Genomic DNA, 144179 nt, shown 5'->3' with positions numbered 1-144179 from the left:
GATTATAGATAGAATAATTGATTACTGATCGATTTATTTGCATTATCATGGTTATGAGCCTAAATGACTCAATCTGTAAGGACAGACGCGAACATTTAATTTAAAAAACAGACATGAACAAAACACCGACAGCTTCTGGACAACGGAAACGAAACAACATTAATGCAGACACGGGGATCAAACTGAGGAACAGACAGATATAGGGGAGGTAACAAAGCAGTGATGAAGTTCAGGTGAGTCCAATGAAGCGCTGATGCGCGTAACGATGGTGATAGGTGTGAGTATTGTAAATAGTCCGGCTGGCCATTTTATTAATTGTTCAGCAGTCTTATGGCTTGGGGGTAGAAGCTGTTAAGGAGCATTTTGGACCTAGACTTGGCGCTTCTGTACTGCTTGCCATGCGGTAGCAGAGAGACTTACAGAAAACTTTTGACCTGTGTCATTGCCAACAAAGGGTATATAACAAAGTATTGAGAAACTTTTGTTATTGACCAAATACTTATTTTCCACCATAATTTGCAAATAAATTCATAAAAAATCCTACAATGTGATTTTCTGGAAAAAACATTCTCAATTTGTCTGTCATAGTTGACGTGTACCTATAATGAAAATTAGAGGCCTCTCTCATCTTTTTAAGTGGGAGAACTTGCACAATTGGTGGCTGACTAAATACTTTTTTTCCCCACTGTAATTCACTGTATCACAATTCCAGTGAGTCAGATGTTTACATACACTAAGTTGACTGTGCCTTTAAACAGCTTGCAAAATTCCAGAAAATGATGTCATGGCTTTAGAAGCTTCTGATAGGCTAATTGACATCATTTGAGTCATCATTGGAGGTGTACCTGTGGATGTATTTCAAGGCCTACCCTCAAGCTTGACTTCATGGGAAAATCAAAATAAATCAGTCAAGACCTCAGAAAAAAAATTGTAGACCTCCACAAGTTTGGTTCATCCCTGGGAGCAATTTCCAAATGCCTGAAGGTACCACGTTCATCTGTACAAACAATAGTACGCAAGTATAAACACCATGGGACCACGCAGCCGTCATACCGCTCAGGAAGGAGACACGTTATGTCTCCTAGAGATGGACATACTTTGGTACGAAAAGTGCAAATCAATCCCAGAACAACAGCAAAGGACCTTATGAAGATGCTGGAGGAAACAGGTACAAAAGTATCTATATCCACAGTAAAACGAGTCCTATATCGATATAACCTGAAAGGCCGCTCAGCAAGAAAGAAGCCACTGCTCCAAAACCGCCATAAAAAAGCCAGACTACAGTTTGCAACTGCACGGGACAAAGATCGTACTTTTTGGAGAAATGTCCTCTGGTCTGATGAAACAAAAATAGGACTGTTTGACCATCGTTATGTTTGGAGGAAAAAGGGGAACGCTTGCAAGCCGAAGAACACCATCACAACTGTGAAGCACGGGGGTGGCAGCATCATGCTGTGGGGGTGCTTTGCTGCAGGAGGGACTGGTGCACTTCACAAAATAGATGGCATCATGAGGAAGGAAAATGATGTGGATATATTGAAGCAACATCTCAAGACGGGAAGTTAAAGCTTGGTCGCAAATGGGTCTTCCAAATGGACAATGACCCCAAGCATACTTCCAAAGTTGTGGCAAAATGGCTTAAGGACAACAAAGTCAAGGTATTGGAGTGGCCATCACAAGGCCCTGACCTCAATCCTATAGAACATTTGTGGGCAGAACTGAAAAAGCGTGTGCGAGCAAGGAGGCCTACAAACCTGACTCAGTTACACCAGCTCTGTCAGGAGGAATGGGCCAAAATTCACACAACTTATTGTGGGAAGCTTGTGGAAGGATACCCGGTAGCATTGCTACCAAATACTAATTGAGTGTATGTAAACTTCTGACCCACTGGGAATGTGATGAAAGAAATAAAAGCTGAAATAAATCATTCTCTCTACTATTCTTCTGACATTTCACATTCTTAAAATAAAGTGGTGATCCTAACTGACCTAAGTCAGGAAATTTTTACTAGAATTAAATGTCAGGAATTGTGAAAAACTGAGTTTAAATGTATTTGACTAAGGTATATGTCAACTTCCGACTTCCACTGTATAAACTCAGCAAAAAAAGAATAGTCCCTTTTTCAGGACCCTGTCTTTCAAAGATAATTTGTAAAAATCCAAATAACTTCACAGATCTTAATTGTAAAGGGTTTAAACACTGTTTCCTATGCTTATTCAATGAACAATAAACAATTAATGAACACGCACCTGTGGAACGGTCAAGACACTAACAGCTTACAGATGGTAGGCAATTAAGGTCACAGTTATGAAGACTTAGGACACTAAAGAGGCCTTTCTACTGACTCTGAAAAACACCAAAAGAAAGATGCCCAGGGTCCCTGCTCATCTGCGTGAATGTGCCTTAGGCATGCTGCAAGGAGGCATGAGGACTGCAGATGTGGCCAGGGCAATAAATTGCAATGTCCGTACTGTGTCAATTTTTGCTCAATCTTGCATGCTTCCACAAACAGCTGTAACTGTATATGCATTCGTAAATCAGGTCCTTTCTTGAGTTGGGCTCTGGGATGTAACAACCGTTGAGCATCTGATCTTATGGTTGATTGTGGAGGAAAGGGGTTGAGTGTGTTAGAGAATGTGCGTGTGTGTTTATCCCACATCTAAGGATGTTAGGGAGAATATAGGATGAACCAAAATAATTGTTTGCTAAAATAATAATTGCTTGTCAAAAATGTAATACAATGGCAATCCGGGTTATAGGTTAAAATCTTACGCATCAACTGCTGACATTATTACGCATATTAATTGATAATGATAGAAAATAAGATATTTGAATATAAATATATTTTGAAATAGCTATATATATATATATATATATATATATATATATATATATATACATATATATATATATATATTTTTTTTTTTGAGGTGAAAGCATTGGAGGTTGACCTGCTTCTGTTTTGTGGGTGGCACTGTGTGCTGTTTTCGATGGATGGGTCCTGGCCTCTCAGGGGTCTAGGGATCCGGGGGGACAGGGGTGGTATGCCGATCACTGGGATGACAACCCAACTTGGGACGGGGAGTGGCTTTACCGGGGGAATTAGTGGAGAACAATTGGAGGGTTACTTAGTAGCAATGCAAATATCATGGTACAGCTATATGGACACTCAATCACTATGGTATTTTTTATTGGTAAATTTACAAACATATATATAATGATAAATAGACTTGAAACTTGTATCTCATTATGGTATGTGGTGAAATAAGTATAGCCAGTTATAATTGTAATGGCTTAGCAGATAATAACAAAAGAAGAACAATATTTACGTGACTCAAAGAGAAGGAATATAATATCAATTTTTTACAGGAAACTCATTCAACAATTCTAGATGAAGTTGCGTTGAAAAGGGAATGAGGGGGCCAAATATACTTCTCCCATGGGCAAAGAAACTCAAAAGGGGTGATGATATTAATTAACAGTCATTTCAATCCGAATGTGAAAATTGTCCAAACAGGTAGATGGATTAGATGGAGGTAGATGGTAGATGGATTATTTTAAATATGTTATTGGACAATAAACAGATATGGCTCATTAACCTTTACAGACCAAATAATGATGATCCACACTTCTTTGACAATATATATAATAAATGATCAACCCTGCAAGCAATTCAAGACTCTATTATTATGGTGGGAGATTATAAGACCGTTTTAAATAGCTCAACGGACTGTAAAGGAAATCACACTACAAACAATCACCCTCATGCTCTTAAGGAAATCGTGAATGTCATGGATACATTAGAACTAGTAGATATATGGAGGCTTAAATATCCTCATCTAGTGAGATATACATGGCGGAGACTCAATCAAGCTAGTCGTCTTACAGTTTACAGTTTAGTCATTTAGCAGACACTCTTATCCAGAGCGACTTACAGTAGTGAGCGCATACATTTTCATATTTGTTCATACTGGTCCCCCGTGGTCCTCTGTAGCTCAATTGGTAGAGCATGGCGCTTGTAAGGCCAGGGTAATGGGTTCGATCCCCGGGACCACCCATACGTAAAAATGTATGCGCACATGACTGTAAGTCGCTTTGGATAAAAGCGTCTGCTAAATGGCATATTATATTATTGTAATGACCTGACTAGATCATAAAATAACAACTGTCCAGACAGAGGATTGAGTTTACGAATGGACGGTTTATTAAACCAACTTTACACAGGCTACTGTTTGGCCGTAGCCCACGCCAAATAAATGAAAGATAACCCACAAGCCAATCGTGACCTTCTCTTGTGAAGCCCAGACGTAAAGAGAGAGAACAAAGGCTAAACCTGGTCTTAACTTCCAATGCTCCATCCCCCTGCCCAACCCCCCTCCACGCCACTCCGCCAACCGCCAGGATGCCCGGCATCAGAACATTCCAGGCATTCCCGTGATTGGCAGATAGCAGGTTGATTGACATGTCGGACCCCGCGAACACTGGGTACTGGTAGGTACAACACAACCATCTACTAGCCTAACACATAACACACAGCTGTCTGTGCGGGTCGCTACACAGCCCCCCCACCACAAAGTCCCTCGTCCCCGAGGGAACAAACAAAGTCTCTGAAGCGACCCGGAGGTCTCCTTTGCCTGCGTGGCTGTGATGGCCGCAGAGTGCCCCTCTGGGAACCAGGGGATGAAGGCAAGGACATGGGGGACAAGGAAGCGGGAACGGGTAATACAGTCCGTGGCTCTGGGGAACCACGCGGTGACACAGGGGGAGTGGGCTGTCTGGAGCCTTGTCTGCGGCACCTGGGGGTGGGTGCCTGGAGAATGTCATTGCCAGAGAGGGGAATTGTGGGGGTTCCTGGGGTTTGGGGAGAAGAGGCCCCTCTATATGGGGCTAACCTGTCCCGGTGCAGTGTCACCTTTCTCCCCCTGGGAGGAAGCTGCACCCGGTAAACAACCTCCCTTACCCTCTCCAGGACACTGCAGGGTCCCACCCAGTGACTGTCCAACTTGGGGCATCTGCCTTTTTTCCTTAGCGGGCTGTAGACCCAGACCAGCTCCCCAGCCACAAAGTGCCTTCCCCGGGTGTGCACGTCATAGTTCCTCTTCTGCCTCACACCTGCATTCAGCAGCTGCTCTCTGGCGAAGGTGTGGGCTGTCTCCAGGCGGTCCTGGAGTCTCCGGGCATACTCCAGCCCCGGGGAAACATGAGGGCTATCCAGGGGCCGACCAAACGCCATCTCCGCAGGGGTACGGATCTCTCTCCCCAGCATGAGGAGGGCAGGCGTGCAGGAGGTGGAGTCTTGGACAGCGGAGCGGCATGCCATGAGGACCATAGGCAGGTGCTTGTCCCAGTCACGCTGGTGTTTGGAAGAGACGATGGCCAGCTGCTGTCCAAGTGTTTTGTTGAAGCGCTCCACAAGGCCATCACTTTGAGGATGGAGAGGAGTAGTGCGGGTCTTGTGCATACCCAGCCTCTCACACATGGTGGCGAACACACGGGACTCAAAGTTTCTGCCTTGGTCGCTGTGGATGGACTCTGCAGCTCCAAACCTGCTGAACATCCCCGCTGTCAGGGCGTCGACGATGGTCTCTGCCTCCTGGTCAGGCAGAGCATAGGCCTCGGGCCATTTTGTGAAATAGTCCATGGCCGTGAGCACCCAGCGGTTTCCACTGTCTGTGGTGGGGAACGGCCCAACTACATCCACTCCCACCCTCTCCATGGGAGCCCCCACTGGGAACTGTTGGAGCTGAGCATGAGAGCGGCCTGGGGGGCCCTTTCTCGCTGTGCAGTTGTCACAGCGGCGGCAAAAGTCTTCCACATCCCTCTTGTGCTGCCCCCAGTAAAAGCCCTGACGGAGGCGGCGCAGTGTTTTTGTGACCCCAAAGTGTCCAGTCCCCACCCCCCCATGAGTACTCTGGAGCACAGCCTCCCGCAATGCTTTTGGGACCACCACCTGCCACCTCTCCTTCCCCGTAGCTGACTCCTTCCATGCCCGCTGTAACACGCCATCAGCCAGCCGCAGTCGCTCAAACTTTGACCACAACCCTTTGGTCGCGAGTGAGAGCGCTGTCACCTCTTCCCATGGTGGCCTCACCTGCGCCTCTACCCACTGTAGCACTGGCTGTAGGTCTGTGTCCCGTCCCTGCTGCTGCCCCCATTCAGCCACGTCGACAGTCTGCAGCTCACAGCAGACAGGCCCGCTCGCCCGACACACTGTGGTACAGACCCCCTCCTCTGCACACAGCTCTCTCTCCCGTCCCTCTCTCCGTTCACAGTGGCGGCAGCCGTCTGCAGTACAGGGCCGACGGGACATGGCGTCGGCGTTGGAGTGGCGTGCCCCTGCCCTGTGCACCACCGTGAAGTCATACGGCTGAAGCTCCTCCAACCAGCGTGCCACCTGCCCCTCTGGCTCTCTGAAAGACATGAGCCACTGGAGAGCAGAGTGGTCAGTCCTTACAGTAAAGGGCAGACCACCCAGGTAGTACTTGAAGTGTTTGACGGAAGCCACAACAGCCAAGAGCTCCCGCCGGGTGACACAGTAGCGGCGCTCATGTTTGTCAAATGTTTTGCTGAAGTACGCCACCGCTCTCTCCCCCTCTGGCCCCACCTGGGCCAGCACCCCACCCATGCCCACATTGCTCGCGTCTGTGTCCAGGATAAAGGGCAATGTGAGGTCAGGGGGGGCGAGCACGGGGGCCTCGATCAGTGCACGTTTGAGGGTGTTGAACGCCTCCTCACACTCCACTGTCCAAGTGAAAGCCTTGTCCTTCGGCAGCAGGCGGTTCAGTGGAGCAGCAACGCTTGAGAAGCCCCGTACAAACCTCCTGTAGTACGAGGCCAGGCCCAGGAAGCTCTTCAGCTGACGCTGGTCGGTGGGGGTGGGCCAGTCTCTGACAGCCGCTACCTTGTCCTCCATGGTGTTGATCCCCTCCTTCCCCACTCGGTGGCCCAAGAAGGACACCTCTCTCCTCATGAAGTGGCACTTCTCGGGGTGGAGCTTCAGACCTGCGGCAGCCACCCTCTCCAGCACACACCGTAGCGCCCCCAGGGCTGACTGGAAGGAGCTGCCATGGGCCAGGATGTCATCGAGTTATACCAGACACTGCTGTCGGGGGATGCCATCCAGCACCCTGTCCATCAAACGCTCAAAAGTAGCTGGAGCGTTGCACAGGCCAAAGCACAGGACCTTGAACTGCCAGTGTCCTCTGTTAGTGGAGAATGCAGTTTTGGCTCTGGCCTCTGGGGAGAGGGGCACCTGCCAGTAGCCACTGCGGAGGTCTAGTGAGGAGAACCAGGAGGACCCCCTAACCAGGTCCAGCGACTCATCGATACGTGGTATGGGGTATGAGTCCTTCCTGGTTACCTCATTCAGCCGCCTGTAGTCCGCACAGAACCTCAGCTTGCCCCCCTTCTTCGGAACCATGACGACTGGCGCCGCCCAGGGGCTGTCTGAGGGCTCAATGAAGTCTGCCCGCTGCATCTCCAACACAGCCTTGTCTGCCGCCTCCTGGCGTGCCAGCGGGATACGGCGGGGACGCATCTTGATAGGTCGAGCATCACCTGTGTCGATCTCATGCTGCACCAGATGAGTCTGACCCACCTCTTCCTCACTCAGCGCAAAGCTGTCTCTGAATTCAAACAGCAACTGCCTCAACCGTTCCTGCTGCTCGGGGTCAAGACCAACACAGTTCCTCCCCCATATCTCCCTCACTGCAGACAGTGTCCTCTCCCCTCCCATCTGGGGTAGCTGGGCTGGGGGGGCGCGGCCCGGGCTCACAGAGGGCTGTGTCGTGGAGGTAGCTGGGGGAATGTAACACAACGCCGTAGGTGACAGGGGAGCTGGGGAAAAGTCACACCCAGATGTGGGGGAGGGGGGGCAGCCATGAGTCTCTGCTGCTTTAACTGTTGGAGTAAAGGGTTTGTTGGGTTGAGTGAATGTGACATTAGGGGCCATGGTGACCTCCGGCCCTCCCTGGAAGCTCAGTGTGCCCCTATTTAGGTCTAACTGGCAGCCTGTGCTCCTAAGAAAGTCCAACCCCAGGATACAAGGGTCCTGCACAGCCGCCACCCACACAGGATGACGCACAGTCCTGCCCCCTACTGTCAGAGTCATTATTCCCTTCCCTTTCATGGGTGCCAGCTCACCTGTGACTGTGCGGAGCTGCACAGTTGTAGGCTCACACTGAGTCCAACCTGGCACAATATCTGGCCTCACCAGGGTTACTGTGGACACAGTGTCCACCAGGGCGGAGCAGGGCACCCCCTCCACAGTGACAGGGACATGGCAAAAGTCCCCAACACAGGTCCGGCCCACCACAACAACAGGCTCCATCCGCTTGCCCTCGTCTGCTTCTGGGGGAAGTGGAGCCTTGCTTCCCCGTCTGTGCCGGTGGGCTCCTCCTGAAGAAGATGGTGGTTGGGATAGAAAGCCAGGGGTCCGCACTACCCGGTCTATGCGGACCCCGAGCCGTTTCCCTGAGCTCTGGGGAACATGGGGCAATCTCGGCGCAGATGGCCTGGCTGGCCACAACCCCAGCAGACCCTGGGACCAGGGCGTGTGTTTCGTGCCGCCTGTAGCGACACAGCACGAATGAGTTCTGTCATTTCAGCCACCCATGCAGGCTTTTCCGGCTCCGGGCTGCTCTGCCCCCCAGCTCGCACAGAGGGTCTGTCTCCCTGCACCCCCACCAAAGCCCCAGCTGAAGCCCCAGCCCACACCAGCTCCCTCTCCAAAGCCATCTCCAAGGCTACCTGCAATGACTCAGGATGAGCCAGCTGGGTCTGTATGCGCAGCTCCGTAGGAGAGAGCGCCTGTATGAACTGGTCCCGTGCTAGCTCGCTCTGCACGGAGGGGGGCATGTGAGCATATGCCCGCCGAGAGAGGCTCTCAATGTCATTAGCTAGCACCCGTAGAGGCTCTCCAGGCTGCCTGCGTCTATTACTCAGTTCGGAGCGCAGTAGCCCGGGCTGTACACACTGTCCATAGCGCCTCCTCAGTGCTCCCACTAAAGCACCATAATCACGTCTGTCCTCGGGGCTAATCAATATCAAACAGGCCAGAGCTTCATCCGTGAGGCATAAAGCCAACTGCAGTGCCCTATCTTCATCCGACCACCCCCTAAAATGAGCTAACAGTTCAAACTGAGCATGAAAAGCTTCCCAATCCGCCTTACCGGAATACTTCGGGGTCTTAACGGATACGGATGCAGCCGGGAACTGGGCGCCGCCATGTTTGTTTACATCCTGAGCCCCAGATTCCTCGTCCCGCCGCGTCGACGTCACCCCTTCGGTCCGCCCACCAGAATCCGCGCGAAACACAGCGACGAAGCACTCATGCCCGCTTCAGCCGCCATCACTCTAACGTCCTCCCTCAAGCGGCCTCTGGGCTCCGATGCCCTGGCGATCTCCTCAGCCAGAACCCCCGACGTCCATGCACACGCACCTCCTTGGCCATAATCGTCCCCTACCTCCACCTTCACTTTCGGATTCCCTCGAAGCATCTTCAACCCCCGTTCTCACCTACGGTAGCTAGCCACAGAAGTCAGCTAGCTAGCTGGCTAACTTTTATCAACGTTTTTACTTCTGACACCAATGTAAACGGACGGTTTATTAAACCAACTTTACACAGGCTACTGTTTGGCCGTAGCCCACGCCAAATAAATGAAAGATAACCCACAAGCCAATCGTGACCTTCTCTTGTGAAGCCCAGACGTAAAGAGAGAGAACAAAGGCTAAACCTGGTCTTAACTTCCAATGCTCCATCCCCCTGCCCAACCCCCCTCCACTCCACTCCGCCAACCGCCAGGATGCCCGGCATCAGAACATTCCAGGCATTCCCATGATTGGCAGATAGCAGGTTGATTGACATGTCGGACCCCGCGAACACTGGGTACTGGTAGGTACAACACAACCATCTACTAGCCTAACACATAACACACAGCTGTCTGTGCGGGTCGCTACATTATTATTAATCGAACCCACAACCCTCTTGACTTCTTTCTTATGTAATTCTCGTTGGCACCAAAAGTTTAAAAAGTGTTGATAAGGGACAGAATGCGGTCAGACCATCATATAATTTGCATATACATTACTCTTACTGAATTTCCACGAGGGTGAGGATATTGGAAATGTAATCAAAGCCTATTGGATGATAACTTGTTTTTAACTAGGACAGAGGAATTTATAACTGTTTTTTTCCCGACATAACATAGGTACAGCAAATCCCCTTATTGTATGGGACACCTTTTTAAATGTGACTTTAGAGGCCATGCAATTCAGTACTCATCTCGAAAATAAAAGCAATTTAGGTCAAAAGAGTCCATACTAACAAAGGAAATAGAAGGTCTAACAGAACAGATGGATAGCAATAAAAACTGTAACATAGAGGCTCAGAATAAATTAGAGGAAAAACTAAAAGAAATGGAGAAACTTATTCAAGAAAGATCAAGTGTAATATATTATAAAAATAAAGCAAACTGGATGGAATATGGGGAAAAATGCACCAAATTCTTTTTAAATCTTCAACATAGGAATGGTACCAAAAATAATTTACTGAAACTGGTTACAAATGACGGAGTCACCCATGATTCAACAAATTATATTTTGAAGGAGGAAACAAAGTACTTTAAGCATATGTTTTCATTTCAGTCGCCTCCATCTCCTCTAACTGAAGCTAATTGTAGAGATCTTTTTTCTATTGATAATGTGAAAATAACAGCCATACAGAAAGACTCATGTGAAGGTGAAATTACAGAGGAGGAACTTCTTGGATGCAATTAAAGACTTTAAGTCCGGGAAAACTCCAGGGTTGGATGGCATACCAGTCGAGGTATACCAAACCTTTTTTGATATACTCATAGGACCGTTATTAGCATGTTTTAACCACTCCTATGTAAATGGTAGATTATCAGACACTCAAGAAGAAGGACTGATTTCATTATTACTGAAACAGGATACAAGTGGGAAATATAAAGATCCAGTCCATTTAAAAAATTTGAGGCCCCTTACATTTCAGTGTTGTGATGCAAAAATTCTAGCAAAATGTATAGCGCATAGAATTAAAAAGGTATTGTCGGACATTATTCATTCTAATCAGACAGGTTTTTTACATGGACGATACATTGGAGATAATATAAGGCAAGTACTGGAAACAGTAGAACACTATGAAAAATCTGGGAAACCAGGCCTGCTATTCATAGCAGACTTCGAAAAGGCATTTGATAAAGTACGACTGGGGTTTATATATAAATGCCTGGAGCGTTTGAATTTTTGAGATTATTTTTTAAATTGGGTTAAAATCATGTATAGTAACCCTAGGTGTAAAATAGTAAATAATGGCTATTTCTCAGAAACGTTTAAACTGTCAAGAGGAGTGAAACTCGGCATATCTATTTATTATGGCCATCGAGATGTTAGCTATTAAAATCAGATCCAACAATAATATCAAGGGAATAGAAATCCAGGGCTTAAAAACAAAGGTGTCATTGTACGCTGATGATTCATGTTTTCTTTTAAATCCACAACTTGAATCCTTCCACATCCTAGATACATTTTCTAACCTCTCTGGATTACAACCAAATTATGATAAATGTAGTACTATATTACGTATTGGATCACTTAAAAATAAGATTTTTACATTACCATGTAATTTACCAATAAAATGGTCTGATGGTGATGTGGATATACTCGGAATACATATCACAAAGTATAGCTCAGTTGGTAGAGCATGGCGCTTGCAACGCCAGGGTTGTGGGTTCGATTCCCATGGGGGACCAGTATGAAAAAATGTATGCATTCACTATAACTGTAAGTCGCTCTGGATAAGAGCGTCTGCTAAAGGACTAAAAATGTAAATAAATGATCTCACTCCAATAAATGTTAATAGAAAGTTTGCAAAAATAGATAAGATCTTGCTACCATGGAAAGGTAAATACCTGTCAATTTGTGGAAAAATCACCCTGATTAACTCTTTAGTATTATCCCAGTTTACCTATTTGCTTATGGTCTTGCCTACGCCTAACGAACAGTTTTTTAAATTATATGAGAAAAAAAGATTCCATTTTATTTGGAACGGCAACCCAGACAAAATTAAACAGGCCTATTTATATAATGAATATGAATTCGGAGGACAGAAATTAGCCTATCACTAAAAGCTTCAGTCATACAAAAGTTATACTTAAATCCGAACTGGTTCTCTAGCAAATTAGTAAGATTGTCTCACCCAATGTTGAAGAATGGCATTTTCCCCTTAATTCAGATTACAATCTCTCACTTTCAGTTATTTGAAAAGGAAATAATCTCCCAAATATCACTATTTCTAAAACAAGCCATATAAAGTTGGTTCCAATTTAATCCTCCAGAAACGACAGAACAAATAATGCAACAAATATTGTGGTTAAACTCAAATACAGTGGGGAAAAAAAGTATTTAGTCAGCAACCAATTGTGCAAGTTCTCCCACTTAAAAAGTTGAGAGAGGCCTGTAATTTTCATCATAGGTACACGTCAACTATGACAGACAAATTGAGGAAAAAAAATCCAGAAAATCACATTGTAGGATTTTTTATGAATTTTTTGCAAATTATGGTGGAAAATAAGTATTTGGTCACCTACAAACAAGCAAGATTTCTGGCTCTCACAGACCTGTAACTTCTTCTTTAAGAGGCTCCTCTGTCCTCCACTCGTTACCTGTATTAATGGCACCTGTTTGAACTTGTTATCAGTATAAAAGACACCTGTCCACAACCTCAAACAGTCACACTCCAAACTCCACTATGGCCAAGACCAAAGAGCTGTCAAAGGACACCAGAAACAAAATTGTAGACCTGCACCAGGCTGGGAAGACTGAATCTGCAATAGGTAAGCAGCTTGGTTTGAAGAAATCAACAGTGGGAGCAATTATTAGGAAATGGAAGACATACAAGACCACTGATAATCTCCCTCGATCTGGGGCTCCAAGCAAGATCTCACACCGTGGGGTCAAAATTATAAAAAGAACGGTGAGCAAAAGTCCCAGAACCACACGGGGGGACCTAGTGAATGACCTGCAGAGAGCTGGGACAAAAGTAAAAATGCCTACCATCAGTAACACACTACGCCGCCAGGGACTCAAATCCTGCAGTGCACCCTGCTTAAGCCAGTACATGTCCAGGCCCGTCTGAAGTTTGCTAGAGTGCATTTGGATGATCCAGAAGAGGATTGGGAGAATGTCATATGATCAGATGAAACCAAAATATAACTTTTTGGTAAAAACTCAACTTGTCGTGTTTGGAGGACAAAGAATGCTGAGTTGCATCCAAAGAACACTATACCTACTGTGAAGCATGAGGGTGGAAACATCATGCTTTGGGGCTGTTTTTCTGCAAAGGGACCAGGACGACTGATCCGTGTAAAGGAAAGAATGAATGGGGCCATGTATCGTGAGATTTTGAGTGAAAACCTCCTTCCATCAGCAAGGGCATTGAAGATGAAACGTGGCTGGGTCTTTCAGCATGACAATGATCCCAAACACACCGCCCGGGCAACGAAGGAGTGGCTTCGTAAGAAGCATTTCAAGGTCCGGGAGTGGCCTAGCCAGTCTCCAGATCTCAACCCCATAGAAAATCTTTGGAGGGAGTTGAAAGTCCGTGTTGCCCAGCGACAGCCCTAAAACATCACTGCTCTAGAGGAGATCTGCATGGAGGAATGGGCCAAATACCAGCAACAGTGTGTGAAAACCTTGTGAAGACTTACAGAAAACGTTTGACCCGTGTCATTGCCAACAAAGGGTATATAACAAAGTATTGAGAAACGTTTGTTATTGACCAAATACTTATTTTCCACCATCATTTGCAAATAAATTCATTAAAAATCCTACAATGTGACTTTCTGGATTTTTTTTTCTCATTTTGTCTGTCATAGTTGACGTGTACCTATGATGAAAATTACAGGCCTCTCTCATCTTTTTAAGTGGGAGAACTTGCACAATTGTTGGCTGACTAAATACTTTTTTTCCCCACTGTATACTCATTGATAAAAAAACACTTTTTTTTGACAAAATGTTTAATAAAGGTATAATCTTCGTAAATTATATCATAGGTAGGACTGGTGGATTTATGTCGCACATGCAGCTAACAAAAACATATGGAAATGTCTGCTCTACCCAAAATTACAACCAAATAATTGCAGCATTACCTCAAAAATGGAAGAGCAAAGTGGAAGGGGGAAAAGGTAAGGAACTTGTCTGTCAGCCTTGCATTAAAGAACATAATTGTTTATAGAAAATTGTGATAAATAAAAAAGTATACCAGTTTCATTTAAGGACCAAAGGATTGACAGCCGTCCCATATAGATTGCAAAATAGTTGGGAAGAGATTTTTGACGTACCGACACCATGGCATAGTGTTTATGAACTGATACACAAAACGACGGCAGATTCAAAACTTAGAATTGTTCAATTTAAATTATTATAAAAAATTCTTGCTACCAATAGAATGTTATTTATATGGGGGATACAATCTTCCCAGCTCTGCAGATTTTGCTGCGAAGAGACAGAATCATTAGATCATTTGTTTTGTTTCTGGTCACAGGTCCAGGAATGGCTGAAGGATTGCAATATTTACCTGGCGCTAACCCTGCAGATAGCATTACTGGGTGATCTGAAAAGTCATAGTCAATCGATCAATAATATAATAATACTTTCAGCAAAAATGTTTATTTTCACTGTTCAAATAAACCTACCATTGAAATTATAGACGGATCATGTCTTTGTCAGTGGACAAACGTACAAAATCAGCAGGGGATCAAATACTTTTTTCCCTCACTGTATATAGGTTATAGGTTGAGAGCTTTTGTGAAGAAATATATGGCATATAGAAGCAAACTGGATGGACATCATGAAAATGATCGGAGAGGTTGAGGGTAGAGGACGTTCAGGAGTAAAAACAAACAAAATAGAATGATTCTAAAATTGACTGTGTCCATAAAATCTATATTGTATGTATAAGCTGGAAGTAGAGGCCTAAGCATTGTTGTTCACTAGTTTACTCCAATTACTCCAATTTAATATGTATGTGTATGTGTATGTATATATACACTGCTCAAAAAAATAAAGGGAACACTTAAACAACACAATGTAACTCCAAGTCAATCACACTTCTGTGAAATCAAACTGTCCACTTAGGAAGCAACACTGATTGACAATAAATTGCACATGCTGTTGTGCAAATGGAATGGACAACAGGTGGAAATTATAGGAAATTAGCAAGACACCCCCAATAAAGAAGTGGTTCTGCAGGTGGTGACCACAGACCACTTGTCAGTTCCTATGCTTCCTGGCTGATGTTTTGGTCACTTTTGAATGCTGGCGGTGCTTTCACTCTAGTGGTAGTATGAGACGGAGTCTACAACCCACACAAGTGGCTCAGGTAGTGCAGCTCATCCAGGATGGCACATCAATGCGAGCTGTGGCAAGAAGGTTTGCTGTGTCTGTCAGCGTAGTGTCCAGAGCATGGAGGCGCTACCAGGAGACAGGCCAGTACATCAGGAGACGTGGAGGAGGCCGTAGGAGGGCAACAACCCAGCAGCAGGACCGCTACCTCCGCCTTTGTGCAAGGAGGAGCAGGAGGAGCACTGCCAGAGCCCTGCAAAATGACCTCCAGCAGGCCACAAATGTGCATGTGTCTGCTCAAACGGTCAGAAACAGACTCCATGAGGGTGGTATGAGGGCCCGACGTCCACAGGTGGGGGTTGTGCTTACAGCCCAACACCGTGCAGGATGTTTGTCATTTGCCAGAGAACACCAAGATTGGCAAATTCGCCACTGGCGCCCTGTGCTCTTCACAGATGAAAGCAGGTTCACACTGAGCACATGTGACAGACGTGACAGAGTCTGGAGACGCCGTGGAGAATGTTCTGCTGCCTGCAACATCCTCCAGCATGACCGGTTTGGCGGTGGGTCAGTCATGGTGTGGGGTGGCATTTCTTTGGGGGGCGGCACAGCCCTCAATGTGCTCGCCAGAGGTAGCCTGACTGCCATTAGGTACCGAGATGAGATCCTCAGACCCCTTGTGAGACCATATGCTGGTGCGGTTGGCCCTGGGTTCCTCCTAATGCAAGACAATGCTAGACCTCATGTGGCTGGAGTGTGTCAGCAGTTCCTGCAAGAGGAAGGCATTGATGCTATGGACTGGACCGCCCGTTCCCCAGACCTGAATCCAATTGAGCACATCTGGGACATCATGTCTCGCTCCATCCACCAATGCCACGTTGCACCACAGACTGTCCAGGAGTTGGCGGATGCTTTAGTCCAGGTCTGGGAGGAGATCCCTCAGGAGACCATCCGCCACCTCATCAGGAGCATGCCCAGGCGTTGTAGGGAGGTCATACAGGCACGTGGAGGCCACACACACTACTGAGCCTCATTTTGACTTGTTTTAAGGACATTACATCAAAGTTGGATCAGCCTGTAGTGTGGTTTTTCACTTTAATTTTGAGGGTGACTCCAAATCCAGACCTCCATGGGTTGATAAATTTGATTTCCATTGATAATCTTTGTGTGATTTTGTTGTCAGCACATTCAACTATGTAAAGAAAAAAGTATTTAATAAGATTATTTCATTAATTCAGATCTAGGATGTGTTGTTTAAGTGTTCCCTTTATTTTTTTGAGCAGTGTGTATATATATATATATATATATATATATATATATATATATATATATATATATATATATACAGCTCTGGAAAAAATTAAGAGACCACTGCAAATATTTCTTAAATCAGCATCTCTATATGTATGACAGCCATTCCATTCCAGTGTCGGTTGATTCCAACACAGGCTCACCTCATTCTACTGAATTAGGTACTGATTAGGTGATCACATGAACCAAATCTGTTATTAACGAGGAAAAGTATAACATCCACTGCTGTGTTCATCACTATCCTCTTGCAATAGGACCAGCTGGATGGCAAAAACAGTGCTATTAGTACCTCAAAAGTAATATGAATCAAAAAATAACTATTGACCATGCCAAAAGAGTTTAAAATGAACGTTTTGAGTGAGGAAAAGAAGGGTTCAATTCTGGCTTTACTGGCAGAGGGATACAGTGAGCGTCAGGTTGCTTCCATCCTTAAAATTTCAAAGACGGCGGTTCATAAGAACAAGGTCAAGCAACAGACATTGGGGACAACAAAGCTACAGACCGGCAGAGGGCGAAAACGACTCTCTACTGACCGGGATGACCGCCAACTCATTCAAATGTCACTCAACAACCGTAGGATGACATCAAGTGACCTACAAAAAGAATGGGAAATGGCAGCTGGGGTGAAGTGCACTGCGAGGACGGTTCGAAACAGGCTCCTAGGGGCAGGGCTGGAGTCGTGCAAAGCTAGAAAAAAGCCCTTCATCAATGAGAAGCAAAGAAGAGCCAGGCTGAGGTTTGCAAAAGACCATTAGGATTGGGCAGTAGAGGACTGGAGTAAGGTTATCTTCTCTGATGAGTCCAATTTTCAGCTTTGCCCAACACCTGGTCGTCTAATGGTTAGACGGAGACCTGGAGAGGCCTACAAGCCACAGTGTCTCGCACCCACTGTGAAATTTGGTGGAGGATCGGTGATGATCTGGGGGTGCTTCAGCAATGCTGGAATCGGGCAAATGTGTCTTTGTGAAGGACGCATGAATCAAGCCATGTACAAGGTTGTCCTGGAAGAAAACTTGCTTCCTTTTGCTCTGACATTGTTCCCCAACTCTGAGGATTGGTTTTTCCAACAGGACAATGCGCCATGCCACACAGCCAGGTCAATCAAGGTGTGGATGGAGGACCACCAGATCAAGACCCTGTCATGGCCAGCCCAATCTCCAGACCTGAACCCTATTGAAAACTTCTGGAATGTGATCAAGAGGAAGCTGGATGGTCACAAGCCATCAAAGAAAGCCGAGCTGCTTTAATATTTGCGCCAGGAGTGGCATAAAGTCACCCAACATCAATGTGAAAGACTGGTGGAGAGCATGCCAAGACGCATGAAAGCTGTGATTGAAAATCAGGGTTATTCCACCAAATATTGATTTCTGAACTCTTCCTTAGTTAAAACATTAGTATTGTGTTGTTTAAAAATGAACATGAACTTATTTTCTTTGCATTATTCGAGGTCTGACAACACTGCATCTTTTTTGTTATTTTGACCAGTTGTCATTTTCTGCAAATAAATGCTCTAAATGACAATATTTCAATTTGGGAGAAATGTTGTCAGTAGTTTATAGAATAAAACAAAATGTTTAATTTCACCCAAACACATACCTATAAATAGTAAAACCAGAGAAACTTATATTTTTGCAGTGGTCTTTTCATTTTTTTCCAGAGTTGTATATGTGTGTGTATATATATGTACAGTGGGGAGAACAAGTATTTGATACACTGCCGATTTTTCAGGTTTTCCTACTTACAAAGCATGTAGAGGTCTGTAATTTTTATCATAGGTACACTTCAACTGTGAGAGACGGAATCTAAAACAAAAATCCAGAAAATCACATTGTATGATTTTTAAGTAATTAATTTGCATTTTATTGCATGACATAAGTATTCGATCACCTACCAACCAGTAAGAATTCCGGCTCTCACAGACCTGTTAGTTTTTCTTTAAGAAGCCCTCCTGTTCTCCACTCATTACCTGTATTAACTGCACCTGTTTGAACTCGTTACCTGTATAAACCTGTCCACACACTCAATCAAACAGACTCCAACCTCTCCACAATGGCCATGACCAGAGAGCTGTGTAAGGACATCAGGGATAAAATTGTAGACCTGCACAAGGCTGGGATGGGCTACAGGACAATAGGCAAGCAGCTTGGTGAGAAGGCAACAACTGTTGGCGCAATTATTAGAAAATGGAAGAAGTTCAAGATGACGGTCAATCAACCTCGGTCTGGGGCTCCATGCAAGATCTCACCTCGTGGGGCATCAATGATCATGAGGAAGGTGAGGGATCAGCCCAGAACTACACGGCAGGACCTGGTCAATGACCTGAAGAGAGCTGGGACCACAGTCTCAAATAAAACCATTAGTAACACACTACGCCGTCATGGATTAAAATCCTGCAGCGCACGCAAGGTCCCCCTGCTCAAGCCAGATCATGTCCAGGCCCGTCTGAAGTTTGCCAATGACCATCTGGATGATCCAGAGGAGGAATGGGAGAAGGTCATGTGGTCTGATGAGACAAATATAGAGCTTTTTGGTCTAAACTCCACTCGCCATGTTTGGAGGAAGAAGAAGGATGAGTACAACCCCAAGAACACCATCCCAACCGTGAAGCATGGAGGTGGAAACATCATTCTTTGGGGATTCTTTTCTGCAAAGGGGACAGGACGACTGCACCGTATTGAGGGGAGGATGGATGGGGCCATGTATCGCGAGATCTTGGCCAACAACCTCCTTCCCTCAGTAAGAGCATTGAAGATGGGTCGTGGCTGGGTCTTCCAGCATGACAACGACCCGAAACACACAGCCAGGGCAACTAAGGAGTGGCTCCGTAAGAAGCATCTCAAGGTCCTGGAGTGGCCTAGCCAGTCTCCAGACCTGAACCCAATAGAAAATCTTTGGAGGGAGCTGAAAGTCCGTATTGCCCAGCGACAGCCCCAAAACCTGAAGGATCTGGAGAAGGTCTGTATGGAGGAGTGGGCCAAAATCCCTGCTGCAATGTGTGCAAACCTGGTCAAGACCTACAGGAAACGTATGATCTCTGTAATTGCAAACAAAGGTTTCTGTACCAAATATTAAGTTCTGCTTTTCTGATGTATCAAATACTTATGTCATGCAATAAAATGCAAATTAATTACTTAAAAATCATACAATGTGATTTTCTGGATTTTTGTTTTAGATTCCGTCTCTCACAGTTGAAGTGTACCTATGATAAAAATGACAGACCTCTACATGCTTTGTAAGTAGGAAAACCTGAAAAATCGGCAGTGTATCAAATACTTGTTCTCCCCACTGTGTGTGTGTGTGTATATATATATATATATATATATATATATATATATATATATATATATATATATATATATATATATTTATTTGCGAGAGACAAAAACATATGGGAGATTGGAAGTGATGCAGACAATTACATTGATGGAAGTTACAATCTATCTGCAATATTAAAGCTGATCTGCCCCCTAAAAAAACAAACAAAAAAAACCATCTCACAGCAAGAACTGGCAAATCTAGTGCAGTCCATGAGGAGGAGATGCACTGGAGTACTTAATGCAGCTTGTGGCCACACCAGATACGGACTGATACTTTTGATTTTGACCCCCCCTTTGTTCAGGGACACATTATTCCATTTCTGTTAGTCACATGTCTGTGGAACTTGTTCAGTTTATGTCTCAGTTGTTGAGTCTTGTTATGTTCATACAAATATTTACACATGTTAAGTTTGCTGAAAATAAACGCAGTTGACAGTAAGAGGACGTTTCTTTTTTTGCTGAGTTTATATATTTAGTCTCTCTGTGTTTTCATAATTTTCCGTCAATTCGCAAGTGACTGAATCTCACAAGAGATATCATCAGAGCGAGGGAAACAGCGCCCCTCTGTCTCAGTATGTGTAGCCCATGTATCTGATGCTCTCTGGGCCAAAAGAGTATAACATGTTGCTGCCGTAGCATTTCATTGATTGATGCCAGCAAGCATTTGGCCTCCCTTGATAATCTTTTAAAATAAAATAATTAGCCAATCAGCGTTGAGCTGAGCTCAACTGAGGGTTGTCCTGGTGCAGCAAAACGCCCCCCAAGGGAGGCCAGTTTGGATTTGGCTTCAGACCAATCTAATCATTCTGTTTCTGGTCTACTTGTGTTGATGTCCTGCAGTAGTTAGCTTGCTAAATCGGCCCTTTCCTGAGCCATGTATGGAGATGGGGATTTGGACTTCTCTGTACAGGCCAATGATTATGACGGCGATTCTGATCTAACCATAAATGTATATGTTGTGCCACTGGCCTGAGAACATTGAAGTTCAGTTTGTAGCCTAGATGTAGCCTAGTATGCTCACGTTAACTAGCTAGCTAGCTAGCTAATTTAGCTGGTTCATTGTTGCCCAATGCGAGGAACTTTGGCTAGCAAGCATTTTAGCTAGGTAGCCTATGACAACAAAAACTAAAAGTGTACTGAATGACAGAGCCATAGAACGTTTTGCCAACATGAAAGAGAGGAGGATGGCATTGGCGTTCAACTAGTTTACACGTAGGGTGGGTTAAAAAAAACACACACACACAGAAATTAGTACCATGGACAGCCACATTATATTTAGCAACATTGATTGGAATAAATTGTTTTTGGTATCTTTAAGTTTGTTTTCAGTGTATTAAACTAAGCATATATAGCCTTGTTGAGGAACAATACAGCTGCTGCTATTCATTCATTCATTTGTTTGTCAATTGTCATTTTATGTTTTGAAGTATTTGATGACCTGAAATACTACAGTTATTTTTAGGTACACAAAAACATTATTTGCAGGGATTGAAATTGTTTTTATATGTTTTCAACATAAAGAAAACCAATAGACTAGTCATTTATTTGTTTAAGAAAAATAGTAATGGATAGCAACACCCAAAAAGGTAGTCTACACTGTAACTTGGTATAATATTTTCAATAAATCATGCATTTTTCACCATGTATGCTTATGGTCAGGATTTGATTTGGGGAGGTTGATCCTGTACCTTGGCTTGGAGAGCGGATTACAAGGGGCTAAAACAAAAGCAACATTATGTCATGTGACAGCCAATAATGGCCTCTTCCAATTTGGCTTCAGCAACAGAAAAGCCTCTCTCACGTGACCCGCTCTGAAACAGGAAGAGGATCTTCATACACGGAAATCTAAACAATAGGACAATTAGCTCATTTGCGAAGTAAACATTTTTAGTTTTTAGTTTAGTGGAACTCAAAGACACGCGGACATGGATGGTAAGTCGTTTTCGAATTTTGATATGACGAGATTGTCATCTTAATTTGATCTATGTCGCGCTAGCTAGCCGACATAAGCTAGCACAAAGCTTGGCAGCCAGTTGGTGAGCTAAATCACGTTTTCAAGTTTTAATACCACATGCACAAGTACAGTGAAATGCCTTTAATAAATGTTATGAGTTTTTACCAAATATACATGTTTTTAATAGATAGCTAAGTAAGATACCCACTGTTTGGAGTTACATGTAGTCCCCTGTAGCTCAGTTGGTAGAGTATGGCGCTTGCAACGCCAGGGTTGTGGGTTCGTTTCCCACGGGGGGCCAATATGAAAATGAATGCATTCACTAACTGTAAGTCGCTCTGGATAAGAGCGTCTGCTAAATGACTAAAATGTAAATGTAAACATGATTGGCTCGACTGAGTGAAACGAGAAGAGGTGGAACTCATAGGATAGCATGCAGCCTGTTTGGGGGAACTGCCAAATGGGAGAACCTCGTAAATGACGTCCTTTGAGAAAGCAAGAAACAGATGTATGTCAGGAGAAGTGCAGTATTATCATACGTATACTTGGATGACGGAAGAGGAATGGAGGGAAAAAGAGAGGCAGAGGAGGTCTAAGAGAGAGAGGGAGGAAGACTGTGAGCTTGAGTCGGTAAAAAAGGGAGAAGGTTTGTTAAAGAAGAATGGTAGGAAATGTAAGCAAAGTGAGGTGAAGACAGGAGGAGAAATGGAAGTGAATGAGGGTGAAGTACTCAGAGTCCGAGGCTTGCACAGAGGGTCAGGATAAAGATGAGTCTGTGACAGTAGGAGTGAAGTTTTTGGAAAAAGTGGACCCTTGCCTTTTGGCTGATCCATTTGGGGTTTCAGCATGGGTGAAAAAAGCGTTGGGTATAATGGAATCGGTGAGGGTAACCAGAAGTGGTCTAGTAATAATTGTTTGTGTTTCTGTTGGTCAGAGGGAGAAGGCGCTCAGAGTTAAACAAATGGGGGAAGAATTGTGAATTGTGCCATTGAAAGGAGTGATTACTGGGGTAGCAGTAAATGTAAAAATTGACCAGCTGAAGGGGAAGATTCCCGGTGTTTGTGATCCTTGTCGTTTGGTGCGACGCAAACAGGGTGGCGAGAGTGGGGAAACAAGAGTCATTGTCTGTTCTTTTGAGTTTTGAAGTTGAGTCTTTGCCTGACAAAGTGAAGTTGGGATATATAAGTTATCCTGTACGAGCTTATGTGCCGAATACATTACGATGTTACAGGTGTCAAACTTATGGGCATGTGGCAGCAGTGTGTAGGAGGGAGGTTCCAAGGTGTGAAAAGTGTGCAGAAGGGCATGAGACAAAGGAATGTGTAGCATTGGGGAAAGTAGTGGTGTGCTAATTGTAGGGGTTCCCATGGGGCTGGGATCAGAAATGTCCCGGGCGAGAGAGGCAGGTTGAGGTTTCAAGGGTAAGAGTAGTGAAGAAGTTGTCATATGCTGAGGCAGTGAAGAAAGTAGAGGAAGATGGGTCAAGGGGGAGGAGTAGTAGATATGTACCAGTACAGAGGGATAGGCCAACAAGTGATATATGTTTCAGTTAGATTGGATTTTTTGCATTTATAGCAATGGTTATTAATTGTACTGCAGGGATGGAATGTAAGTCGAACAAAATTGAGGTTGTGGTGGCAGCTGCAGAGAGGTATTTGGGTGTGCGAGACTTGACATCAGAAGAGTTACAGGGAGTGTTAAGTGGTGATGTCCCATCATTTCAGGTTGAGGGCATGAGGTAGGAATGAATATATTTAAATAGTGGAGTAGGGTGGTGTTAATTATTAATAATATTTTTGAATTTGTGAGTGTAGTGTTAGATGGTAGGGTATTTCTTTATTTTATTTTTGAAGCAAATATAAGGGTGTTGTACTCCAGTCTAGTAGGTGACTGTAATGCAACAAATTGGATCCCAACCACCGTTAAACCTCATTGAAGAAAAAGAAGATACCCACTGCCATGTCAGATGTCACCAGAAACTAAGACTAGTTCAAAGGAGGAAGGTTCAGACGAGTAACGTTACATGGCTGATTTTGCTACACTGTCTGGAAGCCTAGATAGCTATCTAACGTTAACTAGTTAATTAGCTACTTCCCACTTTCATTAATTTCACACGTTATCGCAATGGGAGTACAGTAGAGTTTAGAATTATCAGAAAGCATTGATACCTTACACAATTCTATGATTTAGACCCAGAGATCACTACCCTCAAGCTGTCATATTGTCATTGCACAATGTTAGTGCAAAGTATAACAGGCCCAATGCACTGGGCTGTGTCTGTGTCACCCCTCCCATCCCATTTTTTCTTTATTTCTTTCAGACACACTCTTCCAACTGAAGGTATGTAAGAAATTATGCATTATCTTTGTGGAGTTTAAACACATCAATCTTTTTTTTTTTTCACATCTCAAATGTCTGCTTATACTTTTCTCTTTTACAGTTTACAGCAAAACAGCTTGAGAAACTTGCCAAAAAGGCAGAGAAGGATTCAAACTCTGAGCAAGCCAAAGTTAAAAAGGTCAGTAAAGAATGTGCTTTCTGGGACACAAATGTAGGCTAGTAAACACTTGTGTGCAGTAAGGAGAACATATTTTGAAGTGTGAAGATACTGCCTGAACAGATTTTTGTTTTTTTCTGCAAAACGTATTGCTATATGGTGTACACTTCTCTACAGAACACAACCCCGGTTCTGGGTTTTAGTGTTGAATGGCGGGAACCGTGTTGCCGAGATTTACCGCCCAAAACCACTCCCTTTTCCCGGGATAAATAACTGCGAGAAACCAGTAAATTATAATAAATTATTTATATGAACAGCATGGCGTGAAATGGAACTGTTAAATTATATGCAATGTCTAAATCTGGCTTTTCTACTGCCTCTTCATGATGAATCATCAACGCTCAGGGTGGGGACAGACAGCCCATCTCAGTATGGAGCGCAGTTCACAATGCATGTAGACCTATCATCTCATCATGGTAACTTTTTTTCTTGTGACAGGTAGGCCTGCATTTGCTGCAGCATAGTCTGTGCTACAGTAATTAAGACCAAATTAGCGTCTAATTTACCCATCTCCACCTGGCGTTTGGGGGTCACCGTCTTTTTTAATTGTAAAGAGTATTTTAAAATTGTAGCTGCAGAGTTTTAAACAGCCTATCACTTTAATCATGTTGCTTTAAATCTGTGCATGCACGAGCACTCTCTTGCAGTCTTTCTCTATCTCCATCAACTCCAATCAAATTGCATCCAAAATAGATAATCCTGTCTAGATTAATATATAGCCCTATATATAGATGTCTTAGCCTACCTCTTTCAGGTAATACATTCAATGCAGTATTAGCCTTATATTTGGCTAATTCATGATGGGATATGCATAATAAGCTTCTAACTTATAGCCTGTGCAATATGCACGCACATGTGCTCCGCTGGCCTCTCTCCCTAAAAAAACGTTCCTCAGCTCTTGGAGTCCCATGCAGGAAAAGCTAGACAAGAATAGCTTGCTGGACATAATTTTTTTTTAGCATTTCTTCTACAAATAGACTATTCGAAGACTACTGCAAGCTCTTGTTTGCTGAATGTTAAATACAGCAGCCAATAGCACTCACAGGTAGTTTGAAAGAAGAGCGAACGCGTGATGGTGGTAGGCTATAGCAGTTATTTATTCCGACCCATAACCATTCAATCTTCGTGAAGAGAAGTGAAAGCCTTTTGCATCTAATTCTTATGTTATTCAAGGATGTCATTAGAATGCTGAAAATAAGGACAATAAAACGTATTTAACTGTTGAAAGCGAGGAAGGACTGAATGAAGCAACAATAGAGAGAGAAAGAGGAGGTAGGCTAATAACAGAGGAAATATTATGAAAGGTATATATGCATCAGCCACTAGTTATACAAATAGAGCCTATTATATTTAAAAATTACAATAAAATGTCTAGCCTATACTTGTAACTTTGTAGGCCGCATCGGCTGCACCAGAATCGCATGTTCTCTTCCTACTTTATCCTTGTTTGAACGATGTGCGTAATTCCAGTCCATATAAAACCATATAGTACAGTAATACAGTTCACACTGTATTAGCCTACTGGAGCTAGTTTCAGTTATTTGCCCAAGAGAACATATACAGTGCATTCGGAAAGTATTCAGACCCCTTGATTTTTTTCATCATTTTGTTATGTTACAGGCTTATTCAAAAATTGATTGAACACAATACCCCATAATGACAAAGCAAATAAAGGTTTTTAGACAATGTTGCTAATTTATAAAAAATAAAAAACTGAAATATTACATTTACATAAGTATTCAGACCCTTTACACAGTACTTTGTTGAAGCACCTTTGGCAGCAATTACAGCCTTGAGTCTTCTTGCCGTTCTTGGGTATGACGCTGCAAGCTTGGTACACCTGTATTTGGGGAGTTTCTCCCGTTCCTTTCTGCAGATCCTCTCAAGCTCTGTCAGGTTTGATGGGGAGCGTTGCTGCACAGCTATTTTCAGGTCTCCAGAGATGTTTGATCGGGTTCAAGTCCGGGCTATGGCTGGGCCACTCAAGGACATTCAGACTTGTCCCGAAGCCACTCCTGCATTGTCTTAGCTGTGTGCTTAGGGTCGTTGTCCTGTTGGAAGGTGAACCTTCGCCCCAGTCTGTCCTGAGTGCTCTGGAGTAGGTTTTTATCAAGGATCTCTCTCTACTTTGCTCCGTTCATCTTTGCCTTGATCCTGACAAGTCTCCCAGTCCCTGCTGCTGAAAAACATCCCCACAGCATGATGCTGCCACCACCATGCTTCACCGTAGGGATGGTACCAGGTTTCCTCCAGATGTGACGCTTGGCATTCAGGCCAAAGAGTTCAATATTAGTTTCATCAGACCAGAGAATCTTGTTTCTCATGGTCTGAGAGTCCTTTAGGTGCCTTTTGGCACACTCCAAGCGGGCTGTCTTGTGCCTTTTACTGAGGAGTGGCTTCCGTCTCTACCATAAAGGCATGATTGGTGGAGTGCTACAGAGATGGTTGTCTTTCTGGGAGGTTCTGCCATCTCCACGGAGGAACTCTAGAGCTCTGTCAGAGTGAACGTCGGGTTCTTGGTCACCTCCCTGACCAAGGCCCTTCTCCCCTGATTACTCAGTTTGGCCGGGCGGCCAGCTCTAGAATGATGGAGGCCACTGTGTTCTTGGGAACCTTCAATGCTACAGAATTTTTTTGCCACCCTTCCCCAGATCTGTGCCTCGACACAATCCTGTCTCGGAGCTCTACGGACAATTCCTTCGACCTCATAGCTTGGTTTTTGCTCTGACATGCACTGTCAACTGTGGGACCTTATATAGACATGTGTCTGCTTTTCCAAATCATGTCCAATCATATTGAATTTACCACAGGTGGACTCCAATCAAGTTGTAGAGACATTTCAAAAATTATCAATTAAACAGGATGCACCTGAGCTCAATTTCGAGTCTCATAGCAAAGGGTCTGAATACTTATGTAAATAAGGTATTTCTGTTTTTTATTTTTTTATATATACATCTGCAAACATTTCTAAAAAACAGTTTTTGCTTTGTCATTGTGGGTTATTGTGTGTAGATTGATGAGGGAAAATAATATTTCATCCATTTCAGAATAAGGCTGTAATGTAACAATGTGGAAAAAGTCAAGGGGTCTAAATACTTTCAGAAGGCACTGTGGAGAGCTACATTTATGGGCTTTTATGTTTTTCTGTTGTGCGTAATGTGCAGTAGCCTATATCATATAGGCCTATGTATTGATAACGGCACAATCATTTTGGCTTTTTTTGGCTTGGGGTCATTAAATGTATTTTTTAATGTAGGGCTCATAAAATGTATTTAATGTATGGCTCATCAGGCTCAGGTAGCATCAGGCTTGAATTTTCGATCAAAGTTCTAGTCAAATCCAGACATAGTCCTATTTATATGCATTATAATGGAACATTTGTAAAATACCAGGAAAGTATTCAACTCTAATGGGTAGACAGGGTATGGCTGTTTAGCTAGTGAGTGTATTGTTCATACTTGTACTCAAACGACTAGGCAGGATCAGCGCTCAGTAAACCCCATAGCGTATAAACAACAATGTGAGAATATTTATACAATTTGTGTAATTAAATACACTACACTGCTCGTCAAACATCTAATTCCAAAATCATGGACATTCATTTGGAGTTGGTCCCCCCTTTGCTGTTACTGTATAACAGCCTTCCCTCTTCTGGGAAGGCTTTCCACTAGATGTTGGAACATTGCTGCAGAACTAAGGAGCCTGAACCATGAAAAACAGCCCCAGACCATTATTCCTCCTCCACCAAACTTTAGAGTTGGCACTTTGCATTCGGGCAGGTAGCGTTCTCCTGACATCCATCAAACTCAGATTTGTCCGGACTGCCACATGGTGAAGCGTGATTTATCACTCCAGAGAATGCGTTTCCACTGCTAGACGTTGCCACTTCACAATAACAGCACTGACAGTTGACTGGGGCAGCTCTAGCAGGGCAGAAATTTTACGAACTGACTTGTTGGAAAGGTGGCATCCTATGATGGTGCCACATTGAAAGTCACTGAGCTCTTCAGTAAGGCCATTCTACTGCCAATGTTTGTCTATGGAGATTGCATGGCGGTGTGCTCAATTTTATACACCTGTCAGTAACGAGTGTGGCTGAAATAGCCGAATACACTAATTTGAAGGGGTGTCCACATACTTTTGGTGATGTAGTGTAGCTCATGTTAACGTAATAATTATTAGGCATCGTGTTCAGTTGGCGTGGTCCTCTGTAGCTCAGCTGGTAGAGCACGGCGCTTGTAACGCCAAGGTAGCTCAGCTGGTAGAGCACGGCGCTTGTAACGCCAAGGTAGTGGTTTCGATCCCCGGGACCACCCATACACAAAAATGTATGCACGCACGACTGTAAGTCGCTTTGGATAAAAGCGTCTGCTAAATGGCATATTATTTTATATTATTTATAAAGAGGTGTGCTACACATTAACCAGCAGGTGGCAGTGGATGATCATGGTTGAGGCTGCACCGGTCCATTACTGACCAAAGGATTTACACCGACGACCAGGGGCCATATGTGTCAAACCTCTCAGTGTAGGAGTGCTGATTTAGGATCAGTTTTGCCTTTTAGATCGCAATTAATAAGATTACATGGACAGGGGGGACCTGATCCTAGATCAGTACTCTTACTCTAAGATGCTTGTTACACATATGGCCCCTGAACTTGTTTTCATAGGCAACTGAAGTGACTTTGTGTCTATGTTTGTCTCACCAGGCTCTTCAGCAGAAGAATGTGGAAGTTGCCAGAGTGTATGCAGAGAATGCCATCCGTAAGAAGAACGAGGGCCTTAATTGGCTGCGCATGGCATCTCGTGTTGATGCTGTGGCCTCCAAGGTCCAGACTGCAGTCACTATGAAGGCGGTGAGTCTATTCCCTCTGCCTAATAATAACAATGTGCTATCATTCAATTGTATCTCACTCTTTAGTCAAAGTCATATTTCTCTTGACCCCCAATCTCTACCATCTTCTCTATTGTCTACTTTCATAAGCATGCACTCTGTTGTGTGGCTCTCTGCTTGTCTGATCCAGTCTGGCTTTTTTCCCTAGGTCACAAAGAATATGGCGCAGGTCACCAAGGCGCTGGACAAGGCACTGGGTTCCATGGACCTGCAGAAGGTGTCTGCTGTCATGGACAAGTTTGAGACACAGGTCCAGAACCTGGATGTTCACACCTCTGTGAGTGGCACAAGTTATAGAAAGTATTCCTCATGTGCATAACAGTTGTACTGCTGATCGATTTCATTTCTTTAATTCATTACTTCACTAGCCTCTTATTCACTTGTCGCCTTCTTTCCTAAGACCTCTATTTCACTAGGCCTCCTCGACCATTATACTCCTAATTCGCTAACCATCGTAGTTCACTTAACCCTCTATCTCACCATGTATTACTGTACCCTTCTGGATGATCATATATGTCGCATTAATGGTGAAACAACATAAACCCACTCACTGTTGCCATCCTGTAGGTGATGGAGGACTCGATGAGCTCGGCCACCACACTGACCACGCCCCAAGACCAGGTGGATGACCTCATCGTCCAGATAGCAGAGGAGAGTGGTCTGGAGGTGATGGACCAGCTCAGCCAGCTGCCTGCAGGAGCCACCTCACTGGGAGAGAGCTCCTCACGCTCACAGCAAGAGAAGGAGGACCAGCTGTCCCGCAGGTACACTAACAATGCAGCTTTTACTGCTGCTTTCACTTGTTACTGTGGGACATTTGGCTTGTTTTCTAAAAGAAGGAAATGTGATGATGACAAGGGTACCTAAGCTATTCTCAAATGATTTGAGACTGGAAAGTAGTGTAGTTTCTGGCTAGATGTGTTGGAGCTTTGATAGACCCCCTTTTTAATTATGCAAGTGAAATTCTATGCACTATAGAAAACACTTTTTTAAAAATACAATTAATGACTGTTTATAATCAATTATTTATTTGTTTAATAACCCTTTCAAGCAGGGAGTCCCGTTGAGACCAAGGTCTCTTTTTCAAGGGAGCCCTGCATGACAAGATCAGCAGCAATTACCCTAAAAAGTTCCCCAGATACTGAAATCAAGGCAGGAGAATAGGAAACACACAACAAAACAACCACATTCCTCAGTGAAGAGGTCCTCTATCAACAATCTGAATGGCCCGAAAGGCGCCAATGCATTCAATTGTAGGGTATTCTGAACGTTTTTCCATAAGTGAGGTGTGAAGAAACTAAAACTGTTTAACTAAATATGTAGTAACCGATGGCATTTCAAGCATTAGTAACAATGTTAGGTAATGCGGGGTTTTTTGCAAAAGGGCTTTATAAATTAACAGAATGGAATGTTTCAACCTACGCGACGTCATAGGAAAATATTTTCATATAAATCAACAATTACACTTTTTTCTTTTAATTGCAGGTTGGCTGCTTTGCGGAACTGAAGATATATCTTGGCTATTTGCAAGACAGATGGAGGCTTGACAGCTGCTTGGAAACAGACAGCGCAGAGTTGTGTGATTCTATCGAACTGTTCTTATTGTGAGGACCTAATGAGCCTATTGATTTCCATCCCCACATCTATTTATATACACACTCACACTGTGTTGCTGAAAATACCACCTGAGAAGGCATGGGTCTCTCTTTGTCTCTGTCTATCTCTCTGTCTATGTCTGTCTATCTCTCTGTCTGTCTGTCTATCTCTCTCTCTCTGTCCATCTCTCTCGCTCTCTGTCCATCTCTCTCTCTCTCTGTCCATCTCTCTCTCTCTCTCTCTCCATATCTCTCTCTCTCTGTCCATCTCTCTCTGTTGCACAACAATCTATTTTTCCCACCTCTCGTTTTCCCTCTCCCATGTCATTCTTTCTGTCTCTCACTCTTGTCTTCTCTCCTTCAGGGCTCCCTCAAATATACCCCTTGGTTAGTTGTTCTTGTGAATTTCAGTACATTGCCACATGACAAAATCTTTTTTTATGTATATTTGAATGGGAGGGTTTTCCTGAGAATAAAAAAAGGGTTTTACAAAATGTATAAATACTATAGTGGAAAGGGGTGTTTTAAAACAGACATATTCATGTAATATAAGCTTGAACCCCTGGCACTTATTGGGTGTTGGATTTCAAATGTTGGTTCTGTTTGTTTTTATATTTAAAATATTTAGGTTTCTGTTTGCTACCAGTCAGGTGGTGTATGATTTTGAGAAAGAAAGTGGAACATGGAAGGAGTATAACACAGGTTTTCTTCAACACAGTGTAATGGGGAGGTGATCCAATTTTTTTTAGTGATCCAATTGACATTTTAGTCATTTAGCAGACGCTCTTATCCGACTTCTTCTACCAAACAGACCATCAATATGAATGCTCTGATGTATTCCAACTTTTACACAGTTTGACAACACTAACAAAGAAAGTCAATACATCACACACACACACAGTACTTCTTCTCCCCAACTCATAGTAGAAATGATCCTTTGACATAATGTAAACATGTACATAACATCATTAGTTATGTATACTGTACAGGGAGGACAGTCCTCAGTCATACATATTTTTTAAGCAAGTCAAATTAACTACTTTTTGTTTCATTCTTTTTCTTCAAATCTATTGCTAATTCATGCCTATGTTATTTGCTTTGAATATGTACGCCTTATTAGGATGCAGGTATTTGCGTAGGTGCTTCTCCTCAGTGCCTGAATGAAACTAGTTTGAGTTATAGTGATTGATCCTATGTAAGTTATATGTCAGCATATAACAAGGATGACCCCTTTCTGTACCCATCAAACCAGAGATTTGGCTGCTGTAGCTACAGTAAGACATTTTGGGAATAATTTTCCTTTTTTGTTTTACAGGGTGAGGTTTATTTATACTCCAATGTATATTATCATGTGGAAATAAAATTCCTCTGATATGAAAACTTGTCACTACTAATGTAATTTCAACACTCAGGAAATGACAGCAGCAGATGGCAGCACAAGCAAACTGATATACGTATTGTTTAGTTGAAGATTGCAGCATTTTTAAATGTAACCACAACATGGGTTTAATCCATAGACTAGGATCAACCTGTCTTATTTAGTGATTGATTATTGTTTTCACACACATACATATTTGACTCTTTGCCAAAGTAAGCTCACATACTTCACACTTGATAATTCTCTGTGATGCTGTGACATTTCCTGGTGGACTGATGGTCCTTATATTAGCCAGATCATATTATATAACACCAGTGGAGGCTGCTGAGGGGAGGATGGCACATAATAATGGCTGGAACGGAGCAAATGGAATGGCATCAAACACATGGAAACCATGTGTTTGATGTTGATACATTTCCACCTATTCCGCTCCAGCCATTACCACATGCCCGTCCTCCCCAAATTAAGGCGCCACCAACCTCCTGTGTATAACACGCTTGCCTACATTCATCTAGTGTAAACAGGGCACTGTGTCATGTTGTAGATAACTGTTGAAGTCTGTTTAGTCTTTCAGTCGGAGACAGACTAATTGTTGTATACTGTACATGCCTTAGAGCCTAGCTTCAAAGAAACCTCTAATTTGGCCAAATTGGAACAACTGTCTACAGTACAGTAGGTGTGGGCAGAATTCTACCGAAGGGCTTTTTCCCTGTGTCTTTTGTGAGTTCTATTATCATACCAGAGCTGGGAAACAAAACACAGGGCTGCCTTCTGGCTCTTAACATCAGTCACTCTGCTAAATGTCAGGAGAGCTTTCCAGATCATTAGGTTGTGGGCTGAAATGTTTTCACAGAAGATCTCCCCCTTTTCTTGGAACCTCTGTTTGAGTCATGAGTCAAAGTAGGCCACACTGCACAATAGATATCTGCACTCATCATTAAATTGAAAGTGGCTGCACTCACTATCTATGATAGGTTGAATAGCTGTCTCGCTAAAAATACTGACTGGACTCACTTAACCTTCTACAAAGAAGGAGACACATCATGGCATAAATCCTTTCATCTTATGTGCACTGGCTGTTCTGAGAGAACAGTGGTTCCCTTACATAATACAAATGTTGGTATCAAATTTCAGAATTGTATTTGTTGTGTACGAATGTCCCATCAGCAATACTTGGCATCGACCTGGAACTGGATACCGTGCAGTGTGTGTGTGTTATTGGTCACTGTGCTTTGATAGTGAATTTGATAGTGAAACGTTGTTCCTGCAGTGGCCCAACAAGCTTCTAAAGATAAAACAATAAAGGTTACAAAACCTCAAGATGCCTAGTAAGTTCAATGTAGATTTTCAATGGAACACATTGGATGTTATTCTAGTTCCAGATGTTTGATGTCTGGTGAACTCTAGAACAGACTAGCTTGAACACTTTCCAACCTTCTGCTCGACAAACATTCCAGGTGCTCTCTCTTACATACTGTATAGTAGGGAAAGGAAATTGCCTCATCAAGCCCCCCTGCCCCGCTTAAATGCATTATTTATTGCATAAACGATTTGCATAAAGGAACACAGTTAGTAATACTTTGCTGTGTGTGTGTGTGTTTTATTTTTCTATGAAAATTCTGGCTTTTTGACCAGCCAATTAAAAAAATATATACAGTACATATACACAAAACTTTGTCAGATAATAGTTATTATAAATCAACATAAATGACAGGTTAATGTATTTAAATATGTTTATTACACTAAATAAATAAATGCTTGTGCTGCCTTTTTGTCACTTGTGTTATCTATATTTTAGATGACAATTCAGGCTTTCCAGAATGTAATTTGACTATTTAAATGTGCATATATAATCAAAGACCGAAAAAGTTCATGATAATATTAAGAAAATGTTTTAATTAGTTATAATTGACCAGGTTTGTGTAAATTCTATTGTGTGACATTTTGCTATTAACACTAGGGATGCTAACACCAGTGACCGGTAACACTATTAACACTACTCAGTCCCTCCAGGATTTCGTGGGGATTTTGTGTGTTATTTGGGGGGGACAAATGCTTGATTTTGCTGCGGCTATTCTGACATTATGCATGGAAATATGCAATGATTGTCAATTTATTTGCAAATGTGCTGACGACGGAAAAAGTTAGTTGACATGTGGCTTGATTTAACCATATTTTGCAGTAAATATGCAGTGATTGGTTGAAATTGCGAGCCCTCTTTTTGTACTGAGGTGATTGATCAGTTTTATGCGATAATATTGAGATGATTTTACTGTTCTATGCGGAAAAGGTGCGGTGATTGGTCAAATGTGCAAGCCCTCACATAATATGCAGGGACTTGTTGATTTCGCAACAAAAAAAAAAAATGCAATCGCAGAATCCTGGAGAGACTAACTACTCTATTAAACCCATGATGTGACCAGTAATGGTAACACATTTCAGTTAATTACTATAGGTCCCGCCTTGGGCCAATCAGTGTAATTTTGTAAATGCCAGATCTCTATGGCAAAACGCATCATTCACCCAAGTTCCGTCATAATCGGGCCAGTGGTGTCAGAGATATCGCTTGGGTTAGCTAGATTCACATCCCTGAGCATGTGTGCCAAATTTCAACACAGAGTCAAAGAGATCAAGAGATAAAAACGTGCCCGTTATCACGCCACCATGTGGTCGATATGAATGTTCTTGCATATGTTGAGTCTTGACAGTGTTTGCAACGTGTACTACATTCTGTTACAATAAGAATATCCTTGACTGATTTATATGCATTTATGTGCCAGACCACTCCCACGTGAATGTTTATTGGTCAATAGTGGCCATGTTGTTTTAGGTAATAGTCTGGAAAATATTGCGTTGAGAGACCTTTGTCTATAGATGCCACATATCAAGTTTCGTGAAGATCGGTCATTCAGTGCCAGAAGTGTAGCGTTTTAAATGTTTTTCACAAAACTATAAATGGCGGAAAATACATCATGGCTGACCTTATGGGTCCCTGAGGCAAATTTGTTCCTTGTGAGGAGAGGGACCTATGTACCGAATTGATTTAAGGTCAAACGAGGTGAAGGGCGTGAATTTTCAGCGTTTGCATTTTCAATCTATTGTTATAGGGCCACCACCTGGCCAATCAGTGTAATTGTGTAAATTCCAATATCTGTGGCAAGACCCCGGTCCGTCATAAACCGTGTTTCCTCTATGATGCTGAGAATACAGCCCATATAGGGAAGAAAGAACACCCCCGCTTTTAGATTTTCAGATGTGACGTTGGTGCTTATTTGGTAAGGGAACTAGAGAGTTAACGCTGGGGACTGCTTTGATTGGATTAAGAGAGCATTTAACGAGTGTGTGAGAGGAGAAGCTGGGGAAACGACGGTGGTGACAGTTGCGATCAAGTAAAGACTATAAAAACCGTAACGTGAGGCGAGGGTTCACCGAGGTATATATTTTTTTTGTTAGCACGGAAAAAGGAGTCTGGAATCGATATAAATATGACAGTTAATGTTTGCTCGGAATTGAAGCACCGTACAATTCGGATGGGGCGGGGTGATGTTTAAGTTCCGGTAGAAAGAGAGCAAGAACACGAGTGACGCTAAATGGGTAGCAGAAGGAATTTAGACCTGGCTGCATACGTAGCTATTATATCAGGGGATCTGAGAAGTTTTATCTCATTTTGTAAAAGGGAATCCGTTTAAGACGGACTGGGGAGGTCGCAGGTTGGGCAAAGGCGTGTGTTTGCGGCGCCCCTTTGCCCCCTGGCCGTCAACGATGAGGACGCTATTTGTATTCTGTTTTCTCTTCTTGATAAAGAGAGGAGCAGACTGTTCGACGGCGGTTCGGTCCCTGACAGACAACAACACGAACGTGACGGCCGACAGCAGCAGAAGGTATATACAAATCGGGGACGGTACCTCCCAGGAATTTGAGTTTCCCGAAAACACTAAGGGCGTGATTGTAATCTCCAGTCAATACCGGAGCGCCGCAAGTAGGAAGGGCCGCGAGAGCTGGAAGCAGACAGTCAAGGTACGCTCCCTGGATCCGGAGGTTCTTTCCATTCTGAATGTAAGCGACAGTGGGCATACGGGGCCCTTGAAGAGTTACATAATCAGCATACGGTCTGGGTGGCCAGGTCGGGCACAGCTGCTCATCCAGCTACTGGACTTGGACCAGGATTCTGCCCAGGTCGTAATTGAGGAAAGGACAGACTACTCCATCAGGGTGGCGCCTGGCAGTGATGACCCAGCCGCCCAGCTCATACAGTCGGGCGGGCTGTCCCACTTCTCTGAGAACCCTGTCCTATTTGCCTTGCTGCCGCTCATCTTCATCAACAAGTGTGCTTTCGGGTGCAAGGTAGAGGTAGAGGTGCTGAGGGGTCTCCTGCGGAGGCCAGTGCCCCTCATCTTAGGGGTCGCAGGTCAGTTCCTGGTCATGCCACTGTATGCATATGGCCTGTCCAGGCTGGGCTCCCTGCCCAAGGCCCTCTCCCTGGGCCTGGTCATCACATGCTCTGCCCCTGGTGGCGGCGGAGGCTACCTCTACAGCCTGCTACTAGGTGGAGACGTCACTCTGGCCATCTCCATGACGCTAGTGTCCACAGTGGTAGCTGCAGCAGCCATGCCCCTGTCCTCTGCCCTGTATGGCAGGTTACTGGGGGTCCACGCTGCCCTCCACGTGCCCTTTGTCAAGATCCTGGGCACCCTTCTTTTCATTGCCATCCCCATCTCCCTGGGCATGCTGGTGAAGCTACGTCTGCCCAAGCTGACCCGTGTGCTGCTGGCTCTGATCCGTCCCTTCAGCTTCGTGCTCATCGTGGGTGGCATCTTCATGGCCTACCAGATGGGGGCGTCTATCCTGGCCAATGTGAGACCTCAGATAGTGGTTGCGGGGGTGACTGTGCCCCTGTTTGGGCTGCTGCTGGGGTTTGGGATGGGGAAGCTGGCAGGGCTGGCAGTGCCACAGAGGAAGACTGTCAGTATTGAGGTGGGGGTGCAGAACAGTCTCCTGGCGCTGGCGGTTATGCAGCTGTCGTTCCGGCGGGTGGAGGCTGACTTTGCGTCCCAGGCACCCTTTATAGTGGCTCTCAGCAGCACCTCTGAGATGCTACTCATCGTCCTCGGCCACTTCGCCCATCGAAAGTTCTGTGCCCCGAGCGCCCGGACTGACACCTGATTGTAGGCCGAGTTTCTGTTCTGAACCAAACCTGTAGAGGTCCCACAGACTTGGCTACAAATCACATGGACAAGATGAAAACAATCAATGACATTGACACTGTACTTAGGAAAGGGAATGGACATTTACATTTTCTTGAAACCAAAGGCCTTTCCCTTTACTACTTTTTCTTTTATGCCATTTTTAAATTAGATTGTACTGAGAAGTACCTAATGTAAATAGGCAGAAGAGAAATACCTATAAAAGGAAAGATATTTTTCTATCAGATTTCTTTTTTTGTAATTGAAATTATTGATTTGTGTCATGTTTACAAGAGGTCAACGTGTCTTAGGAATGGGAACGGGATTGTTTGTCATATGGTATTTGAAAAGTACTGCTACTGATTGTTTTTTTCTGGATTAAAAGGTGGTTATCTAAGAATCCATGTACTTGAATTATAAAGAGGAGACAAAAAAATAAAAGCATTCATAAAAGCAGCCTTGAGTTTGTCCTAGTCTCTGTAGACATCCGTGTTGTCTCCCGCAATTTTCAAATGCTCCGGCTTGTCACTGTTGCCTAGGGTCTGGTTTTCAAGACTAAGTTTGTCCAAGGAGGATCTTTATTTATAAAAGGAATCTTAATACTGAGCTGTACTAAAGTAAAGATTGTGCTGCAGCACAGCTGAGCAATATAGCCAGTACTTTTGTGTCTGAGAATATTTGCTTGTGCATATTTGTGGACTGATAGGTTTCTTTGTGTATGCCAATGTGAGAACATTTGCATGTCTCTTTGCAATGTGTATTTGCATTTGTGTAAAAAAGAAATGTATTCATCTAGCTTTACATGTTATGTGGTTACCTTTTTTAAAGAGGGTCAAGGTCGAATGTTTATCAACCTTTTTACTCATGAACTGGAGGTTCTAGTTTACAGGCAAGAAATACTTATTTTTCGTGTGTAGTTCATAGGTCATTGTGTGAGAGAGCATGTTATGACTGAAAGGAACATGATTTTTGGTAGGTGTTGGACTTGAAATATTCGCATACAGTCAGAATCGCTGCCTATGTATTCATGTTCTGGCTAAAGCAAAGCTGACACCTGAGGGGAGGGAGAGTGTTTTATGAAAGGCGTTTATGTAGAAGAGTGCTTTTCCTGTTTATTAAGTATTTTAATTACTGCGTTTTGTGTCCACATTTGTAGTGGGAAAACAGCATTGGAGCTTTGTTTTGGCCCAAGATATGTGAGTGGGCCCTCAGGAATGTAGCACAGTGCTCAGCTCTATGAACTGAACCCAGTTGTTTGGCGTAAGAAGAGGCTTTGTCAATATTGACCTACTTCAACTGCTGTGCGAGGTGGATTTTATTATCCTTTCCTGTAAATGAGAAGGGATAGTTACAACAGGAAATTGATATGACTCCCTTTTCCTGTCAATTATTGACACTTTTCCAGAGCAAGGGGTAAAGTTGCATTTTGATTTTTTATATATATAGTCAGTTGCAGACAGTGAAAATCTGGAATATTTTTTGTGGCAGATTCATTTTGTGTTTTTCCATTACAAAATGCCACATACTGAAAACTTTGTGATCCACTGTAAACACTGGCTGTTTTGTTTTCCGATTGCAACTAACCCCTAAAACTAATGGATTAACACACATTGAAGCCAAGGGTAAAAAATACCACACGGCTTTCTACTAAGAGCATGTTCTGGACCCTACTGTGTAATGTCATAAGCCTTGCATATCAATTACGCTCAGATGCGCAACATATCACCCATTTAATTGATATACCTGCTGTTAGACCTATTTTTAGCTAAAGGTATTTTAAGGATTTCAAGCTTTGTTTGAAAACGATGCACATCCACACACTGAGCTACAATCATAACATTACCAATGGGAGAGTCATCAATTTTGTAAATGCATCTCTCTTTCTCTCTCACTGCCACGCACCCCATCTAATTTTAAATGAAAGGCTCTAAAGCTGCACAGCCTCACTCTCAATGGTAATTTGACCTTTAATAACCACAGATTTCAGACCGACCGAGACACACAATATACTCCCATTTACCTGGTATGATATTTATCTTCTTGGTACTACGGAACCATGAGGTTACTATATGAGCTGTGTGGTTTGTAAAATCCTACTCAAACTGTTTATACATTGTACTTTGACAAACTGCCTAAAGTAATAGTATCACTTCCATTAGGGAAACAGGTGAAAGTACCTGATGTGAGTGCAAGGACAGTGTCACGTCCGCTTGAGTGACAGCTCAGATCGTTTGCCCCAGGTAACAGTGTTCACTGTACTTTACAGGTTGACAGGTGATTTCCTATCAACCAGCTGCAGTATTTAAACTTTCTATGCTGCAGTTTAGTGACACAGTAGCAAAAAACACTTAATGTGACTAATGGGATAACATTTTAATTAGTTATTTTCACCTCCCATGAGCAGGTTTCCTGCCGCAGTGCCAGGGTGTCCAGGAACACATAGGCGGAATTCCCAGGAAATCCTAAAAAATATTGTCATTCATGTGTGCATGTATCTCCAGTAGGCCCATTCACTGGAACCACTAACAAGGGAAGATGGTCTGAAGGGCAAACAATTCTCTCATCTTACATTAAACTATTTGTGAATCAGGACTGGTCTTATCTGGTCCATCGATGGTATGGATGGATAGCTCATAGTCAAAGCTGTACTACCTTCATGTTGATGTTCTAGCAGTCAGGATATACATTACTCAACAAAGATATGCACACAGAGAAATATTCTGTTCAATGAGAACTTGTTTACTATAAACCAGCATTTCCCAAACTCGGTCCTGGGGACCCCAAGGGATGCATGTTTTGGTTTTTGCCCTAGCACTACACAGCTGATTCAAAGAATGAAATCATCAAGCTTTGATTATTTGAATCGGCTGTGTAGTGCTAGGGCAAAAACCAAAACGTGGGGGTCCCACGGACCGAGTTTGGGGAACCCTGCAAACAATGTGTCTGCTTAGAGTAATGCACTATAGTACCTCTCATTATTGCTGTTGCAGACACTCATCATCCCAGAGACAGTGTAGCTCTAAATGGACTAGTTGGTGCCATTTACCTTCAATGGATCGATCGTGTGCATAAACACCTGGGCCCCAGATCTGCCAGTCGGCAAGAGAGAGACAGAGACAGTGAAATGTTAGCCTTGCCAACCCTGATATGCATTGATCTGTTTGTCCCCTGTTCTGTCTGAGGATATTGATCTTTAGATGGTCATTAGTAATGCCTCTGTTCATTGTGTTAAGATTAATTTAATAACAAATAATTTGCTTTTAGTTTGATTTCTTAAAATACCATATACCTAAATATCAATTATTGCTAGAGGGATTACTGACAGGGTCAACTACTATCTTCTCAATTGGATAGCTCAATCCAGATGGTCTATGATCAATCTTTCCACTATCTGAAATGTAGATGCCAACTGTATTAGTCAATAATTTTAAGACCATAAAAAAAGCAACGTTTTGAGCCTTGAACAAAGCTTTAAATTCAGGGTTTGTTTTTGATTGCCCTGGTATGTGAGAAGTGTGCAGAAGGGCATGAGACAAAGGAATGTGTAGCATGGTGTGTGCTAATTGTAGGGGTGCCCATGGGGCTGGGGATCAGAAACGTCCTGTGCGAGAGAGGCAGGTTGAGGTTTCCAGGGTAAGAGTAGTGAAGAAGTTGTCATATGCTGAGGCAGTGAAAAAAGTAGAGGAAGATATGTACCAGTACAGAGGAATAGGCCAACAACATTTTTACATTTTAGTCATTTAGCAGACGCTCTTATCCAGAGCGACTTACAGTTAGTGAGTGCATACATTTTTCATACTGGCCCCCCGTGGGAATCGAACCCACAACCCTGGCGTTGCAAGCGCCATGCTCTACCAACTGAGCTACAGGAGGCCCAGTGATATATGTTTCAGTAAGATTTGATTTTTTGCGTTTATAGCAATGGTTATTAATTGTACTGCAGGGATGGAACGTAAGTCGAAGAAAATTGAGGTTGTGGTGGCAGCTGCAGAGAGGTATTTGGGTGTGCGAGACTTGACATCAGAAGAGTTACAGGGAGTGTTAAGTGGTGATGTCCCATCATTTCAGGTTGAGGGCATGAGGTAGGAATGAATATTTTTAAATAGTGGAGTAGGGTGGTGTTAATTATTAATAATATTTTTGAATTTGTGAGTGTAGTGTTAGATGGTAGGGTATTTCTTTATTTTATTTTTCAAGCAAAATATCAGGGAGTTGTACACCAGTCTAGTAGGTGGCGGTAATGCAATAAATTGGATAACAACCGCCGTAAAACCTAATCGAAGAAGAAGATTACCCTGGCACGTCAACAGCACACTGTCCGTGGATTGGCTGCGCAAAACCAGACTCAGACCAACGAGAGTAAAGAGCGCGGGGACATGGAAATAGCTCGACAACAACATCCGACCGTGTCAAAAAATGACTAGCTAGTTAGCCAGTCAAATATTTACCAGCATATCAAAACTATGCTCAATAACCTGCTAGTTAGCTGACTCACTTTACTAAGAGGTGAAAATGCTTGTTGCATATTAACATTAATTGCCATAATCATGTCGCTGGGTGCGTCAAATATGTGTCCCACTCAGAAAAGGACACTCTCGTGTCTCCTCGGTAAGTTGGCAAGATGGCTAGCTAGCGGTAGCTTTGCACCACAACCCCAGGTTTTGAACTGGGTAGTTAGCTAGCTATCTACTACCCCATTCATAGACGTGAACCGCTTTAGCGCCTATTGACGATAGTAGCGGTGCTAATTAGCTATCTGCGTTTCGGAACACGTATGTAAACAGAAGACGGACGCCACAAACGTATTGTCATTGTCACTGAAAAATACTGTCGACTGCAACTTTGTTAAAAACCGGTTAAAACAGTGACAGTGTACATTCCGTGGCCTCCGCTTGATCTTGACCCATATCTTGACTCAAAACCCTAACCAACCATTCATTGTCAAATACTTTACCTGGCTTACAGATTTTTATAATGATAAAACAACACAGTGTTGATCCTCCCACAGCAGGGCGTGTTGGGAAGAGGCCAAAGCAGGAGAATGCACAGGAGCTGCAGGAGGCAGCAGTCCAGCTGCTGAACAGACACCAGAACCTCTCAGATCTGTTTCTGGAAGTGGGGGTGAGTGAATGAGTCCAGTCTAGACTGGGATGGAGTCAGTGGACTGTGGTAGCAAGGGGCACTATACATAACATTTTGTGCCCTAAATTAGACGTGTCAGATTTAGACAAGTTACTTACTTTATCCTCTTCTAGAGTCCAAATCCTTGCAATTTCATTCGCAAAGAGAACTCTGGACAGAAAAATGCAGCCAGTGAAAGGCCGTCACCTACAATTGGGGGTTCACTTCTGGGTGAGTTTTTAGGATATATCCCCTCCATGAAGGTAAATACTCTCAATGTGTCAGTGGTGTATGTACTAGAATGCTACACTGTGTGTGTGAGATAATTATGTAGAAATTGAAGTGATCAGTGTGTCTGTGTCTTTTTTTCTTCAGTAAATGAGTTGAGGAGGAAGGCTGGGGAGCTGGGGGTCCCGGTGGCAGCCCTGTCAGTGAAGATGGTGGTAGAAAGACTGTTGGACCTGACCAAAAGAGACAGAGAGCAAGTGATGCTCAACTCAACTCAAAGGGTTTGTGCTGGGAATAATGTCTGGATATGCATCTACAGTCCCAGTCAAAAGTTTGGACACACCTACTCATTCCAGGGTTTTTCTTTATTTTTACTATTTTCTACATTGTAGAATAATAGTGAAGACATCAACATTATGAAATAACACATGGAATCATGTAGTAACCAAAAAAGTGTTAAACAAATTCTTCAAAGTAGCCACCCTTTCATAATGTAAAAAAAAAAAAAAATCTGAACATAGTTTATTAGGTACACTACCCTGTTCATGAAAAAGGATCGCTCCTACAGACAGCGAGTCACGTGGCCGTGGCTTGCTATATAAAGCAGGCAGACAGACATCGATGCGTTCACTTACTGTTCGATTGAATGTTAGAATGGGCAAAAGGAGTGACCTAAGCGACTTTGAGCGTGGTATGATCGTCATTGCCAGGCGTGGCGGATTCAATATCTCAGAAACAACCGCCCTCTTGGGCTTTTCGCCCACGACAGTGTCTAGGGTTTACAGAGAATGGTGCGACAAACAAAAAACATCCAGTCAGTGGCAGTCCTGTGGGCGAAAACAGCTTGTTGATGAGAGGTCAAAGGAGAATGGCAAGAATCATGCAAGCTGACAGGCGGTCCACAAACAGACAAATAAGGGCGCAGTACAACAGTGGTGTGCAGAACGGCATCTCGGAACGTTGATTGTTGATCCTTGCCACTGATGGGCTATTGCAGCAGACGACCACACTGGGTTCCGCTCCTATCAGCTAAAAACAAGAAGAAGCAGCTCCAGTGGGCACACGATCACCAACACTGGACAATTAAGGAGTGGAAAAACATTGGCTGGTCCGACAAATCCCAGTTTCTGTTGCGTCATGCTGATGGCAGAGTCAAGATTTGGCCTAAGCAGCATGAGTCCATGGACCCATCCTTCCTGGTGTCAACGGTACAGGCTGGTGGTGTACTGGTGTGGGGATTGTTTTCCTGGAACACGTTAGGTCCCTTGATGCCAATTTAGCACCGATTGAACGCCACAGCGTATCTGAGCATTGTTGCTGACCAAACCCAATAGAGCAGGGATGGGCAACTTTGATGGGGGTGGGTGCCACAAAAAAACTGAACTCATCATGAGGGGCCGCAGTGGCTCGTGGGTCTGCGTACCCACATCCATGGGGGGGCATGGCAAAATGAGTAGAATTGCATGAAATTAGTTATACAATTGCAAAATCTTCTCTCCGCCCCATGGCAATTCTGCACGTTTTGCCATGGGGTGTAGAGAAAATCGGACAGTTTTAAAGCAAGTTTGCTGCAATTTTACACATTTTACCATGGGACGGAGAGAAGATTTAGCAATTTATAACTCATTTCATGCAATTTTACTCATTTTGCCATGGGGCGGAGAGAAACATTTGCAGTCTTTAATATGATAACTGATGATCAATGGGCGGCCGTGCTTACTACAAGTTTAGAAAGCTGGCCGCTAGACTAACTTACCAAGAAATAAAAAATGGGTGTACCTAATAAACTGTATATTGTATGGAAAAGAGATGTACATTTCTTTTTACAAATAACAAATAATTAAAGAGCAGCAGTAAAAAAACAGTAGCAAGGCTATATACAGGGTGTACCGGTACAGAGTCAATGTGCGGGGCCACAGGTTATTTGAGGTAATTGAGGTAATATGTACATGTAGGTAGAGTTAAAGTGACTATGCATAGATAATAAACAGAGAGTAGGAGCATCATGCCTGGTTGTGTTCATGCCATTAAAAGGTAATACATTTTTACAGTTAAATGACATGTACAGTGGGGAGAACAAGTATTTGATACACTGCCGATTTTGTAGGTTTTCCTACTTACAAAGCATGTAGAGGTCTGTAATTGTTATCATAGGTACACTTCAACTGTGAGAAACAGAATCTAAAATCCAGAAAATCACATTGTATGATTTTTAAGTAATTAATTTGCATTTTATTGCATGACATAAGTATTTGATCACCTACCAACCAGTAAGAAATTCCGGGTCTCACAGACCTGTTAGTTTTTCTTTAAGAAGCCCTCCTGTTCTCCACTCATTACCTGTATTAACTGCACCTGTTTGAACTCGTTACCTGTATAAAAGACACCTGTCCACACACTCAATCAAACAGACTCCAACCTCTCCACAATGGCCAAGACCAGAGAGCTGTGTAAGGACATCAGGGATAAAATTGTAGACCTACACAAGGCTGGGATGGGCTACAGGACAATAGGCAAGCAGCTTGGTGAGAAGGCAACAACTGTTGGCACAATTATTAGAAAATGGAAGAAGTTCAAGATGACGGTCAATCACCCTCGGTCTGGGGCTCCATGCAAGATCTCACTTTGTGGGGCATCAATGATCATGAGGAAGGTGAGGGATCAGCCCAGAACTACACGGCAGGACCTGGTCAATGACCTGAAGAGAGATGGGACCACAGTCTCAAAGAAAACCATTAGTAACACACTACGTCATCATGGATTAAAATCCTGCAGCGCACGCAAGTCCCCCTGCTCAAGCCAACGCATGTCCAGGCCCATCTGAAGTTTGCCAATGACCATCTGGATGATCCAGAGGAGGAATGGGAGAAGGTCATGTCGTCTGATGAGACAAAAATAGAGCCTTTTGGTCTAAACTCCACTCGCCATGTTTGGAGGAAGAAGAAGGATGAGTACAACCCCAAGAACACCATCCCAACCGTGAAGCATGGAGGTGGAAACATCATTCTTTGGGAATGCTTTTCTGCAAAGGGGACAGGACGACTGCACCGTATTGAGGGGAGGATGGATGGGGCCATGTATCGCGAGATCTTGGCCAACAACCTCCTTCCCTCAGTAAGAGCATTGAAGATGGGTCGTGGCTGGGTCTTCCAGCATGACAACGACCCGAAACACACAGCCAGGGCAACTAAGGAGAAGCATCTCAAGGTCCTGGAGTGGCCTAGCCAGTCTCCAGACCTGAACCCAATAGAACATCTTTGGAGGGAGCTGAAAGTCCGTATTGCCCAGCGACAGCCCTGAAACCTGAAGGATCTGGAGAAGGTCTGTATGGAGGAGTGGGCCAAAATCCCTGCTGCAATGTGTGCAAACCTGGTCAAGACCTACAGGAAACGTATGATCTCTGCAATTGCAAACAAAGGTTTCTGTACCAAATATTAAGTTCTGCTTTTCTGATGTATCAAATACTTATGTCATGCAATAAAATGCAAATGAATTACTTAAAAATCATACAATGTGATTTTCTGGATTTTTGATTTAGATTCCGTCTCACACAGTTGAAGTGTACCTATGATAAAAATGACAGACCTCTACATGCTTTGTAAGTAGGAAAACCTACAAAATCGGCAGTGTATCAAATACTTGTTCTCCCCACTGTATGTTACTATTAGGCCCATAAAAATAATTTGGTGGTCCCGTACCAGGAAGGAATTACATCTACTTTCACCCCTGCCTATAGGACTATTGTTTGAGAGGTTTTACATAGCCTATGCCTTTATGAATGTTCACTGCCCTCTGTCCAGGTCCAGCTCTCCGTGCTGTTCCAGTCAACCCGTGAGCTTCTCTCTCTTGAAGCCTTCTGCTCTAAACTCTTCTGGCAGGAGTACTGGAGGGATCAGGTGAGTGTGTGCACACAGACCAGACTCTTGTCTTTATACAGCCAATGCCATACCTTCGGGTTTTGGCAGTTTGAGCCTATTGTAGATGTTTCGTATACCTGTTTGTGTGTACATGACAGTAGCTACAGTTTGTTTCCATGAACTTGTCCAGTGATTTTGTTATTTTTTGTAGACATTTAGAAAGTTCGCATAGAAAATAGATGCGACAATTGCCTGTTACGGTACGTTTCCATTTATCTGTCTTGTGTCGATTTAAAAACATCTGGACGTAATGATGTCACACACGCAAAAAACTTTTTTGCAAAAACCTAGTTCACTGGAGTGTTGAATAAAAATGGTTGGTGTGTTTCCAATATCCATTTAGGCAAATTGCGCATTAAGAAATTGGTGACAGCCTGTATGCCCTCCCACCTGTCTGATTCATGTCCCACAAAAGCCAGCATGGATAGAATGCAAGAATTGATTTGCCATATTCTAATAATTCTCATGTGCCAACGTATCGCCATGGTCCGTGCCATGGTGAAACTTGCATCCAGAAAAGTAAGGCGAAGCAATTCATTCAATCTTGAAAGTCAGGACAATCCTTGTCCTGCAAATAAACATAATTTTTATAGTACCTTCAGAATTATATACGAAAATCATAATTTATTTGAAAAACACTTTCCATTATTTGTCGCAAATAAAGTTAGACACAAAATAAATCCACCCCTGGCAAACAAATAAATGTTGTCGATCTTTAGAACATTTCTCCTATAGCTGCCGTTTCCATTACACATGTCGTAATGTAATGTAATGTAAATAATTTTTTGTGACATTGCTTTTGTCTAATGAACCTGGGTCAATGGAAACCTGCCTAGTGACTTCCTTCCCTGATCCTTGTGTAGAAACAGCCCATGCTGGAGGTGGTGCACCACTTACACACTCAGAATATCCTCTCTCTGGAATACATGTTGGAAAGGTATCTGACGTTCTAGCTAATAGCTACACACTATGTTAAACAATGGATGAGATTCTGTGTGTTGTGGGATTCAAAAGCATTTCAGATTGTGTTTCTATCCCACATATCTAATTTCAATCTATTAATTGCTCTGCTATTAATCGATTCATATTTCACACGGGCTCTTATTGCAGTGAGAATGGGGTGAGGTCATGGTTGATGTCTGAGTTGAGGGCTCTGTGTGGTAGGACAGCTACTGAGGAGGGAGATGGAGTGCCTCAGCAGGTTCTCTCAAGTAAGCCTTTACAGTAGAGTTTCTCATCCATCATGGTGAACCAATACTATGTATACACATCTATTCTTATCTGACATTCACCTCACCTCAGTCTGCCTGTGTTGTGTCCATGATTCAGCTGTGGTAACTGTGTTGGTGCGAGCTGTTTTTGAGGAAACCCAGGACTCTGCAGCAGCACCATGCAGGAGGCTCTCCCAGGTGTGCCGTTCAGTGCTGGATGACATGCTCTCCTGTGAGTATACAATCCCCCTCTCATTGCAGCTCAAAGCTGCATTCAATAGACAGAGACTTTATCTTGTCCAACTGCTAAGATTCCTTTGTTAACCTTTGTGATATTATGTTTGTCCATTATTTTTCAGGGGTACTGGATACTTTGGATAGCAAGCAGACCCTGCAGTCTGGTGAAACAGCAGCTGAATTATGGTAAAGGGGAAAAGGCTGCTAACCAAACTGAATTATAGAACAGGCATAATAATCCATATTCACTCTTTTATGTCTCTCTTTCTGTTTGAAAAGGGTACAGATGTTTGACGCTTCCTTGTGTGGTGTGTCTGTATCACCTGATGCACTGCGCCGTTTCTTCACCCACTCTCTGACACACACTCTCACCTACAGACCTAGACTCAAAGGTAAGATCACATAACATATTATCATTGACATATCTCTTTTAATATAGGTTCTCTTGTAAAACAGCTACATATGTTGTCAAGTTCTATCTCATCCTGTCATCTGAGTATTCTCCTCGACCTGTATTGTCTGTAGTATCTGATGCCATTGCCATGCAACGAGAGTGGGGCTTTGCTAAAACCTGCAGACTGTTGAGCTCCTTGTTTCGTAAGGTAAATGACTTGTGCTTTGCTCTACTCTGTTCTAAAGAAACATCTAAATACCTTTATACATCTATAAATAGATTAACCTGTCTGGTTAATTTGAGCTGCTCTTCAAAATATGTATTTTCTTATGTAGTTGTTTGTGTGGGTGTGACTGAACATATACATCAGAAAGGGAATGATAATATCCCTGTGGGTGTGATTTATGACATGGTGTTTTAGGGGACATTGTGATCTTGTGTGAAAGTACAATAGGATGTGTTGATTGTATTATCTACATTGACATACTATTGACGTTTGAAACATGTACCATTTCCTTTGTGAATTTGCCCAAAGTGTGGGAATGCTGGATACAAGGATAAGGCGAACAAATTATATATTTAAAGGTTTATTAGACAAACAGACAGACATATGCATATGAGGTTTGTAGTAATCTGCCAACCTACTCAAGGGCAGGCATAAATACTCTTGCTTATCTGTTTGTTCTCCAAGTGTTCCAGGCCCCTTGCCTGATGACTCAAACTGAATTATTCTGCTGCTCTATGTTCGCTACATACAGTGCCTTCAGAGAGTATTCACACCCCATGACTTTTTCCACATTTTGATGTTACAGCCTGAATTTAAAATTGATTAAATATAGATTTTTTTGTCTCTGGCCTACACACAATAACCAATAATGTCAAAGTGGATTTATGTTTTTGGAATTGTTTACAAATTCTTAAAAAATGAAAAGCTAAAATGTCTTGAGTCAAGTATTCAACCCCTTTTATTATGGCAAGCCTAAATAAGTTCCAGAGTAAAAATGTGCTTAACAAATCTGATAATAAGTTGCAAGGCCTCACTCACTGTGTGCAATAAGTGTTTAACATGATTATTGAATGACTAACTAATCTCTGTACCCCACACATACAATTCTCTGTAAGGGCGATCAGTGAATTTCAAACACAGATTCAACCACAAAGAACAAGGAAGTTTTCTAATGCCTCACAAAGAAGGGCACCTATTGGTAGATGGGTAAAAAAACAAAAAAAAAACAGACATTGAATATCCCTTTGAGCATGGTGAAGTTATTAATTACACTTTGGATGGCGTATCAATACACCCAGTCACTACAAAGATACAGGCGTCCTTCCTAACTCAGTTGCTGGAGAGGAAGGAAACCGCTCAGGGATTTCACCACGAGGCCAATGGTGACTTTAAAACAGTTAGAATTTAATGGCTGTGATAGGAGATAACTGAGGATGAATCAAACAACATTGTAGTTACTCCACAATGCTAACATAAATGACAGAGTGAAAAGAAGGCTGTACAGAATATAAATATTCAAATATATGCATTCTGTTGGCATCAAGGCACTAAAGTAATACTGCCAAAAATGTGGCAAAGCAATTAGCTTTTTGTCCTGAATACGAAGTGTTGTGTTTGGGTTAAATCCATCACAACACATTACTGAGTACCACTCTCCATATTATCAAACATAGTGGTGGCTGCATCATGTTATGGGTATGCTTGTAATCGTTAAGAACTGGGGAGTTTTTCAGGATAAAAAAGAAACTGAATGGAGCTAAGCACAGGCAAAATCGTGGTCTACGGTTGTGAGGCCGGTTGGGCGTACTGCCAAATTCTCGAAAACAACGTTGGAGGTGGCTTATGGTAGAGAAATTAACATTAAATGATCTGGCAACAGCTCTGGTGGACGTTCCTGCAGTCAGCATGCCAATTGCACGGCCCCTTAAAACTTGAGACATCTGCGTCATTGTGTTGTGTCAATACTACACATTTTAGAGTGGCCTTTTATTGTCCCCAGCACAAGGTGCACCTGTGTAATGGTCATGCTGTTTAATCAGCTTCTTGATATGCCACACCTGTCGGGTGGATGGATTATCTTGACAATGGATAAAATGCTCACTAACAGGGATGTAAACTAATTTGTGCATAACATTTGAGAGAAATACGATTTTGTGCATATCTCTGGGATCTTTTATTTCAGCTCATGAAACATGGGACCAACACTTTACATGTTGCGTTTATAGTTTTGTTCAGTACATTTCAATTGACTAATCTGCTTATATGAACTGTAACTCAGTAAAATCTTTGAAATTGTTGCATGTTGCGTTTATATTTTTGTTCAGTGTGTTTTATTTTACAAATGTTAGATTTTTTCTTCCACTTTGACAGAATTATTGTGTTGTGTAGATTGTTGACAAAAAATGTACATTCAATCCATTTTAATCCCACTTTGTAACACGGCAAAATGTAGAAAAGCTCAAGGGGTGTGAATACTCTCTGAAGGCACTGTACTTCAATCTGAGACTGCCGTCATTGAAGTCGTTTGTGGTGATGTGAAAATGAGGTGTGTTGTACAAAACAAAGTAATCAGCCATAAGATCATTTCTAACCAATAAGAGTATCAAAGTCAAAATGTGTGTTCAGGCTCTGGCCCAACTCATCGGTTTCTGGGACCAGTGGCAACGGTTAGAATGTGTTTGTGTTCTAGAAATTATCGGAAGGTCCTCAGATCCAGACTCATTGCGGAGAAGAAACGAACGTCCGTGGGTGTGGCTTAGCGTTTGGCCAGAGCAGGGAGTTTGGGGAGCCAGGCAACCCCTGGTCAAAACATTATTCAAGGTTGTCGAGACCACTTGGGTCAGAGTGAGCCGTATATTAGATGTCTCTATCATTTGACACCACCGATGACAGAATTTACAGCCATTTGCCCATGGTCTCAGGGAGATCACCTAGAGGTCACCTAGGATACCAGGTTCTGCTTTATGGTAACTCCTAACCTCTTGGAAGTCACTCAGGGGCTGAGTTCAGATTTAAGATGGGGCAATAATTTAGATCTTCTTAACATAACCTATGAAAGCAATTCCTTTTCATGGCTCCAATCCATTTAGTAATTGACCTGTAAAACCGGTCTATAGAATAACAAGTGTAAACCTTATATTGGAGAGTTGTGAAGTGACTGTCTCTGTGGTGTAATACAACATCCAGCCCTTTCTCTTTGTCTTTGTCCTAGTTGTCAGTGATATTCAAGGTAGATGAGCTTCTCTCTCACCTGCAGCAAGTACTGGAGACTCATGAGGTTAACTGGCAGCATGTGCTCTCCTGTCTCTCCACCCTGCTGGTGTACAATCCAAACGCCCAGCCTAGCCTAAAAGGTACACACAATTCAAATCAAAATCAAAGTTTATTCATCACGTGCACAGGATACAGTGGGTGTAAATGGTACACTGAAATGCTTACAAGCAGCTCTTCCTTAATAGTGCAGAATAAATGTAAAGTAGCAGCGCACACACACACTTAATTATTTCCAACAACACTTGTATGACATTTATCTTTCTCTGTACCTCAGAGCTGCTGTCCAGGCTCCTAAGCTCAGCGTTTGAGGGGTATGACTTGGAGAACATGATCACAGCCTTCCTCCTGGCCCGTCAGGGTGCGCTTGAAGGGCCTGGTGTTTTCCCCTCCTACAGCGAGTGGTTTAAGGCAAGTCCCCTCAGAGCTTAGTCAGTGGCTACTAGAATATAATTTAATGGTCCCTTCCTTATGTTTGTCTCTTTCCAATAGTTGGCTTCTCTCCTGTCTTCCTAGATGTCTTTCGGCGGTGCTAGCAGTTACCACGGCAACAGTAAGAAGTCTTTGGTGTTCCTGCTAAAGTTCCTGTCGGACCTGGTGCCCTTTGACCCCCCACAGTACCTGAAGGTCAGGTGACAGACACTGTTTGGCTCTACTTTAACACTTTACTGCTGGACTGGGCCTAAGTCTAAGTGGTTCTGACGGCTAATGTCTCTGGATGGTCTGGTCTCTCAGGTCCACATCCTCCATCCGCCCTACGTGGCAGTGAAACACCGGGCCCTACTGCAGGAGTATGTATCCCTGACCAAGACCAGACTGGCTGACCTGAAGGTAGGGCCTAGAGTCACTGAACCAGTATTTGATGGTATTGATGGTACATAGACAGGCTGAGCGACATAATACAGTTATTACAATGTAACTAACTCGGACTGGTTGACGTGCCATACCACAAATCCTCTCATCATGCAGCCAATTCATCTACTCTCCTCCAGTTGTATAAACAGGGTCGCCATGTCTCTGTCTGCAGGTCTCAATCGAGGAGATGGGCCTTTATGAGGATATCTCTGGAGCAGGAGCCTCAGTGCAGGTTAGAGTGCCTTCTGCTGGTTGTTTATGTATTTGTGTACTGTCCCTTTTCAGTGAATGTTTTTTATGTGCTCATGACTGTGTGTATCACTCTGTGTCTGTATCTGTTCAATCTGCCTTCTCAGCCCCAGTGTCAGGCACGTCAGGATGTGGAGAAGGCAATCTCGTTGTTTGGGAGCACAGGAAGGATATCTGCCACAGTCATGGAGGCTAGGTACCCTACAAATACACCACCAGCATAACTTTCACAAATCACCTATTGAGATCAATGTACTGCATGACCTACTTATCCTGTTGTGTCCTACACTTTCTTTTTATGTTTTACCACACTCATACTCTTTTCCTACTCCAGCATTTTCAGAAGGCCTTATTTCCTGACTCGTTTCCTCCCTGCCCTCCTATCCCCACGTGTGGTAAGTCTTATGCTCTCTTGCTTTAGATTGACTGAATGGTGTGTTTACATGGTCTGTCCAATATTGTATTCTTTGTCTCGGCCCATTTCAGCTTCCTGTGAAGCCTGATGACAGGATGAATTTCATAGATTCACTCAAAAAGTATGTTCTGGCATTCAGACTCAGCCATACAACCACTCACCACACAGTTTTCTGTCATCTCTTTGAAACTGATACAGATGTTTTTTGTATGTTGATTCCAGTTGTTTGTTGTTCAAATGGTTTTCTGTTGTCTACTAGAGCGGAAAAGATCCCAGCTGCCCAGCACTCCTCCTACATAGAGTCCTGTCAGAGAGAGAGACAGAGGCAACAGGACAGTGTGTACCATCACATTATACCATGTTTAACACCCTACGCATTTTAATATAATCATATATTTAATATTAGCTTATTCCACACTAAGCACCACTGTAGTCATATATCTCTGTGCTTTTGTCCATGATTGAAGAGCTCTGTTTTACCTGTGGGTTATCAGGTAAAGGAGTCTCTGTGGGGAATGATGATGATAACCCGCAGGAGGTTCTACAGGTCCAACTACAGGAACATAGAGCCCTGCTAACAGAGGGGGGCAGTGATGGAGGTGAGCAGACTGCAACACACACACATACACACACACACATCAAACCAAACCAAACCAGTCTTATTGTCTCTGACTTTACAGAGGTGTCAGCCCAGCTGGCCAGGATCTCGCACACTCTGAGTATTGTGTTCCCTGAACGTGCTGAGGAACTAGTTGGCCAGGCAGTCATCAAGCTTCATGTAGATGAGTCTACTTTCCCTGAGCTGCACAATAAAGTAGGAAGGAATGCGAGGAACTTCTGTATTTCTCTCTTTCTTCTGCTGTTTTCCCTCTGCTCTGTCTCACCTTTTCGTTTCCTACTCTATTTGTCTGTCTGTCTGTCTAGTTATTTGTGCTGGCCACACTCTCTGTCTCTCACACTGTCCTGTCTTTGTTCAGGTGGTGAACATGATCCTGAGGAGCTTCTGCCAGAGCCTTTTGGATGCCTCCAGAATAAGCCCACCAAATAAGTGAGGAACTAATCATGTCACTCAGTAAAAACCTGAAAGATGTATGGAAGAGTGAGATTTGAAGAAAAATTATACAGAATCGTCCCCCATTTTTGTTTTGTTTATCTGCACATTGTCGTGTATATTATATGTGCTTCTTAAAGGCGGTGCGTGGTCAATCCGACGTCTGCATTGGCCGTGCAACATTTGCGGTGATACGGCCTCTGCAGAAGTCAGGGCATTCATACTTTTTGCGCTTCGCGGAGCAGTACAGAGCTGTTATGAAGGAAGTTGTCAAGGAAGTGAGTTTGTGTTTATACAGGACCTCCTGCCCCCACCTACCGTCAACCAATCATGACAATGCAGAGCTATATGGAGCCCTCCGCATTGTTAAAACATTTGGGAGGCGCACCGTGATGCGGTACGGAGCTCAATTTGGCCTCTGCATGCCTCCGGAGGCTCTGCAATTGTGTCACACACTCCAAACGGAGTCTCCAAACACATTTTCAGATCAAGCATAAATTGGCTCTTATCCTCCACCACTGAAACGCACGTCAGCATTAAACTGCACTCTCATTTGAGTTTAATGTGATCTGTGACCCAAGACAGAGCCCCTGGGCATCCCCGTTTGTCAACATCCTGCTGGGACACAGACAGCTGCTCACTGCCCTCCTGCATCGCATGTGGGACCTGCTCCACAACCAGGTATCCATCTCTCTTTCTCTCTCATAAATGTTTTAATGCGTCTTTCTTTCTCTCGCTCTCCTTTTTACCTCTTTCTTACCCCCCTCCCCTTCTCTCTGCCCTTTTTCTAACTACAGTCATCTTCTATCCTTTTCTATAGGGGGCATCATTGAGTGCTGCACATGTACTTGGACTGGCAGCGTTTGTTGTGCACCTTCATGCCTCCCAGGCCCAGTGCCCCCAGGTGCAGCTGTGCCCTCCCCTGCTGCCCGGCCCTGTGTCAGTACCAGAGGCACTGACCACTGCTCTGCCCTGCACCACCCAAACCAACATGCTCTTCTGTGTTAGGTGGGTGAGACTGGAGAGGGACCTTCAGCATCTAGGATTACATGATGATAATTATACAGTGTATTGTAAACCAAAAGGCACAGTTAACTTTAGTTCAATAGGACAGTGTTATCAGAATATTTATTTATGTGGACAGCTTTGTTTTTGTTTGCCAGGTTCTGCGTGGCTGCAGTTTGCTATGGTCTCTGCAGGAGTGAGTCACTGTGTGAACAGCCGCAGCAGCAGCAGTATAATCCCTGCGGCCTCTATAAAAAGGTATGCACGTTATTCTCCCAGTGTCACTGAAATTATGCTCTCTCTTATCACCCAGCCACACTCTGAGATGCCCTTTATGCAAGCAGCAGGGGGCTGGTATTTTAGCAGAATGTCACATACAGTTGGCCTACAGTTGTACCTCTCTGCTTGACTGCACAGATCCATGTCCTGCCTATTCCTGAGTGTGTGTTTTGTATTTGGTATTTGTAGCTGCTGTACCTAATTCCCAGACTAATGCCAGATGTGAGGAGGTTGCCCATTGAAGCGAGTGGGGAATCTGAGTATGTGGGGGCAGACAAACAGGGTGAGGAGGAGAATTGTGGGTTGTGGAAGAACGTTACTGACACAAATACGACCTGGAGGAAGTCAGCCTGGGCGCTATGGAAACACGCCCCCTTCCGTCTCTTAGTAAAATTCCCAGAATACCAGGTGAGGAAAACTGTCTAAACATTGGCGTAAAGCTCCACCAGCCTTCTCAGCACATTGACATGTCTGCTTCTCATTTACTTGGAGACGTTCTAATTTCTTCTTTGTCTAGTTCTCATTTTCAGAGTGGCTGGCAGCTGAACTCAGAGTTCAGAGGAGTGAGGATGCCCTGTCTGACCCAGATAGGTGAAGAACATGCCTAAATAAGCTGTGCACACACACACACACACATTCATATAAAAGTTTCAGTATATGTTGATGTGTTTTTGGTATTTTATTAGGGTCCCCATTAGCTGTTGCGAAAGCAGCAGCTACTCTTCCTGGGGTCCACATGAAAAATGACATAATACATAATATTAATAGACAAGAACACCTCAAGGACAGAACTAAATACATTTAAGAACGGCACACAGCCTACATATCAATACATAGACACAAAATACACTACATGACCAAAAGCATGTGGACACCTGCTCGTCGAACATCTAATTTCAAGATCATGGGCATTAATATGGAGTTGGTCCCCCCTTTTGCAGCTATAACAGCCTCAACTCTTCTGGGAAGGCTTTCCACTAGATGTTGGAACATTGCTGCGGGTACTTGCTTCCATTCAGTCACGAGCATTAGTGAGGTCGGGCACTGATGTTGGGTGATTAGGCCTGGCTCGCAGTCGGCGTTCCAATTCATCCCAAAGGTGTTCGATGGGGTTGAGGTCAGGGCTCTGTGCAGGCTAGTCAAGTTCTTCCCCAAACTGTTGCCACAAAGTTGGAAGCACAGAATTGTCTAGAATGTCATTGAATGCTGTAGCGTTAAGATTTCCCTTCACTGGAACTAAGGGGCCTAGCCCGAACCATGAAAAACAGCCCCAGACCATTGCCGCCAAAAAGTGTGTTTTATCACTCCAGAGAACACGTTTCCACTGCTCCAGAGTCCAATGGCAGCAAGCTTTACACCACTCCAACCGACGCTTGGCATTGCACATGGTGATCTTTGGCTTGTGTGCGGCTGCTCGGCCATGAAAACCCATTTCATGAAGCTCCTGACGAAAAGTTATTGTGCTCACGTTGCTTCCAGAGGCAGTGAGTGTTGCAACCGAGGACAGACGATTTTTACGCGCTTCAGCACTCGGCGGTCCCGTTCTGTGAGCTTGTGTGTTCTACCACTTCGCGGCTGAGTAGTTGTTGCTCCTAGACGTTTCCACTTCACAATAACAGCACTTACAGTTGACCGGGGCAGCTCTAGCAGGGCAGAAATTTTACGAACAGACTTGTTGGAAATGTGGCATCCTATGACGGTGCCACGTTGAAAGTCACAGCTCTTCAGTAAGGCCATTATACTGCCAATGTTTGTCTATGGAGATTGCATGGCTGTGTGCTCAATTTTATACACCTGTCAGCAACGGGGAGGTTAAGGAATGATTTGTACCAAATACAATGCTCTTAGTTTTAGAGATGTTCAGGACCAGTTTATTACTGTCCACCCATTGCAGAACTGACTGCAACTCCTTTTTGAGAGTTTCAGTGACTTCATTAGCTGTGGATGCCAACACATATATGGTTGAATAATCAGCATACATGGACACAAAGGATTTGTTTAATGTCAGTGGCAGGTCATTGGTAAAAATAGACAAGAGTAGAGAGCCTAGTGAGCTGCCCTGCGGTACACCACACCCTACATGTTTGACATTAGAGAAGCCTCCATTAATGAAAGCCCTCTGAGTTATATTAGCTAGATAGCTCTGAATCCACATGGTTGAAAAGCCATAAAACATAAGCTTTCTCAACAACAGGTTATGGTCAATAATATCAAAGGCTGCACTGAAATCTAACAGTACAGCTCCCACAATCTTCTTACTATCAATTTCTTTCAAACAATCATCAGTCATTTGTGTCATTGCAGTACATGTTGAGTGCCCTTCTCAATAAGCATGCTGCAAGTCTGTTGTCAATTAGTTTACAGAGAAATAGCATTGTATTTGGTCAAACACAATTTTTTTCCAACAGTTTGCCAGAGAACTGGCAGCAAGCTGATACGTTTGCTGTTAGAACCAGTAAAGGCCGCTTTACCACTCTTGGGTAGCGGAATGATTTTGGTTTTCCTCCAGGCCTGAGGACAAACACTTTCCTCTAGACTCAGATTAAAGATATGACAGATAGGAGTGGCCAGCGTCAGCTACCATCCTCAGGAGTTTTCCATCTAATTTGTCAATGCCAGGAGGTTTGTCATTATTGATCGAAAACAATAATGTTGCGTACTGGTATGTAACAGAGCCTGCGTGTGTATCAGACAGGAGTATCAGCAGTGGGCGTGTCAGCAGCTATACCTGCCGTCTCCTGTGGACCAGGGGGGCTGTGCAGGAGACATAAGGAAAGTCTGCTCCCATATTTTCAACGCTGTCATGGACCAGCAGACAGTATGGTCAGTATGATTTTGGCTAATGGCCACCTGCACCTCAGATCATCCTGATTATTTGAATAATAGACATGGTTGAGTTGTTTAGTCTGTATCTCCTCTCTTTGTGTCCTAAGTGCTCAGACCCAGGAGAACACTGATCACAGACCCTCGGTGGCAGGCACCTGTCTCCCAGACATTCTGTCCAGACTTCAGGTACAGTACACAGGCCTTTTGATTGATTTATATGTTTGTTTCTGTATATGATTCCTGTTAATGTTTGCACTGATGTTTGCACCGTGGTCCTCTGTAGCTCAGCTGGTAGAGCACGGCGCTTGTAACGCCAAGGTAGTGGGTTCGATCTCCGGGACCACCCATACACAAAAATGTATGCACGCATGACTGTAAATCGCTTTGGATAAAAGTGTCTGCTAAATGGCATGTTATTATTATTATTATGTTCCTGTGTGTGTGTATGTGCCCTTTGTCTTTATAGGAGATTGTCTATGAGATGGAGCTCACTAGTCGCTCTCAAAGGACTCAAGATAAGAATGGACATTTCCTATTGGATCTGATTTCACATAGATGCTCTGTGACCTCTGACCTGCAGAGTATCAGCAGTGAGCTTAGCCTTCAGCAAACACTACATACATGGAACAGGTAATGTACTGACACACATACACATCCTCTATACAAGGGCTGTGGCGGTCATTAAATTGTCAGCCGGTTATTGTCATGCAAAAGACTGCCGGTCCCACTGTAATTGACCGTTAATTGACCGTTATCTCCAGGCCTCCACGCATACAAGCCGCTGATGCACACTTTTGTAACATCTACATTTTTAAAAAAGTATAATAACTACATTTAATATACACCATCACAATAAATCCATTACTTTTTTTACGCAGGTTTTAGAAACACGACATGAAGAAAATGTATTTCAGAAGAACCGAATATGAGTTGGCCTACTATATGTTATCTGGCTATGCGTCCTGCTGTAGGCTTGTTAATTTAGCAGACAAGATATGCTTAAGTCCTGTGCCATTATTTTATATTATGATATTATAGTAAGAAGAATATAATTGAACTTAGATGAATAAAATAGAAAGGCAATTTTTCCCATTCCGGAGCGATTGCGCATATGAAGTGGCTATGTTGAGTGTAAAAGTGATAATTTGAAACCGGTCCTATACGCTCAATTTAGAGTTATTTGGCAACTTTAATCTCGTCTTTACTAATATGTCAAATTTGTTTCGATTTAGAATGGCCCATTATCAAATGGGCAGGAACGGGAAAAAATACATGCACTCGAAAGCAAATGGAGGCCGCTTTCTCGTCGGTTTGTTTTTCAATCATGCCCGGTAGGCTACTCTGGTGATTTCACCCCACATATCAACCACTGTTTGAGGAGCATGCAGCCTCTCGCGATATTTCGCCCAAACTCTGTATGCCATGGGCTCTCCAACCCTGTCCCTGCAGCTACCCAGTGCTTAATTTGTCTGGAAGAGCTGAGGTGAGAGACCAGAGTCAAATCTGTTCGGGAACATCAATAGTAACATGTTTTCACAAGGAAACGTATTTCAATAAACTGTTGACAACTCCTCTCTGCGCGCTGGAGAAAGGAATAAATGAAAGAGGGGAGGAGATGGAAACTCACTGTGGTGAGATATTCTGTAGCTAAAGGTAATGTCAGCCTATTAATTATGAAAATATAAACATTCCATATTACTAGGCTATTCAAAATAAAATACAAATGCACTATAATTGTAGGCTAAATCTGTAAGCCGCCCGGCTAGACCAATTATGTACCAAAGAGATCTTAAATATTTTTTTTCTAAATGTTTTTCGGCCGTGCCTATCTGTTGTATAACAGCACAATCATTATTTTAATTCAGGTTAATTTTTTTTGGGCTTGGGCTCATGTATAGGCCTATGCGTATTTATAAGCTCTAATATGCGTATTTATAAGCTCTAATATGCATATGGGTGTTTTGAATTAATCATCACTTTAGAAAGAAAGCGCTGTCCATTTCGTTGTTAGCCTTTGAAACAACATAGACAATGACCATGTTTTCCACTCAGTTTCAACGTGTTGTTGAACATCACTCTTCAAATTGATCAATCAGAGTGAGGTGTTTTTAAAAGCACAGTAGTCATGAGTCTAGGTGGGTCTGAGGACTGCTCTACACCAGTGTGAAAGTGTGTGTGTATTAACTTAACAAAACGTGTGTTTGTGTATCATAGGGTTATACTGGCACTCCCTGCAGTCATGTTGGTTACAGTGAAGACTGGAGGAGGGAAGAGGACTCTGGACTGTGAGACCCTCATGGAACATATCAACCAGTATCAGGTATGCCACAATGGGGGTTGAGAGAGGGATGCAGGGAGAGGGGGATGGAGTATGACAGAATGTGGTGATTTAAGATTTAGATGAATTAATCATTAATTCAAGCTAATGTATTGTAGCTACAGTCTGTGTGAATCAATCCATAGTTCACTTCTCATCTTGACCAAACCTGTAGAAGTCAAGATCTGTTTTACAGAAACCACCTACTATAGATGCGTTTTCCCAGATTTGATCATTATCGTTATACAGTATCTCTTTGTGTATCAGAGGAAGGGCTGCTCCCCAGCTGGACTGCTGCCCTACCACCTCACAGCACACTTCTTAAAAGTAAGTTCCACTCACAGATTATTAACTGTACTGCTATAGACCTGGGTAGACGGTGTTAACAACATATTGTGATATTTGTGGTATGAAATGTCATTGTCTCCCCTCTCATAGGCTGTGCTCATGGCCAGTGTGAGCTGTGACTGTCCATCAGGAGAAGTGAACAAGGCCATGTCCCTGATCAGTCTTCAATGTCCACTGCTCCTCGTCTCTGCCGGGGTACCGTACATTATACTAACAGGATCATGTCTGATTTATTAATCTGAGAGTTTTAACGTATGATGCCGACTGAGTGTAATTTGTGTGTGTTGGGCAGCACTGGTGGGGCCGTCTCTCCCCTGTATTGGTGTCTCTCTGGCATCGCCTCACTGACGGACAGCCCCTGCCTCAGCAGCTGCAGGTCCTGGCTGATTGTCACTTGTGGGTCTGCAGGTAAAACAGGATAATGCGTACATGCCTGTGTATATAGAGAGCATTTACTGATAATACTGTTTTACAAACTAAATATATGATTGATTGTGTTCTTTGTCCTGTCTCCTTGGCAGTTCAAAGAATGGGGTGTCATGCCCTGTCCCCTCTGCCCCGCCCCTGCTCCTGGCAGCTTGTCTGCACTGTGTATGGGAAGGCCAGGGGAGTGGCCAGGTCATCAGGACAAGCCTGGAGATGTTGGGACAGCTGACAGAGCAGCACAGACAGGTAAGGACACTTCTCTTCTCTATCACAAAGTGTTTCAAACTCAACCTAGATGTTTGTTCAAAAGGTTCACTAGCCATGTTTGTAAGCCCCAATTGAGAAAATCTATTTCACAGCACTTAAAGGAGGTCAAAGTACACTGAAAAAAAATCCCCATTTACGTAGGTTTCTTGGGATATATAGGTTTCTTGGAATATATTCTTGGAATGTATTGTTAGTTGTGACTCATTAGTAAAACACTGACACTCACATGCTCATAACTAACCTTTGGCCTCACACAAACACAGTTTCTAATTCATGATTTAGGAGTAGAGACACTCAGATGATTAGGGAATTAACTTAGCAGTTTTCTATTAGAGACGTGATCATTGTCACGAGACTCCATTTTGTCATTATAGTAGACACCAGGGAAACTGCCATGTAACCTCAACTAATTTGTGCTGCCATTTGTCCCCAGCTGCTGGTGTTTCTGCTGTTCCTCTGTGTGACCGACCTCCTCACAACTTTTCTCACGCCCCAGGTACATTTACATTTTAGTCATTTAGCAGACGCTCTTATCCAGAGCGACTTACGGTTAGTGCATTCATCTTAAGAAAGCTAGGTGAGACAACAGTCATAGTAAGTACATTTTTCGTCAATAAAGTAGTTATTAGCAAAGTCAGTGCTAGTAGGAAAAGACAAGTACACGTTTTTTGTGGGGGGGGGGGGTTGCTGTGGGATTTAGTCAAGATACTGAAGAGGTGGGTTTCGGAAGATGGGTAGGGACTCAGCTGTCCTGACATTAGGGGGAAGCTTGTTACACCATTGGGGTACATCATTCCTACACCTTAAGGCCAGAAGTTTTTCCTGGCTAGGGCACATGGTCAGGGAACTCCTAGCCCAGGGGTTCCCAAACTTTATGGGCCCGCGACCCCATTTTGATATTATATAATTTTGTATGATCTTCTGTGTAGAAAAGAACATCATCATTGATGTTATTTTCCCCTCCAGTCTGTTCTGAGTCCTGCATGGCCGGGAGTCTGCACGGCTGGGAGTTCCTGGGAGGCTTATCTTTCAGTGATGGGGTCATATTTTGTAGCTTAAACTGTTGAAAAGATAGACACATTTGTAGTAAGAAAACAGAAACCGCTCTGTTTATTACAACCGCATCTAGCTGCTACCAGAGTGACATAACCCTGGTTCTATGAACCAAGCACGTTTTTTAGAATGTTATTTCAGAGTTTCTCTCGCAATACCATTTTCAAATCATTCGACCCCTAGTTTGGGAAACGCTGTCCTAGCTCTACATACTCAACAGTGTAACAGTAATGTATTCAACAGACTAAAACACATTTTCTACTAACAAAACATCACAATTACAACATTTATCATACAACTTGTGTGTGACATGCAACACATAGGGGGTGAAGGGCCTGCAGAGAGCTCAGGAACTCTGTAAAGATATCCTGACTGTCCTTGTGGACTCTGCTGACTGGCTGCTACTATTCAAGTCACCTTGCTCTGGTACAGTATATCACTTGCTTATTTACAGTAGCCCCTGGCTTTGTCCCATTTTGTGTTTCTGTGAGGTTATATTAGGTGTTTTATAATATATTGTTTTTCCTATTCAAGAAAAAGGCCTATACCAGCCTGTGGCCGTGGTAACATCAGATGAATACACAAGACTGATGCCTTTAGCCTTTTACAGGTATATTTACTTGGTGGTCAAACTGTCAATGTTGTCATCCATTTTCTCATTTATATGTGAGTTCTGTATGTGTGTATTGTGTTTCCATGCCAGCCTGGTCCCCCATCTTAACTCTGAGGTATTGGAGAAAACAGTGAAGGCCCCAGGGTTCCTCCACACTGCTGTGCTCTGCTACTCCTCCCTTATCAAGCTCTTTATGGATGGCCAGACTCCCTGCCCAGTGACTGAGCACCCGACTGACCAGGTGAGCTTATTTTGAAATGCACAAAAGCACAGATAATCATGTTTATTAATCAGACACTGTCACTGTGGTTGACTGGTATGTGGTCACCAAACTACTGACTGGCATTTTTCTGAATCTGTGTTTTGGTCTCACAGATGGACCCCTCACACATTCTGACTAGGGCCCAGCAGGTGCTTCTGAAGACCATATCTCTGACATCCCCAACCTCAGTGTCTCAACATCAGCTGAACCAGGTAACACATTCGTGCACTGACCACCCAGAGTAAGGCTGATCTCAGTCTGTAGCCCATAGAGTAGTACTGGGTTGAAATCAGATGGAGATGACATCATGAGACATTTATTAGATTTTCACAAACATCACACAACTACAGCCTTTACCTTGCATCAGACTCCGGTTTTTACCAATGGCTCTCAAAATCCAAAAGAATGATATACCCTGATACTTCCTTTTGAACTACACAATACCCTTCTTGTGACCCTTTCTCTCTCCTGTTCCTAGCTGGAGGCCTTATGTGTTGACCTGGACCCGGAGGTGGCAGCAGCTCTGGTCTCTCACCTCAGCTCTTTCAGCCTCAGCCCAGAGCTGGACTTCCTGTGAATGGATGGATATGAGTCTATAGGCACACCACGGACTGTTACTGACACTTCAACTTAGCTTCCTTCATGAACAAGATATGTAAAGATGATTAGTGTGGGTCCGAGAGGACTTGGTCTTTGTCCTCCCATGAAAAATATCCTTGGATAGCTACATTATAATGTTGCCTTTAGGTTATGTGGTTGGCAGTTGTATTTTATTTGTATATTTATTTTGTGTGTGTGGGGAAGGGATTGTGGTTTTGGGAGCACATTATTAACTGGGTGGTTTGAACCCTGAATTCTGATTGGCTAAAAGCCATAGTATATCAGACCGTATACCACGGGTATGACAAAACGTTTAGTTTTACTGCACTAATTACATTGGTAACCAGTTTATAATAGCAATAAGGCTCCTCAGGGGTCTGTGAAACATGGCAAATATACCACGGCTAAGGGCTGTGTCCAGGCACTCCGCGTTGCGTCGCGACTACGAACAGCCCTTAGCTGTGGTAAATTGGCCATATACCACACCTCCTCCGGCCTTATTGCTTAATTGTAGAAAGATACCTGTACACAGAAGAGCCTGATCACTTGTACAGCTGTTTAAGTTTTACCAGCCTTTCTGAATGTTTAAGGAATACAAGTTAATTTGTGTAGATCAATGCTTTTTAAAATTAATTTGTCATTTTCCACTATCAAGTATGCTGTGGGTTTAGAGCAGGTATGGGCAACTGACGGCGGCCCCCCCTCCCCTCTTTGTGGGTCCACTGATCAATAAATAAAATAAAACATTTAGTTTCTCTAGTTATGTCAGTCACTGACAGTCACTCAATTAGCCCATGTCAGCGAAACATTTTTAGATTGGTAAATTAGTCTAGAGGCCAGCTATTTAAACTTGCAGTAATCATGGTCGAATTACCGACCGGGGGGGCCCTGTTGATTTTGTTAGTCACTCTCACTCAGATATTAAACTGCAAACATTTCTCTTGACCCTATGGCAAAATGGGTGGAATTGCAGGAAATGAGCTATAAAATGGCAAATTATTTTCTACGCCGCATGGCAAAATGTGTAGAATTGCAGCAAACTTGCTTTAAAACCACAACATTTTCTCTATGTCCCATGGCAAAATTTGTAGAATTGCACAAAATTAACTCTAAAACATTTTTGCATGTGTGGGTATGGATGTGGGTACGCAGCACTGGAAACCACACACCTCACACCTGAAAGTAAAGACAAAAAGCCTTAATGAGGGTGCCAAATACAAGCTTGCATTCTCTTGTGTTCCTATCCATCTCTTCCATTATTACTGACTCACCCAAATTTTACATTTACGTCATTTAGCAGACGCTCTTATCCAGAGCGACTTACAGTTAGTGCATACATTAAACTTTTTTTTTTTCATACTGGCCCCCCGTGGGAATCGAACCCACAACCCTGGCGTTGCAAACGCCATGCTCTACCAACTGAGCTACCTCCCTGCCGGCCATTCCCTCCCCTACCCTGGACGACGCTGGGCCAATTGTGCGCCGCCCCATTGGTCTCCCGGTTGCGGCCGGCTACAGCAGAGCCTGGATTCAAACCAGGATCTCTAGTGGCACAGCTAGCACTGCGATGCAGTGCCTTAGACCACTGCGCCACTCGGGAGACACAAATCATACCACATAATCAAAGGCTTGGCTAACTCCTGACAGACTCACCAGTGCTTGAGCCCCTCACACCACAAATCAGCAGAACCTTGCCTCCTGATATGAGCTTTATCTCCCCCTGTACTTACTGTAGTGGCTTGACCCCTGAGTGGCGCACAGACAGGTGCTTCCTCTGCTTGAAGGTCTGACCACATTGGTCAGATGTAGTTCCTGACCTCTATAAAAAAGGAGAATGGTCTAACTTAAAACCAACACATGTTGGCTGTGTCCCAAATGGCAACCTATTCCCTTTATAGTGCATTACTTTTGACCAGACGACCAATTGGGCTTTCAAAAGTAGGTAAAAAGTAGTGCACAATATAAGAAATAGGGTGCCTTTTGGGACACACACAAACACATCTCTCAGTCTCCAGTATAAGCGCTGTGTCCAGTCCAAATCTACCTGTGTGAATGAGTTTGACGTGTCGCTGCAGGTAGCGGTCAATCATGAAGACCTTGTTGCAGCTAGGGTGAGGGCAGGGCCGCTCGCAGACCTCTTCATGGTGCTCCTTAATGTGTTTTTGTACCCCAGAGATTTAAAAAAAGCACTCAGAAAACGAATGTACCAACAGACATGTTCATGGTCATAAGAGGATAAACAGTGCTGTAAGGAGGACCTTCATGCCGTCTGCTCCTATGTACACAGCTCAGCAGCCCAGGTACGGGCATTTGTAGATATTGGGCAGCTCCTCTCTGAAAACCAAAAACAAACATGGATACTACACCTCAATCCAAATGTCTTATGTATTACTCACCACTACCAGCTCCACTCCAATTCGTGATTAAAATCAAATCTGTTTTGGTGCTTTGCCACCCCAGACAGCTTGTACCGTACCTTTCTGACTTGATTGGCTTCTTCCAGCCAGGCTTGGTTCCTGGCTTATTTCTAACTTTAGGCTCCTTGGGGGTCTTTGTTTATTTTATTCTGGTTCTCTTCTTCTGGGAATGAACTCTGCAAGGCATGGGAAAAGGGAGAAAACACTGAAGTTGTCAAAGCCATGATGCCCTTTTTCCGCTACTAATCTTGCTCTGATAAGAGATCTTTCTGTCCCCAGATGTGTTACTATGTATTATTGTGTGTATCATTACAAATTGTTCCACACATTGTACATTATTTTTCTTCGATATGCAAAATAGCTAGACCTGAGGGGGCACAAAGTACTTGAATTGTACTAGATTTAGATTTTAGTAATTTAGCAGACGCTCTTATCCCTGCTGCCTTGAGATCATTGACAAGATCCTCCCGCGTAGTTCTGGGCTGATTCCTCACCGTTCTCATGATCATTGCAACTCCACGAGGTGAGTTCTTGCATGGAGCCCCAGGCCGAGGGAGATTGACAGTTATTTTGTGTTTCTTCCATTTGCGAATAATCGCACCAACTGTTGTCACCTTCTCACCAAGCTGCTTAGCGATGGTCTTGTAGCCCATTCCAGCCTTGTGTAGGTCTACAATCTTGTCCCTGACATCCTTGGAGAGCTCTTTGGTCTTGGCCATGGTGGAGAGTTTGGAATCTGATTGATTGATTGCTTCTGTGGACAGGTGTCTTTTATACAGGTAACAAGCTGAGATTAGGAGCACTCCCTTTAAGAGTGTGCTCCTAATCTCAGCTCGTTACCTGTATAAAAGACACCTGGGAGCCAGAAATCTTTCTGATTGAGAGGGGGTCAAACACTTATTTCCCTCATTAAAATGCAAATCAATTTATAACATTTTTGACATGCGTTTTTCTGGATTTTTTTGTTGTTATTCTGTCTCTCACTATTCAAATAAACCTACCATTAAAATTATAGACTGATCATTTCTTTGTCAGTGGGCAAACGTACAAAATCAGCAGGGGATCAAATACTTTTTTCCCTCACTGTAACATTTGATTTGATTTGATTTGGTGGTGGGCCCAGGACACCAGGCTGTGGAGACACTTGGGATAGGAGGGGATGGAGGGTACTGGTAGAGGAGAGGTGGTTGTCAGGTTGGCGGTAAAATAAATGGGACATTTAGTAACAGTGGTTATAACCATGAAAGCCATCTGCGTACCAAAATCTGGTAATCATCTTGTCCCGATGGAATGCATCAACTTATACAACAAGATGGGATCCACCGTTGATTGAGAGCACTCTGAACTCTTCCTGAAACCAAAATCAATATATCTATCATGTTATGGTTTCACTGCTGTTTTGGGCCAGATTTCCAGACTTGCTCATTGTTGACCCTCATATGTTTACAATTTCCGCTCTCTACATTGTGACATTAGTTGTTTTCCTCACCTGTCTGGTGTGCACATTCACAGAGGGTAAGATGTTTACCCTCTGCAGAAATGTGAGCAGGATAGTGTGGCACTTGCAGAATTTTGTGTGGCAGTTCTTGCAGACAAACTGAGAGACGTAGATCACGGTTAAGTGGCACTGCAACTAGGCGCTGAAAGTCTATGTAGAAAAGCAGTGGCGACTGGGCTGGTTCTGTCTGGTCAGGGACCCCTCCGGCTCCCCTGGCCACTTGTTGAAGGCATGCCGCAGCCTCCGAGGTGAGAGCTTTCCATGACAGTCGACAGAATGCAGTGCTGAGTCTGCCCATACCTGTATGATCAGTCAAGGAAGTAGGTTGCATTTGAGAAAGTTTAACAGCTGATCCTTTACCTTATGGAGGTAAAACATCTGACAACAACCTATCATTGACCTCAAAATCTTGACTGCTTCTGTCAAGAATTTTGAAGGGGACTCACCTGATTTCTTGATGTATGCTCTGGACGCTCCTCCCCTTCTGTCTCCACAGCTGACACTGTTGTGCTCAATTGTAATCTTGCAGATCTGTCACTTGTACCAACATCCTCGAAACCTCTATCACATGCGACTGATGGCGAAGTTATCTTTGCAGCATTATTATTGGTTCTTCCTCGCCGCCGAGCAGGTTTCTTGACCCCTGCAACTGACTGAGTGTGGCTTTTCTGTACTGCTGCCACATTGGAAAACCGCGCACGCCTCACTCTCTTCTTCATAACAGTCCTAAAGAGGATACGGAGGATCCTAAAGGAAAATCCTATCAAGATAATGTGGCAGTAGCTTTCAAAGTAACTTAAGCCTTACATGGGGAGCTATCCATAAAGCTGTTTATAACCCAAAGTTGGGTTCAAAGCTGCAGCTGCGACTTCCAATGAGGAGAACACGATTCGCCTCAAATTCTAGCAGTCATATCTAGTTTAACCACTGGTGGTTTAGTAAAATATACATGGTCGTTTTTAACAGTAACACAATATCGTTAAGCACGAACTGGCAACAGTTTATATTGTAAACAACGAAACCCGGAAGTAGAAATAAAATAATAAACATCAAAGAACCACCAGACTGCAGAGTGCATATCCGGAACATTGAGTGGTCACAACGACCGGAGCAGCTGGCGCTGACGGTGCAATGAAGCCCGTTCAAAATGCCATGAAAATGGCTAAAGTGGCTATACAATTGGACGCAGGGAACCGACACAAGGTATTATAATGTCTATCTTTCAATAGATTTACAATTACAGTGGCGAACAAGTTTTATAGCCAAGATATAAATGCTTAATCGTTGATGTAAACAATCCACAAAATAGGCGGGGCTATCCGATGCCAGCTGCGGTCAATAGTGTGCTATTGCGGCCTGAAATTCGGAACGTTCATGCATGTGGGCATTCCTGCATTTGCAGGAACACCCCCTTTTCGAGCATCCTATTGGTTCCTGCTTGTGTTTAAGTGACTTTTTATATTCTAGATTTCCCTGATTGTCCATGGGATTAAAATGTGGGTCAAAAGGGAAATTATCAGAGTTTTTCGTTTAGCCTATGCCATTGTAGTATAATACATGTGCAACGTTTTATCTTAAAATTGATGCATAATCTGTTGATGCGTTGGATAGCAGATAAGTGCTTTTTGCAACGCGGGTGTATTTGCATACACTAGTGTAGCCAATTCATAGATCCTAAGAATGGGCCTGACCCTAGCTTTATGCTTGTTTACACTGAGCTGCACTGGGATCAGAATGCAATTGTGGTTACATTAAGACACCCTGTAATCAGATTAAAGATACTTTTGAAAAACTAGATGATTACTTTTGAGAGAGAAAATATTCCGCCTTAGCGAGTATGACCACAAGTCAGAGACCACTATGATTACACACCAAATGCGTTTGATGGATAGTATGAAAAGAGCAGGAATTGGCTTTTGTAGGCTACAGTCTGAGCAATGTCTTCATATGGTGTTACTCCTGTCGGCATGCAAAGATGATCCAATTTGAATAAATGCTTGGAGGTAAGTACAACAGCAGGGCTGTAGGCTACGGCTGATACGGATATCAAGTTATTGATATCTGCATATCGCATTGATGTGAATCGCACTGCTGCTCTTTCATTTAACTATTTGCGCCTTACAGATTGTGGTTGTTGTGGATGGCAGTTCACAAATGTATATGTGTATTTTAACTCTATAATGGTTGAATATAAGAAGTTTAAGCTGCCTATCAATCATTGTTTTTTGCGACCAGCGGACATCCAGTGAAAAATGCGCTCTTGCAACAGCTGCATAGTGCAGATCCCAGCCTATGGAATACAAGTTTGAGGGAGTTCCGATCAGGTAAAACAATTTCGCTAAAATATACTATACTGTATATATTCTGTACCCAATCTTCAAGGAAAATAGATTAAAAGGGAAGCGTGTTGCGCTCGTAGTAGATAAACTGTATTTTGACAACCAAATGTTCCGCGACACAGACTACTCCATGGCTATTCTTAAAGTTCTAATTGAGGAGTCGAATAATGGAACACCCAATACTAGCCATGATAGGGATTGTAATAATAAAACACATTTCTAGTATTTTATAAAGGGATAAAACGGCATTACAAGAAAGGTAAACGAGCGAAATAATACATCTTCAAATATAACTAATTAGAACACAAGTACTCAATCAACATAGTGGAGATAAAAACATAGCAAACAGAAGACATAGAAGGCACAGTATGTGGGGATGTATTTTTATGTGTTTGGTTTTTGTGTTTGGAAAAGTGTGGCGTTAAGTGAGTGAGAAAGGAAATGGTTGCATATCCCAGAACCAACGTGTGTCTGTGAGCAGGGGTAGTGAGAGAGACCTTTCAATTTTGTGCAGATGAGGGATATACATTTTAAAATAAAGTATACATCTAATTTATTTATTTATTGTCCTATCATGATGGAACGGTCCCCAACCCTATATCCTAGACACCCACCTGAGCTATCCATACACCAAAGAGAAGTCCCCATCTGTTTTATGTCCCTACTGTATGTTGCCTATATGCAGCCAAAACAGAAAGATAAATGCGGTCAAAGACCTACTAGAGCAGCACCGCCCCCTCAAGATTCTGAGCCTACCTGGCAGGGTTGGTCCTACAAAGCCAGAGCCCCCTGATGGGAGAGCATAATATATAGGGTAATTGTCAAGGCTGCTAATGAGAACCTTTACGACCTTGTACCTAGCCGATGGGGATTCCGGTGGAGTACACCCACCCAGGTAGTGGCAGTGCTGGCAACACTGGTTGCAGTAACCCATGGGGAGGGGGTCACACTCTGACAATCAGAGAGCGGGCATATTATTGTGGCCCTGGTGGCACAAAATAATCAAAGGTCAGACTGCACGGAGATGCTTGGGAAAAATGGTTACAACAGGGGACCAGAGTGTTTGTGTTTCAGGGGAAGAGGGTGGATCTGATCTCCATCACCTAGGACTTGACATAGGTTAATCAAATCTTAATTTTTTCTCAATTTTTGTTCAGTCTTGCATGTTTTCTCAAACAGCTGTAACTGTATATGCATTCATAAATCAGGTCCTTTCTTGAGTTGGGCTCTGGGATGTAACAACCGTTGAGCATCTGAGCTTATGGTTGATTGTGGAGGAAAGGGGTTGAGTGTGTGTGTGTATCCCATATCTGTTGCAAGGGGGTAAGGATGTTAGGGAGAATATAGGATGAACCACAATTGTTTGCTAAAATAATAATTGCTTGACAAAAATGTAATGTAATACAATGGCAATCCGGGTTATAGGTAACAATCCTTCGCATGAACTGCCAACATTATTACGCATATTAATTGATAATGATGGAAATTAAGATATGCAAGATATTTTAATATATATACAGTAATCCCTCGTTTATCGCGGGGGTTACGTTCCGAAAATGACCCGCGATAAGTGAAATCCGCGAAATAGAAAACTTTTTTTTTTTACAATTAGCAACTATTACATGTATACAAATACAGTGACTCACGTGTAGGCCGTTTCACTGCTCTTCAGACTGGGCCGCTGCATCCCCGCGCTCTGCAGTGTTCTCTTCTTCTGAAGCCCGCGGTGCAGGTGTGTTTGTTCGGGAGAAGAACATAGTGATAGGCAGCTGTTGTCGCTCTTTTTTCTTCTTTGCAAAAAGATCCTTGTACACCGACATGCCACCATCGATTACGTTGGAGAACTGTAATGAACGGCTCATCAAAGGGTCCCATTCCTCAGCTACTCGCTTAAGTTCAGTGGCCATTCGCACCATGGTTGCTAAGCGACCAAGCGTTAGTCCTTCCTCCTCATCTCTCGTGTCCTCTTCTCCCTCTTCTCTTTCATCGTCGCTTTGTGGCTTTGTCATTTACCTTCCCTTAGCATGTCCAGAAGTTTAACTTTATCTGAGATAGGTAGCATCTTCCGCCGTTTGGGCCCATCCGCAGGTGCTTTTGTCGGTCCAGGCCGTTTCGTCGACATTATGGGTTTAGGAGATGTTCGAAATTACAAGATAATTTGGCCAACTTAATGTAAATTTGCCAAGCTGTTTTATGTACGTACACATAACTGCACGAGACGACAAAATGATAGCACAATTCGTAGCATGTTTTGATACAAGAAGCGGGAGTGAGTTTTTAGCGAATCAGAATGCAGAGCACAATGCACCAAAAAAAAAAAAATGCATTATGAAAATCCGCGAAATAGCGAATCCGCGATAAGTGAACCGCGAAGTGGCGAGGGATCACTGTATATATATATATATATATATACAGTGGGGAAAAAAAGTATTTAGTCAGCCACCAATTGTGCAAGTTCTCCCACTTAAAAATATGAGAGAGGCCTGTAATTTTCATCATAGGTACACGTCAACTATGACAGACAAAATGAGAAAAAAAATCCAGAAAATCACATTGTAGGATTTTTAAATGAATTTATTTGCAAATTATGATGGAAAATAAGTATTTGGTCAATAACAAAAGTTTCTCAATACTTTGTTATATACCCTTTGTTGGCAATGACACAGGTCAAACGTTTTCTGTAAGTCTTCACAAGGTTTTCACACACTGTTGCTGGTATATTGGCCCATTCCTCCATGCAGATCTCCTCTAGAGCAGTGATGTTTTGGGGCTGTCGCTGGGCAACACGGACTTTCAACTCCCTCCAAAGATTTTCTATGGGGTTGAGATCTGGAGACTGGCTAGGCCACTCCAGGACCTTGAAATGCTTCTTACGAAGCCACTCCTTCTTTGCCCGGGCGGTGTGTTTGGGATCATTGTCATGCTGAAAGACCCAGCCACGTTTCATCTTCAATGCCCTTGCTGATGGAAGGAGGTTTTCACTCAAAATCTCCCGATACATGGCCCCATTCATTCTTTCCTGTACACGGATCAGCCGTCCTGGTCCCTTTGCAGAAAAACAGCCCCAAAGCATGATGTTTCCACCCCCATGCTTCACAGTAGGTATGGTGTTCTTTGGATGCAACTCAGCATTCTTTGTCCTCCAAACACGACGAGTTGAGTTTTTACCAAAAAGTTATATTTTGGTTTCATCTGACATTCTCCCAATCCTCTTCTGGATCATCCAAATGCACTCTAGCAAACTTCAGACGGGCCTGGACATGTACTGGCTTAAGCAGTGGGACACGTCTGGCACCTCAGGATTTGAGTCCCTGGCGGCGTAGTGTGTTACTGATGGTAGGCTTTGTTACTTTGGTCCCAGCTCTCTGCAGGTCATTCACTAGGTCCCCCCGTGTGGTTCTGGGATTTTTGCTCACCGTTCTTGTGATCATTTTGACCCCACGGGGTGAGATCTTGCGTGGAGCCCCAGATCGAGGGAGATTATCAGTGGTCTTGTATGTCTTCCATTTCCTAATAATTGCTCCCACAGTTGATTTCTTCAAACCAAGCTGCTTACCTATTGCAGATTCAGTCTTCCCAGCCTGGTGCAGGTCTACAATTATGTTTCTGGTGTCCTTTGACAGCTCTTTGGTCTTGGCCATAGTGGAGTTTGGAGTGTGACTGTTTGAGGTTGTGGACAGGTGTCTTTTATACTGATAACAAGTTCAAACAGGTGCCATTAATACAGGTAACGAGTGGAGGACAGATGAGCCTCTTAAAGAAGAAGTTACAGGTCTGTGAGAGCCAGAAATCTTGCTTGTTTGTAGGTGACCAAATACTTATTTTCCACCATAATTTGCAAATAAATTCATAAAAAATCCTACAATGTGATTTTCTAGAAAAAATAATCTCAATTTGTCTGTCATAGTTGACGTGTACCTATGATGAAAATTACAGGCCTCTCTCATATTTTTAAGTGGGAGAACTTGCACAATTGGTGGCTGACTAAATACTTTTTTCCCCCACTGTATATAGGAGGTGCGAGCATTGGAAATGCTTTTGGCGGTTGACCTGATTCTGTTTTGTGGGTGGCACTGTGTGCTGTTTTCGAAGGATGGGTCCTGGCCTCTCGGGGGGCCTAGGGATCTGGGGGGACGGGGGTGGTATGCCGATCACTGGGATGACAACCCAACTTGGGATGGGGAGGGGCTTTAGTGCGGGAAATAGTGGAGAACAATTGGAGGGTTACGTAGTAGCAATGCAAATATCATGGTACAGCTATATGGACACTCAATCACTATGGTCTTTTTTATTGGTAAATTTACCAACATATATTATGATAAATAGATTTGAAACTTGTATCTCATTATGGTAAGTGGTGAAATAAGTATAGCCAGTTATAATTGTAATGGCTTAGCAGATAATAACAAAAGAAGAACAATATTTACATGGCTCAAAGAGAAGGAATATAATATCTATTGTTTACAGGAAACTCATTCAACAATTTTAGATGAAGTTGTGTGGAAAAAGGACTGGGGTGGCGAAATATGCTTCTCCCATGGGCAAAGAAACTCAAAAGGGGTGATGATATTAATTAACAGTAATTTCGATCCGAATGTGCAAATTGTCCAAACAGATCCAGAAGGTAGATGGATGATTTTAAATATGTTATTGGACCATAAACAGATATGGCTCATTTAACCTTTACGGACCAAATAATGATCATCCACGCTTCTTTGACAATATATACAGTGGGGAGAACAAGTATTTGATACTTTTTTTATTTTTTATTTCACCTTTATTTAACCAGGTAAGCCAGTTGAGAACAGGTTCTCATTTACAACTGCGACCTGGCCAAGATAAAGCAAAGCAGTGCAATAAAAACAACACAGAGTTACATATGGGGTAAAAAACATAAAGTCAAAAATACAACAGAAAATATAATTTCAGATGGGCTGTGTACAGGTGCAGTGATCGGTAAGGTGCTCTGACAACTGATGCTTAAAGTTATTGAGGGAGATAAGAGTCTCCAGCTTCAGAGATTTTTGCAATTCGTTCCAGTCATTGGCAGCAGAGAACTGGAAGGAATGGCGGCCAAAGGAGGTGTTGGCTTTGGGAATGACCAGTGAGATATACCTGCTGGAGCGCAGACTACGGGTGGGTGCTGCTATGGTGACCAATGAGCTAAGATAAGGCGGGGATTTGCCTAGCAGTGATTTATAGATGGCCTGGAGCCAGTGGGTTTGACGACGAACATGTAGTGAGGACCAGCCAACAAGAGCGTACAGGTCACAGTGGTGGGTAGTGTATGGGGCTTTGGAGACAAAACGGATGGCACTGTGATAGACTACATCCAATTTGCTGAGTAGAGTGTTGGAGGCTATTTTGTAAATGACATCGCCGAAGTCAAGGATCGGTAGGATAGTCAGTTTTACGAGGGCATGTTTGGCAGCATGAGTGAAGGAGGCTTTGTTGCGAAATAGGAAGCCGATTCTAGATTTAACTTTGGATTGGAGATTCTTTATGTGAGTCTGGAAGTTGAGTTTACAGTCTAACCAGACACCTAGGTATTTGTAGTTGTCCACATACTCTAGGTCAGACCCGTCGAGAGTGGTGATTCTAGTCGGGTGGGCGGGTGCCAGCAGCGTTCGATTGAAAAGCATGCATTTAGTTTTACTAGTGTTTAAGAGCAGTTGGAGGCTACTGAAGGATTGTTGTATGGCATTGAAGCTCGTTTGGAGGTTTGTTAACACAGTGTCCAATGAAGGGCCAGATGTATACAAAATGGTGTCGTCTGCGTAGAGGTGGATCTGAGAGTCACCAGCAGCAAGAGCGACATCATTGATATACACGGAGAAAAGTGTCGGCCCAAGAATTGAACCCTGTGGCACCCCCATAGAGACTGCCATAGGTCCAGACAACAGGCCCTCCGATTTGACACACTGAACTCTATCTGAGAAGTAGTTGGTGAACCAGGCGAGGCAGTCATTTGAGAAACCAAGGCTATTTAGTCTGCCAATAAGAATGCGGTGGTTGACAGAGTCGAAAGCCTTGGCCAGGTCGATGAAGACGGCTGCACAGTACTGTCTATTATCAATCGCGGTTATAATATCGTTTAGGACCTTGAGCGTGGCTGAAGTGCACCCATGACCAGCTCGGAAACCGGATTGCATAGCGGAGAAGGTACGGTGGTATTCGAAATGGTCGGTGATCTGTTTGTTAACTTGGCTTTCAAATACTTTCGAAAGGCAGGGCAGGATGGATATAGGTCTGTAGCAGTTTGGATCTAGAGTGTCACCCCCTTTGAAGAGGGGGATGACCGCGGCAGCTTTCCAATCTCTGGGGATCTCAGACGTTATGAAAGAGAGGTTGAACAGACTAGTAATAGGGGTTGCGACAATTTCGGCGGCTAGTTTTAGAAAGAAAGGGTCCAGATTGTCTAGCCCAGCTGATTTGTAGGGGTCCAGATTTTGCAGCGCTTTCAAAACATCAGCTGTCTGAATTTGTGTGAAGGAGAAGCGGGGGGGGCATGGGCAAGTTGCAGCGGAGGGTGCAGAGTTGGTGGCCAGGGTAGTGGTAGCCAGATGGAAAGCATGGCCAGCTGTAGCAAAATGCTTGTTGAAATTCTCGATTATTGTAGATTTATCGGTGGTGATAGTGTTTCCTAGCCTCAGTGCAGTGGGCAGCTGGGAGGAAGTGCTCTTATTCTCCATGGACTTTACAGTGTCCCAAAACTTTTTGGAGTTAGTGCTACAGGATGCAAATTTCTGTTTGAAAAAGTTAGCCTTTGCTTTCCTGACTGCTTGTGTATATTGGTTCCTAACTTCCCTGAAAAGTTGCATATCGCGGGGGCTATTTGATGCTAATGCTGTACGCCACAGGATGTTTTTGTGCTGGTCAAGGGCAGTCAAGTCTGAGGAGAACCAGGGGCTATATCGGTTCTTAGTTCTGTATTTTTTGAATGGGGCATGTTTATTTAAGATTGAGAGGAAATTACTTTTAAGGAACAACCAGGCATCCTCTACTGACGGAATGAGATCTATATCCATCCAGGATACCTGGGCCAGGTCAATTAGGAAGGCCTGCTCGCTAAAGTGTTTTAGGGAGCGTTTGACAGTGATGAGGGGTGGTCGTTTGACCGCGGACCCGTTACGGACGCAGGCAATAAGGCAGTGATCGCTGAGATCCTGGTTGAAGACAGCTGAGGTGTATTTAGAGGGTATGTTAGTCAGGATGATATCTATGAGGGTACCCATGTTTACGGATTTAGGGTTGTACCTGGTAGGTTCGTTGATAATTTGCGTGAGGTTGAGGGCATCTAGCTTGGATTGTAGGATGGCTGGGGTATTAAGCATATCCCAATTTAGGTCACCAAGCAGTACAAACTCTGAGGATAAATGGGGGGCAATCAATTCACATATGGTGTCCAGGGCACAGCTGGGGGCTGAGGGGGGTCTGTAGCAAGTGGCAACAGTGAGAGACTTATTTCTGGAAAGGTGGATTTTTAGACACTGCCGATTTTGCAGGTTTTCCTACTTACAAAGTATGTAGAGGTCTGTAATTTTTATCATAGGTACACTTCAACTGTGAGAGACAGAATCTAAAACAAAAATCCAGAAAATCACATTTGTATGATTTTTAAGTAATTAATTTGCATTTTATTGCATGACATAAGTATTTGATACATCAGAAAAGCAGAACATAATATTTGGTACAGAAACCTTTGTTTGCAATTACAGAGATCATACATTTCCTGTAGGTCTTGACCAGGTTTGCACACTCTGCAGCAGGGATTTTGACCCACTCCTCCATACAGACCTTCTCCAGATCCTTCAGTTTTCGGGGCTGTCGCTGGGCAATACAGACTTTCAGCTCCCTCCAAAGATTTTCTATTGGGTTCAGGTCTGGAGACTGGCTAGGCCACTCCAGGACCTTGAGATGCTTCTTACGGAGCCACTCCTTAGTTGCCCTGGCTGTGTGTTTCGGGTCGTTGTCATGCTGGAAGACCCAGCCACGACCCATCTTCAATGCTCTTACTGAGGGAAGGAGGTTGTTGGCCAAGATCTCGCGATACATGGCCCCATCCATCCTCCCCTCAATACGGTGCAGTCGTCCTGTCCCCTTTGCAGAAAAGCATCCCCAAAGAATGATGTTTCCACCTCCATGCTTCACGGTTGGGATGGTGTTCTTGGGGTTGTACTCATCCTTCTTCTTCCTCCAAACACGGCGAGTGGAGTTTAGACCAAAAAGCTCTATTTTTGTCTCATCAGACCACATGACCTTCTCCCATTCCTCCTCTGGATCATCCAGATGGTCATTGGCAAACTTCAGATGGGCCTGGACATGCGCTGGCTTGAGCAGGGGGACCTTGTGTGCGCTGCAGGATTTTAATCCATGACGGCGTAGTGTGTTACTAATGGTTTTCTTTGAGACTGTGGTCCCAGCTCTCTTCAGGTCATTGACCAGGTCCTGCCGTGTAGTTCTGGGCTGATCCCTCACCTTCCTCATGATCATTGATGCCCCACGAGGTGAGATCTTGCATGGAGCCCCAGACCGAGGGTGATTGACCGTCATCTTGAACTTCTTCCATTTTCTAATAATTGCGCCAACAGTTGTTGCCTTCTCACCAAGCTGCTTGCCTATTGTCCTGTAGCCCATCCCAGCCTTCTGCAGGTCTACAATTTTATCCCTGATGTCCTTACACAGCTCTCTGGTCTTGGACATTGTGGAGAGGTTGGAGTCTGTTTGATTGAGTGTGTGGACAGGTGTCTTTTATACAGGTAACGAGTTCAAACAGGTGCAGTTAATACAGGTAATGAGTGGAGAACAGGAGGGCTTCTTAAAGAAAAACTAACAGGTCTGTGAGAGCCGGAATTCTTACTGGTTGGTAGGTGATCAAATACTTATGTCATGTAATAAAATGCAAATTAATTACTTTAAAATCATACAATGTGATTTTCTGGATTTTTGTTTTAGATTCCGTCTCTCACAGTTGAAGTGTACCTATGATAAAATTACAGACCTCTACATGCTTTGTAAGAAGGAAAACCTGCAAAATCGGCAGTGTATCAAATACTTGTTCTCCCCACTGTATAATAAATTATCAATCCTGCAAGCAATACAATACTATTATTATGATGGGAGATTATAATACTGTTTGAAATAGCTCAATGGACCGTAAAGGAAATCACACCACAAACCATCACCCTCATGCTCTTAAGGAAATCATGAATGTCACGGATACATTAGAACTAGTAGATATATGGAGGCTTAAATATCCTGACCTAGTGAGATATACATGGCGGAGACTCAATCGAGCTAGTTGTCTTGACTTCTCTCTTATATCATTCTCGTTGGCCCCAAAAGTTAAAAAATTGTTGATAGGGGACAGAATGCGGTTGGACCATCATATAATTGGCATATACGTTACTCTTACTGAATTTCCACGTGGACGAGGATATTGGAAATGTAATCAAAGCCTATTGGGTGATAACTTGTTTTTAACTAGGACAGAGGAATTTATAACTGATTTTTCCGACATAACATAGGTACAGCAAATCCCCTTATTGTATGGGACACTTTTAAATGTGCCTTTAGAGGCCATGGAATTCAGTACTCATCTCGAAAACAAAAGCAATTTAGGTCAAAAGATTCCATAATAACAAAGGAAATAGGTCTAACAGAACAGACAGATATCAATAAAAACTGTAACATAGAGGCTCAGAATAAATTAGAGGAAAAACAAAAAGAAATGGAGAAACTTAGTCAAGAAAGATCAAGTGTAATATATTATAAAAAATAAAGCAAACTGGATGGAATATGGGGAAAAATGCACCCAATTATTTTTTTATCTTCAACATAGAAATGCTACCAAAAGTAATTTACTGAAACTGGTTACAAATGACGGAGTCACCCATGATTCACCAAATTATATTTTGAAGGAGGAAGCAAAGTACTTTAAGCATATGTTTCAGTCGCCTCCATCTCCTCTAACTAGAGGATAGATCTCATTCCGTCAGTAGAGGATGCCTGGTTGTTCTTTAAAAGTAATTTCCTCTCAATCTTAAATAGACATGCCCCATTCAAAAAATACAGAACTAAGAACAGATATAGCCCCTGGTTCTCCTCAGACTTGACTGCCCTTGACCAGCACAAAAACATCCTGTGGCGTACTGCATTAGCATCAAATAGCCCCCGCGATATGCAACTTTTCAGGGAAGTTAGGAACCAATATACACAAGCAGTTAGGAAAGCAAAGGCTAACTTTTTCAAACAGAAATTTGCATCCTGTAGCACTAACTCCAAAAAGTTTTGGGACACTGTAAAGTCCATGGAAAATAAGAGCACTTCCTCCCAGCTGCCCACTGCACTGAGGCTAGGAAACACTATCACCACCGATAAATCTACAATAATCGAGAATTTCAACAAGCATTTTGCTACGGCTGGCCATGCTTTCCACCTGGCTACCACTACCCCGGCCACCAGCTCTGCACCCTCCGCTGCAACTTGCCCATGCCCCCCCCGCTTCTCCTTCACACAAATCCAGACAGCTGATGTTCTAAAAGAGCTGCAAAATCTGGACCCCTACAAATCATCTGGGCTAGACAATCTGGACCCTTTCTTTCTAAAACTAGCTGCCGAAATTGTCGCAACCCCTATTACTAGCCTGTTCAACCTCTCTTTCGTAACGTCTGAGATCCCCAGAGATTGGAAAGCTGCCGCGGTCATCCCCCTCTTCAAAGGGGGTGACACTCTAGATCCAAACTGTTACAGACCCATATCCATCCTGCCCTTCAAAAGTTTTTGAAAGCCAAGTCAACAAACAGATCACCGACCATTTCGAATCCCACCGTACCTTCTCCGCTATGCAATCCGGTTTCCGAGCTGGTCATGGGTGCACTTCAGCCACGCTCAAGGTCCTAAACGATATTATAACCGCGATCGATAATAGACAGTACTGTGCAGCCGTTTTCATTGACCTGGCCAAGGCTTTCGACTCTGTCAACCACCGCATTCTTATTGGCAGACTAAATAGCCTTGGTTTCTCAAATGACTGCCTCGCCTGGTTCACCAACTACTTCTCAGATAGAGTTCAATGTGTCAAATCGGAGGGCCTGTTGTCTGGACCTATGGCAGTCTCTATGGGGGTGCCACAGGGTTCAATTCTTGGGCCGACTCTTTTCTCTGTGTATATCAATGACGTCGCTCTTGCTGCTGGTGACTCTCAGATCCACCTCTACGCAGACGACACCATTTTGTATACATCTGGCCCTTCATTGGACACTGTGTTAACAAACCTCCAAACGAGCTTCAATTCCATACAACACTCCTTCAGTAGCCTCCAACTGCTCTTAAACACTAGTAAAACTAAATGCATGCTCTTCAACCGAACGCTGCTTGCACCCGCCCACCCGACTAGAATCACTACTCTCGACGGGTCTGACCTAGAGTATGTGGACAACTACAAATATCTAGGTGTCTGGTTAGACTGTAAACTCTCCTTCCAGACTCACATTAAGAATCTCCAATCCAAAGTTAAATCTAGAATCGGTTTCCTATTTCGCAACAAAGCCTCCTTCACTCATGCTGCCAAACATGCCCTCGTAAAACTGACTATCCTACCGATCCTTGACTTCGGCGATGTCATTTACAAAATAGCCTCCAACACTCTACTCAGCAAATTGGATGTAGTCTATCACAGTGCCATCCGTTTTGTCTCCAAAGCCCCATATAATACCCACCACTGTGACCTGTACGCTCTTGTTGGCTGGTCCTCACTACATATTCGTCGCCAAACCCACTGGCTCCAGGCCATCTATAAATCACTGCTAGGCAAATCCCCGCCTTATCTTAGCTCATTGGTCACCATAGCAACACCCACCCGTAGTCTGCGCTCCAGCGGGTATATCTCACTGGTCATCCCCAAAGCCAACACCTCCTTTGGCCGCAATTCCTTCCAGTTCTCTGTTGCCAATGACTGGAACAAATTGCAAAAATCTCTGAAGCTGGAGACACTTATCTCCCTCACTAACTTTAAGCATCAGTTGTCAGAGCACCTTACCGATCACTGCACCTGTACACAGCCCATCTGAAATTAGCCCGCCCAACTACCTCATCCCTATATTGTTATTTATTTTGCTCATTTGTACCCCAGTATCTCTGTTTGCACATCATCTCTTGCACATCTATCATTCCAGTGTTAATACTAATTGTAATTATTTTGCACTATAGCCTATTTTATTGCCTTACCTCCATAACTTACTACATAACTTACTACTTACTACATTTGCACACACTGTATATTATATGTATTTCTGTTGTATTTTTGACTTTGTTTTGTTTTACCCCATATGTAACTCTGTGTTGTTGTTTTTATCGCACTGCTTTGCTTTATCTTGGCCAGGTCGCAGTTGTAAATGAGAACTTGTTCTCAACTGGTTTACCTGGTTAAATAAAGGTGAAAGAAAAATAAATAAAATAAAATAACTGAAGCTAATTGTAGGGAATTATTTTCTATTGATAATGTAAAATTAACAGCCATACAGAAATACTTATGTGAAGGTAAAATTACAGAGGAGGAACTTCTGGATGCAATTAAAGACTAAGTCTGGGAAAACTCCAGGGTTGGATGGCATACCAGTCGAGGTATACCAAACCTTTTTTGATATACTCTGAGGACCGTTATTAGCATGATTTAACCTCTCCTATGTAAATGGTAGATTATCAGACACTCAAGAAGAAGGTCTGATTTCATTATTACTGAAACAGGATACAAGAGGGAAATATAAAGATCCAGTCCATTTAAACAGCTGGAGGCCCCTTACACTTCAATGTTGTGATGCAAATATTCTAGCAAAATGTATAGCGTATAGAATTAAAAAAGTATTGTTGGTCATTATTCATTCTAATCAGACAGGTTTTTTACATGGACGATACATTGGAGATAATATAAGGCAAGTACTGGAAACAATGGAACACTATGAAAAATCTGGGAAACCAGGCCTGCTATTCATAGCAGACTTTGAAAAGGCATTTGATAAAGTATCACTGGAGTTTATATATAAATGCCTGGAGCATTTCAATTTTGGAGAATCTCTTATAAAATGGGTTAAAATCATGTATAGTAACCCTAGGTGTAAAATAGTAAATAATGGCTATTTCTCAGAAAGTTTTAAACTGTCAAGAGGAGTGAAACAAGGTTGTCCATTATCAACATATCTATTTATTATGGGCATCGAGATGTTGGCTATTAAAATCAGATCCAACAATAATATCAAGGGATTAGAAATCCAGGGCTTGAAATCAAAGGTGTCATTGTACACTGATGATTCATGTTTTCTTTTAAATCCACAACATGAATCCCTCCACAGCCTCATAGAGGATCTAGATACATTTACTAACCTCTCTGGATTTCAACCAAATTATAATAAATGTACTATATTACGTATTGGATCACAATTTTTTTTTACGATTTTACATTACCATGTAGTTTACCAATAAAATGGTCTGATGGTGATGTGGATATACTCGGAATACATATCCCAAATGAAATAAATGATCTCACTCCAATACATTTTAATAGAAAGTTAGTAAAAATTGATAAGCTCTTGGAAAGGTAAATACCTGTCTATTTGTGGAACAATCACCCTGATTTAACTCTTTAGTATTATCCCAGTTGACCTATTTGCTTTTGGTCTTACCTATGCCTAGCGAACAGTTTTTTAAAATTATATGAGAAAAAAAGATTCCATTTTATTTTGAACGGCAAGCCAGACAAAATTAAACGGGCTTATTTATATAATGAATATGAATTCGGAGTACATAAATTATTAAATATTAAAGCATTAAACCTATCACTAAAAGCTTCAGTCATACAAAAGTTATACTTAAATCCGAACTGGTTCTCTGGGCAAATTAGTCATTGTCTCACCCCATGTTCAAGAATGGCCTTTTTCCCTTAATTCAGATTACAACCTCTCACTTTCAGTTATTTGAAAAGGAAATCATCTCCCAAATATCACTATTTCTAAAACAAGCCATAGAAAGTTGGTTGCAATTTCAATGTAATCCTCCAGAAACGACAGAACAAATAATGCAACAAATATTGTGGTTAAACTCCAAATACAGTGGGGAAAAAAAGTATTTAGTCAGCCACCAATTGTGCAAGTTCTCCCACTTAAAAAGTTGACAGGCCTGTAATTTTCATCATAGGTACACGTCAACTATGACAGACAAAATAAGATTTTTTTTTCCAGAAAATCACATTGTAGGATTTTTAATGAATTTATTAGCAAATTATGGTGGAAAATAAGTATTTGGTCAATAACAAAAGTTTCTCAATACTTTGTTATATACCCTTTGTTGGCAATGACACAGGTCAAACGTTTTCTGTAAATCTTCACAAGGTTTTCACACACTGTTGCTGGTATTTTGGCCCATTCCTCCATGCAGATCTCCTCTAGAGCAGTGATGTTTTGGGGCTGTCGCTGGGCAACACGGACTTTCAACTCCCTGCAAAGATTTTCTATGGTGTTGAGATTTGGAGACTGGCTAGGCCACTCCAGGACCTTGAAATGCTTCTTACGAAGCCACTCCTTCGTTGCCCGGGCGGTGTGTTTGGGATCATTGTCATGCTGAAAGACCCAGCCACGTTTCATCTTCAATGCCCTTGCTGATGGAAGGAGGTTTTCACTCAAAATCTCACGATTCATGGCCCCATTCATTCTTTCCTTTACACGGATCAGTCATCCTGGTCCCTTTGCAGAAAAACAGCCCCAAAGCATGATGTTTCCACCCCCATGCTTCACAGTAGGTATGGTGTTCTTTGGATGCAACTCAGCATTCTTTGTCCTCCAAACACGACGAGTTGAGTTTTTACCAAAAAGTTATATTTTGGTTTCATCTGACCATATGACATTCTCCCAATCCTCTTCTGGATCATCCAAATGCACTCTAGCAAACTTCAGACGGGGCTGGACATGTACTGGCTTAAGCAGGGGGACACGTCTGGCACTGCAGGATTTGAGTCCCTGGCGGCGTAGTGTGTTACTGATGGTAGGCTTTGTTACTTTGGTCCCAGCTCTCTGCAGGTCATTCACTAGGTCCCCCCGTGTGGTTCTGGGATTTTTGCTCACCGTTCTTGTGATCATTTTGACCCCACGGGGTGAGATCTTGCGTGGAGCCCCAGATCAAGGGAGATTATCAGTGGTCTTGTATGTCTTCCATTTCCTAATAATTGCTCCCACAGTTGATTTCTTCAAACCAAGCTGCTTACCTATTGCAGATTCAGTCTTCCCAGCCTGGTGCAGGTCTACAATTTTGTTTCTGGTGTCCTTTGACAGCTCTTTGGTCTTGGCCATAGTGGAGTTTGGAGTGTGACTGTTTGAGGTTGTGGACAGGTGTCTTTTATACTGATAACAAGTTCAAACAGGTGCCATTAATACAGGTAACGAGTGGAGGACAGATGAGCCTCTTAAAGAAGAAGTTACAGGTCTGTGAGAGCCAGAAATCTTGCTTGTTTGTAGGTGACCAAATACTTATTTTCCACCATAATTTGCAAATAAATTCATTAAAAATCCTACAATGTGATTTTCTGGAATTTTTTTCTCTCATTTTGTCTGTCATAGTTGACGTGTACCTATGATGAAAATTACAGGCCTCTCTCATCTTTTTAAGTGGGAGAACTTGCACAATTGGTGGCTGACTAAATACTTTTTTCCCCACTGTATACTAATTGATAAAAAAACAATATTTTTTTGACAAAATGTTTAAAAAAGGTATAATCTTCATAAATGACATTATAGGTAGGACTGGTGGCGTTATGTCACACATGCAGCTATCGAAAACATATGGAAATGTCTGCTCTACCCAAAATTACAACCAAATAATTGCAACATTACCGCAAAAATGAAAGAGGAAAGTGGAAGGAGGAAAAAGTAAGGAACTTGTCTGTCGGCCCTGCATTAAAGAACTTAATTGGGTAAAGAAAATTGTGATAAATAAAAAAGTATATCAGTTTCATTTAAGGACCAAAGGATTGACAGCCGTCCCATATAGATTGCAAAATAGTTGGGAACAGATTATTGACGTACCGATTCCATGGCATAGTGTTTATGAACTTATACGCAAAACGACGCCGGATTCATTAGATCATTTGTTTTGTTTCTGGTCACAGGTCCAGGAATGGCTGAAGGATTGCAATATTTACCTGGCGCTAACCCTGCAGATAGCACTAATGGGTGATCTGAAAAGTCATAGCCAATCGATCAATAATAATAATACTTTTAGCAAAAATGTTTGTTTCTACAGATTGTAAATTGAAAATAATGAGAATAGAAGGGTTCAGAACTTTTGTGAAACATCACAGTACATTTGAAAAAGATATGGCAAATAGAAGAGATAGTTAGGTGATAGATGGGAGGTGTTGAATGAAGCTGAAGGATGGGACTAATAACAATTAACAACAACTAATAACAACAAGATAACTAATGTAAAGCATTCTGTGTCCATAATAAGTAAATACAGTGGTGTGAAAAAGTGTTTGCCCCCTTCCTGATTTGTTATTTGTTTGCATGTTTGTCACACTTAAATGTTTCAGATCATCAAACAAATTTAAATATTAGTCAAAGATAACACAAGTAAACACAAAATGCAATTTTGAAATGAAGGTTGTTGTTGTTATTATTAAGGGAAAACAAAATCCAAACCTACATGGCCCTGTGTGAAAAAGTGTTTGCCTCCCCTGTTATAACACAACTCAACTGTGGTTTATCACACCTGAGTTCAATTCCTCTAGCCACACCCAGGCCTGATTACTGCCACACCTGTTCTCAATCAAGGAATCACTTAAATAGGACCTGCCTGCCTGAAGTAGACCAAAAGATCCTCAAAAGCTAGACATCATGCCGAGATCCAAAGAAATTCAGGAACAAATGAGAAACTGACTCTGAAAAGTCAAACATTTAAAAAAGTTTTTCAGAGGGATGCAGCACTCTTGAAATTGCTAAGATATTGGGGCGTGATCACAGAACCATCAAACGTTTTGTTGCAAATAGTCAACAGGGTCGCAAGAGCCGTGTTGAGAAAAAAAGACGCAAATTAACTGCCAAAGATTTGAGAAGAATCAAACGTGAAGCTACCAGGAACCCATTATCCTCCAGTGCTGTCATATTCCAGAACTGCAACCTACCTGGAGTGCCCAGAAGTACAAGGTGTTCAGTGCTCAGAGACATGGCCATGGTAAGGAAGGCTGAAACCCGACCACCACTGAACAAGACACATAAGTTGAAACGTCAAGACTGGGCCAAGGAATATCTGAAGACAGATTTTTCAAAGGTTTTATGGACTGATGAGATGAGAGTGACTCTTGACGGACCAGATGGATGGGCCCGTTGCTGGATCAGTAATGGGCACGGAGCTCCACTTCAACTCAGACGCCAGCAAGGTGGAGGTGGGGTACTGGGATGGGCTGGTATTATTAAAGATGAGCTAGTTGGAAATTTTTCGGGTTGAAGATGGACTCAAACTCAACTCCCAAACCTACTGCCAGTTTTTAGAAGACACTTTCTTCAAGAAGTGGTACAGGAAAAAGTCTGCATCTTTCAAGAAGACCATGATTTTTATGCAGGACAATGCTCCATCACATGCATCGAAGTACTCCACTGCGTGGCTAGCCAGTAAAGGCCTTAAAGAGGAAAGAATAATGACATGGCCCCCTTCCTCACCTGACCTAAACCCTATTGAGAACTTGTGGTCCCTTCTTAAACTGTCGATTTATGGTGAAGGAAAACAGTACACCTCTCTGACCAGTGTCTGGGAGGCTGTGGTTGCTGCTGCACAAAAAGTTGATCGTCAACAGATCAAGAAACTGACAGACTCCATGGATGGAAGGCTTATGACTGTTATTGAAAAGAAGGGTTGCTATATTGGTCACTGATTTTTTTTGTTGTTGAAATGTCAGATGTTTATTTGTGAATTTTGAGTTGTCTGTTTATTATTCTCACTTTAACAGATGACAATAAACAAGTGAGTTGGAACTTTTCGTTTTTCATTTAGTTGCATAATAATTCTGCACACTAATAGTTGCCCAATAATTGTGCACACATAGATATTCTCCAAAGAAAGCCAAAATCTCACTTTTACTTTCTTAAATATTCAAGTTTGAGGTTTATTAACATATTGGATTGACAGAGAGCACTGTAGTTGTTCAATAATAAAAATGTATCCTCAAACATACAACTTGCCTAATAATTGTGCACACATTATATATATATATATATATATATTTCCAAGTCCTATTCTTGAAGATCAAGGGGTAATAAATTAATTGGAATGACTGGAAATCTGACAGACTTTGGTTTTTAATGTAAAGATAAAACATAATCGTATTATTATCTGTAGTAGAAAGCAATGGGTTGGAATAAGCCTACATAACCATCCCATAAAGTAAAATGCAACATCCATTTATGGCCAGCTATGTAAACGCTAACATTGATTTATCCTGCAATAGATTGGTAATAAACATTATTGTCTTCTTCTAATGCCTCTTAAGGGGAAAGTAATCTGAAAGTAACAAAAAAATCAGATTACGTTATTGAGTTTGGGTAATCCAAAAGTTACGTTACTAATTACAATTTTGGACAGGTAACTAGTTCTGGAATGGATTACATTTAGAAAGTAACCTAGCCAAACCTGTATGCCACTGTACTCCAAATTTGACCTTTATCCACACTGCTCCATCGAAGATTGAAATACTGCTAGTTTTTCCCGGAAAACTGCCCTTTTCATCCTCATGCTAGCTACCATTAGCCACAGCAGCCATTATGGAATGGCACGTCGTGTTGAACAACAAAGGAGCTGATTGGCTGACACGGCTGCGGTGGCTACTGCTAGCAAGCATGAGGACGAAAAGGGCACTTTTCCAGGAAAAATAGTAGTATTTCGATGTATCAGTGTGGATAAAGGTACAATTTGTAGTACAGCGACATATCCCATCCCTGCATTGAGGTATGTTTTCCGACCATGTCTCGCGCTGGCGCCATGGTGTCTTAATGTAACCATGATTGCGCTCCGACTCCAGTGCAGCTCAGTGTAAACGAGTGTAACGGTAGGGTCGGTATCTTCTGGCAACTATTGACGATAGTATCCTCTGGCTGGGGGAGTTTTTTTTTAAGAGCACCAACGCATGCTCTAAACGTTAACACGCATCCCTTGCGCTATGGTTTTGGAAACATAAGGAACATCTTTCATATCAGCGAGAAATAACACACAAAAATACAGGAGTTTAAATTACTACACACCTTTATATGGTTAGGGTTCCCACACGGCCATATCTCCATGTTCCAGCGCTTGTTTACGGAAAACAGATGAAGACAGTCGACTACCTGTGCTAATTAGCTATCTGCGTCTCCGAACACCTTTGTGTAAATGGTATATGGACGCCACAAACGTGTTGTCACTGAAAAATACTGTCGCCTGCAACTGTGTTAACTGTGTATATTTTGCATTCGTGAAATTATTTTGATGTGATATGAAAGTAGAGGGCTTAATGTTTCTAGAACCGTACCGCAATAGCGGAGGTTCATAAAAATGACAGCCCCCATGCATTTACAACAAATGCCTTGTTGGCTAAGTTTGCCATATTATACATTGCTCTCTGTTACGTTTTTTTTGTGTGGACCTCATTCACCTTTCAATCACCCACGAGGGTATATGAGCCTAAAAACCAATGAGGAGATGGGAGAGGCAGGACTTGCAGCGCATCAAGCGTCTAAAATAGAACCAAGTTCTATTTTAGCACCTGGCTACACAGACGCTCGCGAGCAGTTAGGATGAAATTATTGAGTAACATGTACAGTTGAAGTCGGAAGTTTACATACACCTTAGCCAAAGACATTATTTAAACTCAGTTTTTCACAATTCCTGACATTTAATCCTAGTAAAAATTCCCTGTCTTAGGTCAGTTAGGATCACCACTTTATTTTAAGAATGTGAAATGTCAGAATAATAGTAGAGTGATTTATTTCAGCTTTTATTTATTTCATCACATTCCCAGTGGGCCAGAAGTTTACATACACTCAATTAGTATTTGGTAGCATTGCCTTTAAATTGTTTAACTTTGGTCAAACGTTTCGGTCAGCCTTCCACAAGCTTCCCACAATAAGTTGGGTGAATTTTGGCCCATTCCTCCTGACAGAGATGGTGTAACTGAGTCGGGTTTGTAGGCCTCCTTGCTCGCACACGTTTTTTCAGTTCTGCCCACAAATGTTCTATAGGATTGAGGTCAGGGCTTTGTGATGGCCACTCCAATACCTTGACTTTGTTGTCCTTAAGCCATTTTGCCACAACTTTGGAAGTATGCTTGGGGTCATTGTCCATTTGGAAGACCCATTTGTGACCAAGCTTTAACTTCCTGACTGATGTCTTGAGATATTGCTTCAATATATCCACATACTTTTCCTTCCTCATGATGCCATCTATTTTGTGAAGTGCAATAGGCCCTCCTGCAGCAAAGCACCCTAACAGCATGATGCTGCCACCCCCGTGCTTCATGGTTGGGATGGTGTTTTTCTGCTTGCAAGCATTCCCCCTTTTCCTCCAAACATAACGATGGTCATTATGGCCAAACAGTTATATTTTTGTTTCATCAGACCAGAGGACATTTCTCCAAAAAGTACGATCTTTGTCCCCATGTGCAGTTGCAAACCGTAGTCTGGCTTTTCTATGGTGGTTTTGGAGCAGTGGCGTCTTCCTTGCTGAGCGGCCTTTCAGGTTATGTCGATATAGGACTCATTTTACTGTGGATATACTTGTTTCCTCCGGCATCTTCACAAGATCCTTTGCTGTTGTTCTGGGATTTATTTGCACTTTTCGCACCAAAGTACGTTCATCTCTAGGAGACAGAACGCGTTTCCTTCCTGAGCGGTATGACGGCTGTGTGGTCCCATGGTGTTTATACTTGCGTACTATTGTTTGTACAGATGGTACCTTCAGGCGTTTGGAAATTGCTCCCAATGATGAACCAGACTTGTGGAGGTCTACAATTTTTTTGCTGAGGTCTTGGCTGATTTTCTTTTGATTTTCCCATGATGTCAAGCAAAGAGGCACAGAGTTTGAAGGTAGGAATATACACCTCCAATTGACTCAAATGATGTCAATTAGCCTATGAGAAGATTCTAAAGCCATGACATCATTTCCTGGAATTGTCCAAGCTGTTTAAAGGCACAGTCAACTTAATGTATGTAAACTTCTGACCCACCGGAATTGTGATACAGTGAATTATAAGTGAAATAATCTGTCTGTAAACAATTGTTGGAAAAATTACTTGTGTCATGCACAAAGTAGATGTCCTAAACGACTTGCCAAAACTATAGTTTGTTAACAAGAAATTTGTGGAGTGGTTGAAAAACGAGTTTTAATGACTCCAACCTAAGTGTATGTAAACTTCCGACTTCAACTGTATGTGTACATTTATTTTGCAATGCTCATGCACGCAACGCGGCCGGTGTGGTCAGCATGTAACGTTAACAGAACTGCGGGAATGTAAGCCAGGGCGGGATCAGCCAGCGGCGGCTTCCCGCATGCGTGATTCATTTGCAGTCTGGACGCGGAGGGGTGAACATCTCCTGCTCTGACTGCAGCTGGGAGGTACTGCTGCGCGAGGACTGGGCCGCCTGTGAGTGCTTTGGGACGGGGACGGGGACGGGGACGGGGGTGGGGCCCACGGCAGCACCGCTGCTCGTTGAGAAGAGTAAGAACGATACGTGCTTTCACATCAGTCTCCAATAACACCAGCAAAAGTCGCTAGATTTGTCGCTAGTTGCTTTTTTGAAAATGTGTTGCTAGAGGGGTCTGAATACTCACTAAATATAGTGAAAAAGTCGCTAAATTGGCAACACTGCGCCTAACTAGCGGTGTCCTAGTTTAAAAATTGACCTATAGAAGTAGATGCAGGAACGACCCGAATTGCGGGCTGCAATCATACTCTTCTCTCTGCTGTGGCAACATATTTTATAACAATATTTTCACTATGTCATCATCGTTGTAAAATAATAAGAATGTAACAGCGGCAATATCATTTGTTACAGTAGTTGCCCTTTTGGTATTATGTGATAATGTTCTATCTCTATGATGTAATGCTATTATATTTCTACTGTTGGAAGTTTTACAGCTTACTTTTTCTCTCTAGGAAGCTTACTGTGAATACTTGAGAAGTATCAACTTCATCTCCCATGTTCTTCTGGAGGATGCTGTATCAGGAAGTAAGATGAGACCTGGACTATATTCCATTATGCAAAACTAAATAATGGACAATTCATAAATATATCTCCTTTCATTCAAGATGTGCTCTGAAAATGAGAGTTCTGATGCGTTCAAGATGGGACTGCAACTACATCTTTATGGCAGTCACTGGCTGTGTTTAGACAGGCAGCCCAATTCTGATATTTTCTTCACTAATTGGTCTTTTGACCGATCAAATCAGCTCTGAAAAATATCTGACGTGAAAATATCTGATGTGATTGGTCAAAGACCAATTAGTGGTAAAAAGATCAGAATTGGGCTGCCTGTCTAAACGCAGCCGCTGAGCATAAAGAATAAATACATCTGAGCTCAGTCAAGATGCTGCTCATACCATGATGTATGTTTTTCTCCACGGCTGCGTTTACACAGGCAGCCCAATTCTGCTCTTTTGACCAGTCACATCAGATCTTCTTCAGAGCTGATCAGATTAAGACCAATTAGTGGACAAATTGGGCTGTCTTTTAGAATTTAGAAAATTGTTTCCGGAGGTTGGACATTAAATAAGTCCTGGAGTAGTAAACTCAGCAAAAAAAGAAACTTCCCTTTTTCAGGACCCTGTCTTTCAAAGATAATTAGTAAAAATCCAAATAACTTCACAGATCTTCATTGTAAAGGGTTTAAACACTGTTTCCTGTGCTTGTTCAATGAACCATAAACAATTAATGAACATGCACCTGTGGAACGGTCGTTAAGACACTAACAGCTTACAGATGGTAGGCAATTAAGGTCACAGTTATGAAAACTTAGGACACTAAAGAGGCCTTTCTACTGACTCTCTAAAAAACACCAAAAGAAAGATGCCCAGGGTCCCTGCTCATCTGCGTGAATGTTCCTTAGGCATGCTGCAAGGAGGCATGAGAACTGCAGATGTGGCCAGGGCAATAAATTGCAATGTCCGTACTGTGAGACTCCTAAGACAGCGCTACAGGACGGACAGCTGATCGTCCTCGCAGTGGCAGACCACGTGTAACAACACCTGCACAGGATCGGTACATCCGAACATCACACCTGTGGGACAGGTACAGGATGGCAACAACAACTGCCTGAGTTACACCAGGAACGCACAATCCCTCCATCAGTGCTCAGACTGTCCGCAATAGGCTGAGAGAGGCTGGACTGAGGGCTTGTAGGCCTGTTGTAAGGCAGGTCCTCACCAGACATCACTGGCAACAACGTCGCCTATGGGCACAAACCCACCGTCGCTGGACCAGACAGGATTGGCAAAAGGTGCTCTTCACTGACGAGTCGTGGTTTTGTCTCACCAGGGGTGATGGTCGGCTTCGCGTTTATCGTTGAAGGAATGAGCGTTACACCGAGGCCTGTACTCTGGAGCGGGATCGAGGTGGAGGGTCCGTCGTGGACTGGGGCGGTGTGTCACAGCATCATCGGACTGAGCTTGTTGTCATTGCAGGCAATCTCAACGCTGTGCGTTACAGGGAAGACATCCTCCTCCCTCATGTGGAACCCTTCCTGCAGGCTCATCCTGACATGACCCTCCAGCATGACAATGCACCAGCCATACTGCTCGTTCTGTGCGTGATTTCCTGCAAGACAGGAATGTCAGTGTTCTGCCATGGCCAGCGAAGAGCCCGGATCTCAATCCAATTGAGCACGTCTGGGACCTGTTGGATCGGAGAGTGAGGCCTAGGGCCATTCCCCCCAGAAATGTCAGGGAACTTGCAGGTGCCTTGGTGGAAGTGGGGTAACATCTCACAGCAAGAACTGGCAAATCTGGTGCAGTCCATGAGGAGGAGATGCACTGCAGTACTTAATGCAGCTGGTGGCCACACCAGATACTGACTGTTACTTTTGATTTTGACCCCCCCTTTGTTCAGGGACACATTATTCCATTTTTGTTAGTCACATGTCTATGGAACTTGTTCAGTTTATGTCTCAGTTGTTGAATCTTGTTATGTTCATACAAATATTTACACGTTAAGTTTGCTGAAAATAAACGCAGTTGACAGTGAGAGGACGTTTTATTTTTTTGATGAGTTTAGTTTAGTGGGTTTGTTTGTTTGTAGACAACAAGTAAAGAAGCACAGGATGCCCTCACATTGATTCATTTGAATACCTTTACTCCCTCCTAAACTAAACAACGACACGTCATGACTATGTCAACCTTGAAGTTGTACTCCCATGTAGATTTGGAAATATAATCAGTTCTTAGCATTGATTGTTTTAATTAAGTTTGTATAACTGCTATTTTTATTTTCTCTTTCCTCACCCAGAGGAGGGGGAGATGGTAGCAGTAGAGGTGGAAAATATGTTGAGGCTGGCTGAGCAGTGTTTGGAGAGAGCCAAGTACTTCATAGGAAAGAGAGATGAACCCCCTACCCCTCCCTCCTCCACCACCACACCTACCAACTCAGCAGCACTCAGCCTGACCACAGCCTTAGCCCCATCTGTTGCAGTAAGCCCTGGAAAGATTGGTAAATATATTTATCCTCATATTTTGCAACGTTTTTCAAATGACTTTTTTCCTAAATGTATCATCCTCCTGTCCCTCCTCCAGTTTTGCCACAACCACAAGAGATGTTTATTGACTCAGGGCCTAAACATAACCCCAGGCCTGGACACCGCAGAGTTCTCTCTGAGGGTGGAGGGGATTTCTCCCCCTTCCTGCCCCCAGAAGTCTTCCAGAGGTTGCAGACAGTGAAGTCACAGGACACCAGAAAGTGAGTTATCAGAGAAACTGAGGACTAAACAATCAGGGGACAAATGGGAAATATAAATAGCCCATCCGTGACAGCAGAAGGACTCTGTTTACAGTATTCATGAGACGCCTACATCAGAAGTCAACTCTTATTAGAGAATGGTTGTCACTGTAAAAATGTGTTACATTGTCAGAGGCAGTTGATTAAATAATCTATGTGTAGAATGCAGCCCCCTTGTGAAAACTAGGCGAATTGCAACAACACAACCTGAATTCAAACAATTCTCCCCCTTTCCTGGCTTTACTCCCTGTCCCCTCCCCACTTTTGCATCTTTTTACTTTGTTTTGTACACCAGCTTCAAACAGCTGAAAATACAATATTTGTGGTTATTTAAAATATATTTCACATCGGTTTAGATGGTACAATGATTCTCTACACTATACTTGTTTTGTCTCATAAACTGACATTAAAATAAATGGCAGAGAGAATTCTACTACCCAAGTCTGCCGTTGTTGATTCTGCTCCTGAGGAGATTACTGTTAAGTTGCGTCAATTCAAATCTGGTATTTGGAACAAAAGAGGTCAATACACGTCTTCTAAAATAGACTAGTATTTTAATTAATGCAAACCACTTCAATGGTAAATATGATGTTCGTATATACGGGTCCACTGAAATACCACGCAGGGCACTCAGAGAACTAAGCCATTGTTATGAGTTCTTCTTAAAATACTCTGACAGAGATAGTTCCCGCTCCCTGCTGGCCAATCAGAGTAGAGACTGAGCGCGGTTTAGACTTACTCAGCCAATCGTTGGCGCACAGGCTGGTCTCAGCCCCTTGGCGCTCCACTGTTGCACACTGTTGCCAGGCATAAGTTTGTTATCATCACAACCTGTAGAGTCATCACCCATAGACACTGTTCCCCTGTACTCCTTCTACCTACGTCCTTGGACGGTTCACAGACAACAAAGAGGCAGTGTAGTCTAATATTTTGAGACACAAGTTCTTATCTCCCCCTACTCCCTAAAACAGCTCCTCACATTAATCACAGCTTGTTAGGTTAAACAATTTAAATCAGTACAGTACAAACCTTTTATGTTTAATCATTAATGCATTCTTTCTAAGCTAGGTATCACATCCAGTTACAAGAAAAAGATCCCCACATTACCAAGCCTCTGCATGATGCTGATGGAAGAGTGGGAGGGTGCAGCTTTCCCATTTGACAACAAGAGGCAGACCATCTTTTGTTGTGAAATAGGAAGGCTACAATTTTGTGAATCAAATTCCGCTATTACTGCAGATACACTGAACGTACAAAACAGAACAGCTTCCTAATATTGAGTTGCACCCTCCTTTGTCCTCAGAACAGCCTCAATTCGTTGGGGCATGGACTCCACAAGGTGCCGAAAGGGATGCTGGCCCATGTTGACTCCAATGCTTCCCACAGTTGTGTCAAGTTGGCTGGATGTCCTCTGGGTGGTGGACCATTCTTGATACACACAGGAAACTGTTGAGCGTGAAAAACCCAGCAGCGTTGCAGTTCTTGAAACACTCAAACCGGTGCGCCTGGCACCTACTACCATACCCCGTTCAAAGGCACTTAAATATTTTGTCTTGCCCATTCACCCTCTGAATGGCACATATACACAATCAATGTTTCAAGGCTTTAAAATCCTTCTTTAACCTGTCTCCTCCCCTTCGTCTACATTGGTTGAAGTGGATTTAACAAGTGACATCAATAAGGGATCATAGCTTTCACCTGGTCAGTCCCTCATGGAAAGAGGCGTAATGTTTTGTACACTCAGTGTATATTATGGACATTTTCTGAAATTACAATGCAAAAATTGTACATGTAACTCCTTTAATACAGAGTTGATTAATGCAGAGTATTTTAATACTACAGAACTGAAATGCACATTGTATGCCCACCCCAGTCGTAGACTTGCTACATTTTAAACCTTTGTTAACATGTGACTAAACATTTTGTAAAATGTTTTTGTGTATATGAAAGGGAGCTTACACCCATAGAGGAGGCATCACGGTTGAACCAGAAGTTGAAAGCAAATTATGAAGCTCGTCTGGCCCGACTGCCCCCTGCTCAGGCCCGTACACAGAAGACATCTCTGGTCAGTGTTTGTGTGTTATTATGTCACTTGTACCAAACAGACACCACACACCACATTGAGTTGAACAATGTGTGTGTGTGTGTGTCAAACTTTTATGTAGTGGATTTAACAGCTATGTGGATTTCACAACCTTTCTTTTTTGCTTTGTTGTTCTACTGTAATATGACACACAGTATTAAACTCAGAATGAAAATGGCAGCCAGTTTACTAAGAAGATCCCTCAATTTATCCCAGTTTAATACAAAGTAAAGCAGAAAGGTTGTGAAATCCACACCGCTGTTATATTCACTACATATACTGTAAGTTTGAGACACATGCACACACACACACACACACACACACGAGTACCATCTGATGTTGGTATAAAATCAAAGTTGGACCCAACGAGCGCTCAGGAGGGAAGATGGCGGAAGTGCTGGTTGATTCTGATGGCGCGCGTTTGAGTGAAGTCGTTGAGAATGAATGGAAGACGGTGATAACGAAAATGGAGCAAAAAGAGCAAAGTTGTAAACTAACTTCGGTTCCTGGTAGGAGTGCAATTCATCAACAATGATCCATTTGAGGTCACAAAGATTTTAAAGGAGGCATTAAGAAAGGCAGTCAGTCAGAGGGACCAGGAGTGGTTTTGTTTTGATTTCCTGCGTCTCAAAAGAGCAGAAGGAGAAGGCATTGTGGCTCTATAAATGATCAAAATCTGAAATGGAGAGCTTTTTATTTTCGGCGCAATCAAATCAAATTTTATTTGTCACGTGCTTCGTAAACAACAGGTGTGGACTAACAGTGAAATGCTTACTTACGGGCACTTCCCAACAATGCAGAGAGAAAGAAAATAGAGAAAATATTAGAAAAGTAATCATAAATACACAATGAATAACGATAACTTGGCTATATTCACGGGGTACCAGTACCGAGTCGATGTGCAGGGGTACAAGGTAATTGAGTAGATATGTACTGTTCGTTTTTACTCTGTTTATTTAGAACCTAACGGACAACTAGAAAAAGCTCAATCCAAGTTTATTCACCCACTGGGTCACACAGCTGCATAAGACAAAGACATGTTCCCACCAGCACAAGTATTTATACCCCACCTTAGGCAGAGTCTCCTCCTTTTCTCTAAACATTACATCTTTGTTGCTAGGCAGGAGTTAAGTGATGTGGGTAATAAACTGTTCCTTCTCCCTTCATGTGACCTGACCTCGGCCCCCATTCCTCACTAATCCACAGCTATCCAACCTTATCAGTGACCGCAACCAACCAAAGCCATTTCCCTTACTTAGTAACATTCCAAGCCCACCATTCCTCCTACATATAACCATTAACTTCTGGTGTAGCAAGTATTTCAAATTACAACCCAACAACTGAAACCAGACTGTGGCCCTTCTCCTCTCCATAAGATACCTAATATCTAACAATAACATGTTCTGACAGAATGTAAACTTTCTGCATTCCCCTCTCCCTCAGTAACATCAATAAGGATATTTCAAGTTTAGAAGTCAGAACCCATCAGTACATATAACTAAGAATAAAGTGAATAGTCCACAGGACAGATACTAAACAGTAACTGTAGCAGCAGTGTATGTGATGAGCAAAAAGGGTCAATGCAGATAGTCCGGGTAGCTATTTGGTTAATTATTTAACTAACTATTTAGCAGTCTTATAGCTTGGGGGTAGAAGCTGTTCAGGGTCCTGTTGTTTCCAGACTTGGTGCATCGGTAACGCTTGCTGTGCAGTAGCAGAGAGAACAGTCTATGACTTGGGTTGCTGGAGTCTTGGACAATATTTAGGGCTTTCCTCTGACACCGTCTGGTATAGGGGTCCTGGATGACAGGGAGCTCGGCCCCGGTGATGTACTGGGCCATACGCACTACCCTCTGTAGCACCTTGCGGTCTGATGCCATGCAGTTGCCATGCCACGCGGTGATCCAGCCAGTCAAGATGCTATCAATGGTGCAGCTGTAGAACTTTTAGAGGATCTGAGGGCCCATGCCAAATCTTTTCAGCTTCCTGAGGGAGAAGAGGCGTTGTCGTGCCCTCTTCACAACTATATTGGTGTGAGTGGACCATGATAGATCCTTAGTGAAGTGGACACCGAGGAACTTGAAGCTCTCTGCCCGCTCCACAACAGCCCTGTTGATGTGAATGGGGGTGTGCTCAGCCCTCCGTATCCTATAGTCCACGATCAGCTTCTTTGTCTTGCTGACGTTGAGGGAGAGGTGGTTACCCTGGCAACACACTGCCAGGTCTCTGACCTCCTCCCTATAGGCTGTCTCATTGTTGTCCGTGATCAGGCCTACCACTGTTGTGTCGTCAGCAAACCTAATGATGGTGTTGGAGTCGTGCACGGCCACGCAGTCGTGGGTGAACAGGGAGTATAGGAGGGGACTAAGCACGCACCCCTGAGGGGCCCCCGTGTTGAGGGTCAGCTTGGCGGCTGTTGTTGCCTACCCTCACCCCCTGGTTGCGGCCTGTCAGGAAGTCCAGGATCCAGTTGCAGAGGGAGGTGTTCAGTCCCAGGATCCTTAGCTTAGTGATAAACTTGGAGGGCACTGTGGTGTTGAACGCTGAGCTGTAGTCAATTAACAGCATTCTTACATAGGTGTTCCTCTTGTCCAGGTGGGAAAGGGCAGTATGGAGTGCAATAGAGATTGCTTCATCTGTGGATCCGTTTGGGCGGTATACGAATTGGAGTGGGTCCAGGGTGTCTGGGATTATGTTGTTGATGTGAGCCATGACCAGCCTTTCAAAGCATTTTATGGCTACAGATGTGAGTGCTATGGGGCGATAGTCATTTAGACAGGTTACCTTGGTGTTCTTGGGCACAGGGACTATGGTGGTCTGCTTGAAACATGTAGGTATTAGACTGGGTCAGGGAGAGGTTGAAAATGTTAGTGAAGACACTTGCCAGCTGGTCAGCGCATGCTCTGAGTAAGTGTCCTGGTAATCAGTCTGGCCCTGCAGCCTTGTGATGTTAACCTGTTTTAAGAGAATGTGATCACACAGTTGTCCAGAACAGCTGGTGCTCTCACAAATGGTTCAGTGTTGCTTGCCTCAAAGCGAGCATAAAAGGCATTTAGCTCGTCTGATAGGCTCGTGTCACTGGGCAGCTCGTGGCTGGGTTTCCCTTTTGAAATCTGTGATAGTTTGCAAGGCCTGCCACATCTGACAAGTGTCAGAGCCGGTGTAGTAGGATTCGATCTTAGTCCTGTATTGAAGCTTTGCCTGTTTGATGGTTCGTCTGAGGTCGTAGCGGGATTTCTTATAAGCATCCGGATTAGTGTCCCACTCCTTGAAAGCGACTTCTCTAGCCTTTAGCTGAGTGTGAATGTTGCCTGTAATCCATGGCTTCTGGTTGGGATTTGTACATACGGTCACTGTAGGGACGACGTCGTCGATGCACTTATTAATGAAGACTGATGTGGTAAACTCCTCAATGCCATCGGATGAATCCAGGTGCTAGCGAAACAGTCCTGTAGTTTAGTATCAGCTTCATCTGACTTTCTGTGTTGAGCGCGTCACTAGTACTTCTTGTTTTGAGTTTTTGCTTGTAAGCAGGAATCAGGAGGATAGCGTTATGATCAGATTTGCCAAATGGAGGGCGAGTGAGAGCTTTGTATGCATTTCTGTGTGTGGAGTAAAGGTGATCTACAGTTTTCTCACCTCTAGTTACACAGGTGACATGATGGTAGAAATGAGGTAAGACAGATTTCAGTTTTCATGCATTAAAATCACCGGCTCTGGATGAGCATTTTCTTGTTTGCTTATTGCCCTATACAGCTCGTTGAGTGCGCCAACATCGGTTTGTGGTGGTAAATAGACAGCTACAAAAAATATAGATGAAAACTCTCTTGGTAAATCTTATGGTCTACAGCTTATCATTAAGTATTTTAACTCAGGTGAGCAGAACCTCGAGACTTCCTTTAATATCAGAGATTGCGCACCATCTGTTGTTAACAAAGACACACACACCTTCCCCTTGAGCTTACCCGACGCTGCCGTTCTGTCCTGCTGATTCATAGAAAAACCAGCTAGATGTATATTGTCCTTGTTCAGCCACGACACCGAGAAACATTGGATATTACAGTTCTTCAGCACCGATAAAAGGTGTTATATCTGGAGTCTTTTTGGACATTGTGGTTAGTTATATTATGCAGAAGATTCCAGGAGTGGTTAAAGCATGTCGCCTAAACCGTGTAGTAGATGGAAAGAAGGAGGAAAGTCAATCGGTTTTACTGATGTTTGAAGAAGTATCTGCCTACTCATGTGAAGCTGGGATACGTAAGATACGCAGTAAGAGCGTTTGTGAAGTGCCGAAATTGCAAAATGTATCAAGTGTGTTCTGACGAAATCAATATATTGGTGAAGAATGTGATGATCTACGGAGTTGCAATTGTGGTGGAAATCACGTTGCCGAATTCCCGGAGTGCTTTGCTAGGGTGAAGGAGTTTGAAGTGGCACGGATCTGGGCTGTACAGCAGGTCGTTCACCAGTTGAAGGATACAGATACATTGTTAGTGAAGGAGGTGGATTTTGTGGCGTTTATTGTGCAAGTGATTAATTGTACTGCCCAATCGAACAAGAAGTACAAGAAACTGGACATAATTGTATCTGCGGCTGCAAGGTATTTGGGTATTCAGGAATTAACAACTGAAACATTGCAGGGAATACTGACTGAAGATTACCCCCCCCCCACTCCCAGGCCCCTGAGCCTGTGTAGGGATGTGATTTGGATTGGACTATGACTGAAGAAGTGGGATGTTTTTTTTTATTTATCTAATTTTGTCTTTTGTGTGATGTCGTTTTATTTAACCATTCCGCAATGGATAAAAAAAGTATCCAGTTCACTACCCGTAAAGTAGGTAGCGACATGCACGTTAAATTAGTGCGAACACCATTCTATCAGAGAAGAAGAGCTCAGCCTCATGTTTCTTCCACCTAAATGATGTCCCTCAGTTCTGTGACCCTGTTATGTTATATGTAGACCAGCAGAAACCAGCTTCAAATGAAGTCGACTGATAACATGGAAAGAAGATAATTAATTATTTATGCTGGACGCAAGTGTACATCATTGACTCCTGTATCTATCTTTGTTAAATAGAATACTCTGGGCTTTCCATTGAAGCACAATCACATGCGTGCACGTGACTAGTGGCATGCAAATCCATACAAGGTTCACGCCCCTACCGAGGTAACATTAGATCATAATGGATATTAATTGGGGGGGTTAGATTATTATTTTCATAGTCATGGCACGCTTTGTCTAAGAGCTATTGAAAATTGAACGCAGATTTTTTATTTTTTTTATTTTTTATTCTACAACAACAAAAAGCCATGGATTTCTGTCCATCCTCCCCGATTCAGAATAGATCATTTTCATAGTCATGGCATGCTTTGTGTAAGAGCTATTGAAGATTGAAATCTGAAATATTGTATTTATTTATTTAAGCTGTGGATTGTTCTCCTTCCACCCCTGATTCAGAGTATACCATCTTCATAGTCATGGCATGTTTGTAGCTCAGCTGGTAGAGCACGGTGCTTGTAACGCCAGGGTAGTGGGTTCGATCCCAGGGACCACCCATACACACAAAAAAATAATGTATGCACGCATGACTGTTAGTCGTTTTGGATAAAAGCGTCTGCTAAATGGATTATTATTATTATTATTATTATTATTATTATTATTATTATTATTATTATTATTATTATGCTTGGTTCAATAGCTATTGACGAGAGAACCGAATATCCAATATAGGCTAAAACTAATTTGACCTCGGTCACGCACCTTCATCTTCAAGGTGATCAGGTACGTTTGGAGTTTATTTGGCGCGTTTGCTGGATCCTGACCTTCCAGTTGAATTAATAGGATTAGTGACTCCGTGAAGGTTAGAGATTGAGGCAAGATACGGTCAGAATAAAAACTACAGCGTGCAGTTTTTTCTTGTGTTAATTTATCATACCGGTAGTCATAAAACCGAAACAAATGTTCTTCTCAGAAATAGTGAGTATACATCCTCCCGAGTGGTGCAGCGGTCTAAGGCACTGCATCGCAGTGCTAGAGGCGTCACTACAGATCTGGGTTCGATCCCAGGCTGTGTCGCAGCCGGCCGCGACTGGGAGACCCAGTCGGCGCACAATTGGCCCAGCGTCGTCCGGGTTAGGGGAGTGTTTGGCCGGCTGGGATGTCCTTGTCCCATCGTGCTCTAGCGACTCCTGTGGCGGGCCGGGCGTATGCATGCTGATACGGTCGCCAGTTGGACGGTGTTTCCTCCGACACATTGGTGCGGCTGGCGTCCGGGTTAAGCGAGCAGTGTGTCAAGAAGCAGTGCGGCTTGGCAGGGTCGTGTTTCGGGGGACGCATGTTCCTCGACCTTTGCCTCTCCCGTAGGGGAGTTGCAGGGATGGGACAAGACTGTAACTACCAATTTGGATATCACGAAATTGGGGAGAGAACGTTGGGGTAAAAATAAATAAAAATAATAGTCAGTATTTCGGGGGCACTTTAAGGGACACTGGTCGCATTGTCATGTCAACACTATTTTTACTTCGTTCCCAAGCGTTTTAGTAGGTAAAAAAAAAAAAAAAGATTCCATGATTTAGATGCCAAGAATGTTCCAGCGACATAACGGCCACATGGATCTGCGGTCTCACTGGAAAAGACTATAGGAATTTGTGAAGGGACACTACATGGCCAAAGGTATGTGGACACCCCTTCAAATGAGTGGATTTGACTATTTCAGCCACACCCGTTGCTGACGGGTATATAAAATCGAGCACACAGCCATGCAATCTCCATAGACAAACATTGGCAGTAGAATGGCCCGTACTGAAGAGCTCAGTGACTTTCAACGTGGCACCATTATAGGATGTCACCTTTCCAATAAGTCAGTTGATCAAATTTCTGCCCTGCTAGAGCTGCCCCGGTCAACTGTAAGTGCTGTTATTGTGAAGTGGAAATGTCTAGGAGCAACAACGGCTCAGCCGCGAAGTGGTAGGCCACACAAGCTTACAGAATGAGACCGCTGAGTGCTGAATCGTCTGTCCTCGGTTGCAATACTCACTACCGAAAAACTGCCTCTGAAAGCATCGTCAGCACAAGAACTGTTCATCGGAAGCTTCATGAAATGGGTTTCCATGGCAGAGCAGCCGCACAACAAGTCTAAGATCACCATGTGCAATGCCAAACGTTGGTTGGAGTGGTGTAAAGCTCGCCGCCATTGGACTCTGGAGCAGTGGAAACGCATTCTCTGGAGTGATGAATCACGCTTCACCATCTGGCAGTCCAACGGACGAATCTGGGTTTGGCGAATGCCAGGAGAACGCTACCTCCCCAATGCATATTGCCAACTGTAAAGTTTGGTGGAGGAGGAATAATGGTCTGGGGCTGTTTTTCATGGTTCGGGCTAGGCTCCTTAGTTCCAGTGAAGGGAAGTCAGCATACAATGACATTCTAGACGATGCTGTGCTTCCAACTTTGTGGCAACAGTTTGGGGAAGGTCCTTTCCTGTTTCAGCATGACAATGCCCCCGTGTACAAAGCGAGGTCCATACAGAAATGGTTTGTTGAGATCAGTGTGGAAGAACTTGACTGGCCTGCACAGAGCCCTGACCTCAACCCCATCGAACACCTTTGAGATGAATTGGAATGCAGACTGCGAGCCAGGCCTAATCGTCCAACATCAGTGCCCGACCTCACTAATGCTCTTGTGGCTGAATGGAAGCAAGTCCCCATAGCAATGTTCCAACATCTAGTAGAAAGCCTTCCCAGAAGAGTTGAGGCTGTTATAGCAGCAAAGGGGGGACCAACTCCATATTAATGAAAAAATGGTGTCCACATACTTTTTTTTATATCCATGTAGTTTAATTGTTCCAATGATGCGTTTCGCGCAGTAAGAGATGTAGCACAGACTTCCGCGTATGTACTCGCAGGGTGACTAGTAGTGACTTCTCCAGTAGCCTACTCAAGAGTGCAATCAATGACAACCCTTAAACTATGACGTTTCGTTGTTCAGACCCTGATAAGCCATATATAATGCAATTGGCCAGCAGTTAGCCGACCTCAGGCTAATACTGGTTGTAGTGTTGAGGTGATAATAACTTTTATGTTTACCTTTCAACAAGAATTCTGCCTCCTGGAAAATATTACTTGTCTTATTTACTAATTACATTGTGTGTGAGATATCTGACATGCATGTATTAATTTTCTTTCATTGCAGACTCTCTCTCTTCAGAGGCAGATGATGGAGAACCTGATTATTGCCAAGGCCAGGCAAGATGCTGTATCCTTCGTTTCTGTAATTTAATGTGGACTTTCGGTTGCCTGGCTACCAAGCCTCAATGCTCCAGCAAAACGCTACGCCACGCCCACGGACATTAGTTTCTTCTCCGCAATGAGTCTGGATCTGAGGACCTCCACGACCCTTCACCGAATGCGAACACATTTGGGGCCGTCTGATTTGTGGGTTCGGCTGGAGCCAGAACATGTGGGTAAAGCGGCGGTTTTAAAATGTGTCATTGGCTTTGATACTATGATTGGTTTGAGACGATCCAATCGCTGATGACCTTGTTTTGAACAAGGCCCCTAGTTATCACAAATGATTTTAATGATGGCAGTCTCAGACTAAAGTATGTAGCGAATGACAGAGCAGCGGAAGAATTTGGTGTGAGTTGTTGACTCGTCAGGCTAGACTTTCGGGGTCAGTTTGTTATTATATAAGTCTAGGGGTTATTGGGTAAGACTATCCACTTGAGTAAACCAGGATCCAATTGATGGTATCAGGGCTCAAGGAGCCTTACGTGTGACCCTTGGAACACACATTCCAGACATCTCATGCACTGGCGTACCGGACACCCCCACAGCCCACGCAAGGAGGACCCTAAAGGGTTATATCATCTATTATAGTGATTGACCTATTGGTTGTTTGAAAGTAAACACCTTCTGAGATAATGAATAATATTGGTTGCCCATGGTGGTAGGCATGTAGCTTTGGGGTGAGCTGCTATATTATGTTTATATCCAGTGGACATTTGGGAAGGTTTCCTTAATGTGTGTGAAGCTCCAAAGGAAGATGGAGGAAAGGAGACTGAGGCTGCAGGAGGAGGCCAACAGGTGAGCATTCATTCATCCCCTCTGACAGTAGAGCTCGGGACACATCACAGTTGTATGGCTTTACAGGCTAATGGAAGTATAACTTTGTAGGGATTAGAATCAGAACAGAAAGCCAATAGTTGTGTACTTGCCGTTAAGTATCGAATATTCCCGAACCATTTCCCTTCATTGAGTACTCAATTTACATCCACCTATGATTTAAGTGTTCTGATATGTAGTATGAATGAAAGTCATTGAAGTGGTGCTTGGAGCTGAGCTCCAGTTACATCCATATATCAGATTAGTAATGTGTCTGTGCTGTATGCAGGAGGTTTGCCGCATCTGGAACAATTACTGCAGAAGAACAGGAACAACGTGTTCTGTACACAAATATTTTGGAATATGAACAAGATCATGTGAGTTCAGAGTTCAGTGACAACTTGACAAGCCTTTGTGTTGATAAGTGAACTTTAGTGTTTGTTTTCAGAGAATGAGAAGGTTATTGGTTAAGTGACTGCTGTCGAGTTGTCCTCATCCTGTGTATGTGTTTGACTTACAGGACTGGCCCAAGTTTTGGAAAGCCAAACTCAAGAAAAATCCTGATGATGCCACCTTGGTCTCTGGCCTTGTTTCATGTCTTCTCAGGTACTGAACACGAGGCATCACAAGGCAGTCATAAATCTTGCCAAACATAATGTTACTTAATTTCCTTTTGAATAGAGGAGTAATTTGTATTGTTCTGTGTTGTGTGCTCTGTGTATCCTAGCTGTCCAGACCACCCTGTGATGAAGCTACTGAAAAGTCTCCAGTACAGAGTTTACAACAGGCTCTATCCAATCGTGAGCAAGAGTCTACCTGCAAGTCCTGCCCTGCCCATGAAACCCTCCCGCAGTGCTCAGAGCTTGTTGATTTCAGACTCTCATCAGAACGTGTCAAAATCTGGCACGGGTCACAGTCTGTCCTCCGACGCCTCTCTCAATATCTCCTCCTCCCACGACCATAATGCCAACGAGGAGGAGTTGGATAGTGATGAGCCCCATACTCTGGACAGGGAGAATTTGTTTGAGGATCTAGAGCAGTTCCTGACACAGCTGGATCGGGCCCCCTCTCATAGGGACCCTAACATGACCTTTGAACCATCACAGTTGGATCAGGAGTCCCTCGTTCAGGACTTGGAGATGCGTGCTCTCAAAAAGCACCTGAAGGCTATAGTGAAGGACATCCATATTGCCATTGGTTAGTAGTAAACCTCACTTTATCAGGAAATGTTTTGCAAAGATGTCAAGGGGATGTGTTCTCTAATGGAAAACATATCAACCGAAATTAATGAACATATTTGTTTGTGGGTTCCAGATCAACTGTTGTCTCTGTGTTTGCTCTCATTTGAGTGTCTGAACACGGCCAGTTCTAAGGACCTGTGTGTGGCCAGCATAGAGGAAGCCTTCTTCACTCCCCTCTGGAGCCCTCTTTTGGTCCTCTTCAGGTAATGCAGCTTCAAGTCTCATCATCCCTTCCGTTTTGCTTTATTACAATTTTCTAGTCTTTTAATTTACAGTCACTGTTTGATAAGACTTCTTAAATTACACTTTTAATGGCCATTATACTAAAACCCAGTCCAACGCTGTATTTTGCTGCTCTGATCACATGCACATATTTTGTGATTTTTATTTTATTTATTTAACCAGGCAAGTCAGTTAAGAACAAATTCTTATTTACAATGACAGCGATGATGATGATTGAAATCTCTTGTATGCAAAATGAGTCGGATGTCAGGCAGTGGTCAGTAGATGGCGTCAGTAGGCTACAAGTAGAAACTGTTCCCTCTTCTTCTATTGTTGATTATGCTATCAGTGCAGTGAGATGATTACTAGACCTGTTACAACTTTGTTGTGCAACCATTCGTTGATCTATTCAATCTATTGTCCATTTAGAAAGTAGTTCAGTATGACAGCTGGTGTCAATCATGTCACAAAACCTGTTGGTTAGTCATAGTAACCCCTTGTATCTTTGTGTGTCCTGGCTGGACTATGCAGGAAGGTCCACAGAGAGAGGGAGCTGTCCTTTGAGTCCAGTATGAGGCTGTATCAGGACGCCTCACCTGGTGACGTTGGTGTCGCATCGAAACTGTACCCCCAGGACCCTGTTGTGCTGCATGGTTCCTACCCCTATGAATCAGCAGTGCAGGAGCTTCGCTTGCTGTGCAGAGATTGCTGTCCCCAGAGAAAGCTGGAGTGCATTGGTGAGTGAGCCCCTTAAAACCCTCACTGGACAATGATAGTGTGGGAAGTGTTCTTCACATTGCTCATACAAGGGAAGCATTTGATCTCTACTAGCACCATTGTTTATTGTGCTGAATGAATGCCATGGGGGGGAAAATCCATGTCTCTCTGGCACAATAACATCCACTACACAATGTTCTTTATTTTAGACAGGCTGGAAGCTGAATTGACTTGTTTGGTCTAATTATTGATATTTTCCATATGCCTATCTATTAGTCACCTTTGTTTTGCTTGCTGTTCTGTTGCAGTTCGGACATTGCGTCTGATATGTGCTTGTGCTGAGGACTACTGCTGCCTTCATGAGCCGGAATCCAAAACAGCAGCCATGTGAGTCTAATACTACAACATTGCTTTTATGGATATGAACATGCTCACACGTGCTGGACCATGCTGATTTCCCTCTCAGGTCTCTCTCACTCTCACTCACTCACATTTCAAATAAAGTTATTTATATTTCAAAATTTCTTCCCCCCATTCTTCTGTTTGTGCTTTTATAAAGACTAGGACTTACGGTACAGACTTTTTTTTGGGGGGGGGTGGGGGAGTATCCTAATATAATTTTCCTCAGTCAGTGGTCGCCTTGTCAGACTTCATCAGGGCTCACTAAGGCCAGGCGCAGCAGGGGTCTGGCCAAGGATCACTGCCCCCTGCAGAGTGCCCCATCCTGGCCGACCCTCAAAGTGGGTCGCCTTGTCTGGAACTTACCCAGGCAGGTCCCAGCTAGCCAAGGAGCCGTGGGAGGGAAAGCAGCTCTACTGAAGGAATACAGAGTGTAGATGCTAAGTCATGCTTGAGGTTGGGGTGGGGGGAGTAATATAGTGAGGAAGTTTACTGGGTTGTTTGCTTGATTTAGGGGTCTGCTACTTGAGGATTTAATGAGGTTTGCTAGTGTAGGCAGGAAACTGATGAGGTAGATCACAAACATTTAAGAGCCAGTCCACAAGCTATCTAAATGACATCCAGTAAACGGCTGTCTGCATCATAGGCCCATTGCAGGAGCTTATACAAGGCGCCTTTAAAACTAAACTGTTGGAGGATGTGGGCTTCAATTCCATGCTCCCCCCCCCCCCCCCCCCCCCAACCCAGGACCAACAAAACAAATCTCTGTCTCGCTCATTTTCTCTCATATTAATGTTTGTTAGGGGCATTGAGAAAAAAGCTCATGCTCTATATCTGTCTCCTTGTATTGATGTAGTCGGAGCTGAATTCCACAAAGCCTGGTCTCTGCTCCACTCTGTTAGTGGAGTTCATCAGAAACTTCCTTCACCATGGAGTAGAGTTTAGTCAGCTAGGTCTAGTCAAGATATTTTGGGGTGCTGTTTGGTTTTGGACATGGCATACTGTTTCCAACAGTGTCCATTTTTTCGGGGGGAATATCTTTTCTCCATTGCTTCTTAAGGTTCAGAGTGTTTCAATTTAAGAAAAAGGTTTCCAACAGTATTGAAAGAAGTGCTTCCTATTCTGAGGAGTCAGTTTGGGACTGCAGAATTAATGGGTTCAATGTGACCATTATTCTCACTAATTACTTTAAAAAGTGTTCACATAAAAGTATGAATGCAGTACGCATGTGTGAACATTATCAATCCATTTTCCCTTTTTTCCTGTCACTTTAGTTTCCTTCTTACAAACACACACACACACACACACACACACACACACACACACACACACACACACACACACACAGTCTGCAGCCAACTTCCTCATTCATTGTTAGTCTCGTTCTTTCTTTTGTTTCTGACCAGGTGGGGCTCATTTTGTCCTCTCCATCCTCTTTTGTCTGAACCAACTCCAATTTCGCTTTCTTTCTCTCCCTCACACTCCTCTACTCTCTTCACTTTGTCTTTTTTCTTTTTCAATATCTCGATTGTTTTCTCAAATTGACCATTTCAGTTTTGATTTTGATCCGATTTCTTTAGATAAACAACCCTGTAATGGCTTTTCAATTATGTCAACTTTGTCTATGACTGGTTGTGTTATGACACTTCACGTTTGCCCCTTAATTTGATATTTATGCTAACACTGGAATTTATAGACACTCATTTGAAGGTTCTAGGAATGTGTTTGTATGGGTCAGTGCGTATTTACAGTTAATAAGGGGGTGGTTTCGTGTGTTGTGATTATGGGTGTAAACTGTAAAGTTTGAGCCCTGGGTTATATGACACGGTCCACACCTCTTTTAACCTGCGTGCCAGGGATTTGGTTACCTCTGGCTGGGTCAGTAAGGGGACAGTCATCCACCTTCTCACGCAAAGAAATCTGTGATTGCGTGTGATGGGTGATGAACAAGGGTCACTGGACCAGTGGGGATGCTATCATTATCATCAGTGGAAATGTGTACCACAACAGATAATACTTTTTTTAACACTTGATATTCTAACACAACCATTTCAAATAGAATTTGATTTCGTTTTTAACTGTTTGTTATTACTTGGTTTTCTGTTAAACAAATCCTCCTCTTCTGTTTCTTTGTCAGTGGGGCAGATGACTTGTTGCCCATCCTCTCCTATGTGGCTCTGCACTGTGAGCTGCCTCAGCTGGTGTCAGAGTGTGCTGCCCTGGAGGAGTTCATTCATGAAGGGTAGGTCTCCAATTTACACACACTTAAAGCCAAGTTCACCTCACAGAAAACGTGTCCCCAACTCCATTGCACCTGCGATACGCTACTCTCCCCCTCCAATCTCAACTCCTGACTCTGGAGACTGTCACCCTCTGGCTTAGTCTGTATCAGGGTCCCCTTGCGTGTCAGCTCAGACCACACCCGAGAGCTCTATTTATCTTAGTAAAAACAGCCTTTAACAAGCTGGTTAGATTGGCAGTTATGAAGGAATGTGGGGATATTCTGGTTTGGTTTTCCTTCCCTATAAAAATACAAATAAAAGCCTACTTGATGTTTATGCAGCTCAGTGGTTTGGAAGAGCAGAGTGTAGGGAAGGCTGGGCTCACTGGGTCCAAGGCCCTACAGAGGTGGGCCCCCATGTAGGAATTATTGCTGTGATTTCCAGAATGACTCATCAAAAAGTAAAGAGGATGGGGAGATGTTATTTACATTCCTATAAAAGCACGCAGCCCCCTGCCCACCCCCACCATAGACGCTTAGGGATAGATATCTTTCGATCTCTCTTTCTCTCTCCCTCTCTCTCTCACTCACTCATTCACTCACTCTCACACACACATTGCCCTGGCTTGAGTTGCTCTCGTGTCTTGGTCTCATTAACTTAAGGTCACCCAGAGTTGACTTGAGGCTCAGGCCTTTCACTGCTCCCTTAAGAAAACCTCCACCCTGCTTACTATCCTGCCTTTTCATCCTCCCCACGAATCTGCTCTTCCCTCCCCTTTTACATACAGATGGGCCAGGAAAAAACCTATTGTTTTACTGGACCATTTGCCTTGTTTAGTCATGGTATGGTCGGATATGAGGAGGAAACTTGTTGCATAAAACCATCTTTATGATAATCCTCAGAAGGAAATGTGATTGAATGATGTGAGCGTTGATTTGTTGTTAAGAGCAAAATGGAATAAATTAATAAAATATCAGGTGTTGGTATTCAATCACTCAATCTGCAATGCTGATTTTCTTTTATTGATCTGTCTGTAAATTGTACAATGATGGTGCAGAGAGTTCTAACGGTTCTTCTCTATCTCAGGTATCTGATTGGAGAGGAGGGCTACTGCTTGACCTCTATGCAAAGTGCTCTGCAATATGTGGAGTCATTGCACACAGGAGGATTTCAGTTGCACAACACTAAATTCACCTGATACAGGTAATATACATCCAAGATTATTAAAAGTCACACTGAGTACAAACAAGATCTTTCTCAAATGCATCCGGTTTAGAGGCAACTCTTCAATATTAATTTGTTTTTAATCTCAATTGTTTTTATCTTACCCTAAACAATGGTAAATTGAAGTGAAATGTTAAGTTGAGAATTCTATGATAACATTGAGAAAGGGCCCAACTAGAAGTGATTGAACTGATTGGGGTTGGAGGGTGCATTGTTCTCAGTATCTATGAAGTTGGATGAGTCGTATAGTATAGCGGGCCCTTGAGCAATCTTCCCAGAGCTGAAGAATTTACACAGGGATTCATTCTATGTGACATCATCAAACAGTCCCACCTAAACTCCCTGTGACATCATTAATCCATGCTAACTAAACATTTGACTTAAAAGTGTGCTCTGTCTGCAGAGCTGTCAGTTATGCAAGGCTGTTCAGTTATGAGAAGGACTCCTCTGTTTCACATTTCAGATGGAATAACAGATTTAGTTTAAATGTCAATCCGATCTCCTCCCAATTCGTGCGTCCTAAATGGAACAGTCCGTTGTCGCCTTGGATATAAAGGGGGGTGAATTGGAGTGATTTGGAGTGTACCTGTAGCCTTTTCTCATTGAGTGGCCAATCAATGTTTTACAGAATTTCATCTAATTTGGGGATTATTGTCATTCTTAGTTCAGCTCCTATTGATCTGAAATTATTCTGTATAACAACACACATGGGCTCAGTACTACACTTCTGCATAACATGGAGGTGCAGGCTAGTGCTGTAGTCTGATTCTCTACCCTTCTCTCTGAAGTGTGCACTCTTTCACCCCTCATGGATGTCAGAAGGAATGGACTGGTGTAAAAGGGAAACTCCCTAGCCCATGCTTACGCTAATCCAATGCATTTAACTCCATGGTGGGGTGTAAGCAAGTGTATACTTTGGGTAGAAGGGTAAAGGATCGGAATGCAACCCTGGACCAAGTGAATAGCAACTTTTCTACCCCTAAGAACATTCAACCCACAAGGTCATTGATTGAAAGTGCATCCATTAAATACAGTAGCTTGAGCACATTGTAGGTCTCACATTGTGTATCTGGGTGTTGGGTACCAATGAATTGAGCACTTATTGTTTGCTGTTTCAGGGTGCTGCTTTGAAATGGAATCCAGTATTCCCCTTGTTGCAGTGCTCTGGAGTGGCAGTGCCTGTTAGCTGCAGACTGGACCACCGTTCAACTTAATTCAGATGTTCTGCGCAAGAAAGGACCCTACACTTCGGTGTGTAGTGATCCCTATTGAACTGTAGTTCATCTATGCAACAATGGTTCTGTTCTGATGGGCTGGTCATGATTTTCAAGTTATGTTTATGTTCAGCCAAGTGATTTGACATGGCCTGTTGATTGTTACTTGGATTAGCTGCAATGTGGAATGGTCTGGATGGACTACAGTGTCTTTGGTTATGAGTCCCCTTATTTGAGGGGCATTTAGGTCAAGTACTGGAAGCTTTATGTCATCTGTCACTGAAGTCTGCAAAATATCTTATCGCTATTGTCCAATATTGCACATTTTTATTGCTTTCATTTATGAACTGACCCTGTCATTTTATTCAGTTCATGTCTGATTAAAGCACTATGTACCACCATAGAGCCAAATGTATCTCTTTTTGAAACTCTAAAAAAAGCATGGCTTGATAAATGATTGTGTAGATGCTTAAAGTATATTATGATAAATTATTCTTATTTTAGGAGATGATATGTGGAAATTAAGACCAGGATGTGTTTAGATTCCAGTTTCATTTTAATCCTTGCATTCAGGAGATGTTTTAAGATAATGCACACATAATGCCAAAGAAAACTAGGTTGGTATTTATTGTGCTACCTGAGAATGTGTGTGCATACAAGAATGTGTTAGAACAATTCCTCTGTGTAAAAGTACATGCAAAATTGAGATATGGGCCCCCCAACAAAACATTTTGTGACCATGATTAAAACAAATGTACTGTCCAAATTAGTTAGTAATTACTTCTAAATATCTACCATCAAGTTACCTTTTGTATTTTGTACACTTGGAGTATAGAGGGGATGGAGTTATACAGGGGATTCACAAGGGGTTATGTTTAATCGCTCTTTAGGAGCTGTTTTGGAGTATCTTAGAACAGAAATTGGTAATACTTACATTTTAATTGAATTATTACTTTAGGTTTGTCCCACTTCTGAAATCCCCATCACTTAAACAAAATCACTGTAATTGTGTGCGCGCCAGCATGCGCTTGCAGATAAAATGTTAAAGCTGCAGGGACTGCAAAGATATGAAAGGCTTTTTGACATCATGGTTTAACATTTTCACAACAAGTGTTTTATATTTACAGAATTTAACATTTAATATATAATGAACTGGTGTTAGTACAGTATTAGGTTAAGAGGCATATTAATTAAAGGAGAGTTTTATCAAATAAAACGTTATTTGTCACATGCGCCGAATACAACAGGTGTAGACCTTACTGTGAAATGCTTACTTACAAGCCCTTAACCAACAATGTAGTTTTAAGAAAGTAGAGTTAAGAAAATATTTACTAAATAAACTAAAGTGAAAAATAAATATATATATATATATATCTCACAATAAAATAACAATAATGAGGCTATATACAGGGGGTACCGGTACCGAGTCAATGTGCGGGGGTACAGGTTAGTCGAGGTAATTTGTACATGTAGGTAGGGGTAAAGTGACTATGCATAGATAATAAACAGTGAGTAGCAGCAGTGTTAAAACAAAGGGGGGGTCAATACAAATAGTCAGGGTGGCCATTTTATTAATTGTTCAGCAGTCTTATGGCTTGGGGGTAGAAGCTGTTAAGGAGCCTTTTGGACCTAGACTTGGCACTCCGGTACCGCTTGCCGTACGCTAGCAGCGAGAACAGTCTAGGACTTGGGTGACCGTAGTCTTTGACAATTTTTTGGGCCTTCCTCTGACACCGCCTAGTATATAGGTCCTGGATGGCAGGAAGCTTGGCCCCAGTGATGTATAGAAATATTCTATAATGTATAGAAATAGAATCCAGTTGTTGTCTGGATATTTTGATTTTATTTATATAAGTTTTATAGTGTCTAGAGGACATGTGCTGAGAGGTGACTAGTTAGTTTCTACCAGGCTCTAACAGTCACTTAAAGCACTGGAGATAAGGCAATGGTCACGTTCCAGGCTGACTACATTGCAGACACATGCCAGATCTCACAACAACTGGGTATGGGTTTAATATATCCGCTAACCACATCGTATGATATTGCAATCTGATGCCCAACTCCACAGTTGATGACGAAGCACGCAACCATTGGTTGATGCAATGCAACGCAACATCTGCGATGTAGTTGGCCTGGAACGCCACCAATGTAGTTTGCCTCCTCCACTGCATGACCAAAAGTATGTGGACACCTGCTCGTCGAACATCTCATTCCAAACTCATGGGCATTAATATGGAGTTGGTCCCACCTTTGCTGCTATAACTGCCTCCACTCTTCTGGGAAGGCTTTGCTCTAGATGTTGGAACATTGCTGCGGGGACTTGCTTCCATTCAGCCACAAGAGCATTAGTGAGGTCGGGCACTGATGTTGGGCGATTAGGCCTGTCTTACAATCGGCATTCCAATTAATCCCAAAGGTGTTCGATGGGGTTGAGGTCAGGGCTCTGTGCAGGCCAGTCAAGTTCTTCCACACCGATCTCGACAATCCATTTCTGTATGGACCTCGCTTTGTGCATGGGGGGGGGGGGCATTGTCATGCTGAAACAGGAAAGGGCCTTCCCCAAACTGTTGCCACGAAGTTGGAAGCACAGAATCGTCTAGAATGTCATTGTATGCTGTAGCATTAACATGATTTCCCTTCACTGGAACTAAGGGGCCTAGCCTGAACCATGAAAAACAGCCCCAGACCATTATTACTCCTCCACCAAACTTTACAGTTGGCACTATGCGTTCGGGCAGGTAGCATTCTCCTGGCGTCCGCCAAACCCAGATTTGTCCGTTGGACTGCCAGATGGTGAAGCGTAATTCATTACTCCAGGGAACGCGTTTCCACTGCTCCAGAGTCCAATGGCGGCGACCTTTACACCACTCCAGCCGACGCTTGGCATTGCACATGGTGATCTTAGGCTTGTGTGCGGCTGCTCGGCCATGGAAACCCATTTCATGAAGCTCCCGACTAACAGTTCTTGTGCTGACGTTCCAGAGGCAGTTTGGAACTCGGTAGTGAGTGTTGCAACCGAGGACAGACCATTTTTAATCGCTTCAGCACTCGGCGGTCCTGTTCTGTGAGCTTGTGTGGCCTACCACTTCACGGCTGATCCACTGTTGCTCCTAGATGTTTCCACTTCACAATAACAGCACTTATAGTTGATCAGGGCAGCTCTAGAGGGGCAGAAATTTGATGAACTGACTTGTTGGAAAGGTGGCATCCTATGACGGTGCCACGTTGAAAGTCACTGAGCTCTTCAGTACCGGCCATTCTACTGCCAATGATTGTCAATGAAGATTGAATGGCTGTGTGCTCGATGTTATACACCTGTCAGCAACAGGTGTGGCTGAAATAGCCGAATCCACTAATTTGAAGGGGTGTCTACATACTTTTGTATATATACTGTAGTGTATATGAAAACGCATAGCTACAAAGTACAGAGAACATTTTTTAAAATTTTTACGATTTGTATTTTACATATACAAAAGACAACCTACAGACATACACAAAAATCAACGACATCACACCTGCCTAGACCCACCTGTTCTCCCCCTATCTCCAGTGCCTGCACTACTCTCTGCCACGTCCTCAAATTGCACCTTTTTGTTCCTCTCCATCGCCCATGCCCTTTCAATATTTAGATAATTAAGCATATTATTTTTAAATTGTCTTAACGATGGAGGATTGGTTAGTTTTCAGTTTTTATGTATACGTTTTTTCAAGATAATTGACGAGAAGTGTATCATCCAACCCATCGGGTATCTCACTGCACCCTCATATGACATGTCTTGAAATATGCAGACAGACGGATTAAAAGTACATTTACATTGTAATACTTGTGCCCACCAAATTTGTAACGCCGCCCATAACTGTTGGACTTTATAGCACTCCCAGAAGGCATGGATTATTGGGTCATTGTTAGTTTTACACTTAAGACATGACACTGTCGTGTTGTAGAATTTGTGAATTTTGTCTTGTATAATCAATTCTCTACATTAGTTTGTAATGGATTAAGAGTACATTTTTGTTAGTTATGTTCCAACATTACCTCCATCTTGTGCCAATATCAATTATTTTTAAGTCTTGGTTCCAATAGTTTATATTTTTTAAGAGGTAGTCAGTTAGATAGGCGCTCTGCAACCTTTTGTATATCTTACCTATCATATGAATATCCTTTTCTGACTCAGATAGGATTCCCTTAAAATTGCTCTGATGTCCAAATTTTTTTCAAATCGAAATGTCGTGATTTGAAACTTTTAAGTTGCATGCATTTGAAAATATCTTCGTTGGTCAGTCCAAAATTGCTTTTTAATTCTGTCATGGAAATGTATTTCCTATTACCAAGTCATTTATGGTTTCTATGCCTTTAGTTTACCATGTGTACCAATTTATCGGTGCATTCTGAAAAGCTATCCAAGGATTGTTCCATAAGGTTGTGTTTTTTGGGAGTGAAATTAGTTTTTGTAGAATCTGTTTCATTTTCTTCCATATTGTTATAGGGTTCTTAACTATTAAGTTGTTAACAGTTGGAGTGCCGGAATGACATAACTACTAGAATGGCCATGACCGTCATATACTGACTTTGATATTTCAATTGTGTAAATATTCCATAACGAATAAGAAATAGCTAAATCCATGCATTTGTTATGTTAAAATTGGTCAGTTGCCTGCCCAGCTGGCCCATCCAAACTACACTGAGTGTACAAAGCATTAAGAACACCTGCTCTTTCCATGACAGACTGACCAGGTGAAAGCTATGATCCCTTATTGATGTCACCTGTTAAATCCACTTCAAATCAGTGTAGGTGAAGGGGAGGAGACAGGTTAAAGAAGGATTTTAAAGCCTTGAGACATGGATTGTGTATGTGTGCCATTCAGAGGGTGAATGGGCAAGACAAAATATTTAGGTGCCTTTGAACGGGGTATGGTAGTAGGTGCCAGAAGCACCAGTTTGAGTGTGTCAAGAACTGCAACGCTGTTGGGTTTTTCACGCTCAACAGTTTCCTGTGTGTATCAAGAATGGTCCACCACCCAAAGGACATCCAGCCAACTTGACACAACTATGGGAAGCATTGGAGTCAACATGGGCCAGCATCCCTGTGGAACGCTTTCGACACCTTGTAGAGTCCATGCCCCGACAAATTGAGGCTGTACTGAGGGCAAAGGGTGGGGTGGAGGTCCTAATGTTTGGTATACTCAGTGTATTTGTCACTTATTAAGCATCCTAAGTATTTTATATTTTTTGTGGTCCACTTAAAGGAAATTAGAAATGTAATCAGATAATGTATATTTTTGCTTTAGGATATTTATATACTATTTTTATTAAATGTATTATTTCAGCTGGGAAGTTAATATAACTGAAATAACTGTTGGATACATGGAACTAGGAAGTAAAAACAAAAGTTAAAAAAAAAAAAGTTTTATTGTCACATACACAAGATAGGTGCAGTGAAATGTGTTGTTTTACAGGGTCAGCCATAGTAGTATGGCGCCCCTGGAGCAAATTAGGGTTAAGTGCCTTGCTCAAGGGCACATCAACATATTTTTGACCTTGTCGGCTCATGTATTCAAACCAGCGACCTTTTGGTTACTGCCCCCAATGCTCTATTTGTGTAAATAAGGCCGCTACTTTGTCCCAAAAGGTTAAATAGAATTCTATGGGAAAGCTGTCCATTCCTGGTGCTTTTCTCTGTGCGAATGTTTTGTGTCTAATATTGATTTTTGGGTGATCTCTATTTTTTGTGATCATTTTTTGTCTGCTGATAGTTGCTTCAGTGTTGTTGAGTCTAACATGCTGACTAGACCAGCGTCCGCCATTACGTGCATGTTGATTTTATCCATCCACACCAGACGCGATCAGGACACACAGGTTGAAATATCCAAAAAACTCTGAACCAACTGTCGAAACAAATAAAACATTCATGGACATTTAGCTAGCTAGCTTGCTGTTGCTTGCTAATTTATCCTGGGATATAAACATAGGGTTGTTATTTTACCTGAAATGCACAAGGTCCTTTTTTTCCTGGATCTCTGTAGAATTTTCACCCATTTTGAGTCACACAAAATCGTGTGTTCTCTACACCGACAATTATTACACAGATAAAAGCGGAAACCTAGTTAGTTTTCTAATAATCTCTCCTCCTTCAGTCTTCTTCTGTGTACTTTATATGGCTTTTGGCAACCAACTTTAAGGTGCATTACCAACACCAACTGGACTGGAGTGTGGACCTCAGTTAATGTTTTAATCACCCACGTGGGTATATGCTCCTAAAAACCAATGAGAAGATGGGAGAGGTAGGACTTGCAGTGTGTCATGCGTCAAAAATAAAACCAAGTTCTATTTTAGCGCCTGGCTATGCAAATGCTCGTTGACACGTGCGAGCAGTTTGGATGAAATTATTGTATATATGTATGTGTACATTTATTTTGCAATGAGGGCAGTGTGGTTAGCATGCAAGAAGGTTGTAGGATTAATTCAGATGTTATATATATTTTCATAAAGTTTTTAAAATTGATGTTAATTGTGTTTCTAATTAACACATTTGTATCTTTTAAAATTATAACTGGTTTGGCATGTATTTTTGTGTACTGTGAGATGTTTACCAGATTTATTTGCCATTAAGTAGTATGCTTTATTTGAGTTTAACCTGTAGTTGTTGGCTCTCTTCAAAAGAAAAAGATTAATTAATTAATCTTCTTTACCTTGTAAAGGTTTTTTATGGGCTTTTTCTAAGATAGTGATTTATTTTTCTTGAATAAAAATATCTAACTCAGATTTAACTTTTGCAGAGTATAAAAAAAAAAAAAAAAAAATAATTGGTCATTTAGCAGACGCTCTTATCCAGAGCGACTTACAGGAGCAAATAGGGTTAAGTGCCTTGCTCAAGGGCACATCGACAGATTTTTCACCTAGTCGGCTCGGGGATTAGAACCAGCGACCTTTCGGTTACTGGCACAATGCTCTTAACCACTAAGCTACCTGCCGCCCTTGAGTATGAGATGTATCATTCCCCTAATGTACGCCTTAAAATCATCCCAAGTTATATCGGGGGTGGGCTTTTCTCTGTCCACATTTGTAATGGTAAAGGTTTATATTTTTTCATTTACATATTTTAAAAAAATGTGGGTCTTGTAGATGCGCTCTGTTCATTCTCCATATTCTGTCGCTAAGTGTATTTTCTGTTGGTGTAATTAAGCATGATACAGGTGAATGATCCGATATCACTTTGTCATGGATTTTTGAACCCAGTAAATTGTTGAGTGCATTTTTGGAAATAAAAATGTAGTCAATTCTTGAATAGCTTTTCTTATTTTGAAAAAGCAAGTAGTCTTTTGTAGTTGGGAATAAATCTCCTGTAAAATATTTGAAGAGATGACATCTTTCAGCCTCATTGGAGGCTCCTTCAATTTGCCTTTTTTTCCCTGTCTGTATTTGATTTAATATAGCTTGAATCCTATCAAATAAAAAATAAAGTTTGCCCCTGGGGGGATTTAAAATTAAATTGATGTGTATTTTTCACCATGTAAGGTACAATTCAACATTAGAAAACAGCCTTGTTGATTCATGTGCTGGGAAATAAGGGAAAAAGGTGTCTTCTTATTTATCAGGATGCCTACACCTCTGCTGTTACTACAGTAGGTGGCAGTATAGGCCTCTCCAACCCAGCTCCTCTTTAAAGATTCAATTGATCTTTTTTTAAAAGTACTGTAACTATTGCAGGAAAATAGTACAGACAACTCTTAATACCTGGTTTATTTACTCGTTATTTTTCATTCTGTTTTTGATGTTGTAATTTTTTCTATTTAATTATTTTTATTTGGTCTGTTAAAGAAATGAATGGGTCCAAAAGGTAACTAAAAGAATTGTACCACCTGTTGTCAGCGTTCTGTCTTTTGAAACATTCTGTGAAAATTGTAACACAATAAATGTGCTAATATGTGTATATTTATGTGAGGGGAATAGTATGGGGAAGTATATAAATAGTATGGTAATCGATGTAATGTATGCTGTTGTATTTCACACAGTACATGAACCACTACATTGCCTCAAGAAATTATGACCTGTATTTATTTTTGTTTATTTGGCTCTTGAAGACTTATGAATATGTATGTTAGTTTGAGTCAGATTCAATATGCTATTTTATTGGAAAAACCACAATAAACCTTCATCTTAATTTGTGTGGAGAGTCTTGGACTGGGTGGTTATTATGAATGTGTGTGTGACAAGTCCTGTAGGTTCTAACAATAAAAAAGTTGAGGAAAAATGGTTCCTTTGAGAATGTGTTCTTTACCATTCAAACTCACTTCTCCTAATACGATATGAAACGTTCAGCAGAATCCTTACACAGCCCTGCTGCATGCCCCGCCCCTCTGCACATAGTGAGTCGACTGACTAGAGTCTAATGCATTCTTCTGCTGTTCTTTAGGATGAAGATTTTTTTAGAAAAGGAAGACAGAGCCCCAGACAGAGTGGTTGGGGCAGTGTAAACCTGACGGGGCTGTGTGCTGGAGGCTGGGCAGGGAGAAGGAGAAGACGTAGGCTCTGTTGGGCAGATGGCTGGACTGTTCAGAGAGTTTCCGGACCAGAGGAGAAAACATGCCACTCTAAATCAGGAGGAGTCCGTTGACAACCTCCCCCAACCCGGAATACCCTCTCCCTCGCCTGTGGAGAACTTTAATAACTTTAATGCAGATCTCTCGCTCACTGCGTGTCCCGTTGAATCTCTTCCAGCCCACTTACCTTGTCACCTACATGCAAGCTGAACTTCCTATCAGGGCCCATTATGCCGTAACAGACTGTACTCATTCCAAGCCTTCTCTCCTCGCAGGACACAATCACTGCTCCATTCCAACAATCACTGCTCCAACATTTTGGCGCCCCCCCCCCTTGACAATGGCGAGGAAAAAACGTTTGAGTTCATTTCCTGCAATTCTACACATTTTGCCATGGGGCGTAGAGAAAATGTTGCCGTTTTAACTGAAGTTGGATGTAATTCTACATATTTTCCCAATGGAGAGAAGATTTTGCAATTTATAACAAATTTCATGCAATTCTACTGATTTGGCCATAGGCTGGAGAGAAATGTTTGCAGCTTTTAAGCAAATTTCCTGCAAGTCTAAACATTTTGTCCTGACCTATGCCATGTTAATATGATATCTGAGTGAGAGTGACTTACAAAATCAATGGGGGCCTCCTCGGTCCATAATTTAAACATGTATACTACAAGTTTAGATAGCTGGAAAGACTAACTTACCAGTCTTAAAAATATTAGCTGACATGGGTTAATTGAGTGACTGTCAGTGACTGACATAAGAGAAAAACTGCTGATGAACAACCACATTTCTAAATTGCACGTTGTGTATTCTATCTATCTATCTATCTATCTATCTATCTATCTATCTATCTATCTATCTATCTATCTATCTATCTATCTGTATGTATATACATGGCCAAAAGTATGTTAGTGGCTAGTTCAGCCACACCCGTTGTTGACAAGTGTATAAAATTGAGCAAACAGCCAATTTAGTGAATAATAGTGAAGACATCAAAACTATGAAATAACACATATGGAATCATGTAGTAACCAAAAAAGTGTTAAACAAATCAAAATGTATTTTATATTTGAGATTATTCAAATAGCCACCCTTTGCCTTGATGACTGCTTTGCACACTTAGCATTCTCTCAACCAGCTTAATGAGGTAGTCACCTGGAATGCATTTCAATTAACAGGTGTGCCATCTTAAAAGTTAATTTGTGGAATTTCTTTCCTTCTTAGTGCGTTTGAGCCAATCAGTTGTGTTGTGACAAGGTAGCCCTATTTGGTAAAAGACCAAGTCCATATTATGATAAGAACAGCTCAAATAAGCAAAGAGAAACGACAGTCCATCATTACTTTAAGACATGAAGGTCAGTCAATACTGAACATTTCAAGAACTTTGAAAGTTTCTTCAAGTGCGGTCGCAAAAACCATCAAGCGCTATGATGAAACTGGCTCTCATGAGGACTGCCACAGGAATGGAAGACCTGGAGTTAACTGTGCTGCAGAGGATAAGTTCATTAGAGTTACCAGCCTCAGAAATTGCAGCCCAAATAAATGCTTCACAGAGTTCAAGAAACAGACACATCTCAACATCAACTGTTAAGAGGAGACTGTGTGAATCAGGCCTTCATGGTCGAATTGACGCAAAGAAACCACTACTAACGGACACCAGTTAGAAGGTACAACCCTAAATCTGTAAACATGGGCACCCTCATAGATATCATCCTGACAAATTTACCCTCTGAATACACCTCCGCTGTCTTCAACCAGGATCTCAGCGATCACTGCCTTATTGCCTGCGTCCGTAATGGGTCTGTGGTCAAAAGACCACCCTTCATCACTGTCAAACACTCCCTAAAACACTTTAGTGAGCAGGCCTTTCTAATTGACCTGGCCCGGGTATCCTGGATGGATATTGACCTCATTCCGTCAGTAGAGGATGCCTGGTTGTTCTTTAAAAGTGCTTTCCTCTCAATCTTAAATAAGCATGCCCCATTCAAAAAATTCAGAACTAAGAACAGATATAGCGCCTGGTTCTCCTCAGACTTGACTGCCCTTGACCAGCACAAAAACATCCTGTGGCGTACTGCATTAGCATCGAACAGCCCCCGCGATATGCAACTTTTCAGGGAAGTCAGGAACCAATATACACAATCAGTTAGGAAAGCAAAGGCTAGCTTTTTCAAACAGATATTTGCATCCTGTAGCGCTAACTCCAAAAAGTTTTGGGACACTGTAAAGTCCATGGAAAATAAGAGCACCTCCTCCCAACTGCCCACTGCACTGAGGCTAGGAAACACTGTCACCACCGATAAATCTACAATAATCGAGAATTTCAACAAGCATTTTGCTACGGCTGGCCATGCTTTCCACCTGGCTACCACTACCCCGGCCACCAGCTATGCACCCTCCGCTGCAACTTGCCCATGCCCCCCCCCCCCCCGCTTCTCCTTCGCACAAATTCAGACAGCTGATGTTCTGAAAGAGCTGAAAAATCTGGACCCCTACAAATCAGCTGGGCTAGACAATCTGGACCCTTTCTTTATAAAATTAGCCGCCGAAATTGTCGCAACCCCTATTACTAGCCTGTTCAACCTCTCTTTTGTAATGTCTGAGATCCCCAGAGATTGGAAAGCTGCCGCGGTCATCCCCCTCTTCAAAGGGGGTGACACTAGATCCAAACTGTTACAGACCTATATCCATCCTGCCCTGCCTTTCGAAAGTATTTGAAAGCCAAGTTAACAAACCGACCATTTCGAATCCCACCGTACCTTCTCCGCTATGCAATCCGGTTTCCGAGCTGGTCATGGGTGCACCTCAGCCACGCTCAAGGTCCTAAACGATATTATAACCGCAATCGATAAAAGACAGTACTACGCAGCCGTCTTCATCGACCTGGCCAAGGCTTTCGACTCTGTCAAACACTGCATTCTTATTGGCAGACTAAATAGCCTTGGTTTCTCTAATGACTGCCTCGCCTTGTTCACCAACTACTTCTCAGATAGAGTTCAATGTGTCAAATCGGAGGACCTGTTGTCTGGACCTCTGGCCGTCTCTATGGGGGTGCCACAGGGTTCAATTCTCGGGCCGACTCTATTCTCTGTGTATATCAATGATGTCGCTCTTGCTGCTGGTGACGCTCGGATCCACCTCTATGCGGACGACACCATTTTGTGTACATCTGGCCCTTCATTGGACACTGTGTTAACAAACCTCCAAACGAGCTTCAACGCCATACAACACTCTTTGCGTAGCCTCCAACTGCTCTTAAACACTAGTAAAACTAAATGCATGCTCTTCAACCAAACGCTGCTTGCACCCGCCCACCCGACTAGAATCACTACTCTCGGCGGGTCTGACCTAGAGTATGTGGACAACTACAAATACCTAGGTGTCTGGTTAGACTGTAAACTCTCCTTTCAGACTCACATTAAGCATCTCCAATCAAAAGTTAGATCTAGAATCGGCTTCCTATTTCGCAACAAAGCCTCCTTCACTCATGCTGCCAAACATGCCCTAGTAAAACTGACTATCCTACCGATCCTTGACTTCAGCGATGTCATTTACAAAATAGCCTCCAACACTCTACTCAGCAAATTGGATGTAGTCTATCACAGTGCCATCCGTTTTGTCACCAAAGCCCCATATACTACCCACCATTGTGACCTGTACGCTCTTGTTGGCTGGATCTCACTACATATTCGTCGCCAAACCCACTGGCTCCAGGTCATCTATAAATCACTGCTAGGAAAATCCCTGTCTTATCTTAGCTCACTGGTCACCATAGCAACTCCCACCCGTAGTCTGCGCTCCAGCAGGTATATCTCACTGGTCATCCCCAAAGCAAACACCTCCTTTGGCCGCCATTCCTTCCAGTTCTCTGCTGCCAATGACTGGAACGAACTGCAAAAATCTCTGAAGCTGGAGACTTATCTCCCTCACTAACTTTAAGCGTCAGTTGTCAGAGCAGCTTACCGATCACTGCACCTGTACACAGCCATTCTGAAATTAGCCCACCCAACTACCTCATCCCCATATTGTTATTTATTTTGCTAATTTGCACCCCAGTATCTCTATTTGCACATCATCTTTTGCACATCTATCATTCCAGTGTTAATACAAAATTGTAACTATTTTGCACTATGGCCTATTTATTGCCTTACCTCCATAACTTACTACATTCGTACACACTGTATATACACTGCTAAAAAAAATAAAGGGATCACTTAAACAACACATCCTAGATCTGAATGAATTAAATAATCTTATTAAATACTTTCTTCTTTACATAGTTGAATGTGCTGACAACAAAATCACACAAAAATTATCAATGGAAATCAAATGTATCAACCCATGGAGGTCTGGATTTAGAGTCACCCTCAAAATTAAAGTGGAAAACCACACTACAGGCTGATCCAACTTTGATGTAAAATCCTTAAAACAAGTCAAAATGAGGCTCAGTACTGTGTGTGGCCTCCACGTGCCTGTATGACCTCCCTACAACGCCTGGGCATGCTCCTGATGAGGTGGCGGATGGTCTCCTGAGGGATCTCCTCCCAGACCTGGACTAAAGCATCCGCCAACTCCTGGACAGTCTGTGGTGCAACGTGGCGTTGGTGGATGGAGCGAGACATGATGTCCCAGATGTGCTCAATTGGATTCAGGTCTGGGGAACGGGCGGGCCAGATCATAGCATCAATGCCTTCCTCTTGCAGGAACTGCTGACACACTCCAGCCACATGAGGTCTAGCATTGTCTTGCATTAGGAGGAACCCAGGGCCAACCGCACCAGCATATGGTCTCACAAGGGGTCTGAGGATCTCATCTCGGTACCTAATGGCAGTCAGGCTACCTCTGGCGAGCACATGGAGGGCTGTGTGGCCCCCCAAAGAAATGCCACCCCACACCATGACTGACCCACCGCCAAACCGGTCATGCTGGAGGATGTTGCAGGCAGCAGAACGTTCTCCACGGCGTCTCCAGACTCTGTCACCTCTGTCACATGTGCTCAGTGTGAACCTGCTTTCATCTGTGAAGAGCACAGGGCGCCAGTGGCGAATTTGCCAATCTTGGTGTTCTCTGGCAAATGCCAAACATCCTGCACGGTGTTGGGCTGTAAGCACAACCCCCACCTGTGGACGTCGGGCCCTCATACCACCCTCATGGAGTCTGTTTCTGACCGTTTGAGCAGACACATGCACATTTGTGGCCTGCTGGAGGTCATTTTGCAGGGCTCTGGCAGTGCTCCTCCTGCTCCTCCTTGTACAAAGGCGGAGGTAGCGGTCCTGCTGCTGGGTTGTTGCCCTCCTACGGCCTCCTCCACGTCTCCTGATGTACTGGCCTGTCTCCTGGTAGCGCCTCCATGCTCTGGACACTACGCTGACAGACACAGCAAACCTTCTTGCCACAGCTCGCATTGATGTGCCATCCTGGATGAGCTGCACTACCTGAGCCACTTGTGTGGGTTGTAGACTCCGTCTCATACTACCACTAGAGTGAAAGCACTGCCAACATTCAAAAGTGACCAAAACATCAGCCAGGAAGCATAGGAACTGAGAAGTGGTCTGTGGTCACCACCTGCAGAACCCCTTCTTTATTGGGGGTGTCTTGCTAATTGCCTATAATTTCCACCTGTTGTCTATTCCATTTGCACAACAGCATGTGAAATGTATTGTCAATCAGTGTTGCTTCCTAAGTGGACAGTTTGATTTCACAGAAGTGTGATTGACTTGGAGTTACATTGTGTTGTTTAAGTGTTCCCTTTATTTTTTTGAGCAGTGTATATTTTCTGTTGTATTTTTGACTTTATGTTTTGTTTACCCCATATGTAACTCTGTGTTGTTGTTTTTATCGCACTGCTTTGCTTTATCTTGGCCAGGTCGCAGTTGCAAATGAGAACTTGTTCTCAACTGGCTTACCTGGTTAAATAAAGGTTAAATAAAAATAAAAAAAGAGACCTGCTTGGGCCAAGAAACACGAGCAATGGACATTAGGAAATTTGTCCTTTGGTCTGTAGTCCAAATTGGAGAGTTTTGGTTCAAACCGCCGTGTCTTTGTGAGATGCGGTGTGGGTGAACGAATGATATCCGCATGTGTAGTTCCCACCATAAAGCATGGAGGAGGATGTGTTATGGTGTGGGGGTGCTTTGCTGGTGACACTGTCTGTGATTTATTTAGAATTCAAGGCACACTTAACCAGCATGGCTACCACAGAATTCTGCAGCGATACGCCATCCCATCTGGTTTGGTGGGACTATCATTTGTTTTTCAACTGGACAATGACCCAATACACCTCCAGGCTGTGTAAGGGCTATTTTACCAAGATGGAGAGTGATGGAGTACTGCATCAGATGACCTTGCCTCCACAATTCCCCGACCTCAACCCAATTGAGATGGTTTGGGATGAGTCGGATGGCAGAGTGAAGGAGTGCTCAGCATATGTGGGAACTCCTTCAAGACTGTTGGAAAAGCATTCCAGGAGAAGCTGGTTGAGAGAATACCAAGAGTGTGCAAAGCTGTCATCAAGGCAAAGGGTGGCTATTTGAAGAATCTCAAATATAAAATATAGTTTGATTTGTTTAACACTTTTTTGGTTACTACATGATTCCATATGTGTTATTTCATAGTTTTGATGTCTTCACTATTATTCTGTAATGTAAAAAATTGTCAAAATATATAAAAACCCTTGAATGAGTAGGTGTGTCCAAACGTTTGACTGGTAGTGGGTATATATATATATATATATACATACATAGATACATACAGTGGGGAGAACAAGTATTTGATACACTGCCGATTTTGCAGGTTTTCCTACTTACAAAGCATGTAGAGGTCTGTAATTTTTTATCATAGGTACACTTCAACTGTGAGAGACGGAATCTAAAACAAAAATCCAGAAAATCACATTGTATGATTTTTAAGTAATTAATTTGCATTTTATTGCATGACATAAGTATTTGATCACCTACCAACCAGTAAGAATTCCGGCTCTCACAGACCTGTTAGTTTTTCTTTAAGAAGCCCTCCTGTTCTCCACTCATTACCTGTATTAACTGCACCTGTTTGAACTCGTTACCTGTATAAACCTGTCCACACACTCAATCAAACAGACTCCAACCTCTCCACAATGGCCAAGACCAGAGAGCTGTGTAAGGACATCAGGGATAAAATTGTAGACCTGCACAAGGCTGGGATGGGCTACAGGACAATAGGCAAGCAGCTTGGTGAGAAGGCAACATCTGTTGGCGCAATTATTAGAAAATGGAAGAAGTTCAAGATGACGGTCAATCACCCTCGGTCTGGGGCTCCATGCAAGATCTCACCTCGTGGGGCATCAATGATCATGAGGAAGGTGAGGGATCAGCCCAGAACTACACGGCAGGACCTGGTCAATGACCTGAAGAGAGCTGGGACCACAGTCTCAAAGAAAACCATTAGTAACACACTACGCCGTCATGGATTAAAATCCTGCAGCGCACGCAAGGTCCCCCTGCTCAAGCCAGCGCATATCCAGGCCCGTCTGAAGTTTGCCAATGACCATCTGGATGATCCAGAGGAGGAATGGGAGAATGTAATGTGGTCTGATGAGACAAAAATAGAGCTTTTTGGTCTAAACTCCACTTGCCGTGTTTGGAGGAAGAAGGATGAGTACAACCCCAAGAACACCATCCCAACTGTGAAGCATGGAGGTGGAAACATCATTCTTTGGGGATGCTTTTCTGCAAAGGGGACAGGACGACTGCACCGTATTGAGGGGAGGATGGATGGGGCCATGTATCGCGAGATCTTGGCCAACAACCTCCTTCCCTCAGTAAGAGCATTGAAGATGGGTCGTGGCTGGGTCTTCCAGCATGACAACGACCCGAAATACACAGCCAGGGCAACTAAGGAGTGGCTCCATAAGAAGCATCTCAAGGTCCTGGAGTGGCCTAGCCAGTCTCCAGACCTGAACCCAATAGAACATCTTTGGAGGGAGCTGAATGTCCGTATTGCCCAGCGACAGCCCCGAAACCTGAAGGATCTGGAGAAGGTCTGTATGGAGAGGTGGGCCAAAATCCCTGCTGCAGTGTGTGCAAACCTGGTCAAGACCTACAGGAAACGTATGATCTCTGTAATTGCAAACAAAGGTTTCTGTACCAAATATTAAGTTCTGCTTTTTTGATGTATGAAATACTTATGTCATGCAATAAAATGCAAATTAATTACTTAAAAATCATACAATGTGATTTTCTGGATTTTTGTTTTAGATTCCGTCTCTCACAGTTGAAGTGTACCTATGATAAAAATTACAGACCTCTACATGCTTTGTAAGTAGGAAAACCTGCAAAATCGGCAGTGTATCAAATACTTGTTCTCCCCACTGTACATGTGCAGTGCCTTCAGAAAGTATCCATACCCCTTGACTTATTTTTATTTTTATCACCCATCTACACACAATACCCCATAATGCCACAGTGAAAACAGGTTTTTAGAAATGTTTGGAGATTTATTGAAAATGAAATACAGAAATATTTAATTTACGTTATGTATTTACACCCCTGAGCCAATACATTTTAGAATCACCTTTGGCAGCGATTACAGCTGTGAATCTTTCTGGGTAAGTCTCTAAGAGCTTTGCACACCTGGATTGTACAATATTTGCCATTATTCATTAAATAATTATTCAAGCTCTGTCAAGTTGGTTGTTGAACATTGCGAGATAGCCATTTTCAAGTCTTGCCATAGATTTTCAAGCCGATATAAAGTCAAAAGTGTAACTAGGCCACTCAGGAACATTCAATGTCGTCTTGGTAAGCAACTCTAGTGTGTATTTGGCCTTGTGTTTTAGGTTATTGTCCTGCTGAAAGGTGGATTTGTCTCCCAGTTTCAATTGTAAAGCAGACTAAATCAGGTTTTCCTCTGGGATTTTGCCTGTGCTTAGCTCTATTCCATTTATTTGTATCCTATTAAAAACTCCCTAGTCCTTGCCGATGACAAGCATACCCATAACATGTTGCAGCCACCACCATGCTTGAAAATATGAAGTGTGGTACTCAGTGATGTGTTGTGTTGGTCCCAAAAATAACACTGTATTCAGGACATAAAGTTAATTTCTTTGCCACATTTTTTGCAGTTTTACTTTAGTGCCTTATTGCGAACAGGATGCATGTTTTGGAATATTTGTATTCTGTACAGGCTTCCTTCTTTTCACTCTGTTATTTATGTTAGTATTGTGGAGTAACTACAATGTTGTTGATCCATCCTCAGTTTTCTCCTATCACAGCCATTAAACTATGTTTCTGTTTTAAAGTCACCATTGGCCTCAATGAAGAAATCCCTGAGCGGTTTCCGTCCTCTCTGGCAACTGAGTTAGGAAGGACGCCTGTATCTTTGAAGTGACTGGGTGTATTGATACAGGCCTAGGGGAGTTGCCTATCCCTGGTTGATACAAAAAATGGGTTGAACAAGTGCCTAGATACACGGTATCCCAAACTAAAAATGCAGAAATAGTCATAACACTCACAGTGAAAAGTACAGGAGGTACAGCAGCGGAATTCATGATAGGGGACTCTGAGGGAATCCCTTTAACCGGAATGGGGGTGGGTGCTGCTATAACCTTGGCAGATAACAATCCAGACCCCAAGGGCTACACCATTACACCACTGGTAGTCTGTTATATCAGCCTATAACCATGTGTGGGGTGTAGTGTCCTTGCTCTTTTGTGTGATCTATACCAGAGGGAGCAGTTTATCTTTGCTTTATCTTGGCCAGGTCGCAGTTGTAAATGAGAACTTGTTCTCAACTGGCTTACCTGGTTAAATAAAGGTGAAATAAGCATCTGTGAGGTGTGATCTTCCTCATATAAGGACCATGGCCAGTGCCCTGGAAAGCATGAATGACAGCTACCCAGTGCATTTGTCATCCCATTGTCACCGCCTGCTGACATCTACTGTTCATGTCAACATTGGGAACTTATCTGATAAAACTGTGTATGTGTGGCCACACCCTGATGATGGTTGCGTGAGATTAACTGCCCTTTCCATCTCCCTCTGACCTCAGAGCTGGCCACGGATGTGACAAATGTCTCTGGAGTGTGTAAGCCTATATCACTGGTTTCCAAAAACACCAAATAACCATCTGTTTTTTATTAGACACAGCATTCAACAGATAGATCACTCTGCTCTCTCTGTCATCACACCACTCTAAGAGTTGTTCCCCTATCTGTCATATGTGGGACCACACACACACATCATCGTAACTAAGATGAATTGTAACTAAGACACACAAACACTTGCACGTGCTTAAATGATACACATGCACACATGTTCTTATTCGAAATCTAAATTGTTTTTTCCCAAAACGTGTCAAGTTAATCTGTTGCCTGTCTGTTTGTCAGCCTAACTGTGTGTTGTGGTGTCTTTTGGCCTGTGAATATGAGGCATGTGTTTTTAGAAATGTAAAACTAAATAACCATTTTGGTAAGGACTTGCTACACTCGCACGGAAAGGAGAGCATGATACGGCCAACATCTCATATTTGTTTTTCCGTCTGTTTCAATATTTCAATCCCTTAGCTGATTCCCATCTTTTGAGGAGTCTGGGTCAGTCCAATTTTTTTATGAAAACCAGAGGAGAAATTTGACGGCCACTTTTTAACCGTTCTGCCTCGCTCCTTACCATGGCTTCAGCCTGTCCTCAGTGATTTCTTGTGTCATCAGGTAAAGGCCCAGCCCAGGCATTAACGTATTACACTTAAGTAGTGCAATTAATCAGTTGCATTTCAATCATTTACAGTACTTATTGAATTACATCTGTAGTTCTGTCTGCTCTTTTATTTGATGAAGAACTGCACCCATTGTCTACTGCAGCTTGAATGCCTTAGTGATATGTCAAATGAGGTCAGGTGCCATACAACCTGCTCTTTCTTCCCCTTAAAATACTCATGTTACCTCTCTCTATCCTTTTCCCATACATTCAAAAATCCCTTCTCACCCTTCTTCCTCCTCCCTTTGCCCTCTTTTAGAGGCTGATTCACAATTTGACCTGCCTTATAAGAACTTGTAAGCCCACTACCATCCCTCCTTGTTCTCTCCCTACAGAATACTTATATTTTTCTATTAGAATAAGAAAGGGCATCATACAGGAGGGTATATAGGCATTAGTGTGTGTAAATGTGTTTGTGTGTGATGGAGCGAGAAAGACTGGCGGATTCTCCCCCGCGGTTCATTAAAAGTTGGCCTAATTGAGCTGTCAGCCGACACGGTCAAAACAAAACCACTGCCAACAACCTCTGACCCAACTACATAAGCCCCCCTCATTTAGTTAGTGTTGCCTTGACACAATTCAGGTTTCTTTATTGGCATAACAAATATACATTCTTGTTGCTAAAGCATGTATGCCATTAATAGAACAGTAAACAAAGACAACAATGCACTCTGATATTTATTTTCCCTCTATCAGCTCTTTCCCTCTATCAGACCTTCCACCTCCTCACCCCGCATTGTTTATTTACGGAATGTGCTGTCCCAGATAAAGGGGGTGGGTGCCTGTGAACAGGACAGAGAGTCACGCTAGGGGGACACAAATGTGCCACATAACCCCATCGCCGCCCCTACAGTCTACCCTCCCTGTCCCCCCGCCGTCTTTTGCTGCCTCATCTCAGAGTCATCCTGCATTTTCCCAACAGGGTGTATCTAAATAATCTACTATGCACCTAAACAGCTCCATTGATGTCCAGGAAGGTAGTGCATTATGTGGTTATTAGTGCACTGGAACAATGAAGGACTATGCAGAAGCTGGCATGAAGTCACATAAGCTTGGCATCTTCCTTACAGGGTTAGGGTTATAATTTGACATGCAAAGAAAACAATCACATTACCGACTATACAGTAAAATGGATGTGGAATGACTCAAGCACTATAGTTTTGAGAGTCTGCAGGGACTTATGGCAGAGCGGGGAAGCCTTAAAGGTTACCCTCTAGAATGACGGTTTTTAAGTCTGCCGGGGAGTTGACAGGGAACACTGTGTGGGTGGTGTTCTTTCTCTCCACCAACGTGGCCACAGCCTCACCAAGGTCCAGGTGGTTCAGGTAACCAGGAGCCATGCGCTCTGGAAGGGCCACACCGGTGTTGATCTTTACCTGAGAGAGCAAGTGAATGGAAGCCAGTTGGCATTGGATAACAGTGGTGTAAATTACTTAAGTAAAAATACTTTAAAGTACTATTTAAGTAGTTTTTTTGGTACCTGTACTTTACTATTTATATTTTTGACAACTTTTACTACACAACATTCCTAAAGAAAATAATGTGCTTTTTACTACATACATTTTCTCTGACACCCAAAAGTATTCGTTACATTTAGCAGGACAGGAAAAGTGTCCAGTTTATGCACTTATCAAGAGAACATCCCTCGTCATCCCTACGCCTCTGATCTGGCGGACTCACTAAACACAAATGCTTCATTTGTAAATTATGTCTGAGAGTTGGAGTGTGCCCCTGGCTATCCGTAAATAAAAAAAGTAAAAGAATTGCGCTGTCTGGTTTTCTTAATATAAAGGAATTTGAAATGATTTATACTTTTTTATTTTGATACTTAAGTATATTTTCGCAATTACATTTACTTTTGATACTTAAGTATAAGTATATTTAAAACCAAATACTTTCACTCAAGTAAGATTTTACTGGGTGACTTTCACAAGTCCTTTTTCTATTAAGGTATCTTGACTTTTACTCAAGTATGGCAATTGGGTACTTTTTCCACCACTGTTGGTTAATGATAGCCAATCTGCTGTACATAGAGTGTACAAAACATTAGGAACACCTAATATTGAGCTGCACCACCTTTTGCCCTCAGAACAGCATCAATTCATCGGGGCATGGACTCTACAAGGTGTCGAAAGTGTTCCACAGGGATGCTGGCCCATGTTGACTCCAATGCTTCCCACAGTTGTGTCAAGTTGGCTGGATGTCTTTTGGGTGGTGGACCATTCTTGATACACACGGAAACTGTTGAGCATGAAAACCCCAGCAGCTTTGCAGTTCTTGACACAAACCGGTGAGCCTGGCACCTACTACAACACCCTGTTCAATGGCACTTAAATATTTTGTCTTGCCCATTCACCCTCTGAATGGCACACATACACAATCCATGTCTCAATTGTCTCAAGGCTTAAAAATCCTTCTTTAACCTGTCTCCTCCCCTTTATCTTCCTGATTTAAGTGGATTTAACAAGTGACATCAATAAGGGATCATAGCTTTCACCTGGATTCACCTGGTCAGTCTGTCATGGAAAGAGCAGTTTTGTATACTCTGTGTATATGAACCAACAAACAAGACAAGGGAAGGGTGTATTCAGGATCAATGTTGCAGACAACTTTTACTGGCAATTGTTATTTGGGCAGATTGAGACAACTTCTGCAACTGATAGCATGATCCTTAATATACCCTAGCTAACTATCTAACCAAACAATGGGGGTTTTATGTTATAGATCTTGGCCACACCTGGTTGAGTTTGCAGGGCACTTCCGGGTACTCCTCTCGTAGTACCTGACAGAATGCCAGGGTGCTGGCGGCACCAACAGTCAGGAACCCTGTACCTGGCATCAACAGCTTCTCCCCAGCACCACCTGCGGCACAGCACACATCACTGCCCAAAAACCCCAAAGCCATACTCTGCGTAATGTGCATGGACAAAATTGTGTGTTATCAAGCGGGGAAGAAAGTTGTTCCTCAAGACATGCGCACTAACAGGTGTTGCCGATGTCACTCAAATGGTCCAACCACTTTCACAGAACACTCAGAAGGACTACTACTGGCTGGGATGTAGGGAGGAGCCAAGGTGGGAGACTCACCTGTGATAAAGGTGTAGGTGCAGTTGGGGTCGTCTCTCACCAGTGGAAAGAAAACCTTCCATGATACAAAGGTGCTGAACAGCAATGTCTCAATCACCTATGGGTGGATGAGAAGTATTAAAATAGATTAATACAGAGAACAAAGTAGTGAGAGAGAGGAAGAATTCAAGACGAGAGGGAAATCGAAATAGATGTGGAACTGACAAAAGAGAGGAAGGTTGTGGAGTGCAGATTTAAAACAATGAAATCATAGCAGCTTAAAAGCTCATGGGTATGATATCAACTCTGGATCATGGATTAGTCGGTGAGGTGTGTGGAAGACTCACCCAGTGTAGTTCTTTCAGCGTCTGGGTATGTGGAGGTCCACCCTGCCACCAGCTGAACCCCAGAGATGACACAATGTCTGTGACCTTGCCAACAGACTTCAGAAGGGACTGCTTGACCACCTCTGCCCCCTCCTCTGAACCTGAGATAAAGAGTAAAAAAGAGTTTGAGAGGTGTTTCCATACACTACTTTTTGGGGATATGGGATACCTTCAACAATACTCTCATTTCTAAAATATGTCTATGTAAAATTGTCTGCCAAGGAGTGTGAATGGGTGCTCTTACCAACATTCCCGACTAGGGTGGTGAGGTTGTCTCGGGTGGAGGGAGAAACAAACCCCCTGAGTTTCTCTAATCTGCTGTTGTCTCTGGATATGACAGCCACCTTGAAACCTTGAAACATGGACAGTACACACTCACGATCAGACATTCACAAATGTGACTGTGGCAAACAGAAGGGTAATTTTGCTGCAGTTTGCTTATTGCCAAATCTAGTTCATATAACATTTTAGAGAGTCATGTACAATATATTATACTATTCAACAAACTACAATGTTCAAGAAACCAGAATGTCCACTTGACAAGCGATGAAGACACTTAAGGCAACTTGTCACCTGAGGAATGACTGTGTGGTATAAATGAAAAGGGCTATACCAAGCAATCAACTCGTCGTGATATTTCGATCCACCATACATTTATTATCTATCGCATCCCGAGAAACCTGTGTGAAAACATTAAACGAAGATAGCCTAGCCTAAGCCTGTTTTGACGAAAATACAACAATGTATTTACATTACTCACGATGTTAACTGCTAGTTGGATTTAAACACCTCAAGACAACATCAAGTTTTTGGACATTTAGGAGAATCACAACTTGAAGTCTGTGCGTAAAGGAGAGGCCGGTTATTTTATGCGCCGTGACAATTCACATTGACAACGAACGGTAGCCTCATCCTTTTTTCCCGGGCAGTCTCAATTACTCAGTCTTTTTCATCTATTACCCAACAACATTACTTGAGAAACACAAACAAAACAACTACTTCCCAGCAGAGCCATGTTGATCCACCCAACAATGACCATGAGTCAAATGGCGCACACAGCATACGATTTAGTAGACCTCTTCATATATCCTACATATTTTGCGCACCGGAAATTATAAATTACGTTGCACAATTTAATCCGGCCCATTAATCGCGGGCGGGGGCATTGTCTTGACGCAGGTGTAATTGTTTCAAGTCTCCATATGCTCCCTAACTCAATAAGGACAACTTACCTTTGTCGAGGAGTGCTTTAACTATTCCGAACTTACCTTTGTCGAGGAGTGCTTTAACTATTCCAGAACCCACTGTTCCTGCCCCACCGAGAGCTAACACAACTCTGTCCGCGTTTGACATGCTGGATAGGTCCAAAGGAATTTAAACACCGCTGACAGTTTTAGTGAGGCTGACAGTCTGAGTCCATGGAGAGTACCCTGTACCACCCAGGACCTTTAAACAAATCACAAGGGCCACAGTTCCGCCCTTTTACCAGTGTCACTGAAGCCACGCCCGTATCAGGTGAAAGAACAACCCATAAAAACCTAATCTCTCTCTCTCTCTCTCTCTCTCTCTCTCTCTCTCTCTCTCTCTCTCTCTCTCTCTCTCTCTCTCTCTCTCTCTCTCTCTCTCTCTCTCTCTCTCTCTCTCTCTCTCTCTCTCTCTCTCTCTCTCTCTCTCTCTCTCTCTCTCTCTCTCTCTCTCTCTCTCTCTCTCTCTCTCTCTCTCTCTCTCTCTCTCTCTCTCTCTCTCTCTCTCTCTCTCTCTCTCTCTCTCTCTCTCTCTCTCTCTCTCTCTCTCTCTCTCTCTCTCTCTCTCTCTCTCTCTCTCTCTCTCTCTCTCTCATATTTTGTGGGCAGTGTGCACATAGCCTCTCTCTGTCTCGCTAATATTACAGATATTTAATATATTAAATTCATAGGCCCAACCTCTTTTGCTGTATTTTGAATATTTATATTGCTCTATATTAAAATAAAATCGCAAATGAATTGCTTATTAATTTGTGTAGTTTAAAAATGACATTTTTTGGTCATTCCGATTCAGTGGATCTTCACTAGCTAACACAATCACAAAGTCATAAACCCCGCCCAAAGCCATGTATTTAGCAAGTTGGGCCAATGCAGTTTCTACATTATGATGCATTTACATGACACTTCAACATTCTACGTCAGCCATGTTAGCTCCCCATTAACACTAGGCTACATGGAGAGTTAAAATACTATAAAACTAAATGTCTGCAATGAGCATTATGAGCATTTACATGACACTACAACATTATATGGCAACCATGTTAGCTCTTCATTAACATTACATGGGACATGTTTAAACAATGCTATGTAACAATGTCTAGAATTAGAACAATATCCAATAAGTTGGCCTAACTCTCTAAATATATGGCTGTGACCCCGCCTATTTCTACTATTTGTATTCTTAAAATCAGATGTTAAACCTAACCCTAACCTTAATCACACTGCTAACCATATGCCTAATCCTAACCTTAATTTAAAGACCAATTACACCCCTTTTCAACCTCATTTTTATTATCTCCAGCACAATACCAGTGTCTACATATGTGAAAATGGCACGTTTTGTAGAATTTTTTTAATTAAGTTCATTATTTTTAAAACAGTGATTTTAAAACACTATGAGATTTGCGTTGATGTGGGGAGCAAGTAAATACCACCCCCTGGCTAGAAAGTTGTTGCAAGCTTTGAAAATCACTGGTTTTGTTTTTACTTTTAATCCTACCATGATTTCACATACATTTTTTAAAAGGAGATTTCTTCTCATCTTTTTAACCACAGATCATAGAAACGCGGTGTTTTCACATATGTAGACACTGGTTTTGTGCTGGAGATAATAATTATGAGGTTGAAAAGTGGCAGAATTGCCCTTTAAGAACAAAAAGCTCATTTTTGATTTCATACTTTTTTACCACTTTACTTTCTGGCTGTGCTATAGATGGGTTAGCTGACAACTTCACGAAAATGACAAGAAATGTGGGGAATAGAAGGTGACTCGTTTCAGCTAGTTTAATCTTGTTCTTGATACCATGTCTTGTTTTGAGGTGTTTTGACTGATTTCATGTCAATGCTAATATGGCTAAAATTCGCTAGCTAGATAACCAACAACTGTAATGATGTATTTGAGAGACAACAAGTGCTCATTGTGCAAATTTATTTATGTTTTCAATAAACATTGGAGATTAAATATAGTTGTCAACAATCTAAGCCAACCCGTCTGTTTTGCCCCATAGTTGCACATGCATCGGTTTTGAGGCTAGCCTAGTGGTTAAGAGCATTTGGCCAGTAACTGAAAGGTCACTGGTTCGAATCCCCAAGCCGACTGGGTGAAACATCTGTTGATGTTCCCTTGAGCAAGGCACTTAACCCCAATTGCTGCTTTAAGTCACTCTGGATAGGAGCGCCTGCTAAATGACTAAAATGTAAACAACCAACCCGTCTATTTAGTGCAAACCAATTCAACGCGCGGGCCGGGGGTCGAGCTAAATCGAGTGCACCCACACATTTGGGGTGTCACGTGACAGTGTTTAATTTTCTGAACTTTATGTTGGGTTCAAACATTCAAATCACGCTCATCGATGTTCCAGGTTTAGGGTAAGTAGCTACAGAGATACTTTTGAGGAGACGTGAAACACCATTGGAATCGTATTAACGCCCATTGTGTACGTTGCCCATGCGTCGTCAATGGGCCGCGCGGTGTATTCTGAGCTGGTACAAGGCGAGTGCTTCTTCAAGGAGCGAATGGGAGTCAATTGGGCGCTAGCTCAAAAACCCAACATTAGCATGAATTTCGTCAACAACAAGTATAACATTACAAATCTTTTCCGAGATCATTAATTTGTGTCAGAGGAAGGCCCAAAAAATGGTCAGTCACCCAAGTCATAGACTGTTCTCTCTGCTACCGCACGGCAAGCGGTACCGGAGCGCCAAGTCTAGGTCCAAAAGGCTCCTTAACAGCTTCTATCCCCAAGCCATAAGACTGCTGAACAATTAATGAAATGGCCACCCGTACTATTCACATTGCCACCCACTCCTTTGTTTTTACACTGCTGCTACTCGCTGTTTATTATCTATGCATAGTCACTTTACCCCTACATGTACAAATAACCTCGTCTACCCCTGTACCGCCGCACATTGACTCGGTACCGGTACCCACTTTATATAGCCTCGTTATTATTTTATTGTGTTACTTTTGTATTTTTTTTTTCACTTTACTTTATTTAGTAAATCTTTTCTTAGCTCTATTTCTTGAACTGCATTGTTGGTTAAGCATTTCACGGTAAGGTCTACACCTGTTGTATTCGGCGCATGTGACAAATAAAAAATGATTTGATTTTGATTTGAGTGTTTGAGCGCACACTGGATGCTCTGGCGGAGGAGTAGGGTTGATCTGAGCGTTCTGACCTCACAACGGCTGTCAAGCACCCAAGCTAACTGCCTAATGTTGGCTAGCTTGCTAGCTACTTCCAAACACAAGAGAGAACACCTCACTCTGACCGTTTTACTCACCCTATCAGCGCTGGCTAGGCTGTTTTCATGTTATCCAGAGCGTTGATGACTAATTGTGCTGCTAGCAACAATTTCATTATGCTTTTTTGCCGACGTTTACTGACCGGCCATATTCAACGGGTGTTGAGCGTTCGTAAATTAATCTGTTATTCTGCGCTCTGGCACACTCAGACGAGGGTTCTGAAATCGGAGTAGAGAGCGAATTAACAATGTCCATTGAGAACGCACAACTATACGATTTAGTTAAGAATGACGTGAATAATCAAGTCAATAAACGTTGGGTAGTTAGTTAGATAGCATATAGTTCATATACTGGCAAGTTCGACGTATTTAGTAGCCAACTAACGTTAGATAGCTAGCTAACATACCGGTACATACTGCTGTAATTATATGCTATGCGGTTCGTAAGGATAGCGTAGCTAACAAATTGTGAGCCAACGTAACGTATTTAAAAAGTCATTACTTTATTACATTCTTAACATTTGTCATAATTAGTTAAAGCAATGAATTTGTATCTGCTCTCGTCGGACTTCGGCTGCATGTTTTCTTCAAATCTGAAAACCTTCTTCTTCTGTGGGTTTTATGGCGGACTACAACCCAAAAAGGTGTATTGCCGCCACCAACTGGACGAGTTGAAACCAAAACAAGGTGAAAAGAACATCCCCATACGTGATAGGGAAACTAACTTAATGCACCCAAATAAAAATAGTACATTGAGAAAACTCCCACTTATTTCAATTCTCCATATCTCCCTTCTCAGGCTCTAGGGCCTGAGAGGGTGGTACGGCTTGTGACAATATTCCATGTAACTCCTTAGCCGAGAAATCTTTCAGCCCCAGGAACCGTTCCGCCGCTTCAACAAGGATTTATATCTTCCTTGACCTTCTCTCCACCTTGGCAGTGCCATTTATCACCATAGCTATAAATGCCACAAAGTCCACCTTCTCAACCTTTAAAATGTCAGGATCCTGCTGGTGAAAGGCAACCCCTGCAGCCTGCAGTGAAGGCCTATCCACCACCCTGGACTCTTCAAGTGCACCATTCAAACCCTCAACCCTTTTAACAGCTGCTGTGTATGATATGCTCTGGATAGCCCTGACTTTGGCCACCTCATTCTCTTTCACCCTTGTGGGGCATTCGAAAGACGTGGGTGGTTCCCACCACAATTGTCACATTTTCATCACTTTTATAACACATAATATTATATTTTCCACAACTTGGACATCTCAGCTTCTCCCTTCTGCAAACACTTGAAATATGACCAAAAGCTTTACAATGATCCCACTGCATTGGTCTTGGGATAAATGCTCTGACTCCACGTTTTCTTCATTCACCACTCGAGTCATCCGACGTGCATCTCTTCAACATCTACTTCCCACAAGACTCCAGATATAACCCCCTTGAGGGTTGCCCTGTTCCTAAGAGACACACACAACACTTCAAACGTATCAAAATTGGGTGAGACTTAACACACGTTTCTTCTGATCCTCAGAATAACAAAAAATCAAAACCAGCCTATCTCTCGTGATCCTCACAGCCTTCACTCTACCCAGCACTCTCTCCACCAGTTTGGATATCTCAAATTGATTCAAGATTGGTAATTCGATCAGCTGGTCCTCATTTACAAACCGTACTCCTACAAGATACGAAGTGACATTCTCATCACTGTAGTCTACTTGGCCCGTTTTCCATTCTTTTGGACAATATTCCAATCCTCCTTGATTCTACCGCCATTAGATTCAGAATCCACTTCATCATCCGCTTCCGCCATCTTTTTTCCGTCCAACGTACTCTGTCGACCTTCCTCTCTGAAAACGTTGTGAAGCCACACCCATTTTCGGAAGAATTGCATTATGGGCCCTAAAAGCACGTAAATAGTGTCCACTGCTTGTATACTTCGTATTTTGGCGAATTTAGTACGACATCCGGGAACTTTTGGCATACTATCTATATCCATACTATGACCAATAAGCATACTACATACTCAATTTACGTCACAAATAGTATGGTTAGTGCGGTTAGTATGACTTTTCGAACACAGCTAATGTTATCTTGTCACTTTTCGCTTTAATTTAGGGAGGGTGACATTTTCACCCCTAATGTTATGCTATGGGAGCATCATATTCTTATGGGAATGTTTGATAAACAGATGTGTGATTTATAAAAAGTATAATTGTAGTGGAGTCCAGTCAAGACGTTTCATTGATAAACCTCTGATTTTACTATTTTGGCCTAGTTACGTTTTCTATATAGCTGAGATGAGTGTTCCTGGGAAGAAAGCCAGGGATCTGGTGGAACTGTACCGGGTCAGCCTGGAGTACCGGATTGAGCAGGGTGACTGGAACCTGATATGCAGAGATGAGGAACTGTGTAAGGAGGTAGATGGACTGCTGAGGGATGGCTGTGCCCTGGACACACACTCCTTATTTGGGCTGGAACCCCTCAGTGTGATGGAGTACTCAGTCAAGAAAGCACCATATGCCTCAGGCCAAGTCAGATTGACGGGGCTGGCTAGAGCTTTTTAAGTGCTGGAACTGGCAGCCCTCAACCTGTTCTTGTGTCCCTGGAGAAAGGAATAGAGTGGTAAAGGTATGCTAATTTGGGGCAGCTGTATTGGATATATACCTGACTGATGAGCAATTTATAATCTTGATTTTCATCACTAATGTTTTGGCTTCAACTGTGTGAAAGGGACTTTGCCTTTGTCCAGAAAATTATTTGTACTGTCTACATTTTAATAGCAATAAATCCTCCC

The 144179-nt window shown here is 42.9% G+C and overlaps 5 protein-coding genes and 2 pseudogenes across 8 annotated transcripts in view; 5 read left to right on the top strand and 2 right to left on the bottom strand.

Annotated features, from left to right (window-relative positions):
* Positions 1-21786: 21786 nt before the first annotated feature.
* LOC311135193 (charged multivesicular body protein 1a) lies at positions 21787-32407 on the top strand. Its single transcript, XM_084169124.1, has 7 exons — positions 21787-21923; positions 24266-24285; positions 24386-24463; positions 29211-29357; positions 29544-29672; positions 29963-30159; positions 30881-32407. Exons 1-7 carry the CDS (start codon positions 21917-21919, stop codon positions 30900-30902), a joined length of 600 nt encoding a protein of 199 aa, XP_084025250.1. The 5' UTR covers positions 21787-21916; the 3' UTR covers positions 30903-32407.
* Positions 32408-35653: 3246 nt separating this feature from the next.
* Positions 35654-38007, top strand: LOC311135181 (P3 protein-like). The gene has a single exon (XM_084169108.1). The coding sequence runs from the start codon at positions 36131-36133 to the stop codon at positions 37529-37531; it is 1401 nt and encodes a 466-aa protein (XP_084025234.1). The 5' UTR covers positions 35654-36130; the 3' UTR covers positions 37532-38007.
* A 3967-nt stretch (positions 38008-41974) lies between these two features.
* fanca (FA complementation group A) lies at positions 41975-64479 on the top strand (the record flags this gene model as incomplete). Its single annotated transcript, XM_084169094.1, has 42 exons — positions 41975-42159; positions 42560-42672; positions 42807-42903; positions 43048-43181; positions 46701-46796; positions 47681-47754; positions 47928-48028; positions 48147-48260; positions 48388-48451; positions 48545-48657; positions 48791-48867; positions 51878-52019; positions 52214-52347; positions 52453-52563; positions 52672-52767; positions 52964-53023; positions 53148-53236; positions 53375-53435; positions 53527-53576; positions 53715-53791; positions 53950-54054; positions 54136-54269; positions 54433-54503; positions 55088-55187; positions 55327-55514; positions 55670-55769; positions 55980-56198; positions 56308-56381; positions 58482-58613; positions 58724-58802; positions 59083-59246; positions 60831-60936; positions 61201-61260; positions 61372-61476; positions 61574-61689; positions 61803-61953; positions 62408-62470; positions 63351-63453; positions 63562-63637; positions 63731-63881; positions 64016-64114; positions 64381-64479. The coding sequence occupies exons 1-42, from the start codon at positions 42099-42101 to the stop codon at positions 64477-64479; spliced, it is 4359 nt and encodes a 1452-aa protein (XP_084025220.1). The 5' UTR covers positions 41975-42098.
* A 1736-nt stretch (positions 64480-66215) lies between these two features.
* On the bottom strand, positions 66216-69157 carry LOC311135195 (annotated as a pseudogene). Its single transcript, XR_014615408.1, has 6 exons — positions 68864-69157; positions 68409-68717; positions 66979-67095; positions 66761-66836; positions 66547-66664; positions 66216-66321 (listed from the first exon to the last, which is right to left on the bottom strand). The product of XR_014615408.1 is annotated as an uncharacterized misc_RNA (transcript).
* Positions 69158-69486: 329 nt separating this feature from the next.
* Positions 69487-114576, top strand: vps9d1 (VPS9 domain containing 1). Of its 2 annotated transcripts, XM_084169101.1 has the most exons (17): positions 69504-69620; positions 70653-70741; positions 92922-92994; positions 95266-95466; positions 95550-95712; positions 97702-97816; positions 106026-106088; positions 106866-106918; positions 107226-107313; positions 107457-107542; positions 107664-108133; positions 108251-108380; positions 108931-109136; positions 109425-109503; positions 111653-111757; positions 112824-112940; positions 114080-114576. In XM_084169101.1, exons 4-16 carry the CDS (start codon positions 95277-95279, stop codon positions 112933-112935), a joined length of 1860 nt encoding a protein of 619 aa, XP_084025227.1. In that variant the 5' UTR covers positions 69504-69620; positions 70653-70741; positions 92922-92994; positions 95266-95276; the 3' UTR covers positions 112936-112940; positions 114080-114576. The 2 variants fall into 2 exon arrangements, with proteins under 2 accessions (XP_084025226.1, XP_084025227.1); XM_084169100.1 differs by lacking the exon at positions 70653-70741 and having other exon boundaries at positions 69487-69620.
* A 19436-nt stretch (positions 114577-134012) lies between these two features.
* Positions 134013-138388, bottom strand: LOC311135190 (uncharacterized protein). Its single transcript, XM_084169120.1, has 6 exons — positions 138167-138388; positions 137143-137250; positions 136860-136999; positions 136534-136630; positions 136184-136308; positions 134013-134822 (listed from the first exon to the last, which is right to left on the bottom strand). The coding sequence occupies exons 1-6, from the start codon at positions 138249-138251 to the stop codon at positions 134646-134648; spliced, it is 732 nt and encodes a 243-aa protein (XP_084025246.1). The 5' UTR covers positions 138252-138388; the 3' UTR covers positions 134013-134645.
* Positions 138389-143682: 5294 nt separating this feature from the next.
* Positions 143683-144179, top strand: part of LOC311135184 — a 1587-nt pseudogene continuing 1090 nt past the window's right edge. The window contains exon 1 of the transcript in view: positions 143683-144013. The product of the transcript in view is annotated as an uncharacterized misc_RNA (transcript). The remainder of the gene's footprint in view (positions 144014-144179) is intronic.

Source organism: Coregonus lavaretus (assembly GCF_964263955.1).
Source record: "Coregonus lavaretus genome assembly, chromosome: 9".
Classification (NCBI taxonomy): Eukaryota; Metazoa; Chordata; class Actinopteri; order Salmoniformes; family Salmonidae; genus Coregonus; species Coregonus lavaretus.
This window is presented reverse-complemented; position numbering and strand designations above follow the sequence as displayed.

Coding starts and splice junctions, on each gene's coding strand:
- LOC311135193 (XM_084169124.1), top strand. Junction 24,286..24,385: donor ACACACTCTTCCAACTGAAG/GTATGTAAGAAA, acceptor TCTCTTTTACAG/TTTACAGCAAAACAGCTTGA. Junction 30,160..30,880: donor GAGGACCAGCTGTCCCGCAG/GTACACTAACAA, acceptor TTTTAATTGCAG/GTTGGCTGCTTTGCGGAACT.
- LOC311135181 (XM_084169108.1), top strand. CDS start 36,131: ATGAGGACGCTATTTGTATTCTGTTTTCTCTTCTTGATAAAGAGAGGA.
- vps9d1 (XM_084169100.1), top strand. CDS start 69,549: ATGAAGCCCGTTCAAAATGCCATGAAAATGGCTAAAGTGGCTATACAA. Junction 107,543..107,663: donor CTTGTTTCATGTCTTCTCAG/GTACTGAACACG, acceptor TGTGTATCCTAG/CTGTCCAGACCACCCTGTGA. Junction 108,134..108,250: donor GGACATCCATATTGCCATTG/GTTAGTAGTAAA, acceptor TGTGGGTTCCAG/ATCAACTGTTGTCTCTGTGT.
- LOC311135190 (XM_084169120.1), bottom strand. CDS start 138,251: ATGTCAAACGCGGACAGAGTTGTGTTAGCTCTCGGTGGGGCAGGAACA. Junction 137,251..138,166: donor TAAAGCACTCCTCGACAAAG/GTAAGTTCGGAA, acceptor CCATGTTTCAAG/GTTTCAAGGTGGCTGTCATA. Junction 136,631..136,859: donor CGCTGAAAGAACTACACTGG/GTGAGTCTTCCA, acceptor ATCCACCCATAG/GTGATTGAGACATTGCTGTT.